This window comes from Callionymus lyra, chromosome 15 (assembly GCF_982586985.1).
Source record: "Callionymus lyra chromosome 15, fCalLyr1.hap1.1, whole genome shotgun sequence".
NCBI lineage: Eukaryota > Metazoa > Chordata > Actinopteri > Syngnathiformes > Callionymidae > Callionymus > Callionymus lyra.
This window is the reverse complement of record NC_141832.1, coordinates 10,461,214-10,583,109: the sequence shown is the minus strand read 5'-3', so window position 1 is coordinate 10,583,109 and position 121,896 is coordinate 10,461,214. Positions and strand designations below refer to the sequence as shown.

The window sequence follows — 121,896 nt, the reverse complement described above, 5'->3', positions numbered from 1 at the left end:
TATCGACTCTTTTTGTGTCCAAATGAACCCGTATGTACAACCCTTCTTTGGACCTTTTTTTTTGGTCCCGGTTTAGGTGTTAAACTGTCAATAGCCCCCCCCTTGTGAGTGACACCAGAGTCCAGGTTTTCAGGAGGGCCACGAGGCACTCGCTGTCAGCCGCACGTCTACTCTTGTGGCTCTTGTGCGCCAGAAACAAGATGCCCCGCCGTCTGACTCAGCCGGTGATTCACAGGCAGGTGCATGTGACCGAGACAAGGACCCCAAGGGCAGGAGAAGTTCTTGAGAGGTGGTCGGGGCGGGAGACAAAGACCTCATGAGTCATCCTAGCTCGGGCTCTAAATGAGCCTCTGAAGGTATAATAGCATCTTGAGACCGCTTTTTGGGGAATTGATTGACAGTTTTCCCGGAAAGGGCAGTGGAGGTGAAGTCGCTTTTGTTCTGCCCGCACGTGGCCCCGATGAGCTGCAGGGGGCGCCGGAGCAAGGGGAGCGCCGCGATTAAGCGCTAAATAAAATATGGGGCGCGCTGACGTGAATTGATCGTGGAAAAAAAATGGAGGGACCAAGAAAAGGCGATCCTTCAAGCGTGGCTGCGTGTCTCGGGAAAAGACCCCCCCAGGGGTCGCTCGGCCACTACTTAACACCAAATCATCATTGGTCCTTGTCACACAAACTCAATGACACACAATCTTCTGGCGCTGATAAAGGCGTGATTGTGTCGTCGTGCGCGTGTTCACAGATCGCATGTAGGGCACACGAGTGCGAGGCCACTTTCAGACGAAGTGGGGCAGCTGGTGTTTGTGAGGTGTCGCCAGTTACGTATCGTTTCATTACGCCACCGTTTGACCTCATTACTTCCTGCCGTGATGTATGTTATGAGGTCAGTCGTTTCCTCGTGTGTTATTGTTGCAGGTGTAACACACGTGTCTCCTGCACAGGTTCAAACCCATTACATTCCTGAGTCGCTGTGTCATGTTTCGGTCGAGATACTTCTCTCTATAGCGCCCGGAGAGGTCAATTGCCGTCCTCTTCACTTTCTCTTCGAGTCGCTCCATCTCTCACTTGTTGCCATTTCTCCTCCGTCTCCTTCCCTCCGTCCTAGTAGCTTTAGTGTTGGTAACACGACTAATAACCTCGACTAACCCTAGACTTATGAGTGTTGCATAAGAAATTCAATATTTATTACCGTTAAGAGGCACTTAAAATACTTGTTCTTCCTCATAAAATGTGTCTTTATTTAAAATATTTGAATATGGAAGAAATACTTACAATACATCATATCGAATGTATTTTTATTATTTATAATTACATTTTAGTTCGATTTTTTTTATTAATATAATGTTTTTGTTGTTGTTATATTTATTATTATTTGGATTCTCTATTTTTAAGTAGATTTACTTCCTTATAAAATGTATCTTTATCAAAAAACAACACATTTTTTATTTTATTGTACAATTATTATGTTGGCTGTTGTTGTTGTTATTATATTATATTATGTTATTATTTCTGCTCTAGTAGAAGAACTCACATTTCTCCGATCCTTAAAACTCTTCACTGGCTGTCAGTTTCTTTCAGGATCAATTTAAAATTCTGGTTCTTGCTTTCAGATCTATTCATGGTCAGACCTTCCATCAGTAGATTCTGATCCAGCCTTACACCCCAGCTCGGGCTCTGAGGTCTGTGGATCAGAATCTACTGATGGTTCCTGAACTTCCAGAGGAGAGAAATCCTTCCAGACTGTTGCTCCTAAGCTTTGGAACGATTTTTTCATGTCATTGCAGAACTTTAACTACAACTGAAAGAAATATATCGTAGGATAACATTTTTGTCATTGCTAATGCTAAATGCTGATGCTAATGTTTATGCTAACCTGCTGCTAACATGGATACTTCATCTCGTCCTTCTACTTTATCTTCTATGTTCTTACTGATTCTAACAATAACCAGATTGTTATTAACGTAATAACATCTTTATCATTGCTAATACTAATGCTAATGCTAATGCTAATGATAATGCAAACAAGGCTGCTTCATCTGGTCCTTCTACTTTATCTTATATGTTCTTACTGATTCTAACAATAACTAGATCGTTATTAACATGATAACATCTTTATCATTGCTATTGCTAAATGCTAATGCTAACCAAGCTGCTTCATCTGCTCCTAAAACTTTATCTTCTGTGTTCTCAGTGATTCTAACAATATGTGAAGGTGCGGAAAGAAACCCAGGAGCAGAAAGTGTCTGTTCGTCAAAACTTGACAGTTTTATTAGGAGCAGGAGAGGATCGTCACAGTTAGTACAGGAATATACAGCAAACAGGTAAGATATCCAAACAACAGGTCAAGGGCACAACCAGGCAGAAAGACGAGAAAACATACCAGGGTCAAAACCAGGAAGGAAAAACAAACTTGAATCGGGAATTTATAACGTGAAACACGAACTAGACAAACACGGGACAGAGAGTGTGACGAACTGACAAAGACTGAGGGAGAGTGAGCAGAATAAGATGCTGCCAGCAATCAGTGGCAGCTGTGGAGCAGAAGAACACAAGACAGGTGAAGACAATAACTAATCAGCAGGAGAACACAAGACAGGTGAAGATAATAACTAATCAGCAGGAGAACACAAGACCAGGTGAAGACAATAACTAATCAGCAGGAGAACACAAGACCAGGTGAAGACAATAACTAATCAGCAGGAGAACACAAGACCAGGTGAAGATAATAATTAATCAGCAGGAGAACACAAGACCAGGTGAAGACAATAATTAATCAGCAGGAGAACACAAGACCAGGTGAAGACAATAATTAATCAGCAGGAGAACACAAGACCAGGTGAAGACAATAACTAATCAGCAGGAGAACACAAGACCAGGTGAAGATAATAACTAATCAGCAGGAGAACACAAGACCAGGTGAAGACAATAATTAATCAGCAGGAGAACACAAGACCAGGTGAAGACAATAACTAATCAGCAGGAGAACACAAGACCAGGTGAAGACAATAACTAATCAGCAGGAGAACACAAGACAGGTGAAGATAATAACTAATCAGCAGGAGAACACAAGACCAGGTGAAGACAATAACTAATCAGCAGGAGAACACAAGACCAGGTGAAGACAATAACTAATCAGCAGGAGAACACAAGACAGGTGAAGACAATAACTAATCAGCAGGAGAACACAAGACCAGGTGGAGACAATAACAATCAGCAGGAGAACACAAGACCAGGTGGAGACAATAACAATCAGCAGAAGAACACAAGACCAGGTGGAGACAATAACAATCAGCAGGAGAACACAAGACCAGGTGGAGACAATAACAATCAGCAGGAGAACACAAGACCAGGTGGAGACAATAACAATCAGCAGGAGAACACAAGACCAGGTGAAGACAATAACTAATCAGCAGGAGAACACAAGACCAGGTGAAGACAATAATTAATCAGCAGGAGAACACAAGACCAGGTGAAGACAATAACTAATCAGCAGGAGAACACAAGACCAGGTGAAGACAATAACAATCAGCAGGAGAACACAAGACCAGGTGAAGACAATAACTAATCAGCAGGAGAACACAAGACAGGTGAAGATAATAACTAATCAGCAGGAGAACACAAGACCAGGTGAAGACAATAACTAATCAGCAGGAGAACACAAGACCAGGTGAAGACAATAACTAATCAGCAGGAGAACACAAGACCAGGTGGAGACAATAACAATCAGCAGGAGAACACAAGACCAGGTGGAGACAATAACAATCAGCAGAAGAACACAAGACCAGGTGGAGACAATAACAATCAGCAGGAGAACACAAGACCAGGTGAAGATAATAACAATCAGCAGGAGAACACAAGACCAGGTGAAGACAATAACAATCAGCAGGAGAACACAAGACCAGGTGAAGATAATAACAATCAGCAGGAGAACACAAGACCAGGTGAAGACAATAACAATCAGCAGGAGAACACAAGACCAGGTGAAGACAATAACTAATCAGCAGGAGAACACAAGACAGGTGAAGACAATAACAATCAGCAGGAGAACACAAGACCAGGTGAAGATAATAACAATCAGCAGGAGAACACAAGACCAGGTGAAGACAATAACAATCAGCAGGAGAACACAAGACCAGGTGAAGACAATAACTAATCAGCAGGAGAACACAAGACAGGTGAAGACAATAACAATCAGCAGGAGAACACAAGACAGGTGAAGATAATAACTAATCAGCAGGAGAACACAAGACCAGGTGAAGACAATAACTAATCAGCAGGAGAACACAAGACCAGGTGAAGACAATAATTAATCAGCAGGAGAACACAAGACCAGGTGAAGACAATAACTAATCAGCAGGAGAACACAAGACCAGGTGAAGACAATAACAATCAGCAGGAGAACAAGACCAGGTGAAGACAATAACTAATCAGCAGGAGAACACAAGACCAGGTGAAGACAATAACAATCAGCAGGAGAACACAAGACCAGGTGAAGACAATAACTAATCAGCAGGAGAACACAAGACAGGTGAAGACAAGATAAGGATCGGGGAAAAATGTGAGTTCTTCTACTAGAGCGGGTCAGACTTCTTGCTGCAGAGTTTTATTAACTGCAGGTGAGGCAGCTCCTTTTTGTTTATATAGAATTGAATTGTTCTATTTTAAAGTAGCTCTACAAGACTTTTTTTTTGTCGTAAACATAACAAGCAACATCGAAAGCTCGTCTACGTGCCAAAACAAACATTCTATAGATGGAGCCATGTTGACGTGGATCAGTCGCTCATTACCAAGTAACTAATCCACGCGACGAGGAACGAGCAAACAAACGAAGGACGTGTGGAGGAGAAAATAATTGAAAGTACATCCCACGGAGAGTCCCGGGGATTTGGTGGAGTGTAATATCCATCAGAAGCTCGTCGAGAATCAGGCGCTATTAATTATGGATGCCTGGCGTGGAGAGATGTTTGTGGAGCTTAGGATCGTAGAAGGAATGGGTCAGCGAGGTGACATGAGAAGAATAATGAGAAGACCAGAGACTATATGAGACGGACAGGTGCAGTGAATAAAACATAACGTGGGAGAGAAGAAGGGATGAAAATATATTCGTCCTGCGTATTCCTTCCTCGCCACAACACGTGCAGGCGGTCACCGGGGAAATTACCACAATCATTTACACGTCTTAGCGGGAATGTCGTCTGCAAGTACAGGCGGAAATCTACTCCGCCCGGGTCTCTCTCCGGACCAGGACCGGTGTCTCCTCGGAACTAGTCTGGACGGAACCACGAGTGTGGTCCATTATCTCCCGAAAACAGACGAAACTTTGGCGGTGGAAAGAGAGTGAGTGAATAAATTCGCTCACTTCCTTCTTATTAGTTCTGCAATGAGTCTCTCACAGATGATTGAGGAACATCCTACAAGGATTGTGTTCCCTTTTGGCTCAGCTCTTTTGGGATAGTTACAGAGTTTAGACGCTAATCTTAGTAAATTACAACGCTAGCATCTTTGCTAGCAGAGATACGTTTCATGAGTCAAGCTACTTCAAAATCCTGAGGGATCAATAAAGTTAAATTGATTATTTTGTGTGTTATCTTATTTCATTCTTTTATTCTGTAGAGATACCAAAACAACACATGACAATAAAGGTTTTTTGATTGTGTATCGTTTAATTTAATGCAATATCATTTATTCATCTCGCAGAAAAATATGTACATTTCAAGTAGCCTCCATTGTCATAGTGATTAAACTATTAATAATAATAATAATAAACACAAAATACCAAGTAAAAAAACAACAAAATCAAATCGTGTGCATATCAAGAAAAAATGATATAAATAAAACAACAATAATACACAATTAAAAACCCAACCTGTCAAATATCAACAGGAAAATGAAATATGTTAGAATAAGTCAGTAAGTCGCAGTTCCGGTTCAGTTAACGCGAATATATCAGCCGGAACATATAAGTGTTAAATAAAGAAAAGGAGGAAATCATTTTTCTTATAAGTTTAAATCTTATATAACGTTGAATGTTTGCATGCAACACATGGCCGGTTAGCTCAGTTGGTTAGAGCGTGGTGCTAATAACGCCAAGGTCGCGGGTTCGATCCCCGTACTGGCCACTCTTTTTCTTTTTTCACTCCTTTTTCTTTTTCTTTTTTAAAAAAAAGTTTTATTTAGACTGTACGCAACGAACGCCACATTCTTTACAGACAGTTACGCAACAAACTATACATTCTTTACACACAAATAAACATATTTTTAACAACGCGTTTTTGAAAGTTAATTGTAAGGTAATTTTTTTTAAACTCTCAAATTCCACAAAAGCAAACCAAAAGTTTTTAAAATATAAGTGTATTTTATTATGTCTGAATAATAATTTAAAGGATGTTTATAGAAACGTACTTGTCGGAGGACTTGTTCCCCTCTACCGCTCCCTTCTGGTCACCTCTTGCTATCGCATGCATGTTGGGATGTGGTCAGCTGTTAACGACCATCATCATCATCATCATCTTCATCATCTTCTTCTTCGTCTTCTGGCCCAAAGACTCCGTGTTGTGATCCAGGATCGACCGAGACTTGGACGAGTTCTCTGGAGCTGGTGAGCCTTTAAGACCCGGATATTAAACTGTGAATCTGACATTTATTTAAAAAAAAAAAAAAAACGACGTTTGTTGTGAGCGTGGTGCGTTCAGGAGCATCATCACCCGCAGCTATTATTGACCGAGCGCGTCCATTTGTGCGTCATTTCTACCTAAAAATCTAGATATAAATGTTGATTTAAACGTGTTTTTGTTGCACAGAAATACAGTTCGGTGCTAAGACGTAAACAAAAGGCGTTAGCACGGCAGAGGTCCGGGACTGGCCCGGCGGGATGACGTATGACAATGGTTCAATAATAACGTTATAATAACTATTTTTAAGCGAATAAACACAGCACACGTTATTATCAACGAGCTACATGGTTTTTAAAGATTCATTTGATTCTCACGGTTTTTCAAAGATGGCGTCTGTGATTGTTATGGAATTATATCAGAATATTTAATGGATAGAATTTTTCAAGCATTTATTTGTGATTTTTTAAATAATGCAGTTCAATCATGTATATATGTATTGAAAGGTCGACATTTTTAAAATAATATTAATTTAATTCAATAATTATTATATTAAAAGGCTACATTTGTTTTTATTGAATAATCGAAATTTTTATGTATTATTTTTTATTGTTTATGAAAAATTGCTGGCTATTGGTAAAAAACAATTTCCCAAAGGAGACCTCCTGAGGGATCAATAAAGTTTTACCTTACCTTACCTTACCTTACCTTACCTTAATTTAATAATTTGTATATTGAAAGATTGACATTTCTTAGTTAAAAAAAATACTAATTCAATAATTTATATGATATGTGTATGAACGGATAAATTCGTTTTTTATAAAAAATAATTTTACTAAAAGTTAAAACATTAAAGAATCACGAACATTAATTTTCAAAAATGTCCTTTTTTTTATATTAAAATTTATTTTAACTCTGTATTTAAAAAATACAATGTTTATGTCACTGTATTACTAGTGGGCTTGTTATTATTAAACTTAAAATTATTATTAATAGTTACATTTTAATAATAAATGTAACATTCATTATGGTTTACATCATAGATCGCATGTTGCCTAAAATAAATATATACATTTTCAATTTTTTTCCACTAAAAAACCTTCTATTATTGGATTCATAATTATTCGATTATCAAACTTTGTGTTAAAAAATTATTCAAATCAAATCACTATTAAATTATTCATTATTAATAAAAACAATTGATTTCAATAATTAAAAAAAATATATATATACATAAATGAAATGCTTTACTAAAATGAGTGTTATATTCAAGCAGTCAATATTCCGACGACACTGAACTACTTCCATCAAACCTGCTCGTCGTGACATTATTTCTTGAAGCACACGTTGACCTTTGACCCAGATCGAGGCTCCTCTGCTGTGTCACCATGACCTCTTCACCCTTGTGCGCCGCTGTTCTGGCTCTGCTGCTGGTGGTGGACGCTCAGGAACCAAACACAGGTGAGACATCAGTCAAGAACATGTCAAGATGGAAGCTTGATTATTTCATCCTTGGAGATAAAAAGCTATGGTTAACTCTATCCTGGTGAAACTTGAACAGGAAACCAAAGTAATGGATTAATATGACATATTTACCTGCAGTGTTCCTGGCGAAGGATCAGGCGAACACGGTGATTTCCCGCCACAAGAGGAGCGACACGTCCAACCTGGAGAAGGTTTGCATGGAGAAGATCTGCACATACGAGGAGGCCAGGAAGGTCTTCAAGGACACGTATCGTACGGTGAGATTCCAACGTTTGACTCTTTGTTCTCCTACATCTACAACTATTACATCCATCTATAATATTATTTATTTAAGAATATCTTTATTGATAATACATTAAGTATAGATTTCCACAGTAATATTCCTTTTTTTTTTAGCTTTTTAACTGACAATTTATATGATTAAATACAACTAAAGTTATGCAAAAATTTAGTTAAAATAAAAGCGATAGAGGAAAAAATATCAATAATTATAATAAACATAATGAAAATTAAAATACTTGGGATAAAAACGAAGTGAACACTTTAAATAAACAAAATTAAACCAATAAATATTTTTAAGTGTTTATTTAAGTCTTAAATAGATGTTGACTCTATTGTATCCGCCCACTGAAAACACTTATTCTGGAGATTCAATCTCATTTACCATAACCACGCCCACTCTGCTGTGATTGTTCAAACATGGAGGTTTGTCACCGCACGTCATCAATCCCAGAAGTCTCCAACTCCCACGGACTCGTTGTATAAACAAAGCGGGGCGTGATTACAGGATATTATTGTTAGAATAGTTTATAATATTTTGTTATTTCAACGTATTACTGACAACTTCGTGCACTTTTTTTCCCTCATTTTTGTCTTGCAGGACATCTTCTGGTCGGTCTACATCGGTAAGTGGCTCGTGACACGCGTGTTCAGATGCTCGATGGTGACTCTTCACGGTGCCGCTCAGACGGAGACCAGTGCGTGGACCAGCCCTGCAAGAACGGAGGCATGTGTTCCGACAGCGTGGGAGGCTACGACTGCGTCTGCAAGTCGGGTTTCGTGGGAGTCTACTGTGAAAACGGTGAGACGCGGGTTCTAACGTTTTTGATCCAGGTTTTAATGTTTTTGGACGTCGGTGAGCAGACACGACGCTGTGCACGCTGGAGAAGGACAAAGGCTGCACTCAGTTCTGTAAGCCGGGCTACACCTACCCGGAGTGCTCGTGCGCCCGCGGGTGGAAGCTGGACCAGGACCGGATCACGTGCTCCCCTGCAGGTCCGAGATGCTTGGTCGATGGTGTCCACGTCTCATACTGATGATGTCATCATGTGCAGCGTCGTACCCTTGTGGGAAGGCGAACAGCGCGAGTCAGATGGAGGAGAAGAAGAACGCCAACGCCGCCGCTGGCTTTCAAGGGGTTCCTTGCAGGTCCACAGAGTGTCCTTGGCAGGTGAGTCTTAACTTATGATACATCTCTTTATTTAAAATAAACAACAAGTATTTTTATTATTATCATTTGGTTTAAAAAAAATCAACTTATTTAATGTATTATTAATTCTGTTATATTTAGATTTTTCTATTATTTAAGTAGCTTGACTTGGCTACCTTATAAATTGACTCTCTTTATTAACATGAATAAAAAATACCAAAAAATCCATTAATTATTATATTTAATTACACTGTGTTTAAGATTTTCTATTGTTTAAGTAGCTCGACCTTTTAGTCGTTATATAAAAATAATGGCTACAACATTTCTTTTGAGGATTAACTATTTTTAACTGGCTTGACTATTGTTTGTTTTCAAATATGAATACATTTTTATTTAATTTGATTATCATGTTGTTGTCATTATAATTATGGATAATTGTATTTTCTATTTTTTAAAGTAGCTCGACTTGTCTTACCCTATAAAATATCCATCTTTATTTAAATATAAAGACAATTTAAATACAAATAACAACGTTTTATTATAGATAATTTTGTTGTTATTAGATACTACTAATTGACTTTATAATTATAAGGAATGATATTTAATTTAGAATTCTCTATTTTACAAGTAGCTTGACTCGTCCGTCCTTATAAAATACACTTGAATGACACAAATATGAATAAGAAATACAAATAATTGAATTTATAATTATTATAAATTAAATTGTATTTAGAATTTTCCTTTTTTTTTAAGTAGCTTGACTTGTCCTTCCTTATAAAATACACTTGTTCAATTTAAAAAAAGGAATAAGAAAATACTACTAATAGAATTCATAATTATTACATTTGTTTTATTTAGAATTTTATATTTTTAAGTAGCTTGACTTGTCCTTCCTTATAAAATACAATTGTTCAATTAAAAATATGAATGAAAAAATACTACAAATTGAATGTATAATTATTACGAATTAAATTGTATTTAGAATTTTATTTTTTAAGCAGTTTGACTTGTCCTACCTTAACTCTGTATTTAAAAATACAATGTTTACGTCACTTTATTACTAATATTAACTCACTTATTCAAACACTCATACCTAATAAAGAACTATAATCTCTGTCGTCAGGCCATGCTCAAAGGTTACGGGTCAGAGGAGTTCTGCAGCGGAGTCATTCTGAAAGAGAACCTGGTCTTGACTTCAGCTCAGTGCGCCAACAAGTTCGTGACCTTCCAGGTGATCGTCGGTGAGTACAAAAGTCACGTGACCTTAAACACGCCGCGATATTCAGGAGTTTTTCGATTGTCGTCGAGCAGGTAAACGCAAGAGAACCCTCGACGACGGCGAGCAGACCCTGAACACGAAGGCGGTCCACACCCACCCGCGGTACAGGGAGGGACGCCCGAACTACGACCTGGCGCTGGTGGAGCTCCAGGGCCGCATGCAGCTGAAGCGGGAGGTGGTGCCCGCCTGCCTGCCCGAGAGGGACTTCGCCGAGAACTTCCTGATGGCGTCCACCGCCGTGGTCACCGGCTGGAAGACCGGCGACGACACGCCGCTGATGTTCAACCACCTGGAGTACCGGGGTCTGAGCCAGTGTCTGGAGACCCACCCCGACGTCATCACCAACAAGATGGGCTGCACGGCGGCCCGCGCCAACGCCGACTGCACCATGACCAGCGGGAGCCCTCTGCTGACCATGCACCGCGGGGTCTACTTCCTGACCGGGGTGCTGAGCCAGCCGGCGGGACTCGGCTGCTCCGAGGGCTACGTGTTCCAGAAGGTGTCGCGACACCTCGGCTGGATCGAGACCTACATGAAGAGCTAGACGACCCTCATCTCAATATCCTGTTGCATTTCCTCTTCAGACCACCAGGGTGCGCCATAACACGCTCCTCGGGGTCCAGATGTGATGCAGTAAATGATTTCGCTTGCAACGGTTCTGATCTCTCGGCTGTACGTTTGTGTTTGTCAACACTAATCCACGTTTTTATGAATGTAATAAACCACCAAACGAGTGTGTTTGTGAAAGACTGTTTATTGTTCTAATATTGTGAAACAAAAGTAGCTTAAAAAGTTTTAAGGGGGAAGAAAACAATACATTTACAGTGTTTACTTTTGTGTAGCCAACATTTTCTTTTAGTTTTATTACTAAACATTTTTTTAATATGATTTTTAAACGTTTACTTTTATACTCTATTAATAAAAAACATGCTTTAATGTTTTATGCTAAAACTAAAACAAAAAAAGGTTTATATAATGTTAAAAATAAATATAATGAAACATAAATGATAGTATTTTCTGTATATTGTGTGTCGATTTTTTTTTCAATCTGTGTACAGAAAAAAAGCAGATTCACAAAAAAATCCATGTTTATTGTGTGTATACTTGGCAAATAAAGCTGTTTAAATTAATTATTTAAATTTAAAAGTGAAATATATATGTTTCATTCTTTTTTTTCTGATAATTTCCTTAATTTCAGCATATATTTATAAGCACACATCATCAGTTTATCACCAAAAAAATGCCAGATAACTAAGATAATAGCCACTAATCTCTCTTTTTATTGTATTGTTTAAAAAAAGTGATTTGGTTGAGATTTAACAGAAAAAAGTATCTAAATTCCTCCCTCGAAATCTTCATAAACAGTAATACATTTTTCTATACTTAATCTAATTTAATCAAAAGTACATCACAGTAGGAGAAACAGCTGCTAGAAACGACAACAATGTATTTGAATAAAAACTTTTGTGGTGTAAAAAGGCTCTTTGTCTTTCCTCACAACATTTGATTCTCCCCCCCACAGTCACACAGTCCTCGGCCTCGTCTGGCAACTTATTTTCCCACAGTGGTCCCGTCCCAGCCTCCCGGGGTGGACCGGGCCAGGACCATGACACGCAGCGGAGGAAAAAAGAGGAGGCGGTGTAAAGGCCAGGAGAAGAAGAGAACACTGACCTGCCACTTCTGATCGGCTGCTTGAAAAGGACAGATCTTGAAAAAGCCCGCCGTTGCCATGACGCTCACCTAGGAGATGGCTCCTCGTCGAGGAAAAATGGCCGTTCCTCTTTTACCGAGGCCGTCCGGCGGGAGATTAGTGGAGCTTCTCAGATCCATTCGCATGCTCAGACACACACACCGGCTTCATTAAATCTCCAATTATAAATCCGAGCAAATAGAGGGGAATCTGTGAAAACAGAAGATCCAGAGGTTTGAAATCACGAAGTCTCACGACTTGGCTCGGGAACGAGGTCTATCGACGTGTATGGATTGACGGAACTCAAGTACATTAGCCCGAGGATGGAAACCACAACGATTGCGATCATTACGTTAAGAGGAGAAACACTCATTGTCTAAAGTAGCTCCTCACTTTCCAGCCTTCTATCAATGATGTGCGTCTTACTCATGGTAATGGATTTTAAATACCAGTGTGGGTCGACGCTCTGGGCTTTTCTCTCGGTCTCAGAGCCCAGAAGTCTGTCCCAGAGTCTGAACCTTACTGGTCAACTGATCTCTGGGTGTGTCGGCCAACCTCTTTAACTCATGTTACACAACTACTTATCCACCTCCTGGACTGAAGGGTCTTGCTCAACACAACCCTCAGTCCCTTCCTAAAAGGCCTCAAAAAAGTGGCCCACACTAAAGGATCTTGGTCAGGGTTTTTATCATACAGGGTTTTATCCTCAGAAACCCCTTAGGTTTTGACATTTGAAAACAATTGTATCTACGGGTCTTAACCATACCTTATCTTCTCGGTAAACGTTACCGCGATCGTATCAAACCCTTAAATTAACTCTTGAAGTCTTTGGTTTGTGCTGTGTCTCAAATCGCATACTAGCGTACTCAAAGTTAGTATTTTTAGTGCGTAAGCACGTCTCAATTCTTAGTATGCGCAATGCACACTAAATTGGCGTACTAAAACACCCACAAAACTGAGTATGGTTCGATGTACACTAACCACCCTAAACGGCCGCCATCATAGTGACGTTGTAAACGGAAGTTACGTCATATATATATATACTGTATATATATTCATATACTTACAGTTGTATTTTCCGCAGCAGTAGAAGGATGAGACGTTTTCGGTGCTGATACCAGCTTAAATATCTCGTGAATATTTAGATTCTCATATTTTTCCAAACGTGCAAAACGTGCTGCCAGCAGGTGGTGATAGCGTTCAAACAGCTGTTTCTACTATTCTTCGAATATTACAACCATCGTTAAATAGTAGTAGAAGAAGAAACTGTCGCGTCATTTCCTGTTAGTGCGTAGCGGCAGTGTTTGATTTGATCTGTGGAGAATTTGCGTACTTGTTAGTATGTACACTATCCTGATGCATACTAACTTCTAGTATACCAAGAGAAGTACGCGATTTGAGACACAGCACTGGTGAGATCTTAAATGTGTCTTAGATGTCATTTCCCTGGTCCTAAAAGTAGAACTGGAGTTTCATTCCTGAAGGTCCATGGTTGGTTTTTTAACCTCAAAACCTTGTCCTTGAATGTTTTGGTAAGGTCCTGGTCTTAAAGGTTTTGGTGTAAGGATTCATTGTTGTTCTAAAATTAAAGGTTTTGATCACCAGGGTATGTAAGTAAGTAACTAAGTAAGTAATTTGTATAGCGCTTTTCCAGACCAGGGTCACAAAGCGCTTAAACAATCAAAACAATATTCAATAAAGTATTTACTTTAAAGGGCAAGATAAAACTGATAACACAACAGGAGTTCCAGAGGAACCATCAGTAGATTCTGATCCACAGACCTCAGAGCCCGAGCTGGGGTGTAAGGCTGGATCAGATCACTGATGTAAGGAGGAGTCTGACCATGAATAGATCTGAAAGTAAGAACCAGAATTTTAAAGTTGATCCTGAAAGAAACTGGAAGCCAGTGAAGAGTTTTAAGGATCGGAGAAATGTGAGTTCTTCTACTGGAGCGGGTCAGAATTCTCGCTGCATGCTTCGCTACATAGGCCTGACTTCGTAACATCCAATTCTCTGTAGAAAACCCATCCGATGTCCGGGGTCTCGTCGGATTAATCTCAGTGGAAGAAAGTTTTTAGAACAATATGTGGACACATCTGGACCTTGTCCTAAAAAAAAGGGACTAATCCTTTCCTCTCATCAAACCTAGAAACAAACCTCACGCTGTGACCTTTAATCCCCCCGAACACTGCGCCACTGTGCGACCATCTACCGTACATGCCTGTTTGTGTCTTGTGGGTCTGGGGGGGCGACATCAAATGACAGACTTTTTTTTCGGAAGGATTATCTGTCTGTGCGGCGTCTGAATCCAGGCGGGGGGTTAGCCCAGCGTCTGAGCAGCTAAAGTGTAATGAGCGTGGGGGCTATCCGTGCCCGCCTGGATGTGATAGTGCCTGGTAATCCCCTTCATACCCAAAAAAAAAATCGACAGCCTCAATCTTCCCTTTCTGCTGTTCTAGAGTCAGATTTAGCTAAATACACTCAAACGTCGCCCCAAACAAAGCAGCTTCCACTTGGCCGGGTTATTGCGCAAGGGAGCGGGTGCTAATGCGGGGACCTCGGGAGGCCAGAACCAGGACCAAGTGACAGGGAAGAACAACAAGCGCTGGAGTTTTTTTTACGTAACTTTGCAGAACAACAACTTCAAAATAGAAGTTTGAGACGTACAGGGAAGTTGAGAGGGACACGTTCAGGCCGATCATTTGTGGATTTAAAGGTGCAGGAAACAGCGTCGCAGATGCAGTTTTATCTACAATGTCAGATACAAAATGACAGTAGTAGTAATTGAATTTAATGTAGTATTGCAACATCCTCTTGCCCATCTGGGTAAACACAGAGGGTCCAAGACAACATCCCTGCAGTGTGCCGTCTCTCAAATTGTGCACTTCTCTAAGTGCACTGCTTTACAGTAAACTGTAAGACAGTGCACTTACTTGTGATTTCGACAGGGTAGTACTGTCTCAAATCAAACTCTGCCGCTACACACTTACAGGAAATGACTCGACAGCTTCTTCTTCTACTACTTTTTAACGTTGATCGCAACCGGCCGTCACAACCCTATCGTCAGCCCTTGGCAGCCATTTCCCGCGAATCAAAACAAGTTCTAAAGTTTTGTTTCATTGTTTTATTACCGTTGTTGTGTGGTTTTGTGGTAAAACTAGTGTTTTCTTGAGACATTTATATCGGTATCTGCTCCGAAGTCAGTGACGTAGCTTCCACTTAGCGTCATCTAGGTCACTAAGATGGCGGCCGTGAAAGGTTGAAAGTGTCCATCGATCCACACTCAATTTTTGAGTGCTCATTGCGCACTACATTTTCACACGCTGCTCATTGGGACGCACTTGTGCACTCAAAATATTAAGTTCAAAATTGTGTGATTTGAGACACAGCATAGGATTTGCCCTGACGGTCTCCCCTACACCATCATACCTGATTTTTACACTATAACTCCAACCGGATTATAACTGCATTAAAGGTCTATTTTTATACATAAAGCACAAAGGATTATAATGTGCATTTAGCCGGACTGCAGCTCTGTGATATAAACCATAGTGCAGGGCTCGTGAGTAACAGCACGGCTTAGTAACGTACCAACATTCCACACAGTTGATTCTTGGGAAAATTAAAGGATTTCAAAGTGCTGAGTAATTCGGTGTATTGTGGAAGATCTAGATTCCTGTCAAAAAAATGTGAAACCGACGACGTGTCTTTTTGAAAAAGAGTTGTGTCTCCGGCTTAAAGAACGACCACCATAAAAGACTTCCTGAATTGGACTTTTAAGTCTTCCGCTGACATCATCCTTATCACCCCTGACCAGAACCAGAACCTGGAGGTGGGGGGAGGGGCTGGAAAAAAGTGGCCGTCAAACAACAGAGCCACGAGCGGAGATGAAGGAGGGAGGTAAATCCTCGGCGCTGCCTTTATTCCACTGACCTCACCCCGACCTTTCTGGGTTAAATCCTGTTTGGACCCATTGAGAACCAGGAGACACTCACAGATCAGTCGCTGAATGAAAAACAAGCGAGTCTGGGCCCATCGGGGTCGGTTCTGAAGGGTTCAGATAAGAGCGTGTCTGGGAAAAAAAGACGTGCGAGGGGGGCTTTGCTCTGGTCACCTTCAGATACGATCCATCTTGAACGAATCATTGGATTTACTTGACGGGTTTACGCCCCAGAGTGACCTTTAATATCCATCGGCTAGGGTCGCGGTCCAGAACTGAGCGGGACGGATGAGTCCGGGATGATCCTGCTCAGCATTACCTGGACGTACCACCGCCGCCGTGGAACAGATGGTTTGAGTGACGACACCTCACAAGGCTCTGAAAACTGAGATGAAATAAATCGAGAAAGTTTCATCCATTAAGAGTGAAAAAATGGTAGAACTCGACGTCGAACAGATCTTTCGGCGCAGATTAGCTTCTTTAATCCTGTTTATCCATCAGAGCCACTCGCTTGGCTCTGCTGAGGAAACATATCAACACTTATCAGCGTTACATCGGCTACTTAAGTCCGAGGATTTGTCGTGGGGACGGCACGGCAGACTTCGTAGTACCGTGTACTACACAACGCTCCTGACCACGGACCCTCGTGTACTAATACTACCATGGAAGTCGGCCAACCCTCTTTATCTCATGTAACAAAACACCACTCCTGGTCTGAAGGTCGCTTCCCACAACCTTCTTAAGGACCTCAGTCCTTCTTAAAGGCTTTAAAATGTTGCATACCCAAAAGGTTTGGGTCCAAGATTTCGTCTCATTAAGATTTAAACCTCAAAACCCCCTTGAGTTTTTAGCTTGCCTTGACCTATAACTAATTGAATCAACTGGTCTATGAAGTCCTTGGTAGACGTGACCACGATATCAAACCCTAAGATCAACTCTTGAAGTCTTTGAGTTGCTCTTAAATGCAGTATTTGTCTAAATCTGGAAATCATTTCAACCCTAAATGTAAGTAAGTAAGTCAGTCATTTTTATTTGTATAGCGCTTTTCCAGACCAGGGTCACAAAGCGCTTAAACAATCAAAACAATATTCAATAAAGTATATACTTTAAAGGGCAAGATAAAACTGATAACACAACAGGAGTTCCAGAAAATCCATGAAAAGCCAAATAAAAACGTCTTAAGATGTTTCTTGAAAGAGTCTCCATTTCTGGTCCTAGAAGTAGAACTAGGGTTTTAAATGGTAACCCTAGAATTCCTAAAGGTCTTTGTTTCTAGTCCAAAAAGTCACTGTTTGTTTTTGGCCACAAAAAGTATTTTTCTCTGTCTTGTACTTTAATGTTTTGGAAACGTCCTGGTATAAAAGTCCTTGGTTTTGAGTATGAAAAAAATCATTTCGAGTTCAGTAAGTACACAGAGAGTTTATACATAAGCTTCCAGGCTCTATCAATTTTTGGAGATGGATGGATACTTCAACGAAGTGCACTCAAAAACTAAAATCCTTGAACGTACAATGTCATGAAGTAGCTCCTTGTGAAACTGTAACAATCAAACTTTTCATGGCAGACGAAGGTCCAATCTTCCCCTTCACGCACTTATCTAAACGAGAACCATGGTCTCAGAGGTGAAAAACATGGTGATGCTTTGAACAAAAAACATATTTAGATGTAATATATGGTTATTTATTTATGGTTATCTTTAAAGAAAATCAAGAGTGAAATACTAGAGATCGTAGTTTGATTAGTTGTCCTGGCTTAACCCACTTTCTTTCTCCTCCACTGTGAATGAGACACGGATCAGCTGACCTGGAAAAAAAGAATCTTTACACCCCCAGAGGGTGTGTGTGTTGGGGGGCTTTTTTTATTGCTCAACCATTATTTTCATGGCTTTGACTTTGATGTTTCATATGGACCAAGTGGTAATAAAGTGCTGAAAACTAAATCAGGGGTTTGATGGCGACATGGCGTCGGACCAACATCCTCCACCTGTGATGGTCACTCCTTAGAAATTGGAAAATGTAACCGTCTTCCTTCCACTGGAGACAGATGCATCCTGTCATAGTGAACACATCCTGTAATTTGGGACGCTCGCATCCTGCCGAAGAGCTTTGCGATGGGAGGACGACTGCGGCAACAGACGACGGAGGAAGCCACGGAGAGACAATAGCAAGGCTATAAAACGTGGACCGTGGACTACTGAGAGTACTATAATCTTTAAGGTGAGTCAGAGCTTCCTGCAGGGAGACACGAGCTCTCGACAACAACTGTCCGGACGGGTCCAAAGTTAGCCGCCGCCGCCGCCACACTGTAAGACTATATTGGTCAACAAGTGAGCCGCACACATGATCACGCTGATCCGGAGTCACCCTCCATAAATACTCCCTGGCAGCTCCTGACCCGACACGTCGTCACAAGTACTGGAGAAGAAGAAGTGACTGGTTACCAACTTACGTTCTGGATTTATGAGTATTTATTATTTACAATTTTCTGAATCATTTCAAAAGTTTCTAGAACCACAAACAGGGAGCGCAGACCTCAGCCAAGCAGCTCTACTTTACCTTTATTTTTATATTAAACTGTTGCCATTGCAGGCGGGAGTAGCATTGTGGAACTCGCACACACAACCCACATTTTTTCAGACACAAAAAAACGTCATGCTAGATCAGTGGAGGGGGGGGGGGTATTACATTTCCTCAGGGGCCACATTTTATAGTGGCTGTTGTGAGGGACCATCAGGCCAAAATAAAGCACACAAAAGTTTAAAATCAAGTATTAAATCAAGCTAAATACGCTAAAATTGTTGTTTTATTGCATTTTAATATAGCTTTTTAATCTGAATAATCAAAAATATTATTTGTATATTCACTTAAATCTTTTTGAGGGGCAAAACATACTCACAAAAATGGCAAAAGCAGAGGATAAAAGTCCTAAAACGAAAATACAAGAGTCTAGTAATGACTGAAAGATACATAATAATAATGTTGTTGTTTTTTTTAACATGATCTTTGACCTCTGGAAGGCAATGTGAATACAATCAAAACAAGCAAGAGTGGCAGTGACAGAGAAAAAGACAAAAGTTGTATTTTTTGCATGAATTATCTCTTAAAATGTTGTTATATTAAACGTTATTTATGGTAAATAAACATATTACCGAAGAAAAAAAAAACGCGTTAATCAATGTAGTATTTTAGTATAATCTAATAAATAAAATGAACTGCTCATAAACTGCTCGTTCGTGAATCCTAAAGTAGGAGGTTTGACCAGTGGCGTCAGGAGTGGGATGGTCACATGACGATTACGGGGGTGTGCTCGGGGAAGGTGGCGGCTCTGGCACTGCTACAATGTTGATTTTGAATAATTCATGATCAGCAGCCACAGAAGACATTAGCTTCCCCCGCGCCGCAATGCTAAATTACCATGAAGAAACGTGGTCAGTGAAGGCAGCACGTCTAACGTCGCTCCCCACAATGCAATCGATGGCGATGCCATTTGCTGCTGGCGGTCTGTCAACATCGTAAACAAGAACCACGTTAATGTGGACTAACTGAGCATGTCTGCTGGTGAATGAGCCCAGCATTAATCCCCCCTCCATCGCCCGGGATTGTAACGGTGACCCCCGCCCCTCCCCCCTCCCTCCCATGCTGTCACTCTCCCAGCCTGCACCTGTCAGATTAGCCTCACATCCTCAGCTGCCACTCCATATGATACGGTTGCTTACAGGCCCGAACCACTTGTCATCTGACTTTGCATTTATTTATGAGTCTGCGTGTGAAAAAGGGAAAGTTAGTTGTGTGTGTGAACACAAGAGGGAATAGAAAGTTCTTTAGATTCCAGTGCTGGCAATAAAAAGTCATGAGAAAAGTTAGAGAGAAGAAGAAGCAGAGTATGGAAGTATTTTAGTGGCATCAGAGAATTGAATGATTCAATTTTACATTTCAAGTTTTGAAACTTAGATTATTGATGAAATGGTAGTTTTTAAGGCATTGTTTTTGTAATAATTTAATTTAATAAATCTATATTTAAAGGTTCATTTTTTTTTGTTTAATAATTGAATCAACAAAAGGTTTTTCAAAATGAATGATTTTGTTTACACATAGATAAAGAAAAAACTATTTTAAATTCAATATACTTTTTTTTCTGTAGGTCTTTAAATCAAATATTGCCACTAACACTTTAAATCGAAATTAAAAGACTATGAATTCAAAATTATTTAGTATAAAAAGATGCATATTTTAGTTATTACTGGAATTAGAATATCAAACTCAATGTTTCATTTTGTTTTGGGAATTTATTTCATTTAAATTATTATTTTTTATGTTTTTAATATACTTACCAAGTTAAATATGATTAATTATTCAATAAAAAAAACAACAAGTTAAACCAATATAGGAATTATTCAATTAGAGTATTCTCATACATTTAATACATACAAAAAAAGTTTGAACAAAAAAATGTAGCATCCATTTACGTTAAAATTCAATATTCTGTTGGCAGTGATATACTTTCACAGCAGAACCAACAAAAATATATTGTTTAAAAAATGATTGTACAAAAAAACTTTTTAATATAATTTTGTAAAAGATTTTACATTCAGGCTGATAAAAATATTAACATAAATGTTCATTATTTTTCTATTATAAAATATATACAAAATTAAAATGAAAAACAAGTTAACAAGGTCATGTAAATAAAACAAGTAAAATGACATTTATATTATATACATTTATACATGACATGTTATAAACGTTGTCAACAATAAAAGGGCTTTATAATCTATAATAAACACCATTTGGAACCGGAATTCACGAGTTTTACAAACTTGTCATAAAAAAAAAAATCAAACCAACATAACAGCGGCGTGTGTTGCGTTCAATAACCTCATAAATTACAGTTTGTTCCGAGTGTTTATGGCGACTATAAAATAAGTAATGGGTTTGTTTGCCTCCCGGGCACGATTATTTTGGGGGGCGATAGAGGGTGCGCGTGAGTGTGACGTAGAGGATGAGGAGGGGGAGGGGGGGGGGGGATTACACGCACGCTATGCGGAGCGCACTTGTGTGATGCATTCAGGGACGAGCGAGCGTCAGACCTGGACCTCCGCTTCTGCGCGGCGACAGAACGAGCGGATCACATGATTCTCGACTCCTTTTATTTTCTTCTTCGTATTCATTTGACGACTTGAAGGCTTGTGTGAGAGGATCGGGGGACGGTAAACGATGCGGACCACAGACCCGAGGATTTAAGGAGGAAAATACCATCATCTGTCAAGTGTGGACCGTAAAAACCAGCGGTGGTGCCGGATCCTTGGACCCCATCCGGGCCAAGTCTTGTCCATGTGGACGCAGACGCTCCTAAAATGTGACTGTCCTCGTGGATCGCATCAGTAGAAACAGAAACATCGTCCGTTTGTTTACATCGATTAAAGGTACGTGCGGAACCGAGGGTTGCGTTTTTGGGGATGAATGGGGGGGCAGGGAGTGGGGGGCCCGTTTTTTACACCATTTTGTGGGTGATTGATGGATGTAAACATGACAGAGATTAGATTTAAAGGGTCATAGATGTGGTTGCCATGTCTGCTCCATATGGCCTTGACCGTCCTCTTTAGTAGGATGCTATAGATGCGTTATTCTCACGGTGCCCCCCCCCCCTACACCCACCTACCCCAACCACAATAATTCAAGGGGGGGGGGGTTGTCAATCATGGCTCTAGTTTCCCAGCGTGGAGGTTAGATGTCATTCTTTATTTTTGGACACACACAGCACCTTGGTAACAATGGTCTTACTGCAAACACTCTTCTAGAATCCCCCTCGGGGCCATCATTGTCAAAGGAGAGGGGGGTGAAAAAGAAAAAGAGCATTCTCTATATATTTGCTTTGCTCCTTAGGTCAGCTAAAACCAGGGGTACCCCACCCCCAAACCCCCCATCCTGTAGACTCCAATCTGAACCGGTGACTTAAACACCCACTTGAGTGTGTTTAGAATGGAATGTATGGATCCGGTTCGGTCCATTACGATACATGGTAGCAACACTAGTCGCTCGACGATGAGGGCAGTGTTTGTGTAGCTCCCAGGACTATTTTGGGGTCCAACATTAAACTATATTAGGCACAGTTCGAGCTGTGTATTGTCAGGATCCGCTTTCATGAGACGGTTACTTTACTTCCTCCTGGGTAAAAAAAAGAAAAGAGGATGCATCGCTGTCTGTTCGCTGTATGACTGTTCCGTTATTTTGAGCGAGAGGATACGAAACGGCACGTACGGTCTCTACGACAACACAAATAAATGATGTTTATGACGTTAAAAAGCATCTAAAGGTGACCCTGTGTAAGAGTTGCTAATAGCAAGCTTGTGTTTACGATGCTATGTTGTTTATTATTCCAAAACAACCCTAGATACTAGTATTGTCATTTAATTGTAAGCTATTATATAAATACACAACTATCACAATCCAGTCCAATTCTATTTGTATAAAGATTCATTGGATGATATTAGCTACAAGCTAACAGTAAACAAAATATTATGTTGTTATAACTGTTAGCATATTTGCTATACTGTTTAAATATTTGGACGAGAAATAGTCATTAACTTCTATAAAAACAAACAGCTCATCGTAGTAATGTATTTATTACTTATGTAATACTCTAGATACATCAATGGACAGCTGCTGAGCTATTGCTATTTGCTAGCAAAAAAATCCACCTAAGTTTCTCGCTTTCATTTAACTTTGGTTTATACCGTTTTGCACAAGCTTTGCACTGTGAAGAATTTGATGTTTCTAAAAATATATTTTCCTTTATATGCTAAATACATTTATCGACAAGACAACCCTGTTAGCATCAAAACTTATTTAGCATACTTGTAGTATTACTTCGACACACGCAAAAGTAAACAATATGAAAGTGTCGTCTTAACTATTATCACATAAAGACATCCATTTTCTATTTTTCTGGTAGTTATTTTATACCGTATGTTGGTCAAGTTTCACAAATTATTGTTTTAGTTCCGACTAACCATAGTGAGCGATGTTAGCGCTCCGGGCTACGAATCACCACTCAATGCCGCAGCAGCCTCTGTACACGCTGTGACTTCAGGAATAGTATCGCTGCAGTTTTTCCGAACCAGTCCAGTCGGGGGGGGGGATACCGTCTCAAGTATCAGAACGACACTTGAAAGAGAATGCGGAATAACGAGGCGAAGGGGTTTCAGGGGGATCATAAACATCCGCACTGTTAATTACCGCGTCAATTAGCATGTGGTCGCGCAGTCTTATGCTAATGTGGTGTAATGAGGATGGCCAGGGACGTCTGCAGACACTGCGTGACATAGAGATCCTCCCTCATCTCAAGAGGCGTTTCAGTCTGGCTTTCTTACTTCCTACCATCCAAATGAATGGGCAAAAGAGAGTATTGATCGACGTGGATGAATGGGAATATTTGGGTGAGACGGAGGGGGAGGGACGAGGGAGATACAAAGGAGCAAGATTCGTTCGTGTTATCATACATAACCCCGGACAAAGAATACCTTCATCTGGTTCGGGGTAATAGGCGGGAGTCACCCTCGGTGGGTCACGTATATCTGGGCGACCAGTTACACAAACAATAATCAGGAACTTTCTCAAACAAAACACTCTATTAAGTCACTACAAATATTTTCCTAATGGGGAAAACCCCCCATCCCCAGACTGACATGCACTTTTGAACAAAAAGTCATTTTGTTATTCTTATAGAAGGCAGGACGGAGAGAAAACAACTTGTTTCTTTCTACACAACTTCAGAGCTTTGGAAGCCAATTATAGTCGTAGCTTGAGGCGGGAGGTTTCAGACGACAAAGATGATTTCTAAGAAGTAGGAACCGAGCCTCGCAGACAGGCCAGAAGAGTAATTCCTACCAAAATTAATCAAAAGAACATGGACGGCGGGCCCGGGCGTAACAAACACGACACGGAGGGGCGTTATGTAACCGACGCTTTCAATTTTGGATGGCGTCTTCCAGTGGACGAGTGTGTGTTCTCGCATGCTGCTTGACCAAAGGGGTCACTATGTCGACACCAGATAGTTCCTCCTTCAAGTTGTTCCAGGGACAAACACCGCCAGGAAGCTAAAGCTGGTAGTTACACCGCGGTAATCTTCGCAATTATCACCGCGGTAATTAGGCGGCATCTGGTTCCGTGCTATGTTAATTACAAGAGCTTGTCATTTTACATTTGCCTATCCAGCCCGGAGCTGCTCCCGATGACTACCTTCTTTTTTTTTAGGGGGGTGATTAGTTACTTCACACATACAGGTATGCACGCTGCAAGTATGCAGTGAATTTAAGAGAAAGGCTGCATTCACATGCAAATGGGACGAGCATGCGGCTGCCAGATTGTGTTTGCGAGGGTAGCGGGGAGATATGTGCAGAATGCAAAATAAGACGAACCCCCCACCCCCCTTTAGTGCCAGAAGGCTGCTTGGCACAGAGGGAAGACGATGCCGGAGAAACAGCAGCCATGCAGCAGAACTCTGGCAGGCGCTAGATTCATCTCCCGTTACATAAGATACAATGAAGGAGGTGGTGGGGCGGGGGGGCGGGAAGAGAAAAAGGGAATACAGGAGGAGATGCCAAAATGGAAGAAAGTAAGATAATGTTGGAAGGGAGGACATCCTTAAATGTAGGAGTGAGATTGATATATGTGCCGACAATTATGTCTAAAAACTGTATTGAAAGAGGTTGTGCTAGGAATGACCTGAAAAACATCGATGGAGGGACACTCTTACTTGTCAATAATAACATTTCTTTAAGATTAGGATAACTTGGCTTCAAATGTATCTTCTTCTCTTGGGTGTTCTGGTAGATATGTTGAGTACCGCCAAATTAGGGAACTTCCTGGAGGCGTCACGATCCGTTGCTTACTCTACCGTAAAAAAAAACATCTGTTTTTGTAGAGACGCTGTAATTAATGTTAGCTTCACCCTCGCCTACTTTGTTATCCTGCCGTAGCGCCGTCAACATTTATGAAGTTTTGTGGGATTTCCAGATCCAAACTTTCTTTACAACAATCTCTAGCCGGGCTCTTTTTTCTACCACATCAGGGAGACTAATGTTCTTCTGATAAGAAAAGTAAATGCCATGTATTCCTTGGAGTGAACTGGTCAAGTAACTCAAATGTTTTCATTGCGTGTTTGGAATATGTTTCAGATTCCTAATGTACCCAGGAGGCATAAATGATTTTCACTGATATTTGGGAGGTTTTCCAAAATTCAGGTGTTGACATTACTTTCTAAGCGTGATGGAAACAAAGCTCCTGTTATTTACAAGTAGAAAGCTAAGCTATTACGTGCTAGCTGATCGTGTGCTTAAAACAAAGCAACACTTTGATGTCTCACTCAGGCCTTTCTTTACATAGGGTTTTCAAGTTCTATAACAACCGTCCCAGCTGAAAGCCCTTCGTTTGAGGAACAGTCTTGTTGTGTAGATGAGGTTAGCATTCCATCCGTTTCCATGGAGTCCATGCATAGAGACAATTCATTCATGCTGCTTCACACTGATCCAGCGTTGAGGCCAACAGAACCGTGTCATCTGCAAAGAGCAGTTCCCACAATTCCAGGTATTTGAAGCCTAAGTGCTTCCATGTAGCTAAAGAAGGACCTTCAGAGAAGTTCTCTCGGAACATACGCTCATGAATAGTTTGGGAATTTGCACATCAAGCTAACATGGGAATGTTGAGCTTAAGCTAGAATCCCTGATAACATTTCTCCTGAGTACATCCTTCAGTTTTCAGTTCACTGATCTGCCAAGTCACACTTGAAACGCCTCTGGAGCGACCATCTGTGCGAGACCCCGGGTGAGCGAGTGAAACAGTGGTCACTAGACCGGGTCTCTTCCTACCTCTGACTGTGTGTTTTTCCTCTAGACTGCTTAGCTTTTACAAGTCTTGGTCATTAAATGGGCGACGGCAGCGAAAGGGAGACAAAAAAAAAAAGACAAGGGCGACAGGGGAGGAGCTGTCCACTCAGCTTATTGTGGATGAGCGAGCTCGCTCTAGTCTCTCCCTGCGTGTGATGGTGGGTAACCATGGTTATGAGGGGCCGATCACAAACGGCATCACATTTGGAGAAAATGTATCCATTCAGAGTCTCTCCCCAAGTAAAAATGTTGTCTTGACAGCTGGCGTGTTTGGGTGACTCATCCCCCTGTAAGTGCTACAGATGCTAATGCAGACCTGTAATAACCAGCAGCTTTGAGCAAGAACGAGGGAAGGACGTGCAGGGAAAACGACAGGAAGAAAGCTGGAATTATGACAGGAAGTCGAGGAGCCAGGAGTTCTAGTAATGAGGATGCGAGGGTTATGGTCTCCGAAGGGTAGATGAAAGACTTGTTAATAAATGAATATGCACTCATTTATATGCATTAAGTACATTTTTGCATTTTCCTTCAGGGGTATCCAGGAAACATAGTTCTAAGTTGTAAACAACGGCAACAGAATCAATATTTTATAAAAGACTCATGAAAAACAAGAGATTAGCTTAAAGTTTTGGCTGAAAGTTAATGTCTCAAAACATTTTTTTCAACAGGCTTCATCTTTCAACTAAGTTCTACTCAATCCAAACTTAAACATGGAGGATATTAAGATACAAAATGCAGGATTCATCACGAAGTATACTTTGACATATGACAATATTTATTTCTAGCTAACCTCAGTTTTAGAAGAGAGTAGTTGTAATTTTCCGTTAACCAAAATTTCAAAAGGTCCTCTCAGTACTAGGACCGTTTATGGGAACGTATGTAAATGCTATCTCCCACCATATACCATAAAGTGTATATGTGTTAGCGTTGTACTTTATGAGTAAGGACTGTCAAAAATATTGTTACAAAAAATGACCAAAATTAATGATGTCAAATAGCTTAAAATGGAGCATCAAATAAGTGAAACGTGAACCATGTTAGCCATCCATTTTTAAAAGGGTTACATAAGTAGCTAACAAGACAATGTTTTCGTAGACTTTGGGAAATACGCTGAAATTCAGAACATTGATCGGGAGTTGTGGAGATTCTTCTTCTCGAGCTTCATCAAAGGATTTAAAAAAGAAACGTGATAAAGATAGTTAAAAGTTATTTATACTCGCAACTCGCATTTCGTGCTCAGAGTCCGTTCCAGGCACTGCTGTTCAGCACTTAAGCGTTTCGATTATTTGGGAAGAGCATATCTGGTGTAACTAAATCGTTTGAAAATCCGCTCCACTCTTTTTGACCCGCCGGGTCGTGTTTGGTGCGGCTCCGTCTGGCCCACTTTACCAGCGCTGCTGCGGGGACCGTGTCTGACCCGTGACTCTGGCTGATGTGTGCTTAAATCTAACCGACTTACTGGAAGAGACTGAAAATACAAAACGACTGAGGACATCCAGGCTTGCTGTGGATGGAATGTAAACACTGTGGCTCGAGACTATTCATAGTGTCTTCTAAATCGGAACTACAGTGAAGTCCTGTGTCGGGAGCTCACTTGGAAATACTTCACTGAAATGTACTTTAAAGGACAGTTGACAGGAGCCAGGCATCGGTGCCGGTTTTCCGCTGCACCTTTTGGGTATAAATTGATCATCTTTTCAAAAGTTTGTCAGGGGAAAAAAAAAAAAGCGACAGCACAGATCTCTCCGGCACAAACATCAATAACGCAGAGGAATGCGCTTGTTGGTGCGCACCTGTCTGGTGTCGGAGATGAATAAAAGAAGAGCAGACACAGACAACATTGATTCTGCACACCGAGTGCTGCTGTTCATTTATTCTGATGCTGTTGTTCGCAGGGACGTTTCTCTGTGGGACTGTTTGTGCCGCGGGCTGTTGCGTGTTCGGCTTCTGTGTATAATTCATAGTCTGATACCTGGAAGAAAAAAGCTTCTGGAATACTGTCATCAAACCTAGGTGGGACTTTTGGAGATGGATTGGTATTTTATTGCGTTAATGCAAGTCCATTTACAACGTAATTGGCACTACACAGTCCCGGAAAGGATGTTTATCAAAGCCAAGCTGATTGGACGAGACTTACACCGGATAGAAAACAAACCAATAGAAATGTTGTAAAGAACCGAAACGATACCATCATCATGGTGGGATGTGTTGCCAAGCAATGTCACCGTAAATATAGGTGGTGTTGTTGTTACAAGTTTATAATGACACTAGCTAGTGTGGGCAGAGATTTTAAAAACTGTCACACTTGGGCCGCATCCTACTTGCGATACAATCAAATAAGCCCCGGAGGAAAATCACAGAGTCCACTTAAAAAGCTGTAAAACACTGACAACCTAAACGGCAACAAAACAAGTAGCAAGACAAGGAGGTTCATGGTCATCCCAAGAAAGGTCGCATTATGGAGATTTCAGTGTTAAAGGCTGTTTTTACTGTTTTTCCAAGTACTTGGTTTTATTTGTGTTGAAGATGTTGTAATCATTCACCTTCAATAAACCACTGCCTTTGTTTCATCACTGAGACTCAGCAGCATTGTCTAGAGATTTAGGACGGGGGTGATTGACAGCCTGTCTTTGTTACTTTGAAAACAGTTATAATCAAATTAATGACTAAACTAATGCAATCTCCTCCTGCTCTTTTTTTCCCTCTTTCTATCCCTCTCTCTCTCTCAACTCCCCCTCCATCTTCTCTTTTCTACAGAGATGGCATTTCTCCAAGTTCTTCTCCCGCTACTGCTGCTGAGTGTCCTCCATCGCGCCAGCAGTCAGGACCTTGACAACTCAGAGGACCTCCCCAGAGGTTGCGGCTGGGGCCTCGAGCGCCCCTACACACTTCTCTGTGACCTGGACTCTATATGGGGGGTGGCTGTGGCGTCAGTGGCTGCCGGCGGAGCGCTGACCGCCATATTCCTGGCCTTGGTCCTCCTTTGCCGTTTACGCCACATAGGCGAGGGCGAGAAGCGAAGTGGAGTGGGACCCATCCTCCTGCTTCTCCTGGGGGTCCTGGGTCTCTTCGCGCTGAGCTTCGCATACCTGATTGAACAGGACGAGTCACTATGTTTAATCCGCAGAGCCCTTTGGGGTCTTCTTTTTGCCGTGTGCTTCTCCTGTTTGCTGGTTCAGGGTGTCCGTCTGCGTAGGGTTGGCCGGGAGCGCCGAAGCCCAGGGGGCTGCGCCCTGACAGGCCTGGCTTTGGGTTTGAGCGCAGTGCAAGGCATCATTGCTGCTGAATGGCTTCTTCTCACAGTGCTCAGAGAGGGACGGGCTGCTTGTCAGTACCTTCCCCTGGACTTCTCACTGGCCTGCAGTTACGTGGTAGCACTTCTACTAGCGGCTATGATCGCTGCCTCGCTGGCACTTTGTGGGAAGACACGGCAATGGCGCTGCAACGCCATCTGGTTGCTGGTGACCTGTTTCATGTCCTTGCTGCTCTGGGTGGCTTGGGTGGGCTTCTATTTGTACGGCAACGAATGGTTCGGACGGTCCCCCGAATGGAACGACCCCGCGCTCGCCATCGCTTTAGTCGCTCAGGGCTGGGTCTTGCTCATCTTCCACGCCATTCCAGAATCCCACATTTGCCTCAGACCCCCGCCGCAACCCACCGCCCCAGATTACTTTGACACTTCCCAAAACTCCACACGGATGAGGGAGACAAGCTTCGACGAAGACATCCCACTTTCTCACCGGCAGTTCGTGGAGAACCAAGGATACGGATACAGCGACGAAAACACAGCAGGTGAGCAACTATCTTTTTGGATAAGATAACTTGAGCCGAAAATGTAGGCCAAGACACGATGACGACGTGCAAGAAGAGACAGAGCAGGAAGTGTCTGTTTCTTGCAGAGAGAGACATTGAGTCAGAATGAGTAATTTCTTCCTGCTCTCCTTCGTTTCTCGCCAGGCCTGAGGACGGGTGGCGGCGGTGGCGCCGGGCAGCATAATACCAGCGGGGGCGCTAGGCCCAGCGCACCATTCCGCAGCAACGTCTACCAGCCCACCGAGATGACCATGATCCTGAACGGGGGAGCGGTGAGTACATCCTCCCAGTCACAGGTACACGCCGCTTACACGCTTTTCGGCCGCCTGCACAAGACTGCATGCGCATTTGTGCGTCCGTCCGCTGCACATGAATGGAGAGGTGTGCGTTCACATGCGGTCAATCTTGGGAGTGGAATTGATTTCTTGAAAATGCATGGATTGTTCTTTGGAAATAACGATCATCCATCTGTAAAGTGTTAACTTTACACGGACAGCAATTTGAAATCATCAATATAATGAACTGTAAGGCAGCATATAAACCTGCCGTTACCAACAAGAGTTTGCGCAACTAGAGAATAACAAATGGCAAATAAGTAGCCCCAATATTGCTGTCCGTGTAAACGTAGCCGCCGATACAATGTCGCCATCACTCACCGAGCGATGCGGCCGACTGTCACTCGTTTCATTATGCAAGATAAATGGGCACACCGGCTGGCACCGGCGAACCATTCCCATGCCGTCACGTTGCAAACTAAGCCTTGCATACTGCTCTGCAAAAAAAAATGCTGAAGCCGACACTATGCGCTGGCACCCGTGGAGCACTATCCACATTTAGCTGACAAGGGGATGGGGTCTAAATGTTTTTTGTGCTTCCTTTGCCTGAAAAAGTCATGCTTATTTAATGGGCACTAGAACGGAGGCTTTGCATAAAGCCATTAAATATGAAAGATAAATAAAGACGGGCTAAATCTGCAAGCTCTTACCTTACAAAATACCTTGTGCAAGCGCCCTTTGCAATGGCATATGACAGGACATCCCTCTGAGTTTAGATAAAAAAGCATGGGTTTTAAACAGTTGACGTAACCTGACAAGTCCACACCAACCTAAACCATTCCCTTCTAACCCTTCTTAGGTTCCCTCAGCCCCGCCCACCTACACCGGGAGGCAGCTGTGGTGAGCAGAAACTTCCATCGGAGGAAATTCTGTTTGTACATGAGGAGATTAAGGAGATTGACGCGAGGATGATGACGAGGGAAGAGATCAGAACAAAAGGGGGTCCAGCCTGGTTGGAAATGAACTAAAGACACCAACGAGACCCTTTCCCTTCTGTGTATAGACACTTTTAACACTGACTATGTGCCAATCAACTACTGTACGAGTGTGTGTGTGTGTTTGACAGAGAGAGAGAGAGAATAAAAGTGTTTGGAGGACAGAGCTAAAAGTCTTCCTGGGCACAAAAACTCTCAAGAAGGGTCTCTTAAAACAAACTTGAACCAGCAAGTAGCAAAATAGACCACGCGCTGACTCGGATCAGAACCTGCTTTGACTCCAGCACTGTAAGCATCCCTTGAAACTGTGAAATATATCGATCGCTCTCTTCCTTTCAATCAGGAGGGCTTTTCCCCTGCTTTCCTGAGGAGTAGGCGGAAAAAACATTTTTGGCTCTGTCCTCCATCCATCCGGTGTAGTTAAAGATAGCACACGGGGGGCTTGTACAGCTAAAGCAGCGCCCCCCTCTTATTAATCCAGCTGGTGTGAGCAGGGTAAGGGAGTGAGAGTGTGTGCTCGGAATGTGCGGCCACATCCACGAACACTTCCTATTTTTCTCTGCACTTGTCTGTGAATATACGACCCACCTCTCATGCATGGACACATAAGAAACAAGACAACCGATGCAGAGGAGGAGGAGGATACGGACGATGAGAACGCCACTCAAAAAGCGGGACCGCTGCAGGTCCACAAAATCTAGGTCAAACATCTTCAGTGGACTGAACCGGCCGGAGGAAAACCGTCACTTTATCTCAGTGGGGAAACAGAGCGAGGAAGCGAGTTCTTCTTACTTCCTCTGTCCGTGGTTTGTGTAAAAATCCTGTGATTCTGCCAAGACGTTTCTCTTGTCACTTGTCTTTCGGTGCTAAATCTGTCTCTTATTACACCTCCGAGCATGGAAACAGAGGTGCAGACGCACAGTGACAAAAACATCTATAATTAGAAAGATCCGAAAATTCACAGCGAGGGGAGATCAAAAATAGGCTCATGCGGAAGACTGGAGGAGAAGAGGGAGGGAAGGTAGGAGGGCTTGAGGGCTGCAGGTAAAAAATGCATCATTTTGTATGGCCTCATTTTGTCCGACTCCCCTGGAAAAATTGTGTTTTTATCAGAGCTCAAAAGGCTTTTAACAACAATTTAAAATACACAAAAACAGCAGCGGGGTGAGGGATACGGCTTGCGGTTAACCAACGGGTCAGGGCAGCATCTATAGTCATGTTAACGGCCACAAAAGAGCTGAGCCAAAAGGCAAAACGTTTAGGTTACTGTCGCATCAAACCACTTTTCTCAGCAGGGTGCCTAGAGCTAGAGTCATCAGCACTAGATGCAGAGTAGAGTCTCAATTCACTAAAAGTAAATTAATCTAGAAGTGTGTTGCTACTCCATGGCTTTCCAAAAATATAAAAAGTATTGCGGCCTAAACAAAATAAAAAACTGTTATAGCGACTGAAGGATAAATGAAGAGCTGTCGTATCCTGCCAATTTGTGTACATAGTACATTTTGTACAGCTCTGCGCCTTTTTTTTTTGTCATCATTTTTTCTAAAATGTATTTTTTTAAACGAGACACCAGCAATAATATTTTTTATCTGACTTTATTGGCTTCATGTAAGCTTTTATTTCTCCCTCACTGGTGTCTTCAACTATTTAGCTTTCATTTGTATTTCAACTATTTCATCCCCCTCTTATTAAAGGTCGTTTCTCGCTTATAGACGGAGGTTCAGGTTTTGCTGTAACAGTCATAAAGATTAGGTTTTTTTTTTGTTGTTGAAGAAAATGGCTGTGAATATATTTCTGGGAATATGTGCAGTATACAATACATATTCTGAGGAGACATTTTATAAATAACTATTTAGAGCTGGGCGGTATGTACAGGTGTATTTAAAACAACATCATGCAGTATCATTTGCCTTAAAAACAACGTTTCTGTTGTTGTTTTTATTCAAAAAACGTCACTTCATTTTATTGTGCCGAGACGCTGGTTCAATGAAAACAAAGACGATGCTATTTTAGAAAGTGAAGCAAACCATCTTTTAGGTTAAAAACTTGAAATAATGAATTATTACATAAAAGGTAGTTTTTCTTGATATTAAGCCACTAATAATGGAAATAAAAAACTATTTATAGAGTCTCTCAAGTGTTAGAATCTAGAAAAGAAATAAGCATCAGAAAATTACCCCAAAAACAATAAATATAAATATTATATAATAATTAAAAAAAAACTGCAATTATGTCAATAAAAAAAATGGAACTTCTTTCTAACAATGGATCTTTTTTTTACCTTTTATATACATTAAATCTGATATATATTTTTTCAATATTCACTTACAAAAAAACTGTAATAAGATATATTAAGAGTGGAACTAGTAGTAAATACAAAATAAAATAGTTTTACTCACAGGGCTGCATAAATGCCATCAAAGGGGCCTCATGAGAAACCATAACATTTAATTGTATTTTACTAACATTTAAGTCGATTTTGAGCAGACCTCGATCACGGAGAGGGTTCGACACACCTACACTATCCCTCTACATACCGCTCGGCCCGGCTCAAACTTTTAAAAAAAAGTGCTACCGTCACGTCCACGTCGAGCCCACTGTGGGTTGAAATAAGGTCATAGTTTGCCGGTTCCACAACAAGAGGTGTCCTCAGGGTTTTCGAGCGTCAGAGACTAAAAATCGAAAGGAGTTCGAGTCATGTGACTTCGAAGTAAAAAAAAACAACAAAAAGGATCACATGACTCTTGATTTTGCACTTGTCGACTACCTATCTGTGCATGCTTCTCACCATTTCTACATGTAAGACCTTTTTCTCAGATGTACTTTTGAAGACTTAACTATTTATGTAACAGGTCATGTGACAGCAATCCTCATGTCAGTGTTTCTCAGATGACACGTTCAATGTCTGTGCTTTTCTTAAACACACGCGGGAAAAAAATGCATCGTTCTAAAGAGTGCGAAGAAAAAAATAAAAATGGAGGAGTCGGATGGATCTCACACACAATAGGTTCTTCACACCTCCCCTTGGTTTTTGACCTGTCCTCCCTCCCCTCTGGACTTGTCCCGCCGTCACCCTGGACGGGTCCCTATTGGTTTTCTCAGCTGTGACCGTGCAGTGAACGCCGCATGCTTATGTATAAAACTCCCTCATTAGAAGAAAAAAAACAACTGTTAACTCTTTCTGTAACCGGGGAAAAAAAAGTTCAATAAAAGTGTCATGTTTGTAGCAATCGATGGACTCTCTGAGCGAGAAAGACGTCATTTCTGTTGACGGACTCCCGTTTGATCGGGTTTCCGACTGCGGGACTCTCTCCGGATGGATCATATTTCACCGAAATGAAGTGTTATCGTCGTCGTGCAGTAGCAGCTGTCTCGCAGGGATCCGCATACCTGCGAGACAAAGATACACGAGACGACTCATGTGAGAGGAAAGTTCAAGAGCGACTCGATGTCTGCAGAGAGAGAGAGAGGAAACCAGTGGTGACCTCTCAGGCCCGTCGGTAATGGACGGAAAAACCTTCACGGGAGATTAGATGCACCAACTTACAGAGTCTGAAGAATATGCTTTCTGGCGTTTATAGTTGGAATTAAACGACACTGCGAAGTCTTATTTGCAAGTCAGATTTCTTCGCTGCTGATCTGTGGCTTTTGCAAAAACGTTTGATCGTTGTAAGTCACAATAACAGACAGTTTTCGGGAGGTGCGTGAGAAGGAAATGCAAAAAAAAACAAAAAAAAAACAGATGAAAGACTGAGAGATAGATTTGTGGTGAGACTGCGAAGAGATGTGAAACAGTAATTTAGCAAGAAATGAAAAAACGAAACCAGATTTGACACAATCACTACATTTGGAAACATCTACAACGGTATCTCTACTTTCTTAACCTAGAAAACCTCACAATTCATTACATAAAATACACATAATGATACACACAAAATAGTAACAATGGTGTACATACGTAAGATTAACTAATAATTCTGCTGGTTAACAGTTTAATGCTAAATAACTGCACAATATCTGTAAGAGAAGACAAAAATAATGTACTGGATTATAAATAATTCTCTGATTTACAAGCAATAACTTCAAAATCACCAAGAATTACAGAATTATAACTCTTTCTTCCAAACCTCTGAGCAGCTTTTTTTGACCTGTTAATAGAGAATTAATGGATGGCAGGAAGTTATTAAAGCGAAGACACGTGTCAGAACCAGCCAGTAATTTTATGTGGTCGTCTCAACATCATAGCAGATGAATGTCAGTGTTTAGATAAGAAGCAGAGATAATAGATTTCAACAATTATTCAGAGATTAACAGTAAAATTGATGATGAAAGTTTGGTGAAAGAATAAAAACACAGAGATAATTAAGATATATCCAATACCACAATCGTACTTTCTGTTAAAGACATTTGGAAATATACATTTTGTAGACCAGCAACTTATACTTTGACCCCCCTTTTTAACGATATTAAAGTCTGACTACTTCATGGGTCAAAATGTTAAAAATGAACGACGGATACTAACAAATATTTCTCACAAAGCGAGATCTCGGGTTTCATTTATATTCAAACCAGTTGAAATGTTGTCGTGTATGTCGCTCACGTAGGTTTGTTTCAGTTTAAGGATTAAAGGAAAGTATTAAAAATAGGAAATGACTGCTGAAAATCATGCTTATTCAATGTATGTTAAATAGATATTAGATGGAGGGATGTTTTCGTCAGCTCATATATTTGGAGTTAAACCATGATTCTTGATTCTCCAGCAGAATAAAAACACATTACTTTTCCCTGTGACCTAATTTCACAGTTGGGGACAAGTTGAAAATAACATAACGAAGTTAGGTTCTGAGGAGCCATCACCAGGTCTACACCGAGAGAGAATATTGAATTAACTAAGTGGACGTTTTCATTCCCGACAACAGGAGACGTCGACTCTGCTCTGGAACATTCGTTTGCTGGTTTGAATCCAATCCATTAAATGGCCAATTAATCTGATCGAGATACCGGAGGACGATCGATTCCCCGTTTGGTTAATTGGTGACAAGAGTTTTTAACGAGCCCGTTCAACAGATAACAATCACAGCCGAGTTTAACTAGCACTGACCTAGTGATGGCTGCTCGGCCGCGGCGGCAGAGGCGACTGCGAGGACGAGGCTTTGTCTTCGGAGTCGGACAGAGCTTGGGCGTCGGTCTGAGGCGCTTTGACGGCGGGTTCCTCCGGGTTGCGTACGGTCGGCGTCAACCAGTCGTAGGTCGTCGGCGTGGTGGGGGTGGGGGTGGGGGCCACCGTGTTCTGAGGGGTCGGAGAGACCACCTGGATGCACACGCCCGAGTTGGGCGGCTGAGGGTTTTCCTTTTCTTGCAGCTCGGCCAAGGCGGAGAACACTGGAGACAGATGAGGGGACAATATATCTTCATAAGACAAACAGTAGAAGCTCCTACGTCACCCTTTTTTCTACAACACACACTGATCACTTTATCCCTCAATGACAAGAGTTACAAAACCCATATCAACAAGAAGACTAGGGATTCCTTGAAGTTGTCCGAGCTGCTACTTGGCGAGGAGTTTTCGGTGGTAAAAAGAGGACATGAAGTGAAGAGGCGTGACGAGGGAGGACCATCACTACAGGTTAAGGTGAAGAAGGTTGACACGCTGTTGCAACCCCCTGATGGGAAATGCCACCAGAAGAAGAATAGAGGAGCTCTTCGTCAAACGCAGTCACTCTAAACTAGCATCACACTCAGCCTGGCTTGGATAAGGGACGCCTTAAAAAAAACTTAAATTCAATAAGAGACCCGTTAGACTTTAACAATCTATATAAAGTAAGTATGTAATTTTAAAAATGTCTTCAGATGTTTCTTGAAGGAGTCAGTAGATCATCAAACACAGAAGAAGATCGTTCCAAAGCTTAGGAGCAACATCCTGGAAGGATTTCTCTCCTCTGGTCCTGAACCGTGTTCAGGAACCATCAGTAGATTCTGATCCACAGACCTCAGAGCCCGAGCTGGGGTGTAAGGCTGGATCAGATCACTGATGTAAGGAGGAGTCTGACCATGAATAGATCTGAAAGTAAGAACCAGAACTTTAAAGTCGTTCCTGAAAGAAACTGGCAGCCAGTGAAGACATTTAAGGATTGGAGAAATGTGAGTTCTTCTACTAGATCCGGTCTGTTATTAATGAAAAAACAGATGGTGACACAAAAATAATTACCATTGTGTGTCTTCTTCTGAGGCCGAACCCGGCCAATTTTCAGCACACTTCCAAGTTAAAGAGAGGATTAAATAACTCTTAATATACTGTATACTCCTAAACATTGTTTTAATGTATCAGAGTCCTGTGCAAAGTATTGCTATTAAACTCTAAAGACTTTGAATTATTTTTTGGGGTTTTGCAATTAATGACTCATTTTAAATTGTGATACAACATATTCACACTTTTTTTTGTACAGCTTTCATTTTGCATTTATTCATTTTCTATTATTTATTTCCTTATTGGGGTTGTGGGACAACAGAACATATCCTGGCTACTTAAAATGAGAGGGGAGGGACACCCTGGACAGCATTTGATGCAGGGCATTCAGAGACAACAAAAAAACAATTACGAACACACCCACTACAGATCATTTAAACCTCTTCTGTGGAAGGAAACCGGAGTTCCCGAAAGCAAACCATTAGCAATTAAAGTGAGAACATATAAACTACACAAATCAATGTTGACAAACCACTACTCAACACACCTTCAACACTTCATTTACTTCACCATTTTCCTACCAGCAAATGCACAATTTGATGGAGAGTTTGTCTCCTAAACATTTACTTATAATAATGTTACTAAAACATTATAATTCTAATGAGACAAAGTTACTTTTATAGCCAAAGTTATGCTCTTTGCAGATGATACGCCCTGTTACCGGGCAGCTAAGGGGCAGAGAGAAGTTAAAAGTCAGGGATATCCCGGAAGAAACCGCTGCCTCCGTAACTCTGTTACGCATAAGCCGTCGATGACAACGATAATCCAGTGGTGTCGTTTTTCCAGACGACACAGTCAAGCTGCTTTACTACTTTATCTCAATTTAAACTGAACAAGTCACTCAAAATAATGACTTTTCGTTCTTCATCTCCTTTGTTTTCAAAGCACTTTAGTTACACATTTATAAAAACTTTCACAAACACAAGTCGACCAGCCTGTCAGCTCGGGTAATGACAAATACGATGTGATGGTATCGTTCTCCATAATTCAGAATGTTTGGTGGGAACCTCTGGGTAGTATTATTAATTCAGTGACGATGGGATGAGAACTCATTGCACTATGAAGAATACGTCAAAACCGGCTCGCGTCCGTCTGGAAAAACTCACAAAATAAATTCCTGCAGTGATGCTGGTGCAGATTGGCTTCAATAATAGATGATAGACGTTAGAATATTAAGACACACTATAATCCGACCACTTCATCTCAGGAGTCCACCGGCGACAAGAGTGAGGGATGCGACTCGCAAATCACGGCTACGAGTCAAGGACGAGCGGGAGATTGATGAGCGCCGCACCTGTCCGACTGTGACCCCGTGAACTTTGACCCGTGTGTTTATCCTCCGCGGGTCACTTTGCCGCTCATTGTTTTTTGTCGTCTCCATCCTCCTGTTACGGACTGTGACGGTTGAAATGGCGGCGGAGGTATCACGTTTAGGTCCGGGGAGAGCGCAGCTGCTGGGTTCAGTCATGAGCAAAAAAAAGGGGGGGATGGTGGAGTACAGCTCTGAGAAAATAAGTTTCCTCATCTTTGATATTTTCGCCTCACTGGATACGAAAACAAGCCATTTATGACTCTTATCGACCGTTTCTAAATAAAGCTAAGGCTCTTAAAATGGTGTCCATTGAGGACAACAATCACTCGGTCCCATTAGGTCAGAGCCAGATGCAGCATTCGCGTGGAATCTCACAGGAAAAACAGTATCTTCCTGCAGCTGCATTTTCATGACGAATTAGTGAGTCAGCGCAAGTTAAACAAGACGTTTGATTTACGAACGTCTCATGGCTCATCTTTTGCTGACGCCACAGAATGGAAATGATTTGGGAAAAAGTTAAGACCAGCCTTCGGACAATTAATTAACCCTGTAACCATTAAAAAAAATGTACATTCTGAAGAACATCTACTGCACCTTTAAATCAGATGTGTGCTACAATTCAATTTTATTTTAAGTATCATAACAGAGTTATCTCAAGACATTTTACAGTTGACTACAAGCTGCCCCAAGTCTCTATGTATGCATGAGTAAGTAAGTAAGTAATATTTATTTATATAGCGCTTTTCGAGACCAGGGTCACAAAGCGCTTATTGAGGTCATAATAATTATAATAACTGAGCATTTAGAAATGTTTCTGATGAGTATTTTACAATTTTATTACTATTTAAATTTGAAAAACAAGTTGTTAAACAACTTTTTCTTTATTTTTCTTGTGATTTTATGGGTATTGCTTATACATCTATATATAGATATATATATTTGTTTATGAAAAGTATATAAAAATAAATAATCTATTTTATGGCATATTAACACTTTTTTGTTGCTTTTTATTTTTAATTGTAAATAAATGAATAAAACACTTATAATTAAGACGTAAGCTCATTAAAAAATGTCATATTAAATTCATTTTTTGTTCATTCCTTTGTTTTTTGGCTTGACGGCCCCATAAAAAACCGACGTCACAGTAAATAATGTGGCCCCTGAGGTATTTTAATTCACCACAGTTGCTCTAAATCAAGGGTGTAAACACAAGGGGACGAAATCTTTAATCAGCCGAGATCTCAGGCAAAACTAAATGTGTATTTACTGAACAGGAAGTATGAGGTTTTTTTTGGATGCTCGGCCTTTTTGAATCATAGGCCGAGACAACAATCAGTGTTTGTTCTCCTTTCCATGGAACAATCTCGGTTCCTAATCTTACGTTGTTAGAGGTCAAGACATCCACGTGAACATTTGTCTTCTTTCTACCTTCAGTTGAGCACATGTGGTCGGAATTATTTGATGCATCATAATCGCTGTGAAAATTTTCCGCTACAGTTTGAAAAGGAAATGCATCTTGTGCAACAACTGAATAAAGATCTGTGTCGTTCCACTTCCCCTCTCTTGAAAATAAACTGAACACATGCTAGTGATCCAAAGATATCATGATCAAAAATGGCCTTGGGAAACCTTGTGGCACATTTCTCTAACTTTAACAGTATAAAATTACTGTAGCTTCTTATTCAATTAGTTTACCTAGTCTTAGTGTATATCGCAATGCATTATGGGTTAGAAATATTACAGTAACTTCATGTAGAATCACATTAGTAACTTAGACTTAACTGCAAACAATACATATTACAGTTTAAAAATCTTGTTTATTTATGTATTTGTCGGTGACGAAGAGTCTGTGGCATTATTTGACATTAATTGTGGACAACTGAGAAAAATCTCTAAACTTAGGAAAATTATGTCCCAACCCGATCTGCAGCTCTTGTTTAGACTTAAAAAGAAAGAGCTGCTCGCCTGCAGTTAATAGAAAAACTCTGCAGCGAGAATTCTGACTCGCTCTAGTAGAAGAACTCGCATTTATATGGCCCTTAAAATTGTGCATTGGCTGCCAGTTTCTTTCAGGATCATTTTTTAAATTCTGGTTCTTACTTTCAGATCTATTCATGGTCAGGCTCCTCCTCCCATCAGTGATCTGATCCAGCCTTACACCCCAGCTCGGGCTCTGAGGTCTGTGGATCAGAATCTACTGATGGTTCCTGAACATGCTTCAGGACCAGAGGAGAGAAATCCTTCCAGGCTTGTCCAGAAACATCTTAAGACATTTTTATTTGTGCTTTTCCCTGATTTTCTGAGACTCCTGTGTTTGTCTTATGTGTCTTGATCTTTTAAAGTATATATTTTAACTGTGTATTGTTTTTGATTGTTAAAGCGCTTTGTGACCCTGGTCTAGAAAGATCTTTACAAATAACCTTTACTTTACTTACTTACTCACTTACTTTACACTGTGAGTCAAGTGCACGTAACTTTTGCTGACAGACACAAAAGTTAAGAGAGACAAAACTTGTGAAAAATCTGCATAACAAGTGTTTTTTTTTATCATATGTCTATCTCAAATGTGTTTTATATACGTAATGTTATGGACTTCACTGTTTTGCTAATGTTAGCAGTGCTAGCGGTTGTGTTAAGCTAATGGTAGCGACCTAAATTTGGCCCCAGTGTAAAAAAAATGTTGTAAAATTTACATAAGATACCAGGCGGAAAAGTTGCCAATAAGATGCTGTTAAAGTAGTCATTTAAATAAAATATAATTAGAGTAAATTGCATGTAAAACAACCAAAAATTGTATTTTTTTTATATACTGCAAATAATAGTATTTAATTTTACAGCACTTTACTGGGAACTTTTTTGCCTGGTATTTTCTATCAATTCTAGAGGATATATTAATTACTACGTAGATCCGTATTTCAAGAACCAAAAGAAAAAAAACCTATAGGACGGTTTGGAAGGATGAAGTCTCCTGTTTATCCTTGAACAGCAATTTCATGTCACAAAGGTCCTGCATTCTCAGCTGCCGCCCCAGCTTTCACTGTGCAACAACATCAGAGCTCACACGCAGTCAGTGTCGGCTTCACAAACCGCTTCAGCACATCTTCATCACTGCAGCTCGTCCCTGTCGTCACACGACACCCGGAGCAGACATTTTCTCAACGCTGCACCACAACCTTTATCTTCCTTCTGTCCTTCTTGTCACTGTATGAGAGTCCACTGTGTACAGTATATGTTTCATCTTTGTGTAGCACATCGTCTTGTACTGGGACGTTTTGTGTGTCCTTGTGTTTGTGCTCAAATCTCACCTCGGCTGCTGCTGACGTGCACAAGCTGGAGTCACTCTGTCCTTTTGTGTGTTTGTGTGTGTGTGTGTGCGTGTCTGCATTACAGTGAAAGAGGTATTTATTGATGCAGTGCAGGCACTTCACAGTCAAGTGTGTGGATGAGGTTAATGGGATGCGTGTGTGTGACCACTTCCTGTTTTGATGTGACCGCATACACTTGGATTATATGAAAACAGTGCGTCACAGCATACATATTGTTGTGTAGTTGTTTGCGTGGATTTTTAATATTTGTGCGTACACATTTCCCCACTGTGTGCGTCTGTTTGCTCGATCTCACCTCAGCCCTCTTGTTGTGTACTCGCTGTAATCACAAAGTCTTTTTGAAGTGGTTTGTTGTGTGTATCACGGTGTTTTGATAGAGAAACTCATCGTTTTAAATTTAAAATGAACCGTACCAAGGGATTTATAAGGACTTAAAGTAAGTTTTTTAGTCTCACCTCGTCCCTCGTGTTTGGTCCAGAATTGGTTCACGGTCTTGCCGATATCACGAGTCTCTCTCAGTTCTCTTTGCCACTTTCGCAGTTCCTGCACATCCGGGCGAGACCTGACCTGTGACACAAACAAACGCTCAGGTTAACGATATCCTTGGAGTCCTTTTTAGCATTTTTTTCCTTTGTCCAACAACAGTAATAACAAAATGATACACAACTTAATAACTTGTTTCGATTGGCAAGAAGCGGTGTCAGGTGTTGGCGATAGGGTTTCAACGGCTGGTTGCAACCTAGTACTTAAAAACTGTCGAGTCATTTCCGGTAAGTGTGTAGCAGCAGTGTTTGATTTGAGACAGTACTACATGTCGAAGTTTGCACGTGTACTGTAAACCAGTACACTTTTTTGGCCAATGAGAAGCAGTGTATAGCGGCATAGCTAACAGACGGTAAAGTGGTTGGCTTGTGGCCTAAGAAGTCGCAGGTTAAATCCCAGCTCCAGGATGGTGCACTGCGTCGCTGCCTACTCCCATCAGTGTGTGTGAAAGAGACACCCTGGAAAGCTCAATTAGTTAGAGTTGGAGTCATAAATTAACCTCGGTATGTTTTCTGACGATTGTAGGAAAAAACTGGATGAACCCATCTTGAAATTGACCAAGGTTCGCCAAGAAAAACTAGCCTTTCTGAGGCTGTATTCGAACCGACAACCTTTTTTTTGTAAAAGGGTTGTGTTGAATCTGACATAACAGATTCAGAATAATAACTAATTTATGTTGAAGTGATTTCTACAGTATAAAAGGTGTTTTACTTTGGAAAAACCAAGGATTAGATTATCTCCGAAGTACAACCTGTGACTCTTTTCAAAATCTCGTCAAAGATTTATTTGGGTCACGTTAACTCAAAAATATGGTTATAAAATAGCTAAAAATGTGTAAAAAGCAATCTCTATATTATCTTGTTGCTCCATCGCATTTAACGTTTCGGTGAGATGTATTTTTAATGCATGTATATGTTCATTTTGTTGACTCTATTTTGCTGGGTTTTTTATCTTCTACAATCTTTAATGCCGGTCTGTGAAAACGGTGTTGAAAAAGGTTGGGGAGTCCTTGCTCTTGGGAGCAGCTTTCTAGCTTAAATGCGTCATAATAACATGTTTATCTTGAGTTAATACTAAGTAGTTAACTCCAATAATAACTCGGCTGTTATTACCTCCGTCCTTAAGCACAGACTTCTTCAACTTTTCAACAGAGTTTTGGTATAAACCGGCACAGCTCCCACTTGGGTCAATTATAGTTTGATAAACTGGATTCTTCTTCAAAAATCTTTTCATCATTAATTCATTTCTTAGACTTTTTCCGCTTAATTAGTTCACCAAAGAGTTCAAATGAATCCACTTGACCAAAACGCTCAAGTGTTTCGCTGTGATGCAACAATAGTGTTGCTGTTTTAAAAGTAGGTCTGTTACACAATCTGCGGCTTAGAATTGAGGAGAGCCAGGAGGGGGAACAGCGAGCGGCAACAGTCGATTCAGCAAGTGTCGCCGCCATAGATATGGAAATGAAGGGTGAGGGTCGGAAGGGGGGAATTTTCGGTGAGTTCGCTCGCCACTGACGTGATAAATTTGAGTCCAGAAATAAACAGAATTTTCCATGTTTTACTTCAACAGGGGACACAATATTCCGCAGGTATTTTTAGCACAGCAGCCTTTCAAAGGGCAGCTTGTGTATTAGTGTCGAGACAAAAAGCTGGGTTGTGTTTGTGTTGTCTGTGTGTGTGTGTGTGAGGGTTGTCCGTGTGCATCAGCACTACCGATTAGCAGGGGGAGGGATTGTTGTGACTGCAAAACCAGGGGTCGCATGCGGGTGTGCACGTACTCCCCCTGTGTAGATAAACATCTAAACTTGATTTTCGTCACCCTTCTGACTAATAAATACTCTTTTTTTCTTTTTTTTTAATCACTGAGCACCTGAGTGATGGTGAGTTAATCTGGAAGATCTAGATTTGTCTGATAATACGAGCATGGAAATTGAGTTAATGTTTAAAAAGTAAACAAAACATAAAAGCGTGGGCTTGATTCGTTCAAGGGCATATTTAAGGATTATAAAATATTAGGCATTTTTTGTTATATTGACGCCGAGGGACTTTAGAGTGCAGGTAGCATAGGGGCTTGAGAAAGCAGGTAGCATAGGGGCTTGAGAAAGCAGGTAGCATAGGGGCTTGAGAAAGCAGGTAGCATAGGGGCTTGAGAGTGCAGGTAGTGTATTGGCTTGAGAATGACCAGAAACCCTCCCAGAGTGTTTGGTGAGGGGGAAAACAGTTCATTAAGAAACATCAGACTCATACCTCCTGTTAAAGAAAGTTTCGTAAACATACATTTCGTTCACTTAGTGACCTTGAATGATAAAACACTAGCCGTTACGGTATAAATTACTTATAGGGTTGTTTTCTCTAATTATCTTTTTGTTTATTAGGGCAGTGGTCCCCAACTTGTACCGGCATGTGAGAGTTATACAGCAAGTTTCATAAAAAACAAGAACAAAGTGCAAACAAAAGAACAAAGTTCAAGCATGTATAAAGAACTTTTGGGCACTGGTTTCTTAGAATAACTAATTGATCTATTTCCATCATCAGCGTAAGTTAATTAATGCATAAACAGCTCATTTTTTAAATATTGCAAGATGAAATTCATACATAGACGTGGGAGTAAACCAGAGTACCGGGAGGAAACCCATTGTGCAATTGGACCTACTCCCAAACCCTCAATTTTTAATTGAACCGGACTCCTTTAAGAAACATCTTAAGACGTTTTTATTTGTTCAGGCTTTTCCTTGATTTTATGGAACTCCTGTTGTGTTATCAGTTTTATCTTGACCTTTAAAGTATATACTTTATTGAATATTGTTTTGATTTTTTAAGCGCTTTGTGACCCTGGTCTGGAAAAGTGCTATACAAATAAAAATGACTTACTTACTTACTTACTTTCTGGCAACACCAACGTTTTTACAGTAATTATATGGTTACCATGGTAACAAATGACAGCTGGTCACACACAGCACATATTTAAGACGTGCTATTATTAAGATGACGTTTTCATTTTTGACGACACATGGATGAGTGGACAGTGGTTTGTGGTCATCATCTCACCAGCCGCAGAACAAACCTTCTATTTAACAAACTGCCGTGTTTACAGCTGGAACGATCCATAAAACGATTTCTCTGTGTCCTCGATACCAGCCCTCATTGACCCCCCTCTAAAGTCACAATCTATGTGACACACAATAGAGGAACAACCATCTTGTCCATGGACACTGTGTGTGTGTGTGTGTGTGTGTGCACGTCTCCTCTGATAGGACAGGAGGTGATTCAGAGCCACTGGACGTCCTGAAAGCATGTGACATATTTTCTGCATGAGCGTTGCTGCACGCCGAGCGCTTTTCAAACTATTCATCTATCACATCCCCGATCATTCAGCTGGAACCACGGACCTACTTTTGCTGCCACAGCTATCTTTGTGTGTGTGTGTGTGTGTGTGTGTGTGTGTGTGTGTGTGTGTGTGTGTGTGTGTGTGTGTGTGTGTGTGTGTGTGTGTGTGTGTGTGTGTGTGTGTGTGTGTGTGTGTGTGTGTGTTTATAGAGTGTGTCAAAGGGAATAGAGATCACTTCTGTCACTGCTCTACTTCCACAGTGACCGGGGATGTTGACCACACACACAACGGATCAGATTTTTTGGGTATTCAGGATTTTTTATTAAAGTAGTAGTTCACGAAAGTTCATTCATGTGGACTAAGGGTTGGGATTATTTTTCAGAGTAATCTGTTCCTTTTCCAGAGTTATAGACAAAAATCAATGTTTATGTAGCGACTGATGGTCTATTTGACCTGGGATCTAAAAACAAACGTCGAATATAAAGTCTTATTTACATTTTTTCTAAATGAATCTTCATGTCGAGGCTTTAATCCAAGATGGACGTTACAGACGAGCAGTACAGAGGTATTTGGATGTTTTTAAGTGTCTTTTTGGACGAAGACGAAGACAACCGAGCGCCAGTTGCTACATTAAAATGAACAAACATTTTTGTCTTACCTCTAAAAAGGTAGATATTACTTTGAAATTAATCCCAACCCTAAGTCGACATGAGGGCGAGTAGAAAAAGAGTGAAATTTGAGTTTTCCTACTACTTTGTTACTCTATTTCACGTAATTTATGGTGAATAGTTACCAACAGCTTGTTGACGCAGTACCTAAAGACCCAGTACATAGGATTTCCAAAAGTGTTTCTGGCACCCCCTGGTGTCAGACTCTTCTAACTGCAACATTGTTTCACTTGCCAATTTTCTCTGTGTACATTGGTTTACAGGACAAGAACAAAAATAACTTTTGTTGTGCAAGTGTCTAGATTTAACTTGCTAGTAACCAAGTATGAAAACTAGCTAGAGTTAGCTAGGAAGCAAGAGCAGAACTGGGCACTTTTTGTTGCCCCCTGGGCCTCATGCTAACCTTTGACTGTATCTACATGGCCCTCATGAGGTCAAAGGTCATGTAGAAACAAACAATTATGTTTTGTATTTATTGCATCAAAAACATTTGTGGTTTTTAAAAAAAAAATCAGATTAAAAGATACATAAAAGTTATAGTTTTTCTTGATGGCCCCTCAGTATAGATACTGTAGAAATGTGGCCCCTGAGGAGATACAATGGCCCACCTATGACCTAGAGAGTCTTATAGGACTACGTTAATGTTTTAAATAAAGATAAAAGTATAAAGTAGATCCATACAAAAGAAATGTTTAAATAATTAAAGAGACCCATTTTTCAAAAACTCCTAGGCAAGAAACCTCCAAACATAGCAGTGAAGATCAAAGCCAGCGTTGCTCTCGCACACGCTGTGCGTCGCCATGTATGAACACAGTCGTGCATTCATGGATGGATTAGAGTCGGGATAAGGCGTTCAGTGTAAAGGAGATTATGTAAGACGTTTGGACCTCCACCGGTCCCGTGTCGAGGAGAAACCACAGACGGAAATGATCAGAGTCTCACATTTTCTTAATCGCTATTTTTATAATCGAAAAAAATGCATTTCCATGAATATTATTCTCATCCTTCTTGTGGGATGATCCGTTCCTCCACACTCGGGCGAGCATTCCCACACACACACACACACACATTTGCAGTCTGAGCTGCGTCAGGGGGGTTATATAACGGAGTGATGGGGGGGGGGATCAGTGTCTATAAGGGCTGGATATAAGATGCTTGATGAATCTGATTTTATGCTAAATATTTGGCTATAAATGTCACACACAGACAACATCCACATGTTTCTGAGTGAATGTCATAATTGTAAGTTCGACGTTTCTCCAGGTTTGAACCCCTCGTTGATGTTCAAGTACAGCACGCTTATCACATGCTATCTGTGAAAGTGTTTTTTTTTTTAGGCCATCAGACGCGCAGACATGTGATAGCAGGAAACACACAGGAACTATTCAAGTGTTACAGCATGTCTTGCTTGCGCTCTGCAGCGGTTCTGGAGTCTCTCCCCCGGTCAAGGTGATGTCACAGTACACCCGCCTCAGCGTCGACCCAAAATATCTGGATCTTAAATAAATCATGAGGCGTCTTAGAGAAAAGGCTCAGAATTTGATCCCGTTATTTTAATACAGTCGACTCACTTTGAGCAGAGACATACAAAGTGACGGATTGTCCTGAATTACACTTTTTTTCAAGATAGAAAAACAACATATTTCGTCGTGAATCTCTAAGGGAGACAGTGTTGCAGTGTCATCTTCAGCATCACATCACATTTACCACTGGGACGTGACTCACTACTTCCCCTAGCGTTTGTCAATTATATTAATGACGATGAGGTGCTGCCGCCTGCTGGTAGAAATCAGGAAGCAACACTGATTTTATTCCGGTTCAACTGCCAAATTATCGATATTTCTATATGAAAAAAACTCGGAAGAATACGAGTTCGGTCAGAGGATTGAATTGTATCATTTTTTATTTTTATTTTTCTTGAACAGTAACTCGATCCCCGTCACGTGACCGTCTGTGAGTCGCATGATTGGCTAAAAGTAAGGAACACGTAGCTTAGAACTTTTTAGTTTCGTCTGGTAACACTTATTTACCAACAATAGTATATTGAATTAAAAAAAATAAACCGAATTTAGAAAACGCATTTTTAATTATTTGAATAAGAATATCAGACTGCATGTGTGGAAAAAAAAACTGTGTGACTATATAAACAAACAAAGAATACATAAATAAAACTTATTTACTATATGCTAATATGTGAATTATTCTATTTGTTTTTATACAACACAAACATTAAAAACGGAACCCCTTGATGTACACATTGTAGAATTCAATTATTCAATAAAAACAACCTTTCAATGTACAATATATTGAATTCAATTTTTTTTTTATATATTCAATGCTTAAAAAACAACCTTTCATCAAGAAAAGTTTAAGTTTTAACATTTTAAATGTTAAATTTAACCAATATTCGTTAAAAACAAAATGTCTATCCTGGAACCTAAATCTATGAATTCTCAAAACTAATTTATTAACATGAAACACACGCATTCAGGACAATAAAAAAAGGGAGTACTTGTTATTCACGTCTCTAGCATAGGATCGGGACCGTCTAAATGTTTTGGCGTTTATCTCCTGGAAGTGTCGCAGTATTTATATCCCGACACCCACAGAGGAGGGAATTAGGCGATGACATAATCGAGAATGAATTGCATTTCTTGCGAAAATGTTGGCTTATGAAACAAGATCGTATTTTTCCCCCAAACAAAACATTCTTATGTTTGAGAACAGTTTCATGGATTTAATAAACGGGTAAAAAGCCTTTTTAAACCACATTCTGCTTGTGTTTCTTGTACCTTGTATCCTCTCCAGAAAGCTTGGACGATGACAGCAGCTTGAGTCTCGCTTAGCAGGAGGAAGAGAGGAACAGGAGGTCGGGGACTGAAATTCATCACATTAACAAACTCGTTGTTTAAAGTTGCCAATAAGTGACGGATGAATCCATGAACACTCACTGCAGGCCGAGCCACTGCTTCACGAAGGGAATATCGTTGAATTCCACCGCTTCCTGTCCAACCCTGGCGGGGTTGTGACTAAAGAAAAGGGGGCAAAATATTTTGAAAGACGTTTTATCAGATGCGTTTTTAAAAACTATAAAAGGTCTCACTTGTAGAGCCACTCGATCAGGAAGTCACACGGGTTAAAGGCAGTGACTTTCCTCTGACATTAAAGGAGAAAGGATTAGAATAAATATTGTTTATAACACAAGAAATTACTTAATTTGACAGTGAGTAAATTTGAGTTGTCACATTAGTTAGAAACATACATAATATTAAATTTAAATACATGTTACATGAAACATAAAGTGCAAAAAACAACAACAAATATAATATACTACTAATAAGATAACATAAAAATAATCATTATAATAATAATAAGTTTAAAAAAAAATAGTAATGATAATAATAATAATATACAATAATAGTCATCATAATAATATTACTAATAAGATAACATGATAGTAATCATAATAATACTAATAAGATAAAATGATAGGCATCATAACAATACTACTAATAAGATAACATGATAGTCATAACTATAAAACTAATAAGATAACATGATAGTAATCATAATAATAATAATGAGATTACATAATAGTAATTATAATAATAATACTAATAAGATAACATAATAGTAAATATGATAATAATAATAATAAGACATACAAGTAAATATAATAATGAATGAACATAATATAAATAATAATAATAACAATAAAACATATTAATACACTATTGCATTACAGCACAATATAGTACAAGTCGTTTTTATCAACTCATATACAAAATAACTCAAAAACAGATTTTCAATTTAACTTTTGTTTAAGTTTTGTTATTCGTTTGTATGGTTTTTCACTATTGCTTCTCATGCTCAGCTCTGACAAAAACTGGCTTAAAAAAAAGATTTTTTAACTTCATAGATCTCACATAAAAACATCAATTTAGCATCTTGTGCAGAGAAACTAGTATTTGTTGACCTCGAAACATCCTCGCTTTGGTGCCTCCTTGAGTAACGCCTCAATTCCAGGCAGCAAAACTGGAAACAGCTTCTGCTCCAGGAACTGTGTGATGGGACCTGACACGGAAAAGGACGTTTTATACGACGACGTTTTAATCTAGGAAGACAAAGGGAAGACTCCTACAGTGTAGTTTTGGAGGTGTTGTGGTGCACGGTAACGGTGGGATGTTCTGCCTGTTGAGATCCTGAATGGAGCGGAACAGCAGAGGCTGGAATGGAGGTTCAGCCACAGACCCCTGAGGGATTGATAGAAATAATAGAAATAAGATGGAGAGATACTGTAAAATAAGTAAAACCATGATGGAAATCAACCTCGATATATTAATGAAATGGTAAAAAAAAAAAAAAAGGATGAAACCAGAATCTCTGAATGAAAATACTTTGCCTAAATAATGTTCTTATATACATATGATTCATGTCTTGGACCTTCATCTTACCTTACGGGGAATTTTAAACAAAGAAAGGCTGTTTATGCTGCACTGGCAGGGCTCTTTCTTCTTCTTCAATCTGACGCTGGGAGGCCTTGGTTTCTGTGCCTCATACTCTATAAACACAACACGTTTTTAAACATAAATGTATTTTTTAAAAATAATGTATCTTCTTACCTTCACAAACGGCTTCCCAGAGGCTCTGTTTCGTTGCAGCGGCCTCTGCCATAATCTTTTAATGGACGAGCTCTCTTTGAATGCCAAGAGAATGACATAAAACACTGGATGAGTTTAAAGAATTGAACGGAATTCTTATAGTTTTAAAGGAGAAATAGAGGTAAGAAGTTTGACGAATGGAGTCAAATTAATTCTAATGATAACAATCTACAGTATCAGAAGAAAGGGAGCGTTAACAATAGACTCACAAAGAAAAAACATTTTGTCACAAAGTGCTGGAGAATAAAAGTCAATCAAAGGCGTATACAAACAAATGAGAAAATATTAGGAGCTCCATAGGAAATACATTAAATCTAATGAATACTTTATTTTTGGAACATATTGTTGCAACAATTGTGTGCATGTATATAGATATATATACACACATATCTATCTATATATTCTTCACTGTGTTATGCTAAGCTAATCATTAGCTAATCGTTAGCTCTGTTAGCATGTGCTTAATATGACCCAAAATGGATATTAATATTAAATGTTTGACAATATTCGCTACAATTTTGAGACAACAGCGTTTTAAGAGAACATATATTATCAAAAGTATTATTAAACTAATATTAAAAACTAGACAAGTATGTTTGTACATTTGTTGAAAGTTAGCTCACCTGTGATGACCTCGAATGTTCTTTGGCTGCTCCGTCTATGTTTGAAAACATTAAATGAACCGTTCGAAACTTAAAGAAAAACGTTTTACTGTAAGGTAAATATGTGATATTTAAAAAGTATTATTCATTTAAGTAAAATATGTTTCGCTGTTTATTGTTACCAAGCGCTCCAGGTGGTTTCTAAGGAAGTGGAAATTTGACTTCCGGTATCGACGTCGCCATGACAGGAAAACATGAAGTCCTCCCGCCCGGACACTAGATGGCAGTATACATCGGCAGTAATAATCATAGATGTCGCAATAAAGAAAGAAAATTCCTGTTTATTCTTTCAAGAGGTCAGTGTAGATACGTTTAAAAAGTAATTTTAATTTAAGGGGATAAACTATCTTTTTTTTTTAAATCTACTCATCTGAACTTCAGGAACAACAATGCTTTTGTTCAAAATTAAAATCTTTATTGGAATATATTCCAAAGCATTAAAGTCATCTCATGACTAAACAAAAATAGCCTTTATCTTTAAAAAAAAAAAAGAAAAATTCCCATGTCAAGTCAAAAATAAATCCAAAAACCTTTAAAAAAAAAAAGAAAAAGAAAGACATCGCAGCAACTTAAAATCTTCTGTCACTAATTGTAATGTTAATAAATAATAATGTTGGAAGAAAATGTACATACAACTTAAATCCATGATCACACATCCCGCTTTTTTTTCCCCCCTCCTTTTTCTTGTGAAGCCCTGTGGGTGAAGTGAACATCATGATATCCCCAAAACAGAAAAATCAACAATAAAAAGAGTAACATTAGACGGCGAAACACAACAATAATAATAACAATGATAATAATGGTGATAGGATGGTCATTTTTTCTTTTAAAAGCAACACTGACAAAAGCAGATTTTTTAAATATAAACAATTCCATGTACAGATACATTCCTTCAGGGCGCCAAAGGTCAAAGGTGTATAGCTTACATCTGATTGGCCGACACACGGTTAAAATTGTAATTTCTTGGCAGCAACCATTAGTGATCCAGGCACGAAACCATCACCACGGCAAGAGAATAAGATGCTGGAAAAAGAGGATGGAACTTCCTTGTTGCTCCGAGCGACGACCACCCCATGTCGTCAGTGGTTATACGGCGCTGCTTTGTGGTCAACCCTACATTAATATCAATAAATACAAACACATTCGTGTCACGTCAGGCTTGCTTTCAAAACATCAGACTTCTGGCTGCCGGTCAATGATAAATTTTGAATGACTGGAACAAAGGTCGTGGGGGAATGACTGCTTCTTAGTCAAGTTAGCTCTGTAAAATAACCTCTAAAAATGATTAAACAAACCAAATTAAAACAATAAATGAGAGGAAATGGCTGCAATGAGACAAACGTTCAATCGTTCAACCTTCTTCCAGAAGTGCAGGGTGCCGAGACAGGATGGATTTATCTGCTCAAAAAGTCTTTCAGTGCAAAAAAAAAACAACCCATCTTAGAAAAGGAGACTGGCACTTAAGTTCCTCTGTTCCTGGATCCAACATTAAATATGTCCACTGTTCAGTCTTCTCATAAATGTGTCCCTCTTTCTGTTGGTGAAAGCTATATACAGATAAGTGAGATATGTCTGGCGTCCGCTCACTGGAGCTGTGGTTCTCCATGGACTCTGAGGCGGTACAGGCAAGTGTACTCTGGGTGACCCCAGTTCGACAAGACCCGCACCTCAATGATCTGGAAGGATTTGTCGTTCTTCTCCTGGAGGACGAGAGGACACATCACTCAGCACGCGAGGCAGGACTGTAGCTGGGACAACTGTGGAGTGTACTTACCATTACGGGGAAGGTTTGCAATGACTCGCCGTCGTCCTGGTAAACGTACTGGCCCAGCATCTTCCCCTCCTCCTGGTACTCATCGTCCAGACCCTGAGGACAAAGTGTAGACATTAATTAAATACATTTTTAGAAAATATACCGTATTGATCAGACTATAAGGAGCAATACAAATCCTTTAGTCCGCGAGGCACCCTTAGCATTACACCCCGAGGAGCCCTAGTATTACTTAGCAAGTCTCCAGAGTATTACTTGCGAAGGTCCGTAGTATTACTTAGTGAAGCTCCATAGTATTACTTAGCTAGGCTCTGTTGTGTTACTTATCGAAGCTCCGTAGTATTACTTGCGAAGCTCCGTAGTATTACTTAGCGAAGCTCCATAGTATTACTTAGCGAAGCTCCATAGTATTACTTAGCTAGGCTCTGTTGTGTTACTTAGCGAGGCTCCGCAGTATTACTTAGTGAAGCTCCGCAGTATTACTTAGCGAAGCTCTGTTGTGTTACTTAGCGAGGCTCCGTAGTATTACTTAGCGAAGCTCCATAGTATTACTTAGCTAGGCTCTGTTGTGTTACTTAGCGAGGCTCCGCAGTATTACTTAGCGAGGCTCCGCAGCATTACTTAGTGAAGCTCCGCAGTATTACTTAGCGAAGCTCTGTTGTGTTACTTAGCGAGGCTCCGTAGTATTACTTAGCAAAGCTCCAGAGTATAACTTAGCGAAGCTCCCTAGTATTACTTAGATAGGCTCTGTTGTGTTACTAAGCGAGGCTCCAGAGTATTACTCAGCGAGGCTCCCTAGTATTACTTAGCTAGGCTCTGTTGTGTTACTTAGCGAGGCTCCGCAGTATTACTTAGCGAGGCTCCGCAGTATTACTTAGCGAGGCTCCGCAGCATTACTTAGTGAAGCTCCGCAGTATTACTTAGCGAAGCTCTGTTGTGTTACTTAGCGAAGCTCCATAGTATTACTTAGATAGGCTCTGTTGTGTTACTAAGCGAGGCTCCAGAGTATTACTCAGCGAGGCTCCCTAGTATTACTTAGCTAGGCTCTGTTGTGTTACTAAGCGAGGCTCCAGAGCATTACTCAGGGAGGCTCTGTAGTCAGTAGCCTAATGCACCTTTTAAAATGTTGCGCCCAAGAGTCACAAACACATACTTTCACATGCTCAAAACGTTGCTTACATAGACGGTGAAGTTGCGAGGAGCGCTGCTGATGTTCCTAAAAGGGGACATGGCTTTAGGAATGTGCTCCATGCTGAAGGATGTGGGCAGGATCTTCAATGAGAGCCGGATCACCAGGTAACCCTGGGACCCCTTGAATGCCCAGCAGTTTCCTGGATAGACGTCAGGCTGGAGGAGACAAATCAGACACGCACATGAAAAAAACAACAAAAAACGGATGAAATTCAGCGTCAAAATTAGAATAGTAACTCGTCTCACCTGGATGACGACCCGCGGGGATTGAGAGAAGTACCAGAGCGGCAGACCGAAGAGACTCATCAGAGCCGTCTTGGTCTCGTAGGTCTCGGAGCAGCGGGTGCTCAGGATGCTGCCTCCTGAGGACAAGGAGTTCAAACGTCCGAGTCATCAAATCGTCCAGTAACGATCATCAAACTACAGTGATCCCTCGTTTATTGAACTTGTAAACTCAACATTACACATGAGATGCAGTCCCTCTCAACGACCCACTAAGTGACAGTGACTTGAACATCTCCCATAATGCTTTGCCGCCCAGCCAACAAATTACAGCCGTCGATCACTTGACAAAATAGACGTATATTCTAAATAAAGTGCTGTGGCGACAAATGAGCCGGCACTGAATAGAGCAGTGTGTAGAAAGGCATCATGGGTGTTCACGGTGCGGGACCAGTGAATCTCTCATGAAGGTCATCTGACTAGAGTGACAATGAAGCCGTTGATCCTCAAACTTAAGTCTATCTCAACGTTGCATAATGTACATTAAAGGTTCAAATGATCAAACACAGGTCCTGCTAATCTTCTTACATCCACGTCAGGCTTTTAATGCGACCTACGGACTGACATCTTTACTAATGTTACCTCCAGACTCCAGTGCATAGTCCACCAGGCCAGTCCGATCCTGGGAGTAGAGCCTCAGGGCGTTCTGGACGATCAGCTTCACTTGCTGCGAGACCGATTGATAAAGTTATGGATCAGATTTCAAGAAAACACATGAACAGTCTCACCTCTTCGTTCATTCCCGCGGCAGAAGGAGAGCCCTGGACCGCTCCGGTGACGGCCTGAGCGACCGTCTTAACCCTGGACTCGGCTTGGATCAGCGTCTCAGCTCGGTTTAGCTCCAGCTGCTGGGACACGTTTCTTAAGATGCTCATCTCCAGTGACGCCAGGAGGCCCTGCAGGTCGGGCGTCCTCGTATAATGCTGAGAGAGCCAGAGGATCAGGGACTCGGGCAGTTCTTCGGATTCACTGCCGCCAGAAAACAGAGCGAGGAGTTCCTTGCGAACCTGAGACGACACCTGAGCAGAGACCTGGAGGCGGGAAGAGACACCAGATGACGACACAATAAATATTAAAGCTTTAAATGCATGATTTGTAATACTTACAGTGTCATGCAAGGAATCCAGCTGCCCACACTTGCCCGCACATCCCACAACACCCTGCAGGTCCTGCCGGATTTTGCCCAATTCTAACTCAAGTCTATGGACTTCTGCGAGCAGAGCATCATGGTCCTCCTGGTTCACACCCACGCTAGAAGAAGACAGCCATAGATGTTTAGGAGAACACGTACATGATAAAGGGGAAACAATTTCAATGTAAGGTTTTGGTACCTGAGAGAAGATGTTTCGACAGATGGAGCGACACTTTCTTTCTCTAGTTGTTCTTTCTTCAGCTCATACTGCCTCTGTTTCAGTTGGACCTCCTTAGATACGGGAAATATTTTAGAAAACAAAGCTTAAAAACACATATAACAATGGTTCCTTTGTCTGTAAAAAAAAATCTCCCCTGACTCATCTCTAACACATGCCCCGGCTTGTCAGGGATGAAAGTTTCCTGCATTATGAAACTTTTACCAAACATTTCTAAAATATATGAAGAAAGTCAAATAATTCACAAATGACGGTCTCTTATTCTTCTTTTAAACATCATTTTCAGGGTTCAAATTGTGGATAATCAATGCTCTTTTTTTGTCTTTTGTATTCTGAAGTTTACTATTTTTATTTTACCTTGGCGGATTTTAATTTTCTTTGTATTACACATAATTTTTTGTCACTCAACATTTTGACTTCATGCAGAATGCAAAGTGTAGATAATCATACCTCTGTTTTTGCGTTTAAACTGGACAGAAGCAACTCTAAATTAGCCAGTTGTGTCGTCTGTCCCTCCTGGTGAAGTTTGAAGTTTCCTTCGCTCTGTATAAACCCAAAAGATGCATTTTAAGCTTAAAACCACTTTCACTTTTCACCTGTTCATCCCTCACCTGAGCTCTCAGCGTGTTCTCCTGTTCGACCCGCTCCTGCAGCACCCCGACCCTCTGCTCCATCATGGACGACACCCACAGGCCGAGCCGCTCCCGGTCCGTCTCGGTGTTGAGCTTGTCGTGCAGCGAGGTGTAGAGACTCAACAGGTCGCTATGACTTTGCTCGTGTTTCTCGTCCGTCTTCCCGACCCGCTCCCACAAGAGCGCCAGTTGCCTCTCCAGCTGGTCGAGACGCTCCAGGTCCAGGCGAGAGACGACGACCGGTGGAATGGACTAAAGGAAACGACAGATAAAACCCGATATAAAATACACTTGTATCTCAAAATTGTAGGTTAATAATATCCTTATCACATACTGTTGCCTGTGAGATTGGTGTTGCTGGTGTTTTGTCAAAGGGACGCTCTGTGACGGTGACAGGCACAGACACTGGATCGGAAACGGGTACCAAGCCAGACAAGAAGGCGATCGGAGATGCTGGTTGCCATTCTGTGAAATTAATGGCCGGAAGGTAGGCGAGCAAGGCAGCAGTGGAAGGAACCCACCACCATAAAGCTGCAACAAAAACAGAAACGTCAACTGTGGGAAATGATTCCGACTAAACCAGAGTTCATGTTTGACATGATTTTATTAAAGCGGTGTCAAACTCAATCACACGAGGGGCTAAATAGTTTCTTGGTCATGGGTAAAACTAATGTGATCTATTGTGTCAAGAAAGCCTGTGGTGGACCAAAGAGAACCAACTTACCTAAGAATAACAAGAATGGGAGCAGCAGAAAAAGGAGAGCCCACAGTTTGGGAAGACATCTGTCAAATATAAATAAAATACAGATCAAACCACGTTGTGTTTCAGGCAGTACAGGTCAAAGAAGCATTTGTTACAAGGCCAACCAACTAAAAAAAAAAGTTTTTATAATTTCTGTTTTATTGATTATTACTGTCTGAAAGGCTTTTATTTTGGAAAAATACCAGATCATGTCTAAAATAGCCTGGGTTTTAACAAGTTTATTATTCAAGCAAACTAGACTAAAACCAGACCCCATATGGGCCCATCTTGTTTAAAAAAAACATTCATGGGTTACCAAATTTTGACAATCATGATATTTTATTTTTTATTTTATCCAAGTGCAGACATTAAACTGGTCTGTTGGGCGAAAACCTTTTGGACCCCTAATTTACCATTTTGGACACATTTCCATTTCCAAGTAAAAATGTTACTCTAAATACTATAAGTCAATTGTAATTAACTTGACCTTAACTTCACGACACAAACTATAAAAACAAAAGTCTCACCTTGTCAGAAAGAAGACATTAAGAAAGGCCATGATGCACGTGAGCTGGTACCACCCCAGAGCAAGAAACCAGAGGAAACCTTTGGCTGCCTTTCCTGCACAGACCAAACATGAGACCGAGACCACGATGAGCTCAACGGTGAAGTGTCACAAACCTGGAGCGGATAACAGCAGCCACAGCAGAGAGAGAAACCTCTGGGCTACGGACCCGAGTCCTGAGCCGACAGACGATCCGACCGCTTTCCCGGCGCTCAAAGCTCCGTACGCCGGCTGCATGAGGGCGTGACCTGGCACACAAAAAAAAGATTCCTCGGTAAGTCCCGAGTTAACCACCACGACTCCAACTCACTCCAGGTGATAATGCGACTCAAAACAAAAGAGAATTGCTGATCGACCTGCGTAAGAAAGGATGCTCCACAGCCCTGCTAACCGGGACTGAGACCTGTGGGACTGTGTGAGGAGGGTGGTGCGTGTCTGAGAGTGCTGCTTCCCTTTACAGTCGTCACCTGCGTGAGGCAAAAATCATAGCATGCAAACACAAAAAATGAAGTTGAGAATGAATCAAATGGATGGCACATTAAAGCATTTAAGCACATGAGGACGACAAGCAAACACTGGAAAGCAAAGCCTGTATGGATTTAATCATTTAAAAAAACATGGCAGCTCAATGGAACAATTGCAAAATCTACACAAAAAACAATGTGATGAAAGCATTTGTACAATCTACAACTTTTTAGAAGAAAAAAAACGTCTTTGGCAGGTAATACTTAATAATTTTCTTAATATTTGGATGATTTCAATAAAGGTCATTAAGGTTGAAACCTTGGAAAGTTGAAAGGTTAGTTTGCTGATTCAGTAAAAGAATAAAAGATCATTCAGTCACAAGTTATATTTGCTCCTGCGAATACCGGATTATTTGTGTATTTATTGTGTGGCGTTTCTTACACAGGGAGCCGTTGAGCTTTAGATGTGCAGCATCTTCAGTCACCAGATCCTTCACGTTCATGCTCCCACAGTAACTTGAGTGAGCTGAAACATTTAAAAAAATCTTGTGACTCTGCTTACAAGTAGCAAAACGGTGTTTAAATTCTAAAATAAATAGAATTGAACTAAGAAAATGCATAAAATACTGTTAAAATGCAGAAAAACAGACGTCCATCCATACCTTGTCCTTCGTAGCCATTAGCTCTGTAGCCAAACATACTATGGAGGGTAGTTTGCTTGAACGACGACAGACGTGCGACACCGGAGGACAACGCAGATTTCGTAGAGTTGTAAAAAGAGAACAGGACACCTGTACGTAGTTAAAGAAATCTTAATCAATAAGACATCCTCCAGTTGAATCTTGGGTCAGAGAAACGTACCTTTTCCTTGCGAGAACTGCTCTCTGGAGCACAGCCGGATCATGCTGCTGTAGAGTAAAGTGATGAAGGACACGACAGGTACCAGGACTTTCTTGCTCGTGTGAACACATGTGTTCGACACCGATGACAAGAAACCTGTGGAAAAGAAACACAAATAATTGTATTTTATCTAAACAAAAAAAAAAAAAAAGGGTCAAAGGTCAAATATTCTGATAATAAATTGTACCTTTTCTGTTTGTTCGACTTCGATCTCTGGTGTATAACGTCGTGAAAGGACTCGTTGTTGAAGACAACGAAGATGAGGAGGAATAGAGACCCCTCGACGAAGCGTCCACAGCCTCGGCTGACGGTGGCGACGAAGACTTGTCCGAGTGAAACGAACAGTCTTGACATATGTAGCCGTTGGCGACGGTGGCGTGAGACTTTGAAGCGCTGGCATCTCCGTTGACACTTGACGAACAGTGGGATGTGGAAGAAGTTCTTCCTGCATAACGAGAAAAACAAATGACCCGATTACGAACTTTTATGAGTGATACGATGACTTATGATTATGACTTTGTTTGTTGCTCCTCATGATAAGGTTCCAGAGTTAGGTCAGTGTGTCAAACTGAGCCTTAGAAATCTGGGTGTTGTATTTGACAATGTCTCTAGTTCAACACTGCAGAAAACTGACCACAAACTGCTTCCTTCAACTGAGAAAAATCTCTAGATTTGATATGGCCATTTAGCCACTACGGAGTCCTCGACCAACCTGCCACTAAAATATGTCCTAGTCAGCATTCCCGAACACGACGTATGCTTTCAAACAATGGCTGTGCAACATGGTAACGGAACTTGCAGGAAGGGAAAGAAAACATTGCACAATGAATGCTACACAACACTAGCATGTGTCCTTAAACCGCATCTTAAACCCAGAAATACACACTTAACTTACCCCAAAGTCCATCAACTGAAGTGGTGGTGGTGGTCGTGGTGATGGTGCGTTGTCTGAGGAAGGCCTGGTCTTGGGAATACGCATTGACGGAGGCATCGTACGCAGAGTTGCTGGCCTGAGTGGAGCGGCTGGCGTCGACTGGCGTGCTGACAGCAGAGAAGGAGAGGGTTTTCCTCGGCGTCAGATCTTCATTCACCGATAGACACAGAGAGGCAGTGTTGGACTGCTTCTTCGTGCTTCGTATCGTCCTGGAATTCATTGTAAAAATAAAGGGGAATAAGAAGGACGTACAAATGTATACAATAGCGAGGTATGTTGAAAAAGTAGTTGCTTCTCACCTCGACTTGCTGCTGGTATATTTGCTGCTGCTTCCGTATTCATTTGCGAAATCCGCCAAAGTGTCTTTGCTGTACTGGGTGCCGCCAGCTTGCAGACGGAGACTTCGCCGTGACATTCTGGGCGACTCATACACGGGAGCGATCTCGTGCTCCTTCTCAAACTCTAATGCTGCCGTTGAGTAGCTGGAGCTGGATCAAGCAGGGGGAGGAGCCGGGAGGGGGGTGTGGAGCAAGAACGAGAGGGAAAGTTAGAGGGGAAACCACACGGAACATTTGGACTCTGTGCAGAGTTTTATGAGCATTTCTCTGCATTCTAGACAGAGAAAGAATACTTTTCCCCAAAACACTACAAGCACAAAGCACCCTCAGCCAAACCCTGATCCGAAATAAACAACACAACACAGCAGTTTCCACATCAACATCAATGTCGCTCGGATTCTATTCCTTCTGGCAGTTATCCTCACTACGCAGTGACTCATTCACATGGGAGAGGAAAAATAACAACAGGTTCTGAAAGGAACATGCGCTGGGAAGTTACCAGGCAGTTAAATTTACAACATTCATATTTCCACCGACAGGATTCTGTACCCATGAGTCAGTCGGCCACACCCACCTGGCAGAGTCAACAACCAGACAACAGATTAGCATTCAAATCCAATTTGGACCGACGACTCTGGAACTTGTTTCAACAAACGCACGTTCGATCTCCAAAGAAACGATTAAATCCTTTTTCTTTCATAAAAATGAGAATCCCTGTAAGGTGGTCGACTACAATTTGAGAAGAGAGTGGATGCACTGAAAAAATGTGGCTCAACTAGGTCACGCAGAACACATCCACATGCAGGGCGAGCAAAGGGGCATTAACTAGGGCAGAACAAACTTTATTTGGGACAGATTGGGTAATAAATTGACTGTAACAGAAAGACTGGTTTGATGATTCATTACCTTGCAGTGACAAGATTCTCAAAGCTAAAAAGAGTTGCTATGAGAACTCTAGTGAGCATGTGTACAGGCACCGGATTACAAACCCCTGACCAGAGCCGATTAAGTACTTTCAACTCCCTTAACGTCCCGTTTTAACCAGCCGTGGTCTCAACATGTGACCAGACGGACGACTGCAGCACATGTCTCGCAGGTGTACCCGACTTCAATTCTCAGACGAAGATGTAAATGCACAGTTGTATAGAAAGTAATAATTGCAAAACATCTTTTTTTGTCCATTACCTTTAGCGTTACAATTGGTAATGTCATTTAATGAAGGAGAAAAGGCTTCATAAGCAAAGGAAGAATTTTATTCCTCACAGTATGATCCGAGTAAATTAAAGGTCTCGCAATTAAAATCAATCAGTTTAATAATTACGTTGGCAGAACTGGAGCAGCATGGGACGGCACATTATCTAGCGAAGAAATACAGTTTAATCGTGTGAAAGAAGTGGTTAGATAAGCAGCAGGGGCATCCGATAACACGGTAGGCCGCAGGAAATTCTTAAAACAGGATAGAGTTGATGTGCAGAAGAAACCCAAACACCAGAACGGCATAAATCAACATCAACCTGCGCTCTGTCAAATTGAATTATTATCTTCTAAAATAGCTGCGGGATAGTGGAGTCCTGCTTGTCAATTTCCTTTTTCCAGTTAAGATATTCAGTAAAAAGCATGAGGAGCAAATGATCAGCATATACAGTACAGATGTTTCTTTCGTCTTCTCCCCAGATAGCTTGTCGGGTCGGGCTCCCCAAAAACCCTCTCTCACCATCAGCGTTATAAATAGAGATGGACAAAGTGTTCAGCAAAGCTGGGTAACATAAAGAATAGAGAAAAGAAGATGATTCCGTCCTGACAATCGACTTCCTGGAATCCCATCTTACATAATCGATGCTTTGAGAGACGGCCCACACGCAGTGGGCACAGCCATCTTCCGACACAAAGCAACATCAACGTTCGCTTCAGATTGGCTTGTAGACAAATCTTTAAACGTATAGAAACGATAAAACAAAATTAAACCAGTAGTGCCATTTGCAATAGTGGTCAAGATTTCCGAAATATTCTAGAAAATATTTGTTAATGTCTTAAAATGTTATTAGGCATATACCTAAATTCAAAATAAGAAACATTATCTGTGCATCATTTTAGTGTAACATTTATTTTCTTTATAATGCTATATTCCGAGTTAACGCACAAAGGTAAATACAGTATATACAATCTTAACCATCATTAAAGCTCTTAAAAGCACAGTTGCATAAGAACATGGTAAGACAGCGGTCATGTCTAAGACCAAATATTGTTTGAAATGAACTCCACAAACAGGTCAACGGCGCCCCGACTTTAAATAACAACACGTGTCCCACATACAGACCCTTTCTGTCGAGTGTGAACGTTAACAAGTACACGATAAATATTTGCGATCATTTAAACAAAATAAAAGTCTTTCACTTTCATTTAATAGAATATCAAGATTCTGCAACTGGGGGCTGGAACCAGCAGAGGCCCCCTGACCCACTTCCACTTCATAAAATATGAATGGCTTTCAACACCGAAAAGGACCACCGCTTTTCAAAAGAAGCCGTCTTGGAGCGATGACAGATCAGCGTTGGCAATAACAAATGTTATCCTCAACTATAATTGAACCATTCATTTGGTACATGACTAGTTGCAATAGAACCAACTAAATTGTACTGGCAAACTACTTTAAAATGAATTTTGACATATCGCCCATTCATTATTATTATTTAGGTAACATTAGACCGACAAATCTATTGTATTTCTGTGTTCAACATAATTGACAAGAAAGATCAAACACACCAGCTGGAAGCACAGAACAACACAGGTTATTACCAATCCATCAATTTATATCCCGAGTTTATCATTTAGAAACTACTAACCATTATGTACATTATAATCCTATACACAAAATGTCAAAGACCACTATATAATCTAACTTTTCAACTGACCAAATGGTTTCTAGTTCTTGCAAAAGAAGCCTGTGTGTGGTTCGCAGTCCTCCCGGATCACTGTGAATATTAAACAAAACTTGTCAGCGCTCTGCTGAGTGTTGAAAACAGATGGGGGTGAAGTCACATGACACCTGACTCCATCAGTCCCTGCATATATCGTGCGGTCACTGTGAACGACACACCGACACAAAAACCCTTTGACACGTATTCAAACACAAAGGAGGTGTGCCTAAGTTTTTTAAGGCAACATGAAAATCACAAGATTTTATGTCTGATGGTCACAAGATTTAATAAAAAAAATGTCGTCTGTAACCTGCTAGTCGAGACGAAGCATTAGTCTAATCCTTGGATCGGTGCCATGGTTTTGACTGTGAAGTTGATGAATAGCTTGTCAAGCCGACAGATTTCTAAGCAACAGATTCAATAACGTATCAAAAGTCTTTATTTTTGCTTTGTTTAATGACTTCTCACTAGGCCGTGTAGGGCATTAAGAACTTTGAGGGAAGATGAGTGATCATGATGTCAATAAAAGGCAAAATGTGACCCAAAAAAAAGAAGAAGCAAGAATTAAGCCAAAAGGCATAAAATTCTACAGAAACTTGAAAAACCAAAAGGTGTATCAAGACTTTTACATCTGGAATGTGGACTGTATAGTAAAAAACATGCAAGAATTGTGTATAAGCTAGAAGTTCACAAGCTACAGTAGGAAGAGTAAAACAAAATAAAGCCACAGTACACACAACAATTCAAAATGTGGAGATCTTATTCTAAAAGGTAGTATTACACTTTCATATATAATACAATTATTAAGGAGACAGACATTCTAACCCATTTGGATGAATACTTCACTCAGCTATAAAACATAATAAAAAGGTTTTAGGAGTACTGCAGTTGAATGATAAGAGTGCCGCCAAAAGTCTAGCAACACCTTCTTTTCAAACAGTTCATACAGTGTCTCACGGGCCTTCACACATTTTATTGCTGCTCTTCTTGTAGTTGTAAGTGACTGTGGACAGCAACATTCCTCCTCGTACATCTGCCTCCTTAAAGTATCCACCACACCCACAGTCAATCTCAAGAGACGGACACTTTTACAATCTAAACAAAAATCTTTATCTAAATTCAATTGAAATACACAAAGACAAATGAAGTTACTGGACACCAGAAGCAGCAGTTTTGAGTTTGAAAGCCACACAAAAAGTGTCAACAGGTTGGATTGAATTGCAGCATCCGGCAGTTGGCGAGGAATTACCCAAAAGTGTTTAAAAGAAAAAGCGTTCAATATTGTCATCTCACCTGCGAGAGTAGGTATAGCCCGTGTTTTCTGGAGCACATTGTGGGGGCGTGTATGTGTGAAGTTGTGAAAAATCCATGGTCTTTCTTCTTTGATTAGACTGCAGAATCCAGAAGGCAAGGGACAACACTTTTTAGGTGAATGACGACAAAGCAAAATAAAGGTATAAAAGAACCACACATTCCACGCACACACACACCGACTCAGTCGATCAATCCGTCTCTTTTAAAGGCATTTCCTGATGTAAACAGAGCAACGAGAAGAACTAAATGTCAAAACAACGGTAGCACCAGTACCTCAGCGAAGCCATGTCAAAACTAAACAGCGACGTCAAGCCTCTGACAAGAGCAGAAAGAACACGTCCTTTCTCTGCAACACAACAATGATTCAGTGATTCAGCTTTTGGCCCAACCTCTTCCTGCATGTTGGCTCCCGGCTGCTGGTTGACAGAAGCTACTGACGCCCGGTTATGAATGACTTGTGTCTCTCCTCTGCTGGACAGCGGGCAGCAACTGGCGGGCCGGTAACTCCATGGCATTGACAGAACACCACCTCCAACTACTGCAGCAACTGCTTCTGCAGGCGCCACAAACAGAACCAGCTTATTATGAAACCCGGGGAAAGCCGGGAGGGGTGGGGCTCTCTGGCACTGGGCGGGAAACAAATGGCCTGCGGGTTGCACTTCCCACAGTGATATCTGCATCGTATTGACAAACTGTACAAACACTGACTTCCACCAGATAAAGGAACTGAACTTCACTTAAACCACTTGTCTATATTAAGATATTATGTCAATGTTATTGCATCTCTGGTGTTATTACATTGTATTATAAATGAATGCCATTTAATTTAATTTTTTTTACTTTTCTAAACACTTCTTAATCGTAAAAAAAAAAACCTGGGAAAACGCCAGCTGTTATCTTCAGTTATATAACAGCCCTGTTACATGGCCTGCTATTTCAAATATTCCACAAAAAGTTGCAACTTGACAGACAACATTTTCACCCCCTGAAGCAAAGCCTGCTTTATTTCCCCCAGTGCAACACATTAGCCCCGACATTTAATTTGAATCCTCATCCGAATCTTAGAAGCGATAAAGATGGATAAGTAGGGACGGAAATCCAAAATCCACCAGCAGGGAGGAGGGGGCAACTTAATTCAACTAGGATTAGTTTTTTTCTGGTAAGTTATTGAAGAAGAAACAGGGTCTTCAACAACCTTGATGGTATAATTCTATATACAAGACATGTATAGTTTTTCAGAAATATGCATGTCTGACTTTTTAATGTCTTGTCAGGAAATCCTACTTATAATTACTGTCTTCTTAAATACTATCCAAATACCAAAATTACATTTTGAGTTCAAATCCAAAGTAGGATATTCCATGTCAGAATACTTAAAAATACACATTAATTGATTTAACATTTTAAACACTTCTGTTTAGGGAGATTATGCCTGTATTATTGCAATTAATTTCAATAACCATTATTTCCAAGATAGTTTTGTTCGTAATATTATAGCAATTATGATAATGATGGGTTTCATATTTGAATGACATTTTAATGAGACATTATATCCAAAACTATATATATAATTACTATAGCGCTTTGTGACCCTGGTCTAGAAAAGCGCTATACAAATAAAAATGACTTACTAATATTATCAAAGCTATTCAGACCCATTGGGCAAATAGTTTAGTGTGTTTACAATTAAAAAAAAACTATGACTTGAAAGTAACTTTCACCAATTCATTTAAATGTTAATGTTTTTGTCAGGAAATCCTTTACTGATAAGTACTGCCTACTTAAATACTATCCAAATACTAAAATTATCCAAATCTAACGTAGGATATTCCATGTCATAATACTTAAAAAAAAAAAAAAAGGACACCAACCTTGGTGAATACACAATAATTGTTCTAACTTTTTAAACACTTTTATTTACATTTCAGCAGTATCTGCATCGTTGTGGTTAAATTCAATTGCCATTATTTCCAAGATAGTTTTGTTCGTAGTATTAATGCAATTATGATAATTGTAAGAACTACAGGTTTAATATTTCAATGATTTATATTGCAAAACATATTCTATAAACCAGCTGCTCGAGACTTTATATCCAAAACTATACATAAAAACTATATCAGAGCTTTTAAGCAAATAGTTTCTTGTGTTCACAATTTTTAAAAAAAACAACTTAAAACTAACCACGACTTGAAAGTAACTTGCACCCATTCATTTAAATGCCTTTAACCGAGACAGATCGAACAGATCAAAACAGCCTCTCACTCCTCACTCACACATATTCACAAACCACCTGCAAGAACATGTCAATACGACCTGACTTTCCATCTTATCAACATCTGTCGTCATTAAGCATCAAAAACATCGCTCAAGACCCATAATATCGAGAGGAAGATCCGTCACATTCTCCATGTGTGTCTTCGAGCTAAATTTAGACGCAGATTTTAAGGCGACACATAATTCCCACAACCCACTGCTACACACTTACACACTAATATTTACAAATGACAGTGTTATTGACAATGAAATCCATCGTAAATCACTGGCATAAAGAGAATTAACGCGCGATTAACGCAGGTTAACACCGGTGTGTTCGGAAGGTATCGAGTCCAAAAAACTACGTGTCGCTGGAAACATCCCATAGTGTGTTCGCAGGTCAACTTGCCCGTGTGTTTAGACTCCATGAAGGCTGTCATTCTATCCAGGGGTTGTTTTTTTTTCTCCCCCAAAAAAAAGATGCGGTGACCGTCACAGTCGCGCGGCGAGAGAGTCGCTCACACACGCGCGCGCTCGCGGGAAGAAAATGGACGCGAAACCTCGCGAACACGTTAGGATGAAAGTCGCGGATAAATAATAAAAACAAACAGTAGCTGCTAGTCAGTGTTATGCTAGTGCACAACAAGCCTGGACTCCAAAATGGCTTCCCGGGCGGAACAAAGCCAGAAAGGATCACGGCTGAGCGGACCCTCCCACTTCCAGACCTCCATTGTGGGGCCAGTTTGAATCCATGGGAGCGTGTGACTGGGGGGCCTCTGCTGCGACTGACAGCTGCCGGGGACACTCTTTATTGAGTGCTTCTCACTCGACACTAGAACCTCCAGGAAACATTTATTTATCAAGTATCATCCACCAGTTCTCCATCCGTGCGAATACAACAATGTTAACACAATTAGATCAAGTCCAACATATTTACCTAAAAAAGTAATTTTGTTTGTGATATATTATGGTCATGACACTGTATCGATATTTTTGTTTGTTTTTGATTTTAAATTATATTTTTTTAAATCATTATTTTATGGTCTATATTTCAATAAAGTGTGCGCTTGATGGATCTACTGACTCCTTTAAGAAACACCTTAAGACGTTTCTATTTGTTCAGGCTTTTCCTTGAATTTCTCGAACTCCTGTGTTGTTCTCAGTATTATCTTGATCTTTAAAAATATACTTTATTGAATATTGTCTAAGCGCTTTGTGACCCTGGTCTCGAAAAGCGCTATATAAATAAATATTACTTACTTACTTAAAAATAAAATAATTCGATTTTGTTTACAATTTTTGTAAATATTGAAAATATTTGTAGCAATTGTTCATTTTTGTGTTGCAATTCAACTTCGAGCCACTAGATGGCAGAAGTCATTATTGTACATCATTGATGACTGAGGATGAGAGGATACAGTTGACTCCAGACGCTTTTAAAGCTGATGTTTGTAGCAATTGTTCATTTTTGTGTTGCAATTCAATTTCGAGCCACTAGATGGCAGAAGTCATTATTGTATATAATTGATGACTGAGGATGAGAGGATACAGTCGACTCCAGCCGCTTTTAAAGCTGATGTTTGTAGCAATTGTTCATTTTTGTGTTGCAATTCAACTTCGATACCACTAGATGGCAGCAATCATTATTGTATAGCATTGATGACTGAGGACGAGAGGATACAGTCGACTCCAGCAGCTCTCAAAGCTGATGTTTGGACATATTTTGGTTTCAAAACAAATGAAAGCAGTTACAACTTGTATAGCGCTTTTCCAGACCAGGGTCACAAAGCGCTTAAACAGTATTCAATAAAGTATATTTTTAAAGATCAAGATCAAGTACTTGACAGTACTACAAATGTATCCTTGTTACTACAGTATCACGATATATAGTATAGTTTTACCCTGTATCGTGATAGGTAATCGTAACGATAGATTCTTGCCACATACGTATTAGTCGATATTTCTGGGGTGGATTAATTATAGTTAAATATATAAATGTTATAAAATTATTTTTTAAAACAACACATAGAGAATGGTTTTAAATTAAAAAAAAAAGATTAATTTAAATACAACTTACTTTCTTTTCCTCTTTATATTACAAATACTCACAAAAACATTTCATTAAAAAAGCGGATAAAATACACCAGTAAGTAAGTAATTTTTGTAGAGCGCCTTTCTAGACCAGGATCACAAATCGCTTAAACAATCAAAACAATATTCAATAAAATTTATACTTAAAAGTTCAAGACAACACCGAAACAAACGCAGGAGTCTCAGAGAATCAAGGAAAAGCCTGAACAAATAAAAATGTCTTAAGATGTTTCTTAAAGGAGTCAGTAGATCCATCAAACACAGAGGAAGATCGTTCCAAAGCTATGGAGCAACAGCCTGGAAGGATTTCTCTCCTCTGGTCCTGAACCGTGTTCAGGAACCATCAGTAGATTCTGATCCACAGACCTCAGAGCCCGAGCTGGGGTGTAAGTCTGGATCAGATCGGTGATGTAAGGAGGAGCCTGACCATGAATAGATCTGAAAGTAAGAACCAGAATTTATCCTGAAAGAAACTGGAAGCCAGTGAAGAATCTTAAGGAATCGGAGAAATGTGAGTTCTTCTACTTCTACTAGAGCAGGTCAAACTCTCGCTGCAGAGTTTTGTATCAACTGCAGGCGAGACAGATCCTTCTTGTTAAGACATGAAAATAAACTATTACAATAGTCCAGACGAGAAGACACAAACGCATGGATTATAAGCTCAAAATAATGCTTTGACATTTTCCTAACATTTTCTTAATCACAAATGGCAAATAAACATCAATACAGCTATATATCACATTTTTTACCATGATACTGTATTGGTATTTGGCTGCACGGTCAGGTTGAACAAACTGGCAATAAAAGCTTCTGATTTTAAACTGCAAGGCTGCTGAGGAATATAAATAACATTGCAACAAAACTTTAAACAGAAAAAGAAAATCTCCTTTACGGATCAATCCGGATCAAAAATAATCAGATTAGACCCTCATTAGCTTCGAATTAAAAAGGACCGGAAACAGCTAATACACTTGTAACGACTTAAACCACTCACTGTAATTGATATGCATCAGAAAAATGTGTTTTAAACATAATAATAATAAGTATATGCATGTGCCCTGAGCAGGAGATTGACGTCACGAATGTAAACTTTGCCGTGTTATGACCATTTAAATAGATGGTAGAGATATTACAACTCCTTTAGAAGTATTTATGGTCTGCCTTACATAACTGGATACATCATATTGTTAGTAATACATTGATTTAAAGTAAGAAAACAAATTATTCATGTGATTTACTCGAGGAATTGTATGAGAACATCTCGCATTGCTTTGTGTTTCCTGTCCGTTTTATTTTCAAGATAAAGACAATAATTTAAATGTATCCATTATAATAATTATTATTCATTTTATGTGTTGTTATTTGCTTTCTTTCATCGTGAGGTCCTTAGTTTAAATCTGGTGTTAGTGCACTAATCTCATCTTGTACAAGACCAATGTATGCATTGTCTATAATAACAATAAACATATTGTTATGACCATTTAAAGTTCATTATTAGTAAAAGTGCAAAAAATGACGCCCCCTGCTGGGTACTTATTGAATGACCCTTTTCATAGGAAAAATAAATAAAACAACACTACTACTTTCGAATTAAAGTAGTCATTCGTGAAGTACACACACATAAATATTGACTCACAAAATACACGTACAAAAACGTCACAACAATACAAAAAGAGGGAAAGTACGTAACCAGGAAGTACTTTTTTTGAGGTCAGATACAGATACTCGAACGGAAGCTTCAATAAAACACAACGATATTGTTAAAAGAAATAGTCACAATAGTACAACTAAATTGTGTGTACATTCACACAAAGGTTGTAGTTGTTGTCACAGCGGATATACCAAGGAGAACGTTGTCATGCTAGCGTTAGCTTCTGTTACCTAAAATCATAACTATTATCATTTTTAAAACACTTACAACGAAGAATGTTGTTCTCTCTCGACCGTTGACGTGTCACAGCTCGAAGGTTTGCTCCACAGGACGGTGTTTAGCGAGTAAAACGAAGGAGTTTCGAGATAAAACTGAAGAGTTTTTTGAACGTAATAAAGACGCTCGTCTAACGTTTGTCTTTCCCGCACGCGGTCATATTTTCCGGTGCGTCACAAACGTCATTCCATTTATGGGCATCACCGACGAGCTTGTTTTCAGTGGCGCCCTCTTGTGTTCGCGGGAAGGTAACGACATGGATTTATTTGAATTGTACTTTTAGTGCATCTTTCAAAAAGATAAAGGCAGGTGGACAACCCATTATGTTTTTAATTAATAAAAATAAATGTAAATGTCAAAAAGTACACTAAAAAATACTTTTACGGCGTCGTCTTTAAACTGTTAACTGGATTAATCATTTAAAAAATCACTTTCTTTTACTCATTTAATCTGTTATATACTATTTTCTTTAGACTATATGGAATTTATTTATATTATGTATTTTATTATATTGTTATTATTATTGTTCTGTTTTCCTCTTTTAAACATTGTATTTGTTTTTTGTGTAAAGCCTCTTGTGACAATGAATGTCTAAAACTTTCTGTATAAATAAAGTTATTATCATATCAATTTTACTTTATTAAATCATAATTCTAAGCGTAAGACTTGCACTCAGGCTTTTCCTTGATTTTCTGGAACGACTGTTGTGTTATCAGTTTTATCTTGATCGTTAAAATGTATACTTTATTGAATATTGTTTTGATTGTTTAAGCGCTTTGTGACCCTGGTCTGGAAAAGCGCTATACAAATAAAAATGACTTACTTACTTACTTGCAACGCTAAATCAAGGTTTTTAATGAGTCCTTTAGAAATAGTTAACGTGTTTAAGTAGGATTTTTTTTCCATTTGTTTAATTCAAAATAATAAAAATGCTGATATTCTGAGGTTTCTTTCTTGAAAAAAAGTTCCTTTTACTGAACATGAACAACTGGAGTCTAAATAGAAAAACCATGTTATCAAAAAATGTGGGTTTTTTTTTTAAACGAGATCAACAACTTTATAAAAGTGCTTTTTGTAGCAAAATTCACTTCTATTTTCTTCAGAATGGATGCGTCAAGTTTGCGTTGATTCATAAATCCTTCCAAAAATATCTCCAACTTCCCCTTTTCACCGCTTTCTATCTAGAAATCAGGACTTCACAGCTTAAAGCAAATGTGTTCAGAGTCTGTAGCAAACAAAGGCTGGTTTGTATATCAGCATTCTAGTCAAACCCAACCTGAAAAACTGGATTTTTATCTTTTTTTGTGTGTCTGAGAAGGACGGGATGACATTACAGACACGTGATCAAGTTTGTTCCTGAAGGTTGTAGACAGTTTGTCATTCTGCAGTGTTCGAGCTTCAGCAGTGGATATGTCTTTGTTTACCACCAAAATAATTCTGTTCTTTCTTTGCCTTCATTCAATGAAGGCAGAAGTTGGTGAGTAAACAAATGTATAAGCTTTTATTTCTCTCTTTTAGTGACAGTATTTGATCCTAGAACTATTTAAAACATGTCTCTTATTTTCTACTTGTTGACAGATTCTGACTGTGAAGGTTGCCTGGCAACAGTAAGAGGTACGATCTGTAGTATAACCTGTGGTGTTTAAGCAACTATTATAAATAATACTCTGTGACAGCAATCGAACGCTCGCTGAAGAAAGTCCCGGAGGAGAGAAGAGATGGAGTCATAAACCACATCATGGCAGGTCGAGTGTGTCGGACCCTCGACTCTCCACACCTGTCCAAAGAGGAGCTGAACTCAGTTTGTCATCACTTGTTGGGTAATAAAAACGTACTCTTTCGTTTTAATGTTTATTTTGTCTGATCTGTCTTTTTTATTTTATCTGTGATTCAAAAAGATTCCCATCACGACGACATTCTTGAGGTGTTGAAGAAAAAAGGAGAAAACTCTTTGTCATTAAAGTTGTGCTACGACATGTCCAAACACTGTATTGGGGTCAAACGTCATAGTTTTAAGGTAAGATCATTGTTTTTTTTAAATAATAATCAAACCAGCTTTATACTTTAAAAGAATATAAATAAAATATGAGACATAAATCACTGAAATGTTTTACTTTGACTATAACTATATAACACCGTGTAACTATATTTTTTAAAGTAGTCATATAGCCATTCACACTTTCTTTAATTTAAATGTTTTAATTTAGTGTTTATTTATTAAAAAACAAGATTTTTATTTTGCTATCATTGCTATCACATCATGGCTGTTTTTTTAAATTTAGTTTTTAGTAACTGCGTGACCTCCACTGTAGCGACATGGTTTTAGATGGTTTTTCTACCATTTTTAAAAAAAAAAATATTTTGTGTGTTTTTTTTAATATCCAGGCCTCAAAAGATTCCTTCACCGACGACGTCGTGGATGATCTCCTCCGGGAACACAAGGAGAACCTGCGCGTTACCAATCCAATTCACCCAGATTCACCTCTGAAAGATGAACTTTAAATTTTATTTATGTACTTTAAATATAAATAAAATACACTTGTTAAATTGAAGGATTGTTTAATACACAGACTGACCTTTAATGACTACACGATGAAAAATGAACCAAGATTTTCAACTAGAAATACCGAATTTTATTTGTTTATTTTGTCTATAACGTTCATTATATTTTCTCTGAATTTGAAATATACTTGTTGTTCTTGTGAGGAGAGACCAAAATAGCAATGACTTCAATGAGACAGCAGGTGGCAGTAGAGGCAGGAGAACCGATTGCTCAACACAGACGAAATGATGAAGTTTGGGAGGATCCAGAAAGTTTAGTGGTGGTAGAAAAAGTCAATTTTTTAATATATTTTTGAGACAGCAGCAATAAAACAACCACATTTTTAACACAAAAAAACACATTTTAATCTTAAATTACATACATGTTGACATCATTGCACAATTCCTTATAAACTTGATTGTCTCTTTGCTTAAATCTATTTAAAAAAAAAACATCAATAGTAAACCTGAAAGAGTTTTGTTCTTTATAAATTATATAAAAATACTAATATCAAGTGGCACGACCACTTCCTGTCACGCCCAGAAGCCGATGATGAAGACGGTGACGCAGAGGCAGACGATCAGGTTGGCGTTGACGACCAATCGCAGGCGAGGCTCCTCCTCCAGCGAGCAGGCCGGGGTCGCAGGAGGCGGAGCTTCACGCTCGCCTTCCTTCTGGCGCTCCATCCCACACAGCCAGTAGAGGGCGCTCACCAGTCTGGATCGTTTCCTCGGGCCTGACGTCGACTCCGCAGAGTCTGAGGAGATCAGAGCAGTCAAACTATTGATGATCACAAACAACCATATATTTTTACGACACTGTATCAATGTTTTTTGTTAGTTTTTGCTTTTAAATCAGTTTTTTTTAATCAAAGTTATTTTATGGTCTGTATTTCAACAAAGTGTGTTTAAAATTAAATAAATCGATTTTTTTATTTACAATTAACATGAAAATATTTGTAGCAATTGTTCATTTTTGTGTTGCAATTCAAGTCCTAGCCACTAGATGGCAGCAGTCATTATTGTATATCATTGATGACTGAGGACGAGAGGATACAGTCGACTCCAGCAGCTTTTAAAGCTGATGTTTGCAGCAATTGTTCATTTTTGTGTTGCAATTCAAGATATAGCCACTAGATGGCAGAAGTCATTGTTGTATATTATTGATGACTGAGGACGAGAGGTTACAGTCGACTCCAGCAGCTTTAAAAGCTGATGTTTGGAGCAATTGTTCATTTTTGTGTTGCAATTCAAGTTATAGCCACTAGATGGCAGAAGTCATTGTTGTATATCATTGATGACTGAGGACGAGAGGATACAGTCGACTACAGCGGCTTTTAAAGCTGATGTTTGGACATATTTTGGTTTCAAAACAAATGAAAGCAGTTACGACTTCGTCAAGAGTCATGTGGTCTGTAAATACTGCAACACCAGAGTCAAGTACTCCGACACTACTACAAATATATATTTGTTACTACAGTATCATGATATATTTTAATATGACTTTGTATAGTGATAGGTATCGACAGATTCTTGCCAATACACAGCCCTACCACATACGTGTTAGGCGATATTTCGGAAGTGGATTAATTATAGTTAAATATATCAAATAATATATAAATAGATCAATTATAGTTTGATAATGTGTGTTAAATAAATGAATTCGAGTTTATTTACAATTAACATGAAAATATTTGTAGCCTTTTTTAAATTAATGAATTTATTTTTGTGTTTCAATTCAACTTGCAGTCATTATGTCGTCCGCAGCTAAAGGAAAAAAATCAAAGATTGATGGTGTAAGTTTTCTCACCCCTGAGGACAAGAGGATACAGTTAAGATAAACTCAAGATAAGATAAACTTTATTGATCCCTCCAGAGATCTCCTCCGGGAAATTGTTTATATATATTGAAAGTACTTCAGGAACTCTTTATGTCCTTGGCAGCTAAAGGAACAATGAAAACCCACGCGATTCCAGCAATGACTGAGGACGAGAGGATACAGTGACTCGAGCAGCTTTTAAAGCTGACGTTTTGACATAATTTGGTTTGAAAACAAATGAAAGCAGTTACGACTTCCTCAAGAGTCATGTTGTCTGTAAATTGTGCAACACCAGAGTCAAGTACTCGAAAATACTACAAATACATGTTACTACAGTATCATGATTTATAGTATCATTGACCCTGTATCGTGAAAGATAATCGAAACGACAGATTCTTACCACATACGTATTAGTCGATATTTCTGAGGTGGATTCATTATAGTTAAATATATCGATAATATATCAATAAACCAATTATAGTAAAATAAAGTGTGTGTAAAATAATTCGATTTTATTTACAATTTACATGAAAATATTTGTAACATTTATTTCATTTTTGATTTGCGATTCAACTTCCAGCCACTAGATGGCAGCAGTCATTAGTCGTCTGCAGCTAATGGAAAAATCGAATCCATCGAGATTCTGGCGATGACTGAGGACGAGAGGATACAAACACTCTGAAAGTACTTCAAGACCCCTTACGAAACATTGAAATCCCACGCGATTCCGGCAATGACTGAGGACGAGAGGATACAGTGACTCCAGCAGCTTTTAAAGCTGATGTTTGGACATATTTTGGTTTCAAAACAAACAAAAGCAGTTACGACTTTGTCAAGAGTCATGTGGTCTGTAAATACTGCAACACCAGAGTCAAGTACTCGACAATACTACTAATATATACTTGTTACTACAGTATCACGATATATTTTATTGTGACTTTGTATCCACAGATTCTTGCCAATACACAGCCCTACCACATATGTATTAGGCGATATTTCAGAGGTGGATTAATTATAGTTAAATATATAAAAGTATATATAAATAGATCAATTATAGTTTGATAATGTGTGTGTTAAATAAAATGATTCGATTTTATTTACAATTAACATGAAAATATTTGTAGCCTTTTTCTTTATTAATGAATTTATTTTTGTGTTTCAATTCAACTTGCAGTCATTATGTCGTTCGCAGTTAAAGGAAAAAATCAAAGATTGATGGCGGAAGTTTTCTCACCCATGAGGACGAGAGGATACAAACACTCGAGATAAACTCAAGATAAGATAAACTTTATTGATCCCTCCAGAGATCACCTCCGGGAAATTGTTTATATATATTGAAAGTACTTAAAGATCCCTTTATGTCCTTGGCAGCTAAAGGAACAATGAAAACCCACGCGATTCCAGCAATGACTGAGGACGAGAGGATACAGTGACTCCAGCAGCTTTTAAAGATGATGTTTGGACATATTTTGGTTTGAAAACAAATGAAAGCAGTTGCGACTTCGTCAAGAGTCATGTGGTCTGTAAATTCTGCAACACCAGAGTCCAGTACTCGACAATACTACAAATTAACATGAAAATATTTGTAACATTTTATTTTACTTTTTTCATTTTATTAGTTGCAGTTCAACTTCCAGCCACTAGATGACTTTTGGAAGTGGATGTTTCTGACTCACCTGTCCAGGGCTGGTCCTCTTTATTATTCATATTGTCCTCCGATGTCTCGTCCATCTCGTCCATCTTACCGTGTTCCATCTCCAGGGTCTGGCTGGTGTCCACGGTGAAGATGACGCTCTTAGGCTCCACCGGGTCGTGTCTGGTGAACCAGGTGAGGCGGCTGATCTGCTCCAAAGATTTAAAAAAAAAAAATCAGTTCATTGTATCGCGTCGTCAGAAACCCTCGTGACTTCACCTGCTCTGGCTTGGGTTCGTCTGTGGCCAGACTCACGCCGACCACGACCACCAGCGTGATGACCGACAGCAGGATGGAGAAGTAGAGGTAGTGGACGTACTTCAGCACCGGCGGTCGGTCGTCCACCTCGTAGCACGGAGGCGTCGGGTAGATGAAGTCCAGGCTCATGCGGATGCAGCCCACGAGCAAGCCGACGGCGAGACCCCAGAAAGCCCCCTGGACCAGAACAAGTCAGCACCGGAGAGAGGAGACTTTACTTCTATAGTCTCCGACCTTCTCGTTGGTCCTCTTCCAGAAGCAGCCCATGAGGAAGACGATGGAGACGGGCGGCTGCAGGTAGGTGCTGATGGACTGGATGTAGATGAAGAGTTGACCCCCCTGGCTGGCCTGGACCACGGGAATCCATAGCACGGAAACGCACACCAGAACCAGGACAAACACCCTGTGAACGTCAATCACCGTTTTAAGGACTAGGATCTGCGATGGCTGCCGCCCATGACCACACAGTGATGGACGACTCCTGGTCGTCTTCAACAGGTGCGTTTACCTGCCGACGATCATGAGCTCCCACTCGGTGGCTCTACTCCTGAAAGTCTTCCACAGGTCCATGGTGAAGATGGTGCTGGCGCTGTTGAAGATGGAGGTGAGTGAGGACATCAGGGCAGCAATCATCACCGCCATCATCAGACCCCGCAGTCCTGTGGGCAGCAGCTCCATGACCAGCCGGACGTAAGCCGTGTCCGAACACCCCACCGGGTTCCCACAGATCTCTCTGCACAAGTCCGGGTCTGCACATGCTACGTCATCTGAAGGGATAATAGCGTTAGCATCACACTAGCATCACATGCTACGTCATCTGAAGGGACGTTAGCGTTAGTATCCCGCTAGCATCACATGCCATGTCATCTGAAGGGACGTTACAGTTAGCGTCACATGCTACGTCATCTGAAGGGACGTTACAGTTAGCATCACATGTTATGTCATCTGAAGGGACGTTACAGTTAGCATCACATGTTATGTCATCTGAAGGGACGTTACAGTTAGTGTCACATGCTATATCCTCTGAAGGGAGTTTAGCGTTAGCATCACACTAGCATCACATGCTATGTCATCTGAAGGGACGTTCCAGTTAGCATCACATGTTATGTCATCTGAAGGGACGTTACAGTTAGTGTCACATGCTATATCATCTGAAGGGAGTTTAGCGTTAGCATCACATGTCATGTCATCTGAAGGGACGTTACAGTTAGTGTCACATGCTATATCATCTGAAGGGAGTTTAGCATTAGCATCACACTAGCATCACATTCTATGTCATCTGAAGGGACGTTAGCATTAGCATCACGCTATAATCACATGCTATGTCATCTGAAGGGACATTAGCATCACATGCCATGTCATCTGAAGGGACGTTAGCGTTAGCATCACAAGATATTCACTAAAAGGACGTTAGCGTTATCATCACACTAGCATCACATGCTATGTCATATGTAGGGACGTTAGCATCACATTAGCATGGCATGTCATGTCATCTGTAGGGACGTTAGCATCACATTAGCATCAAATGCTACGTCATCTGAAGGGATTTTAGTGTTAGCATCACACTAGCATCACATGGTATTTCATCTGAAGGGATGTTAGTGTTGAATGAAAATACCTTTTTTTTAATGAAAATATTGTTTCGTAAGTAATGGTTCTGTGAATAACAAACAAACAACGTATTTCCTCGATTTTCTTTTTTTATACATCAACTTAAAAAAAAAAATATATATATATATATTGTTTATGTGGATAAAAAAAAATTCTTTTCACTGCAACTTTTCTATCAACAAAATCTTTGTTTGAAGCAACATTTTTTTCAATTGAGACTTTTTATTTTGATTGACGCAACTTTTCTTTTAGTTGAAAATGTTTGTCTTAATTGCAGAATTTAAAATATATTTTATAAGACTTTTTCTTTTATTTTAGCAACTTTTTTTAAAAATGAAACACTAAAGAAACAAACCTGCAAACATGGCTGACCTGTGAAAAGAATCCTGCTGATCATCCCGGGCAGCATGACGGCGAAGAACGGGATGATCTTCAGGTACGCCGCCAGCAGGGAGCCGCCTTTAGCATGAGTCAGCGTTTTAGCGGCGAGGGACCGCTGCACGATCACCTGAAAAAAACATTTTCTTAATCTTAGAATTCAAGTCCTGACGTCATTCCTGACTCACCTGGTCCGAGCACCAGTACCACATGGAGGGGACCGACATGCCGACGATGACCCCGGGCCACGGGAGGTCAGAGTTCACCGGGTCCCTGAAGATGTGGAAGGAGTCTTCTCTGGGGATGCCGCAGGTGGAGTTGGGCCATCGCACGGACGGGATGGCGGCGAAGTAACCTTCCATCATCGCGTTCCAGCCGCCCACCTCCGCGAAACCTGTCGGGACGATCCGCCTTGAAAACCATCTAAAAATGAACCATAGAGAATAAAGAACTCACTGAAGCCCATGAGCGTGAGCGCCCCCCCCAGCATGATGGCGGTCTGTGCGGCGTCGGTGTAGATGACGGCGGCCAGACCACCTGAGAAGACACGCGTGAGGCCGAGAAGAAGGAGATGATTCCGAAGACGAACCTGTGACGGTGTAGAGAGCAGTGATGGACAGGAGCAGGACCACAGCCAGGTAGATGTTCCACTGCAGAGCCAGCTGGATGAACAAGGCGCCGGCGTACATGTCCACCTGAGGGGGAGGAAATCAAACTTCTTTCTTTCTTTCTGACCCAAAAATAAGAAATCAGTCATGGACGCACTCCTGCCAATAATGTATGTTTCTATGGAGTCCACAACTATTAAATGATGTTTATTGCTGTCTGTTCTGACCCAAAATGTACTGCAACAGTTACACGTTTATGGAAGTATATCAGTGTCATCCAAATATTGAATGGTTTTATTTAATTTTATCTATTTCAAATTAGATTTTCTCTTAATAATGTGTATATATATATATATATTTTTTAATTGAATTTAATTATTATTATTATACATTTGTTTTCAATATCATTTTTACATTTAAAAAAATATATTTTTATTTCTTTGTTTCTTTTTTCAAACAATAATAATTGATTGTTCAATAATTGAAAAATAAATGTCTTAAATTATTCTTATTCTTAAATGAGTAGCCTTTTAATTCAATAGAAAAATGTTGGTACCAGACAATACTAACCAGTGTTAATCACATGATCATCAGCGTGTCGCCTGATTGGCCGAAGTCTTCTGATGGCACTGATGTACTTCTCTCTGAGGCCTTTTAGCCTTAAACCCATTTTTATAAAAATTGTAATTTCATGCTTATTCCTTAGAGAGTCTTTTAAAACTGCTTAAATTGATTATTACTGTCTGAAAGGTGTTTTTTCATTAAAAAAGATGGTATTTTCTCTGAAGTTACTATAGTGTGTGACGTCAAAGCGCTTGTTTTAGTCAAGTTTCCTCAAATAAACCTGTAAACTAGTGAAAAAAAGGTAAACATAAGTATGTTTTATTTATACTTTTTTTATCTGGTGCCAAAAAGTTTGCTTTACAATACATCAAAATGTAAGTTATGTAAGTTATTAAAGTAAATAGAATTTAAAAAAAGTATGGCCGTGAACACACCGATATCTTGGTGAAAATGTAGATGAACAACGACAGGACGGCGATGAACAGCTGCGTCCGTCTGCCGCCGAAGCGTCTCTGCAAATACTCCGGCATCGTCGTTACCTGGCGGGAAAGTGAAGGACGTCGACGTAAAAACGCGACGTTCGTCTGATTGTGGCCGAATTTTTCTCACCCCTGATGCGATGTAAATCGGCAGGAAGAGCCAACCGAGGAGCAGCACCATCAGCATCCCCTGTTAAAGAAAGAAAATACATAGTAAAATCAAATGATTGATGGTTTAAAATCAATTTTAAGTCACATTGCTTTTCTTTTGCAGTTTATTTTGGTGTCAAAACAAGAAGATGTCTCGCCTGCAGTTGATACAAAACTCTGCAGCGAGAATTCTGAGCCGCTGTAGTAGAAGAACTCACATTTCCCAAATCCTTAAAACTCTGCATTTGCTGCCAGTTTCTTCCAGGATCAACTTTAAATTATGGTTCTTACTTTCACAGCTATTCATTGTCAGGCTCCACCTTTTATTTGAGCAGGCCTCTTCCTAATTTTCCGAGTTTTTTTTTCATTTGTATGTATTTTTAATTGTGTATTTACTTCAATTGTTAAAGCGCTTAGTGACCCTGGTCTAGAAAGGTGGTTTACAAATACCTATTACTTACTTACTTTTCTTTTTGTTGTTTGTTTGTTTTTTGGGGTAATTTTTGTCTTTTGTTTATTTTTTTAAGTCTTACATTCCATTCGTAGGCGATGGCTCCGATACCTGCCGCGGCTCCCGACCCGGCCAGTCCTATGAAGTGACCGCTGCCGATGTTACTGGCGAACAGTGACGCTCCGACCTAGAGGTGAAAATTGTAGACAAAAAAAACAACTTATAAATAATAATAAATATCTTCAGATGATTTAGAATTTTTCAGCGACTTTGGACTCACGGGCCACCAGGTCATGCTCTTCCCCGCCAGGAAGTATCCGTCGACCGTACTGCGCTTGGTCTTCCACATGGACTGAAACACAACAATTATATGTATAATTTCATTGAAAAAACTTTTAGTGGATCTAAACTGCGACAATAATAAATAAAAAGTACGACAAATTTACGTAATGCGACAATAATAAGGAAAAAGTACGAGAAATTTACGTAATGCAACAATAATAAGGAAAAGGTACGACAAATTAGCATAATGCCACAATAATAAGGAAAAGGTACGACAAATTAGCATAATGCCACAATAATAAGGAAAAAGTACGACAAATTTACGTAATGCCACAATAATAAGGAAAAGGTACGAAAAATTAGCATAATGCCACAATAATAAGGAAAAGGTACGACAAATTAGCATAATGCCACAATAATAAGGAAAAGGTACGAAAAATTAGCGTAATGCGAAAATAGTAAAGAAAAAGTACGACAAATTACCGTAATACAACAATAATAAGGAAAATGTACGAAAAATTAGCGTAATGCGACAATAATAAGGAAAAGGTACGAAAAATTTGCGTAATGCCACAATAATAAGGAAAAGGTATGAAAAATTAGCATAATACCACAATAATAAGGAAAAGGTACGAAAAATTAGCGTAATGCGAAAATAGTAAGGAAAAAGTACGACAAATTACCGTAATACAACAATAATAAGGAAAAGGTACGAAAAATTAGCGTAATGCGACAATAATAAGGAAAAGGTATGACAAATTAGCGTTATGCGTTAATAATAAGGAAAACGTACGACAAATTAGCGTAATGTGACAATAAAAAGGAAAAAGTACGACAAATGTACGTAATGGGACAATGATAAGGAAAAAGTACGACAAATTAGCGTAATGCGACAATAACAAGGAAAAAGTACGACTAATTAGCGCAATGCGACAATAATAAGGAAAAAGTACGACAAATTAGTGTACTGCAACAATAATACTACCTTTTTTTAGTATAGTGTAATATTTTTTGTAGCTTTTTTCAAACAGATTTATTTTTGTTTTTTGTTGTTCCACGAGGTCATTCCACAGCTCCACATGATTTCCACATTCAAACGAGCTTCTTAAAGTTTACCCAAAAGCCGACCCCGAGGACCAGCAAGAAGTAGACCACCAGCACTGCGATGTCCACGGCCGTCAAGGTGGTGTTCCCGGCCGCGGGGGGCGTCGGAGACGGGGTCGCGCCGGTCGACCCTCTGACGCCGACGAGATCCATCTAAAGCGGCGAGAAAGACTCATGATGTGGAGAATATAACATAAAAAGAAACTCCTGTAACTGTCAGAGCAGCAGGTTTTTCATCTCCAACTTACTTTCTTTCTTTCATTCAAACTCACCCTTTTTGTTCAGCGGCTTCTCACCGTGTCATTCCTGTCAAACCACCTTCTCCAGGAAACTCAACACGTCATCAAAAAGTCTTGTTTGTCTAGAAGCTTCCACCTGTCACTCCAGGATCAAACTCCACTCTTCAGGTCGGCGACGTCACAGAGGAGTGTGTGAGGGTTTGCTCGAGCTCTCGACCAATCATGTGGAGGAGAAACTGAATATATCATGAAAGATATATATTTTTAATTGATGTATGAAGAGGTGAGTCAGTGAAAAATCATTAACAAGCTGACTCGACACCGTTTACGACAGGGACTGGAATGTCAACAACAACTTTATTCGTCACACACCTTCTTACATCTCATAGAATAAAACACATTTAATCATATTTTACAGACAAACAAAAGGAAAAAAGAATTCATCCTCATGTTATTAGTGCTAAACATTTTATCACAAAGTGCTCTGATATCAAAATGAGAAGAGTCTTAACTTATATACAGGAAGTAGTAACTCAAAAACCTACGTATTATTCTACTTAACATTAAAATAAGTTAACTTAACATGACAATTATATTTATATTTATAAATACATATATTTATTTTTATATATTTAATTAAAGTTGATTCGTTTTTAGACTCTGGATAAAAGCATTTCAATATTTTACAACAAGAATAATTTGTAATTATAATCTATAAACGTAGTACAGTGAGTATACTATTGTTAAAAGTCTTTATCTTATATCTTTAAAGTGCACTTAACAAAAAAAAAGGCTTTGAATGTTTTTTTTATGATGAATCATTTACACCTCAGTTCACTATTGAGTTTAAAAATTAACCTGCCACCATTGTTCAACTTACTAACTAACTATTTCTTATTTTAAAGACCAAAGACTGTATTATACCAAAAAATATGCGTGAATGCTGAATCTGCCGACTCTGTAAACTGAAATACTTGAAAGTATTGGATTAGTATTTAAAGTAAAAATGGAAACGGTTGAAATGATGGAATAAAGTAAATATACTGATGTGAAGACGTTAAAATAAACTAAAAAAGGTTGTGAAGAAAGAAAAGAAAAAGAAGAAATAGAAGAAGAAGAAGAAGAAGAAAAAAGCAGTAGAATTTGTAGAAGAACTAGAAGTTGGAGTAGAAGAAGTAGTGGGAGTGGGAGAAGAAAAAGTAGTAGAATTTGTAGAAGAACTAGAAGTTGGAGTAGAAGAAGTAGTGGGAGTGGGAGTAGAAAAAGTAGTAGAATTAGTAGAAGAACTAGAAGTTGGAGTAGAAGAAGTAGTGGGAGTGGGAGAAGAAAAAGTAGTAGAATTTGTAGAAGAACTAGAAGTTGGAGTAGAAGAAGTAGTGGGAGTGGGAGAAGAAAAAGTAGTAGAATTTGTAGAAGAACTAGAAGTTGGAGTAGAAGAAGTAGTGGGAGTGGGAGAAGAAAAAGTAGTAGAATTTGTAGAAGAACTAGAAGTTGGAGTAGAAGAAGTAGTGGGAGTGGGAGTAGAAAAAGTAGTAGAATTAGCAGTAAAAGTAGAATTAGAAGTAGTAAAACTAGTAGTAGAATTAGTAGTATAAGTATAAGTAGTAAAATTAGAAGTAGAAGTAGTAGTAGAAGTGTAATTAGTAAAATCAGTAGTATAATAAGTAGATGAAATAGAAGAAGTAGTAGTAGAAGTAGTCGAAGAATTAGAAGTAAAGTAGAACTATAATTAGTAGTAGAAGTATAATTAGTAAAAGCAGTAGTATAATTAGTAGTAGACATAGAATAAGTAGTAGTAGAAGTAGTCGAAGAATTAGTAGTAAAGTGGAAGTAAAAGTAGTAGTAGAAGTAGAATGAGTAAAAGCAGTAGTATAATTAGTAGTAGAAGTACAAGTACAAGTAGCAGAAGTAGTAGTAGAATTAGTAGTACAAGAAGTAGTAGTAGAAGTAGACTAAAGTGCTTTTAAAGTTGAATGAAGTTTCTAGGAGTTAGTAGATTAATTTACTGGAAGGTCAAAGGTTAAGTGAATGGGGAAAAAGGGGATAGAAAAAGAGGAGTAGAAGAAAGAGTTGAAGAGATAAAAGAAAGCTGGAACATAGACCGCATTTCGGGAACGAGCTGAATTGTTAAAGGTTTGAATGGATAAAAAAAATGGTGCGATACAAAGTTTAGGTGAGAAGAAAAAAAAGTGGATCTTCTGCCTTCGGCATTCACACAATTATATATATATATTTAAATATATATATATAATTATATATATATATGAATCAGACTCTACTGCTTATTACATTCAGTGCGGTGAGAGCATGTTAAGGAATCTTAACAGGCTGTATTTCATCTGTTATTTTCTACCATAAAATGACTTATTCATTAACTCAATCCCTTGTTTATAGGTTTGCTTCATCGTTATCTATTGTGTATTCAAGGAAAAAAGAACATACTTACAAACTACTTTTACATTTAAACATCGGCGTAAAGCTCTCCTTCTGTTGTAAGTTAAATAAAGTTCATTTGTTCAGTGTTACCAGGCCAGAGGGGAGGCCGTTCTTGGACTCCGGGGGCTCTTTGGGTTTTCTGCCGCCTGCTGGTCGCTCAGAGCTCTCTGGAATACACAACGATGAATCTTAAAATTAAATATTGATCTTATGACTTGTATTCAAGCTCCACTTTTATTTCAGAAAGTACACGTGACATTGAAACTGTTATACAGTCTAACAACAAGCTCGTGTCTATTCTAATATTGATTTAATCCAAAACAACTTTGAGTCTACACTCTACTGGGATTTGAACCTATGACCCTCCACAGTTATTGTGTGAATGCTCCGGTACATTCATCTACTCACACCTAGAAACTTCATTCAACTTTAAAAACACTTTTGTCTACTTACTACTACTATTTCTACTTGTGCTACTAATCCTATTACTTTTACTTCTACTTTTACTACTAATTATACTTCTACTTCTACTTCTAATTCTACTACTGCTTTTACTAATTATACTTCTACTACTATAATTCTACTACTACTTCGACCACTTCTTCTACTCCCATTTCTACTTTTACTTTTACTTCTACTACTAATTCTACTACTGCTTTCACTTCTTATACTTATACTACTAATTCTACTACTAGTTTTACTACTTATAATTATAGTACTAATTCTAATTATACTTTTACTACTTATTCTACTACTACTTTATACTTTTACTACTAATTCTACTACTTATACTTATACAACTAATTCTACTATTAATTCTACTTGTGGTTTAACTACTAATTCTGCTCCTGCTTCTACTACTTACTAATTCTACTACTAATATTCTTGTTCTACTTTAACAACTAATTGTACTTCTACTTCAACTCTGACTACTACTACTGATACTTCTACTACTTTTTTTACTTCTACTACAAATTCCACTAATTTTTTCTTCTTCTCTTTAATTTTCTCCTCCTCCTTTGTATTCTTCTTTTTTTCTTGGCAACCTTTTTCAGTTAATTTCAACGTTTTCACATCAGACATTTTCCTTTATGCCAACTGTTTCCACACATTTTTACTTTGAATACTTATTCAATACTTTCAGTTTACAAAGTCAACAGATTCAGCCTCACACTGCATTTTATTCTGGAAACCATTTTTTCTAGTTTCTATGTATAATCTGACTTCCTTCCATTTGTTGAACATTCATGGGGAGAGAAAAGCTACCTGTGAAAATATAACATTATCAACAAGTTATATTTATACCCAAAATTTGTATTTAAAGATATACATTTTATTTTAAGTGTGTTTTTAAAGCCGTAACTCAGGTAGAAATTCCACCTCACCTCAAATTTGTTGACAAATTCGGCAAAGATGCCAAAAAAGGCTTCAGGATTGGTGGCTTTACTGTCCTCCCCGAAGAAAGACGCCGTCTTCTCGAACTCTTCTATCGCTCGCTGTTGCAGGGACTCCAGTGACTGCATCGCTGGGTGAGTGTTCTCCAAAAAGTTCTGAGCACAGTTCAAGGTCAAGGTTCAACAACCCCTCTATATTATTCACGCAGGTTTCCAGGGAAGGATACGCTCATGACGATGGAGAAACGATCTTCGGAAGTCGCCGGCATCTTCTGGCAAGACGCGCGAATGTCCTGCATGGTCGACTGGACGTCGTTCAGATCCGTGGAGATGGTTTTGTGGTTGACTGCAAAGGAGGTGTGAGCCAATAAAAACAGCATGATTAGTAATTAATCGATTACCTTTTGCCGCCAGAGGAATCATGTCAAGGTCTTTGGAGAAGTCCAACACTTCTGGAAAATGATGGCAGAGGGATTTGACCAGGATGTGCAGGAAGGTTGACTTCCCGTCCACGGTTTTGGTCGTCCCCAGCTACGTACGATAAAACATGGAAACATACTTTTATTCAACCCCTGCGTTATCTCAGGGTCAAGGTGACCCGGAGGTCAGAAAATAAATGTGTATGTGACCCAGAGACAACACAAGGGATACAACAAAACACATTTGAGCTAACATAAGGGTTAACAGTGAAACTCTAGTAACAACTTCCTACCTCCGTGAGGAAGTTGATCTTGAAACCGGTGGTCTTGGTGTTCTTAGGTTGGCTGTTGTTCAAGTAGTTTCCCATCGCGAGAACAAACTGTGGAGGGGAACCCGCCAAAATAAAAGACTCAGGACAAATACGCACTATTAATAAGATTACAAAAAAAGAGGATGATTTTATTTAATAACGTAAATTAATTTATATACTTCTATTTGTCATTACTTTGCACTAAGGGCTACAGAAAAAAGTTTTTTCCTTGAACATATTATATTGAAAAAAGGCCCCATTTTTCTATTCATGCTCCGAGGGCCAAATTCTTCGACTTTATGTTGAAAATACTATGTGTTCAGGAAGCGTTTCTCTTTAGTCAAAACCAAACTTTAGTCAAAACTTGACGAAGTTGTAACTGCTTTCATTTGTTTTCAAACCAAATTATATCCAAACATCAGTTTTTAATGCTGCAGGAGTCACTGTATCCTCTCGTCCTCAGTCATTGCTGGTATGAGCAGAGTGAAAGGATGATGTATTCTATTCTTTGTGTTATTTCCTTGGATCTATGTTTATATTTCCACTTTGTCATCCTTTGCAATTAGTTCTTTTATTTGCACTTTGTTTCCTATTGCTCATAAGGGAAACGCATACCATCAACAGCAGAGGTACAATTCCTGGGTAACTAAAACCACCGGAGATGATTATCTAGTTAACAAGACCAGAGAACGTGAAGAAATGAAAAAGAAAATTATCGGTTAATGACCTGAACCATTTTGGAGATATTCCAATAATTCTGTGTCTTCTTGTTGCACATTACATGAAAAAAATAATTCCTCATAGTATTTATTAGGGGGCGGGGGGATGTTCTTCAAGAAGTTCGTACCTCCAGTATCTTAGCTAACTTCTTGCTGGTCTTGAGCTCACAAGACGCCCTGAAAATACAGTCGTAGGCGCTCCTCAGCTCCTCCATCTTCTCGTGTAGCGAGCACTTGAAGAGCAGGCTCTCCAGACGGACCTTGAACTCCGGCACCGATAACATCTGATGCGACCGGAGATAATGAAAATAGTTTGTAATGATCAACAAACACGGAGATAAATCCCCAAGTAACCTTGAGAGATGATGTACCTGGAGCACGAACTGGTCCGGCTCGCTGAGTTTGCCGGGGTCGCCGTCGTACTCCTCGTACTTCTTGACCTCCTCGGCGTCAGGAGCGTACAGCAGCATCTGCTTGATGTGAGTCGGCTCCAGTCGATCCGAAGACATGTTCATGAGCACTTTACGGAGCTCGCCGGGCGACAGTTTCAAGTGGGCGATCAGGATAGCTGAGGGTTGAAAGGGACGGATGCAAACACAAAGCATGAATCAGTGTCTAGTAAAAACAAGTAAATCGACGTTGATATAAAAGACTTACAGGCATTGTAAGCTTTTTTATACGACAGAATTTCAATCACATCTTTTTTCTTGAAGGTTTCGGGCTGCAGAGCTGCTTCTGGAACAGTCACTGAGGGGTAAAATAGAATCATCATCATGAATAACAAAGTGGAGTATTAGTAAATTCTACTTAGAGGTTAGTTAGTTGTAGTTAACATCCACATCTAGATATCTTAAGTGTCTTACGAGCCGATTTAACAGAGAGAACGTAAGGTACTTTTTAGGCGCTTGTATTGGCAAAAATCTGGTGATTCAATATGCATCACGACGCAGGGGCAAAGATACCATATATTGTGATATATTTCAATACTGTAGGAACAATATATTTGTAGTATTGTCGAGTACTTGACTCTTGTGTTGCATGACATGAATCTTGACAAAGTCGTAACTGTTTTTATTTGTTTTCATCTAAAATATGTCTAAACATCAGCTTTAAAAGCTGCTGGAGTCACTGTATCCTCTCGTCCTCAGTCATTGCTGGGATGAGCAGAGTGAAAGGATGATGTATTCTATTCTTTGTTAATCTTTGTATCCATTTCTTTGTGTTATTTCCTTTGATCTATGTCTATATTTGTACTTAGTCATCCTTTGAAATTTGTTCTTTTATTTGCACTTTGTTCTTGATTTTATGAAACTATCGTTTGCTGTGTACTGGAAAACAATCCTCGGAGGGATTAATAAAGTCTATCTAATCTAATCTAGCGGCCAAGGACATGCTGACTGCTGCCATCTAGTGGCCAGGTGCCTAACTGCATGGTTGCACATTATAATAAACACAGCATTAATATTTGCATGTCAACTGTAAATTATAAAAAAAATGCATTATTTTATTTTAAACACGCTTTATTGAAGAATATACCATAAAATAACTATGGTGACACATATTATACTATTTGCGAGCCCAAAAAATAAATGCTGTAAAATATTGATACTATATATATTGTGGAAAAGTACATCACTATATATATATTTTTTTTTTAATGCCCCTACTATTTTTTACCACTTATTAACTAACAGAAAACAATTACTTGACCAACACCAAACATGTTGATAAAAATGCTTCCTGTTTCTGTAACTGAAAGATATTTAATAATAAAACGATAATCTATGACTTGATTGATAACAATTAAAACACACAAGCGTCACTGATACTTTACTCAGTTCTTCTATCTACTGATTAGGCTGACGGTGGTTTTTGAAGGAAGATTCATTCAATAAAAACAATGTCGGAATTTGATCATGTCTAGTATATATGAATAAAGCTTAATGGTTAATCATTGCCTCAGTTATATCCAAGAATACTCACAGGAAGCCTTCTGTGTGCCAAAGTGCATCTCCAGATCCAGATACTTCACCATGTCATGCAGCTTCTCATAGTCAGAATTTGCTCCCAACTACCAAAGACATCCACAAAAGGATGCTAAATCATCAACTAATTCATAAACATCTAAGTATCTATTGAATACAAGATGCATTTGTGCCTTAAAAAACGAGATGCTGCATTTGGTTCCATTTGGCAAATGTAAAACTCACCTGACCCCAGATGGTTCCCTCGGAATTTTCCACCTGTTCCCAGCGCAGTTTCTTCACACTCATGTGATGGGAGTCCATCCTGGAGAGTTTTGCCCGTGGCAATGGTGGTGGAGAGCAGGGGGGAGGTGGCGGTGGCGGGGGAGGCGGACCCAGGTGCTCTGTGGGGTCCGATAGAGAGTGGGGAAGGAGTTGAGGCTGCCCATGGGGTTGCTTGTGGTGGCACTGGGTCTGGGGTTGGTGTTGCAGAAAGTGATGCGACGGCTGAGATTGAGGACGGGCGGCCTGGGTGGACGGCTGGACCTGTTTTTGAGATTGATGATGTTGAGGAACGGGCTGGAAAGTGGAGTGAGATGACTGGTGTGGTTGGAGAGGCTGGAAGGTAGACAGGAGTGCCTGGGGTCTCGGGGTGGGCTGGGGAGGGTGGATCACGTGAATCTGGTGTTTGAAGTCCTGCGGCAGAGGCTGTTGCGTCATGTGTTGAATGTGATGGATCTGCGGTGAGCTTGAGTGCGTCTGTTGAATCGAGTGAGGTCTCTGGGGAGATGGTTTGGTAGGCTTCGGGTGGTGAATCTGATGCTCTTGGTTTTTGCCTTGCATTTGATGCAGACCCTTCAGGCTCCTCCGGCTCTGGTGCAAACTACTCTCTCTGTTGGGCTGAGCCGGGACCGGGGATTGCTCTGGCTGGGCTTGGTGCAGCAGTTCAGCTGAAGAGTGGTGGGGTCTCTGCTGGTGCGGCTGATGGAGCATCTCGGTGGACGAATGGTGGGCTCGCCCTCGCTGCATCTGGGGACCTTGATGGAGAAACTCACTCGAGGAATGGTGAGTCTGCGCTTGAGGCTTCTGGTGAGCCTGATGCAGGAGTTCAATTGAAGAGTGAAGAGCCTTCGAGCTTTGGTGCATTTGATGAAGCATTTCCGTCGAGGAGTAGTGACCGTGGCCCTTCTGCACTTGCTGAAAGACGCCCGCGACGGGATGACTGGTCTCGTGGAGCATCTCCGTGGAGGAATGATGGATCGGTACTTGGTGCAAGTGGTTCAGCATCTCCGCGGAGGAATGGTGGGGCTTTTGCCTCAGACTCTGTTGGCTCTGGTAGACGCCTTCGGGATACTGACCGGACTGACAGGGGGAGGTTGCCGGCTGTGGCGACGGATGGTGGGTGTACGGGGATGAGCGAGACTGCCTCCTTTGGAAAAGACTCTGGGGGGGTTCTTGTTGTTGCATGTGATGCATTATGAACAGAGGATGGTTCATGTGCGGTGGTTCCGGGGAAGGTAGCGGTGGTAAGGACTGAGGGAGGTGCTGCAGTGGCAGCGGCGAGTGGGCTTTCTGTTGCGTGGGCTGGACCGGCATCGAGTGGTGGCTCTGGTACAGCATGTGTTGCTCTTCATACGCCTGCTGTTCCTCAAAAGAGTTCTGCTCCTGGTACATCTGCAGCTCCTGAAACGCTCTTTGCTCATTGTAGGCTTGGCGTTGTTCGTAGGCTTTTTGTTCCATGAAAGCTTGTTGGTACGCTTGCCTTTCCTGGTAGTTTTGCTGCTCCTTGTGCATACAGTGTTCCTTAAAAGCTTTTTGCTCTTCCAATGCCCTTTTCTCCTTGTAGGCTTGTCTCTCTTTGAACAGTTGCTCTTCATAGGCCTGTTGTTGCTTCTCTCGATACGCCTGCTGCTCTTTTAGTAGCTGTTTTTCTTCGTAGGCCTTACGCTCTTCGTACATTAGCCGCTCTTTATAGGCTTTCTGGTCGGGCCTTTCGTGGCAGGTGTGTTGCTGTTGGAACGCTTTTAACTCTTGGATGGTGGCGTGGACTTGCTGCTCTTCTTTCGAAGGTATCACTTTGTGAAGCGACAGACGTTTGGTGGGCTGGTTGCTCCGGGGGGGAGGCGGGGGTGGAGGGCCGGACTTGCGGCGGATGGGCACGTAAGCTCTCGGGGATTGTTCGGGGGTGTAGCTTATGTTTTGCTTCTGAGGTTGCGAAGAAGCAGAGGGAGATTTGTCATTGAATTGCATGGGCGGAGGTGGCGGCGGCGACATGGGCGGAGGAGGGATATGGTCAGAGGAGGAGGAGTAGGTGAGCGAGGAGGCGTTCTCTTCGCCCAGACTGCTCTGGACGTCGCTCGGGCTACTGAGCTCCGGAGCCACTATTCCACCGCTTTCTTCTTCATCCACTTCAAAATCTTCATCATTATCATCATCATCATCATCATCATCATCATCATCATCATCTTCCTCATCCGGTAAGCCCATCTGCACAACATCCTGGTATTAACACCAATATATATCTCATTAGCTTCTTAGGTCAAAACTTGAAAAACACAGTCAGAAATATGCTTTAACATTTGTATTATTGGTAAGTAATAGCTATTTGTAAAGCGCCTTTCCAGACCAGGGTCACAAAGCGCTTCAACAATCAACACACGTTTAAAAATGCCTATGAATATAAAAACTCTAAAAGGCCAAGACATAAGACATAAACAGGAGTCCCAGAAAATCAAGGGAAAGCACAAATAAAAATGTCTTAACAAGTTTCTTGAAGGAGTCAGTAGATCATCAAACACAGAGGAAGATCGTTTCAAAGCTTAGGAGCAACAGTCTGGAAGGATTTCTCTCCTCTGGTCCTGAACCGTGTTCAGGAACCATCAGTAGATTCTGATCCACAGACCTCAGAGCCCGAGCTGGGGTGTAAGTCTGGATCAGATCATTAAAGTAAGGAGGAGTCTGAACATGAATAGGTCTGAATAGCTCTTAGAACAAGAATTTAAAATGTATCCTGAAAGAAACTGGCAGCCAGTGGAGAGTTTTAAGGATTGGGTAAATGTGAGTTCTTCTACTAGAGCAGGGCAGAATTCTCGCTGCAGAGTTTTGTATTAACTGCAGACGAGAAAGATGCTTCTTGTTTAGATACGTAAATAAACTCTTACAATAGTCCAAACGAGAAGACACAAACGCATGGATTATAAGATCCAGTATAAAGGATTAACATGTTTTTTTCTTCCAGCTAATTACGTTATTATTCTCTAGTAAAATCATCACATTACCTCCTCATAATCGTTCTCAGGAGTCAAGAAATCATCAACCAAGGAGACTCTCTGTCCCAGCTGTTCGCTCAAGGAGTCCAGAAAGCGGTCCGTGTCTTCAGACCTGGGAGGTTTGGAGAAAGTGTACCGACGCTTGTTGTTTGGTTGCATCGGAGGGCTGGACGGGAAATCATTGGGCTCCGGGGAGGAATGTTGCGGGCTGTCCAGGCTGATGTAGGGGTTGGAATCTCCGCTGGTCTGGCTTGTTAACCCCGATTGATAGAACTGAGACTGAGGGGGGCTTGGAAGTGGCTCTGGCCAAGATGCGGGGGGACCTTTACGGCTTCCTAAAGTGAAGAAACACGTGTTACGTTGTAGAGACAGTTGATGTTCTGAGAGTGGAAAAAACAGTTTGTTGTAGTATACTATACAAAATATACAAAATTAAATTGTAAACGGGTAAGACCTGCAGTTTCGGACCCAATGGAATTATAATAAATGACCCCAGATACAAGATGGCCACATGTTTACATTTGTGTACCTGCATTTGATTGTATAGTGGGAGAAGCCGTTCGAGACAAAGGATCCAGATCCAGTAAACCCTCAGGACCAGGTGGTGGACGGGTCTTCAGGGATTTGGATCTCTTGGATGTGTACATATTCTCTAGTTCTGCGTACACAGCTGAGAGCTGGGAAACAAGGGATTTAGGGAAAGTTTTTTAAAGGTTGAGTTGGTACCTACATTGGTTAGATTGTTTGGAGTCTCTGGGAGAGAAGTTCCATCGCCAGACTGTCTTTCTCCGGGAGTCAACCTCATTCCAGCCTCTACTACAGAGTCGGAACGCATGCCTGATGAAACCAAAAAGTAAATCAATTATAAATAGGGTCGGGAAACGGGTAAAACACATTGGGAAACTGGAATTGTAAACCCATGGATAAATCACTGCAACTAGGACGGATTCAGGAATGGAAGCGTATCAAAAATGTGATTTTATTTTTAGAGGTTGTAAGAAGCTGAAGATGCCTGGAATGAGGAGGTGTTTTTAAAAAAAATGAATATTTAGAATCTATTTTCAGTACCCATGGCCAAATGTGTACCAATAACCAGATCATCTGAGCTCCGTCCCCTCACACTGCTCCTGTACGTCGTCCCCGTCACCCTCATGGAGCTGCTCCGGCGGTGAGGCTCGGGGGCCACCTCGGGCTCCGGAGGGGGCGGAGGTGGGGGCGGAGGAGGTGGCGGCACTAAAACATTTACTCCAAAATGAGATGTTTTTGTTGTTTTTTTTTATCTCCGTTTAAGGCTTCAATTTTTAGAGAGCAGAACCCCCACCTGGGGCTTTGTAGCCGAGGAATCTGGAGATCTTGCTCTGGCAGTGCTCCTGCTCCTCGTACGTCAGCAGCTGGTAGACAAACTGCCAGATCACTTGTTTGGCGGGAGTGTCGAGCACCGGGAACACGTCCACGATCAGAGTGTCCACGTTCCTGTGTCCGTGGAGACGCAAACGAAAGCCGTAAACAACTTGCGTATAGTCTGTACTCTCTTGAAATATTAGACTGTAGCCATTAGCACGACTCAAAGTGATCCCTGAAACTTCATTCTTGCTCACCTGTGCTGGAAGAAGTTCTCCAGAGCTTTGCAGATGGTGTACCTCTCCTGGATGGTCAGCAGGTGCTCCAGCTGCTGCCCGAAGGTGCGGCCCTGGACCCTGATGCTGGAGGGCAGGATCTCCGCCACCCACTGCAGAGAGCTGACCACCGGGGAGCGGGCGCGCTCGGCGGCCACGCTGCCGCCCGCCAGGTCGGCTTCGGACTGAGCGAACGCGAGAGCTCCGTCCTCAACCACTAAGGTGGGCATCGCTCCGCTTCCCTGGAGCATGGAGACCACCTTCTCATGGGAGGAGGTCCTGGGACAGTTAAAACTTTGTTAATGATGAAAAAGATTTCGACACCAGATTATTGCATTTTATTTAAAACATGTGAAATAATCAAGCGTTCGGCTGCTTCACCTCATGTCCAGACCATTAAGAAAGAGGATCCGATCTCCTGGTTTGAGACCAGCCTTGTCTGCTGGACTTCCTGCAGAAGAATAAAAAAAAAGTTAATGTTTATAAATATTATTATTGATGAACATTTGGCATTTCTTCACCTGAAAAATCTCTTTTGTTACTGCTGTTTTATTATGCAAAATTTGAACACTAAAGATTTTGACCATATTTATCCAAACACAGATTGACAATTTTACATTTTTTTTATCTTTATTTGAGAATAAATAAATAATATAATAATACAATAAAATAATAAATAAATATTGTGTTGTTTTTTTACTTTTGTTATCGTTACTATTTCTCGTGTATTTCTTAATTTAACACCAGGTTATATTCATTCTTTATTATTTATAACTTCATATATTTTTTGATTCCATTACTTTTTAATGTCAGATATTGGGGTATTTCATTCATTACGCTCCCTTTTTTTTGTTTATTTATATTTATATTTAATTGGGTGATTTTTACTGAGATGCTTTTTCATAACACATTTGCACAAATGCTTTTATAGTTTTTTCCCCCACGTACATTATTTCGTAGACGATTCTAGACGAACAGTGTAGCTTAATGAGGGTCTAAATAATTAATGTATGTTTGGAAGTAAAAGCAAGTGAACAAGTTTTTTACACTTTAAATAACTAGAATATCGAGCTTCGGGTCTTTTGAGGCACATGTTACTGTTAGAGTTTCGGTGCCAAGTTAAAAATGGCGACACCAAATCCAAAGTTGATAATGTCTGTTTTATTCAGAAGAAAAACGAATAAGCGACAACAGTCGTGAAAAAGAATTTATTAATTATTTTTTCACATTACTGTATTGGAGGAAGGGAGGTTTGAAATGACTTTTTATTTTAATCACGGTTCTTTTATGGTTTATATTTCAATAAAGTGTGTGTGAAATAAATTAATTACATTTTATATTCACAACAAAAGTCTAATATTTTGGCTTACAGGTCAATTCTTTCAACCAAAAGTAAGTTGTTCAATTACAAGATGTCATTAAGTTTCAGTGTCCCCAAAAAGTATGCAAGATTATCTAAATATTTATTGCATGGAATCGTATCAAGAGGTTTTTTGCTTCACTTCAGCCCATTTTTCTTTTCGTTAGTATTGATCTTATGAAATTTGTATAGAAAAAAAGATAATTCAGGAACCAGTATCGAAGTGAAGGTAAACCAGTGCTGGCCTCGAAGATTTACGATTGATACCCAGACATTGTCATAACCCCTTTATCATCTACTTTATCATAAGGTAAGGTAGGGTAAGGTAAGGTAGAACTAAATTGTTTTTCTCCAATTAGCCACAGCAAATCCAGCAATTTTTTTCATAAAAAATAGAAAATAAATAAAAATAAAATAAGAACAAAAACAAAGAGAAAGAACAAGATGATACAATCTAAGTCTAAAGATAAAGATAAAGAACATAGATCAAATAAAAATAACAAAGACAAAGGATACAAAGATTAACATAGAATCATCACTTTGTCATCCCTTGCACTTTGTTCTTTATTTGCACTTTGTTCTTGTTAATATGAAACTATCGTCTGCTGTGAACTGGAAACACAATTTCCTGAAAGAGATCTCCAGAGGGATTAATAAAGTCTGTCCGTCCGTCCATCCATCCATCCATCCATCCATCCATCCATCCATCCATCCATCCATCCATCCATCCATCCATCCATCCATCCATCCATCCATCCATCCATCCATCCATCCATCCATCCATCCTTCTACTTATCTGTAGCAACTAGAAAACTCACCAGGGACCACGGAGTCGATCCACACGGGAGCGTGACCTCTGAGAGTAAAACCAAAACTCATGCTTCCCTTGCAAACCCTCACTGTCCTAGAAGTGGAAAATTAACCGGTTAACATCCAGAATCTATTTTATAAAAGCCAAACACGATTGATCAACCCAAACCTGCAGCTGGCGGTGGAGCCGCTGGAGTGTCCAGCGATCAGGGAGGTGGTCTTCCGCATGCCTCGGGCCGGCGGGGTCACTCCTTCTTCGGCGTGGGTCCGGGGTACCGAGCTGGCCCGGGTGGAGACCAGGAGGCGCTCGGGGTGATCCTCGCTGCGGCTGCGACGCAGGTGGGCGCGGCTGGGGTCGCTGAAGCTCCGGCCCTTCAGGCGGCTCATCAGACTCAGGGAGACCACCTCGTCGAAACGCTCCCGGTGCTTTTTGGGGATGAAGATTCTGGCGAACATCGACGACGATAATATCACAAAAATGTAACTATTGAGAACAAATAAAAGTCTATAAATCTCTGCGGCGGCGCTGTGAGAAAATCCATCTTCCAGACAAACCGCAGGCTGAATGTGATTTCTTACACTGACAAGATCCACATAATTGGTACAAAAATAGCTCAATCGTCGTCTCAGGGGAGATCAGAGGCAGGTAGAAGAGTTTGGTCCAATAGTGTGTGTGTGCGAAAATAAGCCATAACCCATTTTGTTGTGTAGCGCTCCGAAAAGCACAGCAATATCATCGTTGCTTCTTTATAGAGAAGGAAATTGGAGCTTAACAAACTCCTGTTTTGTACCTAAAAAAATAAGGGTTTTGGTTATAGTTACCACACTTAACTGAGAGGAGGTCCTGGGGCAGACCCAGGATTTACTTGTGCTAATGAAGCTTCATGAAGCTTCTTCTTCAGTTTTGAGCCCACTAGAGGGCACTGTCTACTTTTTTTTTCGGCTTTTAACAACTATTTTAATGAAAACTCACTTTGTTTTTAGACAACTGCGCTAGAAAAGTAAAAGTAATTGGAGAAAATTCCAAGAGAGCAACTGTATGAATAATTCTGTCTCACTAATCTCACTAATCAAACACTGTTATTGATCGTTAGGATCAGAGCTGGGACTTAGATCGGGGAACATTAGGAATTCATCGCTAACACTGTTGAATTATAAATAAAGTTTGGGTTTGGATTCATGAGTTTGCGGCATCTGGAGTTTCCTGCAGAGATTTCCGGCAAGTTAGCTTTTTTGTTTTGTTTTGTGAACTTCCGTTTCTCTCTCATTTTAAACACATCTCTAGTATCCACACGACCATCTTCCTCATGTGCAGTATTTCATTCAAACCTTCACTCGCTTCTTTAACCCATTTCCGTTTGCCCGTCTGGCATTTTCACCAACTGTTTCCCCAACTCTTTTGTGACCCCTTTTTACGATTCCTCACCACTGCTGACCCCGTTTTCCTTCTTTCCATGTTTTGAATTAAACACTCATTTTTCCTTCCTTCATTTGCCACTCCTACCTCATACCTCCTACAGCTCTTTGTGGCGTATGTTCCTCCAGTTTTCTTTTCAGATTTGTCCTTCCTCCCATCCTTACCTCTTTCTAGACCTTCATCCTTAAGTCCATCCTTTGGGTTCATCTCATGATTTGCTTGTGAGTTGATCCGATACCATAATCCCTTCCTCATCAGGTTCCTCCTTACGTTCATCTGGTTGTATCTCTATCAGTCGTTTGGTTTCTTCTCACGTCGTCCTTCCGCTCATCCTAACATCCGCCTCTGGTTTATTTCTTTCCATCCATCCTTGGTTTCTTTCTTCCTTCTCATTCCTAGGACTTCCCCTTATGTCCATACATACAGGTTTTAACCTTAGGGTACTTTCTTTACATCCATCTCTTGGTTCATCTTGTGTTTGCATCTTTATACTCTATAAGTTCTACAATACCTCTTAAGTACACCTGGCCAAACTTTTCTTTTCCTTCCTTATCCATTTCTTTATCCATCCCTTCCCGACATTTGTCTTTTCTACCTCTTCATTTCCGGTTTGTCTTCCACATCCTTCATGTTCCGAAGAGTGAAGCAATAACGTGGAGTTCTTACCGAAAGATAACTAATCAAAGAAAGTTTCATTAGGCAAACAGGAGGATGACAAAGACAGAAGAAAGTGAGGAGATGAAAGTGTGGCATCTTTCTGGGTCGGGTCAGGTGACACTACTGTAATTGGGAAACCAGGCCAACGAAAAACAAAAAACACCAGAAGTTTCTCAGAGTTAACGATGGAAAGTGTACAAAAATGGGGACAAAGATTTTCAACGAAGTTACTGCAAACGACGATCAAACGTTTCTCCTGACATCTTTCTAGAGTCGCCGAACATCAAGCTCGTTTACTGCTACGACAACCAGACGAAAACAAAGCTTTCCCGCGGATGAAGTTGGATGTAAAACTTTCCGATGCCCTCGATTAGAAGGAGGACGAGAATGGTCTAAAATTAGGTCCGGACGAGGTGAATCCGGGACACGGCACACAGAGGAGCCGCGGTCAGCTTCACTGCATGAGCTTCACCAGAGCCAAGCATGTGTTGGCAAACACGAAAAGTCGCTCAACATCCCATAACGGAAAGTTGCAAAGCTGACAAGAAACATAGACGTTAGATTAGAAAGAGAAAAGACAGAAAAATGAAATACCGAAAGGGTTTGGAAAGGTTCCGATCTCTTCCCATGACTTCTCTTAGCTCGGTATACCGTCACGAAAAACTTCCCCGTCTCGCTTCGTCGCCATGTGTTCTCCCAGGAAAAAGAAAGAAGGACGATTAAAAAAGTAAGAGAGACAGAAAGTTTCAGGAAGAAGAAGATGTCCAAACGCCGTTCCAGTCCGTCGCCAAATATCTGGATCTCTCGGTCGTAGACTCGTTCATCATTCGGCCAAGAAGTAATGAGTGACAATCTTTCCTTCTCTCAGTGGAGGTGGGAAGACGGAGCAAGATGAAAAAGAGGAGGGAGTGAAATTGTGGAGACACTGGGAGTCCCGGTGGAGTTCCACAGGCAGGTCAGACCGACAAGTTAAGGAAACCGTTAGACACTTTTGCAAGTCATTTTAGTCCAGTCAAGAACCGATTAGGAGCAACTTGTTGCCTCCATTTCTTAGATATTGACACTAAGTTTTCCCTAAGGTAAGTAAGTAAGTCATTTTTATTTGTATAGCGCTTTTCCAGACCAGGGTCACAAAGCGCTTAAACAATCAAAACAATATTCAATAAAGACGTGTGCGTGGTACCATCAGTAGATTCTGATCCACAGACCTCAGAGCCCGAGCTGGGGTGTAAGGCTGGATCAGATCACTGATGGAAGGTCTGACCATGAATAGATCTGAAAGTAAGAACCAGAATTTTAAAGTTGATCCTGAAAGAAACTGGAAGCCAGTGAAGAGTTTTAAGGATCGGAGAAATGTGAGTTCTTCTACTAGAGCGGGTCAGAATTCTCGCAGCAGAGTTCTGAATCAACTGCAGGCAAGACAGATCCTTCTTGTTAAGACATGAAAATAAACTGTTACAATAGTCCAGGCGAGAAGAAACAAACACATGGATTATAAGCTCCAGATCATGTTCCGACAACATTTTCTGAAGTTTAGAGATTTTTCTCAGTTGAAGGAAACAGTTTCTGTTGAACAAGGGACATGTCTTTATCAAATACAACACCCAGGTTTCTCAGGCTCAGTTTGACAGGTTTGAAGGTGGGGTCCCTCACATCGGGGTCACTTCAGGGGGTTCTTAAGGAAAATGAGGTGAGGTGGTGAAACATTTTTCAGGTATTATTCAACTTTCTGATAAAAGTTAAGTTAACATGCCGTTTTTATCCAAGCCATCCATATTTTAAAGCGAGTTCTGAGAAACAAGATGTCGTCCATTAAAACACCTGCTCGACACGATGACGGAACCACAACACGCCGCACGACTCTTTCATGTTTTTTTCCCCTCCGTCGGGCGAAGTGGAGCACTTAAAGTGATACTGACAAGCGCATCAGAAGCCTAAAAGAGAATTTATTAAAGGAAGTAGGCTGCTTAAAAATAGAACGCCTCCTGTGGGAGGGCGCGGCGAATCGACGAGGGGACGGAAGCAGACGGAAGCCGAGCCGCGGCCAGCTGGTCAACTCTGAGGGAGGAAGGCGTCCACGCACCTCGACTTGGATGATCAACAATGACACTTTTTATCTGGGAGGTGGCGGGCTTGTGGCGGGCTTGTGTCGGTCGGATGACGCCGATGAAGACGGGCTGGCATAACGAAGCAAAACAAAAATAAATCAAACTGAAAATGCTGACGAGGCAAAAATGCGATGATTATTCTCATGTTTACATAGTGTTGCTTACTCAGAACATTTGCAGCTTGAAGCACTTTGTGTAGGTTTTAAAAAGTTAAAGATGTGAACAAATGCTACACATACACATACCACGTTTTTATTTATTTTCTTCATATAGACAGTATTTTTGTCGTATATAGTTTATTGAATTATGTTTTGTTTGTTTAAGCGCTTTGTGACCCTGGTCTGGAAAAGCACTATATAAATACAAATTACTTACTTACTTACTTTTCTGCATCTCTACATGATCTCTGTATATTTTATATATTCCTTTTTTTTAATTACATTTATAAATAATTTATCTTTTTGATGTGTTTCTGTCCGCCTGTGGGCAAAATAACTCAAAAATGTACGGGTTTCAATTATATTTTAAGGGAATGTGTTGTAGTGATGTGTTGGCTAAAGTAAGTAAGTAAGTAAGTAATATTTATTTATATAGCGCTTTTCCAGACCAGGGTCACAAAGCGCTTTAACAATCAAAGTGCAACTAATGTGAAAATCCAACTCTCCTGACTCACATGTTTCATCATCACCATGTTTTGAACTTATTACTCCATAAAGTTTGTCTGAAATCTGGGCGAACGAGAGGTTACGAGATTCCATTATGACGTAATAATGGCTTCACCCCTTCTCCGGCCAGCTGTAATCATGCCCCGCTTTGTTTATACAACACGTCCCTTGGAGATGGAGACTTCCAGGATTGATAACACACAGTGACAAACCTCAATTTTTGACCAATCATGGCAGAGTGGCCCTGTTTTAATAAACAAGATTTAATCTCCAGAAAAATAAGTGTTTTCAGTGGGCGGGGCTTAAGATCATTTTCTAATAAACATTTTTCAATGAAAAGAGAGTTTTGTACAAACAGACACTGATGATACAATAGAGTCCAACCTTGTTTTAAGACTCACTTAAATCCACACATTAGTTGAACTTTAAATGATACAATGTGCTTATTTTTAAAGGCCACTTGATGGCGCTCTATGCTCTATTACTATGTGTTTGAACATTCGTAACCATTATCTTTTTGTTAGAACCAGGACCTTGAAAAGAAAATGTGGAAACAAAGAGTTGAATCAAAGAGTTTTGAAGTTTCAAACTAAAGAATTGACCCAAAGATTCTAACCTAAGAGTCAAAGTCCAGGTGTTGAACCAAAGAGTCAAACTAAAGAGTCAGACCAAAGTATCAAAGTACCACTGTGTTGACACTACAAAGCGTCAGTATTGATCCCAAGTTTTGAAGCCCAGTCGTGTGAGCCTCGGTGTTGTCTACTCCCAAGTGTCAAAGACACGTGATGCACACAAACACCACATTAATTATGATAAAAAATGTCCAATCATTGAAAAAAAGGCGTGTTAGTGTTCAAGTCAGTTATCTTTGACGCTCCGCCCCGATGTTAAAGCCAAGATGTCAAAGCCTTAAAGCACCAGAAAAGAAAAAGTAAGTAAGTAAGTAAGTAATATTTATTTATATAGCGCTTTTCCAGACCAGGGTTACAAAGCGCTTAAACAATCAAAACAATACTCAATAAAGTATATACTTTAAAGATCAAGATAATACTGAGAACAACACAGGAGTTCCAGAAAATCAAGGAAAAGCCTGAACAAATAGAAACGTCTTAAGATGTTTCTTAAAGGAGTCAGTAGAAAAAAGAAAAAACAAGCATGAGAAAGGAAATTGCACATTTGATAAAGACATGTCTCTTGTTCAACACTGTAGAAAACTGACCAGAAACTGTTTCCTTCAACTCAGAAAAATCTCTAAACTTAAACTTAGTAAAATGTTGTCGGAACATGATCTGGAGCTTGTAATCCATGCGTTTGTTTCTTCTCGTCTGGACTATTGCAACAGTTTGTTTTCATGTCTTAACAAGAAGGATCTGTCTCGCCTGCAGTTGATACAAAACTCTGCTGCGAGAATTCTGACCCGCTCTAGTAGAAGAACTCACATTTCTCCGGTCCTTAAAACTCTTCACTGGCTTCCAGTTTCTTTCAGGATCAACTTTAAAATTCTGGTTCTTCTCAGAGCCATTCATGGTCAGGCTCCTCCTTACATCACTGATCTGATCCAGCCTTACACCCCAGCTCGAGCTCTGAGGTCTGTGGATCAAAATCTACTTATGGTTCCTGAACACGGTTCAGGACCAGAGGAGAGAAATCTTTTCAGGCTGTTGCTCCTAAGCTTTGGAACGATCTTCCTCTCTCTCTGTGTTTGATGATCTACTGACTCCTTTAAGAAACATCTTAAGACGTTTCTATTTGTTCAGGCTTTTCCTTGAATTTCTCGAACTCCTGTTGTGTTCTCAGTATTATCTTGATTTACTTTTTTGAGTATTGTTTTGATTGTTTAAGCGCTTTGTGACCCTGGTCTCGAAAAGTGCTATATAAATAAATATTACTTACTTACATTAAAAATGAAGCCTCTAACATCCTCAACATGGAGTAATGGAGTCCAATTTTTTGATGTACAGGTGTCAAAGTCTAGCGATAACACACTCATGAGCAAGACTTCAACTCATCAACTTGGGTAAGAATCAACTTTTTCGATATAAGAACCATAGTCTCATTTATCCTCATCAAGACCAGCAGCTACATAGTGTGTCTGTCTGGTGTGAAACAACATCTACAGAAGCATCAGTAACCAAAATGAAGAAATCTACAACCAAAACAAATGGGAATGAGGATGAAATCATAATAATTTTCTTTCCTCAAAGATCATAAAGTCCACTTTAAATGACCAAACATCTTCAAGATTGCGTAACTTCTATCCAGAGGAGTGACCACAACAACTGTCCAGACTGGGCTCATAAATAATGATGCAAAAAAGAAGCAAAACTTCCCAGATGAAGTCGACAACAAAAGTCACGCTCCGATCCTTAATTTGCGACAAACAAGATCAAAACATCATGGTCCACTCACCTGAAGCAGCAGCTCATTATCCGGCGTTAAAGCTCGGACCGTGTGTTCGGGGAATCGGTGAGTGCATGATTTTTGTTCTGTGTTCCTACGAGCTCGAGCGCCGACAGCGAACTGACGGGAGCGACGGGGAAGAGGCGGAAAAAAGAAAGAGAATCCGGTGATGTGACGCACAAATGTGTTTCAAAAGGAAGCTGACGGAGAGAATCAGGAGAAGCAGACTGAGAGGAAGTGAGGAAGAGACTGAGGCGACGACCATCAAAACCTGCAGATGTGAGACTTTTGAGAGTCTCTGGAGCACATGTCTACATAATGAAACTGTATTTTTAAAGATTTTTCCATTTACTTTAATAGAATATATTGGTAAGTAAAGGTCACTGACATGTTTTTTTCAACAGGGTCTGCTTCACCTGATCACATGACTCACGATTGGTCTTTGAAATAGGTGACATTTACACAGCTGGAAATGTCAGATTATTAATAATTGATTTGAGACGAACCTGTTATAAAAGCCAATCCTTATATATATATGTATAAAAATAAATATATATATAAAAATATATGCATAAAAATATATATATATAAATAAATATATATATATATATATATATATATATAGAACCTCTGATGATAAATCCAGGTATATTTAATCAATCCCACTGCTATCGATTTCCTATTCATAACATTTATTTTAATCTTTTGTGTATATTTAGAGACATTTAACGTATGTTATCTAACAAAAAATGTGTTGAACTTCAGTTTATTTATGTTCTACTTAACTTAACTTTTAATTTTATAACACTTATTTAAGGAAGTTATAGTGTAAAATATATTAAATATTAGGGGCTGTGTATTGGCAAGAAGAAACGATTCAATACGTATCACGATACTATACACACATCGCGATATATCGTGATACTGTAGTAACAAGGATATATGTGTAGTATTGTCGAGTACTTGACTCTGGTGTTGTAGTATTTACAGACCACATGACTTTTGACGAAGTCGTAACTGCTTTCATTTGTTTTCAAACCAAAATATGTCCAAACATCTGCTTTAAAAGCTTCTGTATCCTCTCGTCCTCAGCCTCAGTCGTTGGATTGCAACACAAAAATGCTCAATCTTTGCATGTTAATTCTAAATAAATCAGTATTGTGAAAAAAAAAAGGTGATAATGAAGTGTATCGATATATTTTCCTTACACATCCATTAATGAACGTATCGCGAAGCCTCGTAAATACGCATTATTCTTCAAGGTCACCTGACGCTGTCGATGAGCTGCTGGTGCTCCTCGGTGATCAGGATGTCGGGCAGCGCCTCGGCCAGGCTCTCCACGTCCCTCTCGGCGGCGTACTGCTTCAGCACCTTGAACAGCTCCTCCTTCACGTCCAGCTCCTCCCCCAACACCTCGTCCACCTGCCGGCCACCACACATCGTCGTCTCTCTTAGGGTCAAAGGTCAAATAAAAACTCACCTTCTTATTGAACTCCATGGCCTTGTGGGCCCGGTTGTCGCGGACGCTGTCGCCGCTCTGGGACAGGACCCTCATGCTGCTGCTCAGCCGCTTGGGCCGGCGAGCCATGCTGAGGACGCCCAGGCGTAGGGGGCGCCCCTGAGCCGCCTTGATCATGGCGGCCGCCGTCTCGTGGTGCTTCACCGGGATGCCGTTGACCTCCATGACGTAGTCGCCCGCCTTGAGGCCGCTGCGACCGGCCGGCCCGTTGGGGACGCACTCCTCCACCATCAGGGGGCTGTCGCCCACGATGGTGAAGCCGAAGCGCCCGTCGCTGCTCGGAGTGATGTCGAGCTGGACGAGGAGGTTAAATAAATGGAAATGATCGTCAAGAATCTTGTGATACGATTTGTATCACGATACAGTGACAACGATACAATATATTGCGATACTGTAAGAGGTGTTTTAAATCATATTTAAATGTTATCATAGTTATTTTATGGTTTATATTTAAATAAAGTGTGTTTAAATAATTCAATATTTTGATATTTCATTTACAAGATCGACTATTCACAGCGTTTGTTCATTTTTGTGTTGCAATTAAACTTGCGGCAATCATTGCCTCCTCGGTAGCTGAAGGAACAATTGAAATCACACGAGATGCCTGGAAGACTGAGGACAAGAGGATGCAGCTGTTTTTAAAGCTAACGTGTAGATAATTACTTACTTACTTAAGTTATTTTGAAGGTAAGAAATAACCACAAAAAATGATTTATGAATTAGAATAACTTCTTAAACAAATATTATTTAGTTAAACATAAGGTTAGTCATGATATAATTTGGGAAAATAAGTATAAAAGGAAGATTGCTTTCTTTTTTCAAATTTAAAGTAAAAAAGTAAATAATCAAGTTAAACAATAACGACCAGCATAATGATTTTTTTAAAGTAAAAAAATAAGTTAATAAAATATTTACAAATGTTGTTTCTACACGACCAGTTTCATATTTTTATCTTTCCCCAGGTCTGTTCTAGGAACTGGAGGCATAACAATGCAATAAACAAAACTAACAAACTGGCCAAAATAATTGTTGCAACATTTTTTTTATTTTAAAGAATCACCATATACATAAAGATTGAAATTGAGGTAAAACAAACGGACAAAAAAATGTGTAAATAGAAAAAAGTATTTTATATTATTAATTTAAATAAATAAAATGGAGTTAAATAGATAATTCCCAAAGGAATATTTAATTTAAATGGTAATGACTGAAAGAAAAAAAATGGTTTTAATTTTGTCGTCACTTTTGTAATTTTTGCGAGTATTTATTGCCTCTGAATAAGATTTAAGTTTAATATTTCCGTACAAAGTGCTTTGATGTGAGATTTAAGAAAATTACAAAGTTGTAAAAAGTACAATTAAATAATAATTTCAGCGTATTTATCTAGTCACAGCAGAGTCTGGTTCTGCTCAAGGTTTTTGCCTTTTTTCCTTACCACTGTGGTCATTTTTTTTAACTCTTAAGTGTTGAGATAACACTGATCATGACACACAAAAGTTATTGTGTTTTGAGCGTTTGTTCATTCATTAAATAATTAAATACTTTGATATTTAATTTACAAGATCGACTATTCTCAGGGTTTGTTCATTTTTGTGTTGCAATTAAACTTGCGGCAATCATTGCCTCCGGTAGCTGAAGGAACAATTGAAATCACACGAGATGCCTGGAAGACTGAGGACAAGAGGATGCAGCTGTTTTTAAAGATAACGTGTAGATAATTACTTAAGGAGTTATTTTGAAGGTAAGAAATAACCACAAAAAATGATTTATGAATTAGAATAACTTCTTAAACAAATATTATTTAGTTAAATATAAGGTTAGTCATGATATCATTTGGGAAAATAAGTATAAAAGGAAGATTGCTTTCTTTTTTCAAATTTAAAGTAAAAAAGTAAATAATCAAGTTAAACAATAACGACCAGCATAATGATTTTTTTAAAGTAAAAAAAATAATATATAAAATATTTACAAATGTTGTTTCTACACGACCAGTTTCATATTTTTATCTTTCCCCAGGTCTGTTCTAGGAACTGGAGGCATAACAATGCAATAAACAAAACTAACAAACTGGCCAAAATAATTGTTGCAACATTTTTTTTATTTTAAAGAATCACCATATACATAAAGATTGAAATTGAGGTAAAACAAACGGACAAAAAAATGTGTAAATAGAAAAAAGTATTTTATATTATTAATTTAAATAAATAAAATGGAGTTAAATAGATAATTCCCAAAGGAATATTTAATTTAAACGGTAATGACAATGATAATGATTTAATAAAACATAGAATGTGAACCATCATTTCTACATGACAGTTTTATGTTTTCAACTCACATAACGCTTTTATTTTATATTTATTCATATTATTCATCACCAGACGTAAAAAAAAAAAAAAAAAAGGTTTTAATTTTGTCGTCACTTTTGTAATTTTTGCGAGTATTTATCGCCTCTGAATAAGATTTAAGTTTAATATTTCCGTACAAAGTGCTTTGATGTGAGATTTAAGAAAATTACAAAGTTGTAAAAAGTACAATTAAATAATAATTTCAGCGTATTTATCTCGTCACAGCAGAGTCTGGTTCTGCTCAAGGTTTTTGCCTTTTAAAAGTTTTTCCTCACTACTGTGGTAATTTTTTTTAACTCTTAAGTGTTGAGATAACAGTGATCATGACACACAAAATGTATTGTGTTTTGAGCGTTTGTTCATTCATTAAATAATTAAATACTTTGATATTTAATTTACAAGATCGACTATTCTCAGCGTTTGTTCATTTTTGTGTTGCAATTAAACTTGCGGCAATCATTGCGTCCTCGCTAGCTAAAGGAACAATTGAAATCCCACGAGATGCCGGGATGACTGAGGACAAGAGGATGCAGTCGACTCCAGTTGCTTTTAAAAGCTATGCCCAAACTTAGAACAAACTTAAAACCAAGTTTTTTTGCATATTTTGGCTTTCAGTTTTATCAATTCAACTAAAAGAGAGTGACAAAAATGACAAGATCTTAATAAAACTCAATGTCACCTTTATGGTGATTTTTGCAACAATAATTTCAGCTAGTTTGCTTTATTCAGACTTTTTCAATCCAATAAAGTTTTATTTATTGCATATTTAATGGGAAAGTAAATGTTTTACTAACTTATTTTTAACTTTTGGAAAAATCATTATCCTCGTCATTATTGTTTTATTGTGATTTGTTTACTTTAATTTTTGAGAAAATGATCTTTTTTTTCTACTAACTTTTTACTCATTCTTCGCAAATTATATCATGACTCGTTAGCTAAAGGAACAATTGAAATCCCACGAGATGCCGGGATCACTGAGGACAAGAGGATGCTGTCGACTCCAGCTGTTTTTTAAAGCTAGGCCATAACTTGAAGTTTATTTTGCATATTTTGGCTTTCAGTTCTATCAATTCAACCAAATGAGAGTGACAAAAATGACAATACATCAATAAAAATTCAATGTCACCTAAAGAAGTTCGGAATATTATGCAAGTGAATCAAAATATATGGCATCGAATCGTATTGTGATTTAAATGAATAAATCAGATCAAATCGTATAGTGAGATTAGTGTTTCACTGCAGCCATAAAGGATATATTTATAGTATTGTCCGAGTGCTTTTGTCCAAAATGTCCAAAAATCAGCTTTAAAAGCTGCTGGAGTCGAGTGTATCCTCTTGTCCTCAGTCATCGCCGGGATCTTGTTGGATTTCATTGTTACTCTAGCTGCGGCTAAATTTAAGTGAGTAAGTAAGTTAATGTTGTGTTGTCATTACGTCCGCAAAGGACCAATAAAATCCCTCAAGATATTGGCGATGACTGAGGACGAGAGGATACAGTCAACTCCACCAGCTTTTCAAGGTTGATATAACGAACAAATGCTGTGAATATTTGCATGTTAATTGTATACAAAAAACTAGTATTGTCCGAGTGCTTTTGTCCAAAATGTCCAAAAATCAGCTTTAAAAGCTGCTGGAGTCGAGTGTATCCTCTTGTCCTCAGTCATCATCATGCGCTTGCGGGATTCAATTCAACACGCATGTTGCATAGATTATTTTACAAACACTTAACTCAATTATACGACCAAGAAAGAACTTTGAAATAGTATCATGAAAAGAACAAATTGCGATATTCAAGTGTATCGATATGATGTCCTGACCTGCTCCAGCCGGGACACGACTCCGATACTGGGCGGGACCGTCTTGAGGGTCTGGGCCAGGGCGACCAGGGCCGGGGTGCTCAGGTTGGTCACGTCCTGGCCCTCGATGTCCACCACCTGGTCCCCGGGCTGAAGGCCGGCCAGGAAGGCGCTGCTGCCCTCCACCACCGACAGGATGTAGCTCGGTCCGACGCCGCCCAGTCGGAAACCGAAGGCCTCCGGCCAGTTCTGGTTGGTGGCAGGAAGGCCGAGGTCTGCGGAGGGTTTTACAGAAGAGGTTCAAGTCTTTAATAAATAATAAAGGATGTCAGCATCAGACAGTAGGGGGCGACACTGTGTACTGGGACAGTCTTGAGGGGCCGTTAAAAATAAGACAAGACAACAAAACAGTATAAAACAAATGGATAATTCTGTAACACTTTGAATAAAACTGGATTCAATTGAAAAAGTATGATTATTTATATTTATATAAAAAAAAGTCAAATAATTGTTTCTAGTATTAGGGTTTATTATTTAAATTCATGCAGTTCGCGTAACGTGTAGAAAATTACTTTATGAATTATTTTGAGGGTAAGAAATACCAACAAAAAAATTATTTATGAATTAGAATAACTTCTTAAACCAATATTATTTAGTAAAATATAAGATTAGTCAGGATATAATTTGGGAAAATAAGTATAAAAGGGAGATCATTACAAAATTAAATTAAAAAAAGGAAATAATCACGTTAAACAATAACGACCAGCACAATGACTTTTTAAAAATAAGTTAATAAAATATTTAATTTAAATGTCGTTTCTACATGACCAGTTTTATATTTTTACTTTTCCCAGGTCAGTCCTAGGACCTGGAGCCTAAACAAGGCAATAAATAAAGCTTTATTGGATTTAAAAAGTCTGAATAAAACAAACTGGCTAAAATAATTGCTACAATTTTTTGGGTGTTTTTTAAGAATCACCATATACATAAAGATTGAAATTGAGGTAAAACATACGGACAAAAAAATGTGTAAATAGAAAAAAGTATTTTATATTATTAATTTAAATAAATAAAATGGGGTTAAATAGTTTATTCCCAAAGGAATATTTAATTTAAACGCTAATGACAATGATAATGATTTAATAAAACATAGAATGTGAACCATCATTTCTACATGACAGTTTTATGTTTTCAACTCACATAACGCTTTTATTTTATATTTATTCATATTATTCATCAACAGACGTAAACAACCATTTTTTGTTTTAATTGTGTCGTCACTTTTGTAATTTTTGCGAGTATTTATCGCCTCTGAATAAGATTTACGTTTAATATTTTCGGAAAAAGTGCTTTGATGTGAGATTTTAGAAAATTACAAAGTTGTAAAAAGTACAATTAAATATAATTTCAGCGTATTTATCTCGTCACAGCAGGTTCTGCTCAAGGTTTTTGCCTATTAAAAGTTTTTCCTCACCACTGTGGTATTTTCTTTATCTTTTAAGTATTGAGATAAAACTGATCTTGACACACTTATTATTGTGTATTGAGCGTTTGTTCATTTTTGTGTTGCAATCCAACTTCTAGCCACTAGAGTTATTAGAACAGCTGAAGTATTCCTTCACTAATTCAGGTACATTTTTGACACAAGATTAAAATATATTATAATAATATTTTCAACCCAAATGAACGTTATTACAGCGGATGGCAGGAACATCAAATATATATATTTTTTAGTTCGATTTTATACTTTTTGCTCCTTTATTTTGTGTTTGATGGCCCCTTAGAAAACAACTGTGTGTTTCAACTGTGTATAGAATGTGGCCCCTGAGAACTGCCCACCTCTATTCAAGGGTTTAATACGTCAGACTTAACAAGGAAGTCGAGGCTCAACTGGACGTCCGAGTGAAATCGAGCGACAAAAAAACTGCAGTAATCTCATGTAAAGGCTGTGAAATGGAGGTCAGAGTGTCCATGTGGTTTAAGTAGGACACCTGAGCTCGTCTTTGCCAGGAGACGACGCTGCTCCAGTTTACAAAGTCATGAGGACGAGAGGAAGATTCACAGCTTTCTATGTCACTGTTAAAGACACTTTATTGTTCACGGTTCGAGTACAAGACCATTTAAAAAAAGGCTTAAAGGTGATTGACAGGTCCTTCAGACGCCTCGTTTTTAAACTCATACACAAACTGACTTCTATCATCTATTCCAACTATTCCAGCAAAACATACCAAAAAGAAACAGGTTTATGATTCAACATTGTTGACACTTCACACAAGGTCAGGGGGCCAAATGTGGCCCACAAAATCAATTAGTGCGTTCCACAAGATGAAGAATGTAAGTCGACCTAGACAAGTGTCTGATAGCCACAATCTTATTTGTATTAATTGTTATTATAATTGACATATATGTTAAAAAAAAAAACTTTTTTTGTTGTAGGAGTTTTTCCTTACTTTTATTTTTGAGTATTTATTTTTCCTCACAATCATTAAAGTACAATGAAGTAAATATTTGTTTAAAAAAAGGGCTAATTTGAACCTTTTTATGTTTTTTTTACGGGTAAGCTAACATACGACAAACACCAAGATCATTTTGAAGTTCTTATAATCATAATATTGCAATGAGATTCAAAGATGCTGTTTTACTCGTTAAACTGTGATTAATATTCTGGGTTTGACACAAAACTCACACAACTTTTTTGCTACTTTGTGTCGAATGGGTTGATCGCTGTTTTTCTACAAATCATAATATTTCCCACCGAAAAACACCTAAAAGTTATGAAAAAAATTAGCCAGTTAATCAGCAATGAATATGACGATGACTGAGGATGAGAGGATACACTTGACTCCAGCAGCTTTTAAAGCTGATTTTTTAAAATATGTTGGCCAGAGTCAAGTATTCAGACAATACTAGAAATGTATCCTTGTATCTTTTATGGCTGCAGTGAAACACTAATCTCACTGTACAATTTGATCTGATTTATTTAGATCCCAATACGATTCGATGCCATATATTTTGATTCACTTGCATAATGTTCCGAACTACTGTAGGTGACACTGATTTTTATTGACATTTTGTCATTTTTCTGCTCTATTTTAGTTGAATTGATAGAGCTGAAAGCCAAAATATTCTAAATAAATCTAAATATAGCTTTAAAAAAACAGCTGGAGTCGACTGCATCCTCTTGTCCTCAGTCTTCCCGGCACTCTTGGGATTTCAATTGTTCCTTTTGCTATCGATGATGAAATTATGATATAATTTGCGAAGAATGAGTAAAAAGTTAGTAGAAAAAAACAAGATAATTTTCTCAAAAATTAAAGTAAATAATCAAGTAAAAGAATAATGACGAGGATAATGATTTTTCAAAAGTTAAAAATAAGTTAGTAAAACATTTACTTTTCCATTAAATATGCAATAAATACAACTTTATTGGATTGAAAAAGTCTGAATAAAACCAACTAGTTGAAATTATTGTTGCAAAAATCACCATATGAATAAAGGTGTTTTAATTAAAATTGGGGTAAAACTAACAATAAAAAAAGTATCATGAAAGAATCAAGACAGAAATAAAAGATATGGAACAATGAGAGTCAAAGTCAAAAGGTTGTTTCATGAACAAAGATGCGACGGAGCTGAAAACTACATAAAACACCAAAGCAAAAAAAAGGCGCTGAGATATGAGAAAGAATCACTAAACTAAGATGAATATTTATGACATTCATGGTAAAGAATATTTAGTATAAATCCCATTGATTTCTGTCTTTTTGACCCAGTTAGACGCTCAAAAACGAAAAGGACGACGAAGTCAGACTCACAGAAGTCTTTGGCCGCGCTCCGGGGTCCAGACTTGCTCTGGCGAAGGGAGAAGCGACCCTTCCGGCTCAGGAAGCGCCTCATCTTCGCCCGGCTGGCGGCGGGACACGTCCCTGCCAGCGTCTCTCCTCCTCACCCCCCTACCAGGGGGGTCCGCTTCAGCCGAGGAGCGTCCTCCGACCCCCTCCGGCTGCTGCTCCTCGGAACAATCTCTGCGAGGAAGTGGTAAAAAAAAAAAGAAAAGCGGATACACCTTGAGGAACAAGTCACGTAAGATGTAGGCCAGCGAGGTACCCCGAGAGAACCGGGCGACAGAAGCTACTCGGGTGTTCCATGGTGAACCTGGTGGTCCAGACCCAGCCCAGGACTAACCCTGTGGAAGAGAGACGAGCGTGAAACTGGGACACACTGGTCCTGAAATGGTGGAAAAGGTACAGCAAAGCCCCATTTTTCTATAAATACATATCCCTCTCTCTCTCTCGCTCGTTCTGCTGGTGTGGATGCGGGGCCTCTCGGAGGGCCGAGGACTGACCCAAAAAAAACTGAGCGATGTACCAGCAAGGGACCCTTCTCTGATTATAACCTCGGCAGCATGAGGGGGGAGATGATGCTCAAGGTGAAAACCACACCGGAAAGTACGTTGTTAAGTGAAGCTTAAGAATCCTGCAGATGCTCTTATCGCAAACTACTGACACAGGTACTGACCACTGCGGTGTGAAATCAGTGTCAAACTTGAAAAAAATGGAAGATAAAACTAGATGTTTTGCTTCTTACAAGTAAAAGATGGGATTTTTTCTTCATATAAAGCAAAAATATTCAACTTTTAAAGCACGTATGTGATAATATTTGAACTTATAAGACGCTTTTTCAACATGCGTTTCTTTATACACGTATAACTAAGATTTAGTGTTATAGTTGTGACACTGGATTAGATTAAACAACATTTATTTATGTTTAAAGATGCATTGTCAATAAAAAGCGTTAAAAAAACGACCTCTCCTTACCTTATCTTACTTTGGTCCATTTCTCTGCTTCATAAAAGTCCGGCCAGAAAGTAGATTTCTGTATCCCACAGAAAGGAAGTATATCAACGTAATCAAAATATTGGAAAGAAAATCAATTGAAATCAAAAACTTCCATGTTAATTTTTATTAATTGATATTCTTTACACATCTTTTTCAAAATGAATAAAACATGTTTTATACATAGTTTGATATTCCTGTTCTAATGTTTAAAAAATAATGTTTAAAATACAATCTTTTTTAATTCAAAGCCTTTGAAATTCAATCTAAAAATGTTGGTATAAAAGTGCCATCAGACAAAACCAATAGAGTACTGAGCTACTTGATGAACCGCTTTTATGTCGTCACATGATCATCTGCAAATCGCCTGATTGGCTGAATGTTAGATGATGTAAAGTAAATAGCAATTCGATAATAAAATTCAAAGTTTCAACATTTAAATGAAATATTCAATAATCTGATGGCACTGATATACTTGCATACAATGGCCTCCATTTGGGACAATATTATTAAACCAAAAAAATATATATATGAATTGAAAGTGTGGTGATTTTATTATAGGTCATAAAAAAGTTGTTTTCGAAAAGGAAATCTAATCCAAAACAACTTTTTTATGACCTATAAGTAATCAAATCACTACACAGTGTCAATTAATATTTACATTTCAAAAATGTTGTGCATTGGTGTCGAGTTAGAGTCTTTTATTTTGAAATCATAAGTGAAATAATATCGTAAAATGGCCGACCACGTGTACATTCCCAGACTCCAAGAAGAATTTTCACACAAGGAAAAATTAAAAAATAACAAGAGAACAAGTTAGAAAATAGTGTTTATTTGACGGTAGAACAAAGAACCATCATCTGACTTTCATCTTTAAATCTTCTGCGTTCAGTTCTGTAAAAAACTGACAAAATCCAGTCAAAAACGTAGAAATAAAATGAACAAACAATTTACAGAAACGCTTATCAACGTGACTTTAAGACTTTATTATCATTCACTGGATTACCGTCTGTATCTCCAGCTCTGGACTGGCGATGACGTACTCCTCCTGCACCACCTGCACCTCCTCGTGCACCTCCTCGTGCACGCCGCCCTCCGTGGTCAACATGGCGATGGTGCCGCCGTCCGCCTCCGTGGTGGTGAGCAGCGTGCCGTCGCCGATGGCGTTGGCCAGGGTCATGGCCACCTGCTCCGTCAGGTTCTGCGGCGTGGCGATGGTGATGGTGTCTCCGCAGTCGGAGATGGACGCCCCCTCCTGGTTGATGGAGGCGTGGCGGACGATGATCTGGTGGCTGCCCTTGCCGTGCGACTGGCTGACGAGCTGCTGCACCACCTTCATGATCTGAGTGCTCATCTGGGGAGTCGTGAGAGATGAAGTCCATGACGCCATACAGGGGGCGCTACAGTGCGAAATTCTTGGCTGAGATTTTAGATAAGAAAGTGGTATGACTTTCAATGTATTTTAAACATTAATAAAAAAAATTAACACTTAAATTATATTATTTTTATATTGAAAGACTGAATTTGTTTCTTTCATTCATTTTGAATATTTTCGAATTATGTTTTTATATAGTTTGATATCATAATTCCAATTATTAAATATTTTTTAATTCGTAAGATATTTAAATTCAATACAAGGATGTATGAGGTATAAAATGGAAACAGTCACGTGATCGTCTGCGCATCAGTTGATTGGTTTAAAGCTCGATTAAGTCGCTTGTTATACCAACATTTTTTTGATCGATTTTAAAAGGCAATAATTCAATATGGGATTGAGAAAGTGCTTTTTTTTGCAATATTGGAATTACAGTATCAAAATTATTCATTATGAAAATATTCAAACATTTCAATTAAATTATTATTTGAAGGAAATAAAATAAAAAATAAAAAAACCTTTCAATATTAAAAAAAAGGGTTGAATTAAATTAATTTAACCTTGCAATATAGAAATTATAAAACTATATATACATGTTAAATTCACCATTCAATATTCTGGTCGCACTGATATACTTCCATGTTATCTGTCCGTACTTTAACTTTACAGGTAGTTTTTCATAGTAAAAAAAAACAAGTTTAAACTTCTAAAAAGGCTCTCGATAACAGTTTTAATGATGTAGTTATTTCAAGCAGACATTGAACTTGAATAATATAGTAGTTTCAACCTTATATTCTTATTTATCTACAGTTTTCTCAAAGGTAAATAATCTCATTTTGACGAGTTCTACACCTCAGTAACACATTAGACTTAATAAATTAATAGTGATGATGTACCTAAGGTAAGGTAAGGTAAAAACTTTATTGATCCTCACCTCACTCTGGCTTTCCTCCTGAACATCATCGCTCTGAGTCTACAGTAAAGAGAAGCATTTTATTAGAAATAATCAAGAAAAAGATGATGAAAGAGTTCAGTTCTCACGTTGATGATGTACTCCTGAGTGTCGGCCACCACCGACGAAAACTCCACCAGCACCGCGTTGGGGTCGTCGGCCATGATGGCCGCCGTGGCTTCGCCGTCGCCCGACGTCTCCTCCGTCGCGACCCCGTGTTTGTCGAACTCCTCCTTCCGACAACCTCCTGAAACCGAAACCACGGTTGAGTCACGGAATCCCAGTGAGGCGTCCCTTGATGATGTCGAACCTTTAGCGCGCATGTGTCGGTTCAGGGTCCCGTGCTCGGCGAAGCCACGCCCACACTTGGGGCACTTGAAGGGTTTTTCTCCCGTGTGATGCCGGATGTGTCGAACCAGGGAGCCTTTCTCTCGGAAGCGCCTCGGACAAAACTGACAGACGTAAGGTCTCTCCTCCCCGTGGATCCTCTGGTGGACCTGAAGGGCATTCTGGGTAAAACAAAAAGACAGCATCAGCATCTAGCAGCACCGGTTACAGATAAACATGTATTAAAATAAAATAAATTAAAAAATACAAAGTTGTGCAAACTTATATTTGAGCGATGTTGTAACTTTAAAATGTTATGTTTAACGTCAAGTTATTTTGGGGAATAATTAAATAAAATAATTGTATTAATATGTTGTTGTTTTTTAAATAAATCCATTTTTTAAGCTAAATCTGAATATTTTCAAAATGAATAACGGGGTGTTTTTTAATTTTTAACAAATAGTTCGATATTCTAATTCCAATAATTAAAAAAGAAATGTTCAAAATCCAGTATTTATTAATTCCTGGCTTTTTAAAATTTAATATAAAAACGTTCATAAGTTCAGCCAATCATGCGACACGAAGACGATCACGTGACAACGAAGAGCCACTAAATTATTAGAATATATTAAACTCTGTTTAAAAAAAACTATTTTGAAAACTATTTTTGATTCAATTATTTTTTAAAAAAGAAAGGAAATGTAAACTATTCAAATTTAACTAAATTATTTAATAATAAATAATATAAATGATTATTGAATTAGGTTATTCGATGAATAAAAATTAACCTTTTCAACATAAAAAAAATGACTAAATAATTAAATGCTAAATAATGTATATTCAACCATTGAATATTGGGATTGATCGGAGATACTTCCATCGACGTGGACTCACCTTGGTCTTGTATCCCTTGTTGCACCTGCTGCAGTGGAACGGTCTCACGTCGGAGTGAGACCTCATGTGTTCGCGGATGTGTCCGATGGTTTTGTACAACTTCCCGCACTCGCCGCACTTGTAGCGCCGCTCGGATCCGTGGTTCTCCAGGTGTTTCCTCAGCAGGTACCCGGTCTGGAAGTCCCGCTGGCAGATGTTGCACTTGAACGGCTTCCCTGGGATATCGAGAGCAAGAAGTTACGCTGCGTTCTTGAGTCGAGTCGCCACTCATTCAGTGCATCACGGATCTGTGGAAGTTTATCAGTTCCATCCAAGTATTTTGAATAATGAACACTTGAACTTCTTGATTTACTTTTTTTTAAAGAATTTAATTATATATATAATAATTAATTCGATAATTTCTAAATTAAAAGTTAAATTTGATTTTATTTAATCATTCATTTAACAAATTTAAATATCTTCAAAATGAAAGGATTTTATTATAAAAATTATTTACTAGAGTTGGATATTCTAACGCCAATAATGCATCAGTCACATGGTTGTCTGTGCGTCACGTGATTGGTTGAAATCTCAATCATGTAACTGGGTACTTTTTTTCTACTCGCAATATTATTTTAAAAAAACAATTAACTTAATTTAAATTGAATTTAAATGGCTCCAAAGTAAAAAATATTGAATTTAGAAATTATAATTTTTGAAGATTTGAAATAAGAGATTTAAAGAAAATGTGCAAAAACTTTTTTTTTTATCATTTTGAAAATATATATATTTTAATTCAATCATTAAAGCAAAATGAAATGTTTCAATATAAACAGAATGAATCAAGTTATTCAATAGAAACAAATTTAACCTTTCAATACGATATATAAATATATCTCTATGCATAAAAAACCCCAAAAACATTTAAATAAAAATAAATAAATGAGCAGTTTAAACATTTCAAATTATTAAATTCAACCAGTGAATATTCTGATGGAACTGAAATACTTCCATATGGCACAGGTTTGTTTCTTGTAGTAAGAGTTGTCACTTTTTGACCAATCAATCTATTGATTGACGCGCCTGGTTCCTCATCGACTTAAACTTAATTATTAATATCTTTAAAATTGTGTTTTCAGTCGTGATCAAATCCGTCTTCGATGCGACTCACCGGCGTGTCCGTTGACGTGAAAGCGATAGTAGTTGAGGCCCTTAAACGAGCGACCACAGTGAGGACACACGTACGGCTTCGATGGCGACGAGTTACCGTCAGACTCCTACGACGACACGAACAGTTATCAGAAATAATTCAAGGAATAACAATCATTTTTTATACTCACATCCGTCTTCAACTCTACAAACTCGTCTTTGATCTGTATCTCCGTCCCCTCGGCGTCAGGACACTCTCCCACCATCACGCTGATCTCCTCCATCTGATGGTCGCCGTGGACCTCCTCGTCCTCCTTCAGCGCCAGACCCGAGTTGATGATGGCCTGACAGATGAGGTTGTCGCCGACCGCCGCCGCCAGCGCTTCGGCCTGAGACGACTCGACCACCACCTGCCCGGGAAACACTCTTGTTACCTTACGGGACATCCTGGATCAGTTTTGCTTCCTTAAACTCACCTGTTGCTCTTGAGTCGTGCTGTCCACCTCCATGGTGAAGTGAACCTGATGGATGACCTCCGGGGAGCCCGCTTCCACTAGACTGACCACTGCGGTCTGTGCTGCCACCACCTCTTCTGCCTCATCCTCCGACAGTTCCCCCAAAACGATCACCTCTTGTTCTCCAGCTTGGTTATCGCTGACCCCTGGAGAGGCGACAGGAGTCAGTGTACAATAGTGTGTAGATATAGAACAGCACTGTATCCATTTACAAACAAAATTAATGTTTTTTTGCTCATCACATTTATTTATTTTTTTTAAATCATAGTTATTTTATGGTTTATATTTCATTAAAGTGTATTTGAAATAAAATAATTCAATATTTATTAACAATTAACATGCAAATATTTACAGCATTTGTTCATTGTTGTGTTGCAACTAAACTTCCAGCCACTAGATGGCAGCGGTCATTACGTCCTCCGCAGCTAAAGAAAACAATAAAATCCTGCGAGATCCCGGCGATGACTGAGGACGAGCGGATACAGTTGACTCCAGCAGCTTTCAAAGCTAATGTTTGGACATATTTTGGTTTCAAAATCGTTCATTTTTGTGTTGCAATCAAACTTACAGCCACTAGAGTAATTAGAGCGGTCATTATCCCGGAGATGACTGAGGACGAGAGGATACAGCAGTTTTTAAAGCTGATGTTTGGA

General features: G+C 39.6%; 7 protein-coding genes, 1 long non-coding RNA gene and 1 other non-coding gene across 23 annotated transcripts in view; 4 read left to right on the top strand and 5 right to left on the bottom strand.

Moving 5' to 3' along the window:
* The first annotated feature begins 6,044 nt into the window (after nucleotides 1–6,044).
* Nucleotides 6,045–6,118, top strand: trnai-aau (transfer RNA isoleucine (anticodon AAU)). The gene has a single exon. It is a non-coding gene; the product is annotated as a tRNA-Ile (tRNA).
* Nucleotides 6,119–6,466: 348 nt separating this feature from the next.
* Nucleotides 6,467–11,537, top strand: proza (protein Z, vitamin K-dependent plasma glycoprotein a). Of its 2 annotated transcripts, none has more exons than XM_087809558.1 (9): nucleotides 6,467–6,597; nucleotides 7,974–8,071; nucleotides 8,213–8,352; nucleotides 8,976–9,000; nucleotides 9,063–9,176; nucleotides 9,239–9,370; nucleotides 9,430–9,545; nucleotides 10,648–10,765; nucleotides 10,836–11,537. In XM_087809558.1, exons 2-9 carry the CDS (start codon nucleotides 7,999–8,001, stop codon nucleotides 11,345–11,347), a joined length of 1,230 nt encoding a protein of 409 aa, XP_087665684.1. In that variant the 5' UTR covers nucleotides 6,467–6,597; nucleotides 7,974–7,998; the 3' UTR covers nucleotides 11,348–11,537. The 2 variants fall into 2 exon arrangements, with proteins under 2 accessions (XP_087665684.1, XP_087665685.1); XM_087809559.1 differs by having other exon boundaries at nucleotides 6,498–6,597; nucleotides 7,952–8,071.
* A 4-nt stretch (nucleotides 11,538–11,541) lies between these two features.
* On the bottom strand, nucleotides 11,542–52,439 carry iqck (IQ motif containing K). Of its 2 annotated transcripts, none has more exons than XM_087809564.1 (11): nucleotides 52,108–52,439; nucleotides 51,446–51,519; nucleotides 51,278–51,384; nucleotides 50,965–51,076; nucleotides 50,800–50,897; nucleotides 49,927–49,979; nucleotides 49,775–49,852; nucleotides 49,616–49,700; nucleotides 42,741–42,852; nucleotides 36,502–36,782; nucleotides 11,542–12,703 (listed from the first exon to the last, which is right to left on the bottom strand). In XM_087809564.1, the coding sequence occupies exons 2-10, from the start codon at nucleotides 51,495–51,497 to the stop codon at nucleotides 36,502–36,504; spliced, it is 978 nt and encodes a 325-aa protein (XP_087665690.1). In that variant the 5' UTR covers nucleotides 51,498–51,519; nucleotides 52,108–52,439; the 3' UTR covers nucleotides 11,542–12,703. The 2 variants fall into 2 exon arrangements, with proteins under 2 accessions (XP_087665690.1, XP_087665691.1); XM_087809565.1 differs by lacking the exon at nucleotides 11,542–12,703 and adding an exon at nucleotides 34,695–34,790.
* On the top strand, nucleotides 21,496–34,630 carry gprc5ba (G protein-coupled receptor, class C, group 5, member Ba). Of its 2 annotated transcripts, none has more exons than XM_087809562.1 (4): nucleotides 21,496–21,856; nucleotides 29,075–30,109; nucleotides 30,275–30,426; nucleotides 31,265–34,630. In XM_087809562.1, exons 2-4 carry the CDS (start codon nucleotides 29,077–29,079, stop codon nucleotides 31,307–31,309), a joined length of 1,230 nt encoding a protein of 409 aa, XP_087665688.1. In that variant the 5' UTR covers nucleotides 21,496–21,856; nucleotides 29,075–29,076; the 3' UTR covers nucleotides 31,310–34,630. The 2 variants fall into 2 exon arrangements, with proteins under 2 accessions (XP_087665688.1, XP_087665689.1); XM_087809563.1 differs by having other exon boundaries at nucleotides 21,499–21,856; nucleotides 30,275–30,402.
* Nucleotides 52,440–52,539: 100 nt separating the features above from the next.
* On the bottom strand, nucleotides 52,540–68,489 carry sun1b (Sad1 and UNC84 domain containing 1b). 5 transcript variants are annotated; one of them, XM_087809556.1, is made up of 23 exons: nucleotides 68,230–68,489; nucleotides 65,547–65,644; nucleotides 61,297–61,485; nucleotides 60,959–61,206; nucleotides 60,251–60,508; nucleotides 60,025–60,159; nucleotides 59,826–59,954; nucleotides 59,606–59,689; nucleotides 59,056–59,166; nucleotides 58,816–58,947; nucleotides 58,662–58,755; nucleotides 58,117–58,175; nucleotides 57,727–57,923; nucleotides 57,372–57,644; nucleotides 57,211–57,303; nucleotides 56,722–56,813; nucleotides 56,497–56,641; nucleotides 56,119–56,421; nucleotides 55,973–56,057; nucleotides 55,355–55,470; nucleotides 55,097–55,264; nucleotides 53,921–54,013; nucleotides 52,540–53,846 (listed from the first exon to the last, which is right to left on the bottom strand). In XM_087809556.1, the coding sequence occupies exons 2-23, from the start codon at nucleotides 65,621–65,623 to the stop codon at nucleotides 53,730–53,732; spliced, it is 3,198 nt and encodes a 1,065-aa protein (XP_087665682.1). In that variant the 5' UTR covers nucleotides 65,624–65,644; nucleotides 68,230–68,489; the 3' UTR covers nucleotides 52,540–53,729. The 5 variants fall into 5 exon arrangements, with proteins under 5 accessions (XP_087665682.1, XP_087665679.1, XP_087665681.1 ...); XM_087809553.1 differs by lacking the exon at nucleotides 68,230–68,489 and adding an exon at nucleotides 65,957–68,106; XM_087809555.1 differs by lacking the exon at nucleotides 68,230–68,489 and adding an exon at nucleotides 65,841–65,973.
* A 4,688-nt stretch (nucleotides 68,490–73,177) lies between these two features.
* LOC148064888 (uncharacterized) lies at nucleotides 73,178–74,405 on the top strand. Its single transcript, XR_015713439.1, has 5 exons — nucleotides 73,178–73,315; nucleotides 73,417–73,452; nucleotides 73,515–73,658; nucleotides 73,737–73,855; nucleotides 74,224–74,405. It is a non-coding gene; the product is annotated as an uncharacterized LOC148064888 (long non-coding RNA).
* A 377-nt stretch (nucleotides 74,406–74,782) lies between these two features.
* Nucleotides 74,783–85,311, bottom strand: slc5a11 (solute carrier family 5 member 11). The gene is made up of 15 exons (XM_087808415.1): nucleotides 84,049–85,311; nucleotides 83,789–83,929; nucleotides 82,671–82,742; nucleotides 82,473–82,577; nucleotides 81,920–81,979; nucleotides 81,745–81,849; nucleotides 80,728–80,833; nucleotides 80,595–80,675; nucleotides 80,327–80,532; nucleotides 80,133–80,268; nucleotides 78,658–78,916; nucleotides 78,384–78,552; nucleotides 78,111–78,326; nucleotides 77,875–78,040; nucleotides 74,783–75,137 (listed from the first exon to the last, which is right to left on the bottom strand). The coding sequence occupies exons 2-15, from the start codon at nucleotides 83,927–83,929 to the stop codon at nucleotides 74,914–74,916; spliced, it is 2,046 nt and encodes a 681-aa protein (XP_087664541.1). The 5' UTR covers nucleotides 84,049–85,311; the 3' UTR covers nucleotides 74,783–74,913.
* A 168-nt stretch (nucleotides 85,312–85,479) lies between these two features.
* On the bottom strand, nucleotides 85,480–115,150 carry grid2ipa (glutamate receptor, ionotropic, delta 2 (Grid2) interacting protein, a). Of its 6 annotated transcripts, none has more exons than XM_087808409.1 (23): nucleotides 115,033–115,150; nucleotides 111,242–111,495; nucleotides 107,041–107,373; nucleotides 106,828–106,982; nucleotides 98,483–98,758; nucleotides 98,322–98,407; nucleotides 96,525–96,594; nucleotides 96,126–96,422; nucleotides 95,849–96,000; nucleotides 95,596–95,760; nucleotides 95,258–95,364; nucleotides 95,057–95,204; nucleotides 94,537–94,862; nucleotides 91,505–93,757; nucleotides 91,278–91,365; nucleotides 89,952–90,041; nucleotides 89,666–89,862; nucleotides 89,423–89,578; nucleotides 88,558–88,644; nucleotides 88,247–88,376; nucleotides 88,073–88,191; nucleotides 87,837–88,001; nucleotides 85,480–86,618 (listed from the first exon to the last, which is right to left on the bottom strand). In XM_087808409.1, the coding sequence occupies exons 1-23, from the start codon at nucleotides 115,112–115,114 to the stop codon at nucleotides 86,538–86,540; spliced, it is 5,817 nt and encodes a 1,938-aa protein (XP_087664535.1). In that variant the 5' UTR covers nucleotides 115,115–115,150; the 3' UTR covers nucleotides 85,480–86,537. The 6 variants fall into 6 exon arrangements, with proteins under 6 accessions (XP_087664535.1, XP_087664536.1, XP_087664537.1 ...); XM_087808410.1 differs by having other exon boundaries at nucleotides 91,505–93,745; XM_087808411.1 differs by having other exon boundaries at nucleotides 95,614–95,760.
* Nucleotides 115,151–116,880: 1,730 nt separating this feature from the next.
* e4f1 (E4F transcription factor 1) overlaps nucleotides 116,881–121,896 on the bottom strand; it is a 7,384-nt gene continuing 2,368 nt past the window's right edge. Inside the window, exons 7-15 of one of the 3 annotated variants that reach the window (XM_087810024.1) lie at nucleotides 121,205–121,389; nucleotides 120,920–121,138; nucleotides 120,751–120,856; nucleotides 119,601–119,815; nucleotides 118,690–118,888; nucleotides 118,469–118,626; nucleotides 118,362–118,400; nucleotides 117,059–117,406; nucleotides 116,881–116,956 (exon numbers count right to left, since the gene is read on the bottom strand). In XM_087810024.1, the coding sequence (XP_087666150.1) occupies nucleotides 116,909–116,956; nucleotides 117,059–117,406; nucleotides 118,362–118,400; nucleotides 118,469–118,626; nucleotides 118,690–118,888; nucleotides 119,601–119,815; nucleotides 120,751–120,856; nucleotides 120,920–121,138; nucleotides 121,205–121,389 (1,517 nt within the window). In that variant the 3' untranslated portion in view covers nucleotides 116,881–116,908. Of the gene's footprint in view, nucleotides 116,957–117,028; nucleotides 117,407–118,361; nucleotides 118,401–118,468; nucleotides 118,627–118,689; nucleotides 118,889–119,600; nucleotides 119,816–120,750; nucleotides 120,857–120,919; nucleotides 121,139–121,204; nucleotides 121,390–121,896 lie in introns of those variants that run through there. The other 2 variants (XM_087810026.1, XM_087810025.1) reach the window with 2 other exon arrangements.

Excerpts from the sequence above, each read along its gene's own strand:
- proza (XM_087809558.1), top strand. The coding sequence starts at position 7,999 with ATGACCTCTTCACCCTTGTGCGCCGCTGTTCTGGCTCTGCTGCTGGTG. Across the intron at positions 9,371-9,429 it reads GATCACGTGCTCCCCTGCAG|CGTCGTACCCTTGTGGGAAG; the intron begins GTCCGAGATGCT and ends CATCATGTGCAG. Across the intron at positions 9,546-10,647 it reads CCACAGAGTGTCCTTGGCAG|GCCATGCTCAAAGGTTACGG; the intron begins GTGAGTCTTAAC and ends CTCTGTCGTCAG.
- gprc5ba (XM_087809562.1), top strand. The coding sequence starts at position 29,077 with ATGGCATTTCTCCAAGTTCTTCTCCCGCTACTGCTGCTGAGTGTCCTC. Across the intron at positions 30,110-30,274 it reads CAGCGACGAAAACACAGCAG|GCCTGAGGACGGGTGGCGGC; the intron begins GTGAGCAACTAT and ends GTTTCTCGCCAG. Across the intron at positions 30,427-31,264 it reads GTACATCCTCCCAGTCACAG|GTTCCCTCAGCCCCGCCCAC; the intron begins GTACACGCCGCT and ends AACCCTTCTTAG.
- iqck (XM_087809564.1), bottom strand. The coding sequence starts at position 51,497 with ATGGCAGAGGCCGCTGCAACGAAACAGAGCCTCTGGGAAGCCGTTTGT. Across the intron at positions 42,853-49,615 it reads CTTTCTGGAGAGGATACAAG|GTCAGGTCTCGCCCGGATGT; the intron begins GTACAAGAAACA and ends TTTGTGTCACAG. Across the intron at positions 36,783-42,740 it reads GACCAAACACGAGGGACGAG|TGTTCTCCGCCTTGGCCGAG; the intron begins GTGAGACTAAAA and ends ATCTGTCTCCAG.
- sun1b (XM_087809553.1), bottom strand. The coding sequence starts at position 66,247 with ATGCAGATATCACTGTGGGAAGTGCAACCCGCAGGCCATTTGTTTCCC. Across the intron at positions 59,955-60,024 it reads GCAGTTCTCGCAAGGAAAAG|GTGTCCTGTTCTCTTTTTAC; the intron begins GTACGTTTCTCT and ends AACTACGTACAG. Across the intron at positions 55,471-55,972 it reads CTATGCACTGGAGTCTGGAG|GAGGCAGCATCCTGAGCACC; the intron begins GTAACATTAGTA and ends CCTTGTCCTCAG.
- slc5a11 (XM_087808415.1), bottom strand. The coding sequence starts at position 83,929 with ATGGATCTCGTCGGCGTCAGAGGGTCGACCGGCGCGACCCCGTCTCCG. Across the intron at positions 80,834-81,744 it reads ACATTTTCACCAAGATATCG|GTGGACATGTACGCCGGCGC; the intron begins GTGTGTTCACGG and ends CCTCCCCCTCAG. Across the intron at positions 78,327-78,383 it reads GGAAGAGGACCAACGAGAAG|GGGGCTTTCTGGGGTCTCGC; the intron begins GTCGGAGACTAT and ends GTTCTGGTCCAG.
- grid2ipa (XM_087808409.1), bottom strand. The coding sequence starts at position 115,114 with ATGAGGCGCTTCCTGAGCCGGAAGGGTCGCTTCTCCCTTCGCCAGAGC. Across the intron at positions 96,595-98,321 it reads GATCGACTCCGTGGTCCCTG|GAAGTCCAGCAGACAAGGCT; the intron begins GTGAGTTTTCTA and ends ATTCTTCTGCAG. Across the intron at positions 95,365-95,595 it reads TGGTACACATTTGGCCATGG|GCATGCGTTCCGACTCTGTA; the intron begins GTACTGAAAATA and ends TGGTTTCATCAG.